General features: G+C 35.9%; 18 protein-coding genes, 4 long non-coding RNA genes and 1 pseudogene across 36 annotated transcripts in view; 12 read left to right on the top strand and 11 right to left on the bottom strand.

Moving 5' to 3' along the window:
• LOC147522727 (F-box/kelch-repeat protein At1g57790-like) overlaps positions 1–2050 on the top strand; it is a 3027-nt gene extending 977 nt beyond the window's left edge. The window contains exon 1 of the mRNA XM_086560559.1: positions 1–2050. This exon is cut by the window's left edge and continues 977 nt beyond it. Within this exon, the coding sequence (XP_086416685.1) occupies positions 924–1883 (960 nt within the window). The 5' untranslated portion in view covers positions 1–923 and the 3' untranslated portion in view covers positions 1884–2050.
• Positions 2051–2765: 715 nt separating this feature from the next.
• On the top strand, positions 2766–4995 carry LOC147522726 (uncharacterized). The gene is made up of 5 exons (XM_086557489.1): positions 2766–2912; positions 4216–4269; positions 4404–4523; positions 4611–4654; positions 4751–4995. The coding sequence occupies exons 1-5, from the start codon at positions 2766–2768 to the stop codon at positions 4956–4958; spliced, it is 573 nt and encodes a 190-aa protein (XP_086413615.1). The 3' UTR covers positions 4959–4995.
• A 150-nt stretch (positions 4996–5145) lies between these two features.
• LOC147522725 (uncharacterized) lies at positions 5146–5673 on the top strand. Its single transcript, XR_015195523.1, has 2 exons — positions 5146–5192; positions 5301–5673. It is a non-coding gene; the product is annotated as an uncharacterized LOC147522725 (long non-coding RNA).
• A 2791-nt stretch (positions 5674–8464) lies between these two features.
• LOC147522724 (uncharacterized) lies at positions 8465–9123 on the bottom strand. The gene is made up of 3 exons (XR_015195522.1): positions 8906–9123; positions 8671–8741; positions 8465–8581 (listed from the first exon to the last, which is right to left on the bottom strand). It is a non-coding gene; the product is annotated as an uncharacterized LOC147522724 (long non-coding RNA).
• Positions 9124–23254: 14131 nt separating this feature from the next.
• Positions 23255–27271, top strand: LOC147522723 (hypersensitive-induced response protein 1). Of its 2 annotated transcripts, none has more exons than XM_086594932.1 (6): positions 23255–23383; positions 23836–24030; positions 24597–24717; positions 26121–26212; positions 26304–26400; positions 26643–27271. In XM_086594932.1, the coding sequence occupies exons 2-6, from the start codon at positions 23842–23844 to the stop codon at positions 26996–26998; spliced, it is 855 nt and encodes a 284-aa protein (XP_086451058.1). In that variant the 5' UTR covers positions 23255–23383; positions 23836–23841; the 3' UTR covers positions 26999–27271. The 2 variants fall into 2 exon arrangements, with proteins under 2 accessions (XP_086451058.1, XP_086451061.1); XM_086594935.1 differs by lacking the exon at positions 23255–23383 and adding an exon at positions 23649–23713.
• A 3067-nt stretch (positions 27272–30338) lies between these two features.
• Positions 30339–41948, top strand: AMY3 (alpha-amylase-like 3). Of its 4 annotated transcripts, none has more exons than XM_086594916.1 (14): positions 30339–30684; positions 30764–30894; positions 31018–31072; positions 31161–31283; positions 31393–31513; positions 32725–33080; positions 33157–33273; positions 35083–35717; positions 36835–37024; positions 37466–37572; positions 38892–39141; positions 39549–39671; positions 40670–40837; positions 41409–41948. In XM_086594916.1, exons 1-14 carry the CDS (start codon positions 30394–30396, stop codon positions 41565–41567), a joined length of 2826 nt encoding a protein of 941 aa, XP_086451042.1. In that variant the 5' UTR covers positions 30339–30393; the 3' UTR covers positions 41568–41948. The 4 variants fall into 4 exon arrangements, with proteins under 4 accessions (XP_086451042.1, XP_086451038.1, XP_086451052.1 ...); XM_086594912.1 differs by having other exon boundaries at positions 31015–31072; XM_086594926.1 differs by lacking the exon at positions 33157–33273.
• Positions 41949–42476: 528 nt separating this feature from the next.
• Positions 42477–44050, bottom strand: LOC147522721 (uncharacterized). The gene is made up of 2 exons (XM_086594906.1): positions 43806–44050; positions 42477–43375 (listed from the first exon to the last, which is right to left on the bottom strand). The coding sequence occupies exons 1-2, from the start codon at positions 43939–43941 to the stop codon at positions 42678–42680; spliced, it is 834 nt and encodes a 277-aa protein (XP_086451032.1). The 5' UTR covers positions 43942–44050; the 3' UTR covers positions 42477–42677.
• A 539-nt stretch (positions 44051–44589) lies between these two features.
• LOC147522720 (putative pentatricopeptide repeat-containing protein At3g23330 pseudogene) lies at positions 44590–47143 on the bottom strand (annotated as a pseudogene). 4 transcript variants are annotated; one of them, XR_015214295.1, is made up of 3 exons: positions 46910–47140; positions 45161–46740; positions 44590–45059 (listed from the first exon to the last, which is right to left on the bottom strand). The product of XR_015214295.1 is annotated as a putative pentatricopeptide repeat-containing protein At3g23330 pseudogene, transcript variant X3 (transcript). The 4 variants fall into 4 exon arrangements; XR_015214300.1 differs by having other exon boundaries at positions 45161–46634; positions 46910–47139; XR_015214287.1 differs by having other exon boundaries at positions 44590–44865; positions 45161–47143.
• A 294-nt stretch (positions 47144–47437) lies between these two features.
• On the top strand, positions 47438–49683 carry LOC147522719 (pectate lyase-like). Its single transcript, XM_086594873.1, has 4 exons — positions 47438–47798; positions 48078–48729; positions 48826–49068; positions 49174–49683. Exons 1-4 carry the CDS (start codon positions 47614–47616, stop codon positions 49393–49395), a joined length of 1302 nt encoding a protein of 433 aa, XP_086450999.1. The 5' UTR covers positions 47438–47613; the 3' UTR covers positions 49396–49683.
• Positions 49684–51811: 2128 nt separating this feature from the next.
• Positions 51812–59472, bottom strand: ICS2 (isochorismate synthase 2). Its single transcript, XM_086594893.1, has 16 exons — positions 59224–59472; positions 58924–59118; positions 58259–58494; positions 56227–56344; positions 56006–56122; positions 55756–55902; positions 55365–55439; positions 55208–55276; positions 54738–54856; positions 54587–54644; positions 54298–54408; positions 53977–54061; positions 52901–52998; positions 52729–52821; positions 52497–52571; positions 51812–52156 (listed from the first exon to the last, which is right to left on the bottom strand). Exons 1-15 carry the CDS (start codon positions 59338–59340, stop codon positions 52500–52502), a joined length of 1710 nt encoding a protein of 569 aa, XP_086451019.1. The 5' UTR covers positions 59341–59472; the 3' UTR covers positions 51812–52156; positions 52497–52499.
• LOC147522718 (oxidoreductase, zinc-binding dehydrogenase family protein) lies at positions 56672–58164 on the bottom strand. The gene has a single exon (XM_086594902.1). It carries the CDS (start codon positions 58120–58122, stop codon positions 56692–56694), a length of 1431 nt encoding a protein of 476 aa, XP_086451028.1. The 5' UTR covers positions 58123–58164; the 3' UTR covers positions 56672–56691.
• Positions 59473–60124: 652 nt separating the features above from the next.
• HMG (high mobility group) lies at positions 60125–66734 on the bottom strand. The gene is made up of 16 exons (XM_086594897.1): positions 66528–66734; positions 65725–65922; positions 65434–65539; positions 64491–64627; positions 63329–63412; positions 63152–63246; positions 62783–62891; positions 62567–62653; positions 62376–62468; positions 62052–62252; positions 61820–61965; positions 61580–61721; positions 61366–61464; positions 61085–61267; positions 60747–60825; positions 60125–60590 (listed from the first exon to the last, which is right to left on the bottom strand). The coding sequence occupies exons 1-16, from the start codon at positions 66579–66581 to the stop codon at positions 60466–60468; spliced, it is 1938 nt and encodes a 645-aa protein (XP_086451023.1). The 5' UTR covers positions 66582–66734; the 3' UTR covers positions 60125–60465.
• A 4216-nt stretch (positions 66735–70950) lies between these two features.
• On the top strand, positions 70951–73624 carry LOC147522715 (AP2-like ethylene-responsive transcription factor At1g79700). Its single transcript, XM_086594872.1, has 8 exons — positions 70951–71224; positions 71319–71401; positions 71540–71548; positions 71638–71726; positions 71831–71904; positions 72190–72240; positions 72328–72404; positions 72710–73624. Exons 1-8 carry the CDS (start codon positions 71010–71012, stop codon positions 73258–73260), a joined length of 1149 nt encoding a protein of 382 aa, XP_086450998.1. The 5' UTR covers positions 70951–71009; the 3' UTR covers positions 73261–73624.
• A 2747-nt stretch (positions 73625–76371) lies between these two features.
• LOC147522714 (uncharacterized) lies at positions 76372–78729 on the top strand. Its single transcript, XM_086594867.1, has 7 exons — positions 76372–76690; positions 76795–76877; positions 77020–77028; positions 77121–77283; positions 77501–77551; positions 77647–77723; positions 77968–78729. Exons 1-7 carry the CDS (start codon positions 76440–76442, stop codon positions 78534–78536), a joined length of 1203 nt encoding a protein of 400 aa, XP_086450993.1. The 5' UTR covers positions 76372–76439; the 3' UTR covers positions 78537–78729.
• A 7656-nt stretch (positions 78730–86385) lies between these two features.
• LOC147522713 (uncharacterized) lies at positions 86386–86900 on the top strand. Its single transcript, XR_015195518.1, has 2 exons — positions 86386–86517; positions 86619–86900. It is a non-coding gene; the product is annotated as an uncharacterized LOC147522713 (long non-coding RNA).
• Positions 86901–92415: 5515 nt separating this feature from the next.
• LOC147522712 (uncharacterized) lies at positions 92416–97065 on the bottom strand. 6 transcript variants are annotated; one of them, XR_015214231.1, is made up of 6 exons: positions 95742–95881; positions 95636–95668; positions 95280–95361; positions 93845–94399; positions 93683–93780; positions 92416–93333 (listed from the first exon to the last, which is right to left on the bottom strand). XR_015214231.1 is itself a non-coding variant. In XM_086594861.1 (6 exons), the coding sequence occupies exons 1-4, from the start codon at positions 95863–95865 to the stop codon at positions 94386–94388; spliced, it is 390 nt and encodes a 129-aa protein (XP_086450987.1). In that variant the 5' UTR covers positions 95866–97065; the 3' UTR covers positions 92416–93333; positions 93683–93780; positions 93845–94385. The 6 variants fall into 6 exon arrangements, 5 of the variants coding, with proteins under 5 accessions (XP_086450987.1, XP_086450983.1, XP_086450971.1 ...); XM_086594861.1 differs by having other exon boundaries at positions 95499–95668; positions 95742–97065; XM_086594857.1 differs by adding an exon at positions 95499–95569 and having other exon boundaries at positions 93845–95361; positions 95742–95875.
• On the top strand, positions 96828–97439 carry LOC147522711 (uncharacterized). Its single transcript, XR_015214240.1, has 2 exons — positions 96828–96962; positions 97061–97439. It is a non-coding gene; the product is annotated as an uncharacterized LOC147522711 (long non-coding RNA).
• A 923-nt stretch (positions 97440–98362) lies between these two features.
• LOC147522710 (uncharacterized) lies at positions 98363–106183 on the top strand. The gene is made up of 13 exons (XM_086594838.1): positions 98363–98619; positions 98699–98760; positions 98860–98931; positions 99004–99085; positions 100892–100962; positions 102050–102151; positions 102802–102891; positions 103019–103093; positions 103195–103227; positions 103888–103965; positions 104417–104479; positions 105295–105404; positions 105855–106183. The coding sequence occupies exons 1-13, from the start codon at positions 98562–98564 to the stop codon at positions 105874–105876; spliced, it is 918 nt and encodes a 305-aa protein (XP_086450964.1). The 5' UTR covers positions 98363–98561; the 3' UTR covers positions 105877–106183.
• Positions 106184–110029: 3846 nt separating this feature from the next.
• Positions 110030–115266, bottom strand: LOC147522709 (zinc knuckle (CCHC-type) family protein). Of its 2 annotated transcripts, none has more exons than XM_086594824.1 (8): positions 115045–115266; positions 114907–114962; positions 114497–114659; positions 113971–114059; positions 113510–113642; positions 112553–112645; positions 111125–111227; positions 110030–110901 (listed from the first exon to the last, which is right to left on the bottom strand). In XM_086594824.1, the coding sequence occupies exons 1-8, from the start codon at positions 115210–115212 to the stop codon at positions 110534–110536; spliced, it is 1173 nt and encodes a 390-aa protein (XP_086450950.1). In that variant the 5' UTR covers positions 115213–115266; the 3' UTR covers positions 110030–110533. The 2 variants fall into 2 exon arrangements, with proteins under 2 accessions (XP_086450950.1, XP_086450953.1); XM_086594827.1 differs by having other exon boundaries at positions 114497–114678; positions 115045–115219.
• Positions 115267–115374: 108 nt separating this feature from the next.
• Positions 115375–119061, top strand: LOC147522708 (single-stranded DNA-binding protein WHY1, chloroplastic-like). Its single transcript, XM_086594833.1, has 7 exons — positions 115375–115613; positions 115688–115779; positions 115848–115940; positions 116531–116625; positions 117606–117679; positions 117814–117902; positions 118683–119061. Exons 1-7 carry the CDS (start codon positions 115409–115411, stop codon positions 118794–118796), a joined length of 762 nt encoding a protein of 253 aa, XP_086450959.1. The 5' UTR covers positions 115375–115408; the 3' UTR covers positions 118797–119061.
• A 2645-nt stretch (positions 119062–121706) lies between these two features.
• Positions 121707–123128, bottom strand: LOC147522707 (uncharacterized). The gene has a single exon (XM_086594819.1). The coding sequence runs from the start codon at positions 123035–123037 to the stop codon at positions 121865–121867; it is 1173 nt and encodes a 390-aa protein (XP_086450945.1). The 5' UTR covers positions 123038–123128; the 3' UTR covers positions 121707–121864.
• A 183-nt stretch (positions 123129–123311) lies between these two features.
• LOC147522706 (uncharacterized) lies at positions 123312–128784 on the bottom strand. The gene is made up of 9 exons (XM_086594813.1): positions 128559–128784; positions 128225–128402; positions 127680–127774; positions 127077–127176; positions 126646–126863; positions 125326–125368; positions 124440–124541; positions 124274–124362; positions 123312–123900 (listed from the first exon to the last, which is right to left on the bottom strand). The coding sequence occupies exons 1-9, from the start codon at positions 128771–128773 to the stop codon at positions 123543–123545; spliced, it is 1398 nt and encodes a 465-aa protein (XP_086450939.1). The 5' UTR covers positions 128774–128784; the 3' UTR covers positions 123312–123542.
• A 1799-nt stretch (positions 128785–130583) lies between these two features.
• LOC147522705 (V-type proton ATPase subunit d2) lies at positions 130584–134356 on the bottom strand. The gene is made up of 11 exons (XM_086594808.1): positions 134020–134356; positions 133815–133935; positions 133628–133735; positions 133439–133541; positions 132643–132723; positions 132470–132555; positions 132226–132285; positions 132091–132139; positions 131377–131511; positions 130799–130930; positions 130584–130703 (listed from the first exon to the last, which is right to left on the bottom strand). The coding sequence occupies exons 1-10, from the start codon at positions 134198–134200 to the stop codon at positions 130799–130801; spliced, it is 1056 nt and encodes a 351-aa protein (XP_086450934.1). The 5' UTR covers positions 134201–134356; the 3' UTR covers positions 130584–130703.
• Positions 134357–139095: the final 4739 nt, after the last annotated feature.

The raw sequence follows: 139095 nt of genomic DNA, 5'->3' as shown, positions 1-139095 counted from the left end.
AGATATATGGTCTACAGCATCCATCACGTGCCTAGTACACATTTGGAAATCAAGAAACAAGAGACTATACGATGAAGTGCAGGTCAAGGACAGCTATGTAAGAGCACAGATCAGAAAAGCAATTCTAGAAGCCTACATGCAATCAGCTGGAACTATGGACAACACATCTCAAGAACTTGCCACTTTGCACACTCACGGGCCTACAAAATAAACTCGAGAAGAGCACCTAGGATTATGGAATGTTATTGGTCTCTTCCTCCATAAAGGTTTTCTAAAGGTGAACACGGATGGTTGTGCTAGGGGAAATCCGGGGGATCTCGGCCGGGAGTGACTCTCGGAATTCACACGAGGCCAAGTGATAGGAACACTCATAGGAGGTCTCGGGATTACAACCAACTATGTGGTGAAACAGTTGCAATTGTTGAAGGTGTTAAGAAGGCTATCGAGTTGTGGTGGGATCGAATTGTGGTAGAATCAAACTCGAAAGTCTGCAATTCAAGCCTTCGGAAAAGCAAGGTACATTGGAGATGCAAAGCGAGAATGGAATAGACTCAAGACCAAAGCAAACATCATTCTCACTAGTACATGGAGAGAAGTGAATTTCGGAGCAGATAAATGTGCCAAAAGAGGAGCAACATTAGCAAATGGGCAGCAACAATGGTGGCCTCACAGACCAGATTTCCTACATAGTATGGAGAACCAACACTTCACCTACTACTATAGATTTATTGCTTAAATCGTTGTAATGTTGGAGGGGCTATCAGAGTCTCTCACCTGATATAACTGTATCTTTTTCTTTTTGCTATATACACAATTACCTTTTAGCAAAAAAAAAAGGCATTCCTTCGGAGCTCTTAGACATTATCTTATCATCCCTTTTCTTAGATGATTGGATTCGTTTTCGCCTTTCTTGCAAACTCTGGATGTCAATGATCCCACCTATACGATCAAATCATCTTCTTATGCATTCTAAACCTGAATCTCAACACTTACCGTGGCTGATGTCCTTCCCATATGACAACAAGGGTGTATGCACATTTCATCACCCTATATACGGTGATACCTACATCAGCGACATCCCTGAATTAGCAGGTGCAGTCATCCACATTGCGAAATATGGATGGCTGTTAATGTCACGAGCTACTCACATTTTCTTTTTCAATCCATTCACTATGGAGACAATCACAGTTCCTGATGTTGAAGACTTCAACCGTTTTAGGGGAATCTCCTTCTCTGCTCCTCCAACTTCCTCAGATTGTGTAATATGTGGGTTTGCGGGTAGGTTTTTGTCGCTCTATAGTAAAGGTGAAGATACTTGGCGTGAATATGTTTACGATCTACCATCTGAGTTCTCAGTTTCTCCTTGCAACCCAGTTTTCTGTGATGGTGTTTTCTATTGTCTGGGCATAGAAGGAAACTTGGCTGTTTTCAATCTAAAGGATTCAGAAGAGGAATGTCAACGCAGTGTCCTCCAAGTACCAAAAGCTTTTCCGTCTTCAATGCATTCAGCCATGCGAAGGTCCATTCAGAGTTTCATCGTGGAGTATGATGGTGAGATATTATCAGTTTTTGTGGGTTTTCGCGGTATTCCTATTTGGATTTATAAGTTGGATCGATTGAAGATGAAATGGATTACATTGGATAGTTTGGGTGACAAAGTGCTTTTTCTTACTCACACTTCGTCTATTACCTGCAAAGTTGAAAGGGGCAGAGAACAGGATATATTTCCCAAGGTTCCATGCATGGAAAGGAGAGCGTGTTCTATTCATTATCAGCAAACGCCTACCGTTGTTTTGGGAGCAATCGTTCACGTCAAGATTGGACGAATACATGTGAACACTTGCACTGCACCTGGATTCAATCTGGGTAAACAGCAAAAATGAATAGAAGAGGTCCAGGATCCACACTGCCCACACAGTCACTTTTGTTCGATAATACTAAATTCTAATTACGTTTTATTTTGATTCCTTTATTATCTGGATTCTAGATGATTCTGTTCAAGTGGAAAAACAGGAAATATATGCATTTTTCAATGACTTTTGGAATAATCATAAGTAACAGGAATCAATGTGCATTAATCCATTTCTGTGATTTAAACACTCAGAATTTCCCTCTAAAGATTTCACCCAAGTTGGACCACATTAGATGATCTAGTGCTGGGTTTTTTTCGACTTCCAAGTTCCAACATGTTTATGGTAGGTCTTATTGCCCTGTCTGGCCTAACTAATGACATTTTTGTATCCCAACAAAATTAACAGAGATTGGGCCTGAAGCCCGTGGTTCTATATTAATTATGGATAAAAGACATAGACTTTTATAATTATGTCAAAAGCCCATCCGGTTAATTTTTTAGTAATATTACAAATTTGTCTTTCACTCCCTCTTCCCCAAACATAAATCTAAATAGATCGAAAACAAACAAAAAAACAAACCCTAGTTCTCCCAAATTGAACTGAAAAATGCAACATGAAAATTCAAAATTCAAAATTAATGATGATTCTGCCGATTTTGTGCAATAAAAACCAAGATCTACTTGAAATAAAAGACAACTAATTACTACAAAGGTGAGAAACTAAATTTAAAATCTTTATATATATGTTTAATTTCAGTTTTATTTTGTGTTTTGGTTGAATGAACTTGCTTCTTGCTCAGATGAACATGAAACTTAATTGTTGATGCTTGTTGTTTGATTTTACATGTTTTCAACTGTCAACTCCCACTGCAATATGCAACATGGATGTTGCACTATCAATTACCACTACAACATGGATGTAGCACAGTCAATTACTATTCCAACAACCACTATCAACTCCCACTACAATATGGATGTTGCATTGGCAAGCAACATAAATATTGCACTGTCTATTACTACTACATCAACAATCACTGTCAACTCTCACTGCAACATGAATGTTGCATGCATTGTCACCTCTACTGCAACATGAATATTGCATTGTCAATTACAACAGCAACATAGATGTTGTATTGTCACATCTACTGCAACATGCATGGATGTTGCACTGTTACATTGACATCAAATAATTGAGATTACATGTACTCATATACGAATGTTAAAGAACTTAATGGTTATACACAATAGAAAGTGCTCTTATTACTTTTGATTCAAATGTACTCTAAGTATTGTCTTGATGAAGTTAACATAAAAAGAATGGATCTTTAGCTCAAAAAGGTAGTGTTTGGGAGAAGAATCTCAAAAGGATGGTGGTTCAAATCCACCAAGATTCTTATATATATATATATATATATATATATATATATATATATATATATATATATACGGTTTTAAAGAGTGTCACTCTTATAGTGACACTCTTATCTCACACTGGTCGTGGGATCCGATCTGTTTTCGAGATCATCAAATCTAATTGAAATAAAGGGTATAATGGTAATTATAGTGTCTCTCCCAAATTTCGTTTCTCAATCTCCAGCAAAACCAATGCCTTCTCTCTCTCTCTCTTTCTCTCTCTCTCTCTCCTCTCACTACAGAAAATCTTCAAAAATCGAAACCCAAAATCAACAATAGCTATCATTCATAATCCAAAATCAAACCCAAAATTTCGAAACCCACAAATTGATTCACTTAATTGATTTCGAGTTTGATTCACAAATTTGCCTCTTCAAAAATCGAAACCTAAAATCAAATAACCCAAAATCATGGTGCATGCTAACGTTTTTACATAGAATAAATCTCTTTCACTCTTTTATTTTCATAAGATTTATTATTATTGTTTGTTTCATTTTTATGATAATCATGCTTTGATCTGATCTAATCTTAGTAGTTTATGGGTTGTTTAGATCTAATATTTCAGTTTCACATAGTGCTTGGTGTTCTGCAATCCACTGCAAATGCTACTAGTTTTCTACTTATCAATATGTTGAACGAGGGACACGCCATATTTTTTGCAAGTTCAAAGTCCACATTAAGGGTTCAATTCCTTCTATTTTTATGTTGTATCATGATGAATATGTAAAGTTGTGAACCATAATTTAGTTTCGCATTTCATTCATTTAATTTCCTTTAATGTATAAATTTGAACACTCAATCCGATTTTAGCCAAAGCGTCCAGTTAACTATTTAGTCAGTAACTGATATATTCTTTCTCCCTTGGTACATGTCCTTTGCGACCTCCTTCACACTTGTGTAGTGCCTTATGCTGCTGATAAAGTCCTCTTTGTTCATTAGCTTACTAGCAGTGGCAGAATCTAGACAAGGCTATAGCCTCATCAAATGATCAGTTTGATTTTGAGGTTTCCTTCCCTTCACTTTGCCGATCTCATTGTTGTAATCTTTGCTATTTTACTTAGTTACATTTCAATGGATAACTAGACTATATTTTACAGGTTAATTACATTTCTACAGATAACGAGACTATATTTTACAGGTCAGGTGGCACCCTTATTTCCTGAATCCTTCAGCTCCAAAAGAAGGTGTTGTTAAGAAAGTTCATTACAGGGAGAAATTTGGACCTCAATCTGAAAGAATAAAAGCTCGAATGGCTAAGGTTTTTCTTCCGTTCTTTTTATCTATATATACTGTGTGTTTCTTTGGTCCAATGCATTTGGTGTTAATGAGGTTTTGAATCATGTAGGTGTTCCGTGGTCATGGTCTTGACTACGATGTGGATGGGCTCACGTAAGCTTGAATCAAACTTTAATTCCAATCGTTACAAATAGATGAATCAAGAAACTGTTGCTAAATTAACATTGACCGATATGCTTAAATATGTAGGGGAAACACTTTAGATAACCACAGACTCATAACATTTGCAGGGCATCAGGGTTACGATAAGCAAAATGCTCTTGTGGAGGAGTTGCACCTCGGCTATTTCACCCAGGGGAAGTATATAGGAGACAAGTGCTCATTCTGTGATCATAGCCCGACAATGGTTTGCAGTTTTTATTTTAGAAATATTAACAGTGTGACTCTTTGTAACTGATGCAGGGAGTTTCTTGTAAGCCGCTAAAAAGGTTGGAATAGAAGGAACAGCGGAGTTTCTTGATGACCCTAATAAGGGAGTCCAAGAGGTCTATTCTCCATAAACAAATAGGTTTTTTCTTATATTTACACTTATTATTTTCTTTTTAAAACTGACATTCTTCTTGGTGGTTATCCGAAGGTTTATTTGAACTTGAGAAGTACTCCGACCACATAGTGCGTTCCATACTATGTGGTATGTGCTCCATCTCATCATTATTCTCACTAAGAAGTAAAAGAAAATTTTCCTTCTGTTGATATTATGGATTTTTTTTTTGCCTTACTAAGACGATTCTTCTGACAGATCAATGGAAAAAACAAGCTCAGTGGCGGCCAACCCCCTGAGGTCTTTGCAAGAGCTTTTCAGGCAGCTGACTAAATCAATGTAACTAGGGTGCATTTGTTGGAGATTTGTACCTACCTTTGTTCAGCTTTGAAAAATAAATTGGTTTGGATTTGAGGACGCAGTTGTTTATGTACTCTATTGAAGCATTCTATCCCCGGGCATACTATGTATTCTATTGAAGCATTCTGTCTCCGGACATATTATGTATTCTATTGGAGCATTCTGTCTCCGAGCATATTGAAACGGACTGCGCATTTTGGGATGTAATGGTGATTTTAACATGACATTTGTCTATTGTGATATAGTAGCTAACCATAATTCTTAACTTAAATTTAGTCAACTTAAAGCTCTTCGGTTCGCATTAAGCCAAGCAAATACAAATTGAACTGCACTGCCGACGAGCTGATATAATGTCATTGATGGCCACTTACGTTCCTGAGAGGATTGTGATTCCAGTGTACACTTCGCAACTACCAAATAGTGCGTGTAATAAAAATTTGAAGGATGTACATGAATGCCCATTGAGCGCCAAGTCCAGAATTGAATAATCTTAGGATGTGTTCGATTTGTAGGAATATAGTTCCGTGGGGGAACTGCCATTTTATATGTTTCGTTTGATTGAAACTCGAGAGATACTGAGATGAGAGAAACCATGCTCAAAAATTGCATTTTGCCAAGTTCGACTGTTGAAAACACGTATTTTTTACAATCCATATGCACACTTCGTTTGAGACCAACTTAGTTGACAATATTTATCTTGGATATTCACAAATTGTACAATTTCTTCACTTCCCCTTCAGTTTTCTTTACCCGTTGGTCCTTTCCGCCCACACCGTTTGGACTTAATCCCAAACGATATGGCCACACCGTTTGGACTTAGTCCCAAACGGCATGGCCACACCGTTTGGTACTAAGGCCAAGCGGTGTGGTATGCCGTTGGGACTAAGTCCAAGCGGTGTGGCTATGTCGTTTGGGACAAAGTCAAACAAACGACGCCATTTTTGCAAGTTCAAAGTCCAAAGCGGCATGGCCAAACCGTTTTGCGACTAAGGCCAAACGGTGTGGCCATGCCGTTTGGACTTTGAACTTGCAAAAAATGGCGGCGGTTCTGTTTGATTTTTTGTCCCAAACGGCATGGCCACACCCGTTTGGACTTAGTCCCAAAACGCATGGCCACACCGTTTGGCCTTAGTACCAAACGGTGTGGCCATGCCGTTTGGGACTAAGTCCAAACGGTGTGGCCATATATCGTTTGGATTTGAACTTGCAAAAAATGGCGTGTCTGTTTGGACTTTGTCCCAAAGCGGCATGGCCACACCGTTGGACTTAGTCCCAAACTGCATGGCCACACCGTTTGGTACTAAGGCCAAGCGGCATACACCGCCGTTTGGACTTAGTCCCAAACTGCATGGCCACACCGTTTGGTACTAAGGCCAAACGGCATGGCCACACCGTTTGGGACAAAGTCCAAACAGACACATTTGATTGTTGAAGGTGTTTGATAGTTTTGTAACATACATTGAGCAATCAAATTATTGGAATCCATTCAAGGGAAAATAAGTTATCCCCAAGGTCAATTAGTTTTTCGGTTTCTTCCATTTTGCAAAATATTTGACTTAGCTATGATTGTTATTTGCATTTTGTTAGTTAAAATAGTTAAGAGAACTTTGTTTTCTGATCATGTTGAACGATTTATTCCCAGGGGATGCCAAGTCTTGTGGAAGGGAGTGTAATTAATAGCGAGGGTAGGATTCAAGGTGCGATAGCAATAGCTAGAACCAATTTATACACTCTTTGATTCCTTTTGCCTCACAACTTTGCCCGAGAAAATTTGAGTTGCCTCACAAATACCAAGACAAGCCAAAAGAGTGAAAATAACTAAATAAGCCACTTATAGTTCGGTACCGCTTATAGTTTTATACTGAAAGGCACACAGTTGATACATGAAATTCATAATATATGAAATTTCTATTTCTCACTCCTGAGTATAAATAAGTACGACCACAAGACAAATACATGAAAAACTTCACTCATCAACCTTATTTATAATCAAGCACAATTGGAATTTGAGCACAATTTTTCATGAAAAACTTTAAGCGATCGTCTTCATAATCTACTTCTTCTTCAACAATCGCATCTTGATATTGTTGATACTTCAGCCTCGATAAATTCCATCTCATTCATTCCTTCGCCATTGTACCAATGCAAGAAGACCTTCCTACTGAAAAAACATAAGCGTAAATTTTGCACATAACTGTAATCCAAAGCAATTATTGTGAAGCTACATCCAAAGCAACTTAGGATAACTCATCATCGACAACGCCACACGACATCCAAAGCAACTTAAGCCAATAACACCTTAACCAGCCACTTGATAATACACAAAACCGCTAAGAGAAGACAGACCAACAACAACTTAAATATTAACATTCCGATTGAGTGTACTAGCACCCTGCTTATCAAAAACCTACTTGGATCCTGCTTCATCTGAACTACTAGAAGCTTCCGCTGCCACGCGGACGTGTACTAGCACCCTGACTGTCCTCACTGAAGATATCATTGTCACTTGAATGGGAAAATGACTCCAGATCATCATCCGTAACAGCATTTGCTTTTAAGCCCCTTCCGGCCTCTCTTACTCCTTTTCCTTGCGGTGCCAATCGATTGCTTTCAAGCTTTCCTCTTGCCTTTAGGGAAGTCTTCTCAATGGTGACCCAACAATTTTACTTTCTAGCTCCTTTGTGGTTCTCCCTTGGCATATTCAATCTCCTCTGTTTCAACTAGAGGTGACTCGGAGTTAGCTTTATGCGTTTCTTCCTTCCACCATTCGTCTGAAAAATACAGTACACCATTCAACAATTTTTCTAACGGATTTTCATGCTTAGAAAGAACTTGTACCATAACATATTAGGATATATAAATATCTCGGTGTTACTTGTTGGCCTCTTGCTTTTAATTGATCGGGAAGTCAATTGTTTATGCTCTAATAGTTAATTGTCTACTAGGAATACCACTATTCTATTACTATTGACTGCAGGCCATATCTTTCGAAAGAAATAACTTTTCATTGAACACCAAAGAAATAGAAAGTTTCACATTGATTTTCGTTTGTATACCTTGGGACCACGATCAACCAGCTGAGCCTATTCATTTCTGTTTCGCAAACAATCAAGAACAGCTTGCGAATGACTTGAATATGCATAACGCTCTCCATTGTGTTTTCTCAAGTTATTCCAGTGCTACAACAGCGAAATATTGGAAAATTAGTATATAAAATGTAAAACAGAGTAAATTGAGTTCTTAGCAGAAGTGAAGAACATACACATACCGGAAGAACAACATTGCACAGTTCTTCATATGTCATCCGCCTGCCTTCGCTCATTATCTAATCAAGTAGGCCTGTAAACAAGATTTGGAACTTAAAATTCTGAATAGAAATAAGTAATGGGAGTGGAATTTGTGTGAAATAAATAAATAATTAATTTAGAGAGATGTTTTAATTTAAAAGGCTTCGAAATTCAAGAGAGAGATAGAGAAAAAATAGATCGAGAGAGAAACCGTACCTGTTTGAATCCTTCTTCATCGACACTTGAATAGGGGTTGAATTTCTGGAGATGGTTCAGTTTTTGTAGATTCGAAAATTTCTAGAGTGGAGAAGAAGACCATGAGAGATAATCAAAAATTTCGCATTTTTTTGTTTTTAGGTTTCCGAAATAATTTGAAATTTCGCATTTTTATCATAATTAGATCTGATGATCTCATCTTGAGATCTGACGGTGCAGGAGAAGTGTTAGATAAGGGTGGCACTATAAGAGTGGCACCCTAGACAAACCGATATATATATATATATATATATATATATATATATATATATTATTTTTGTAATATCGTTTATTAGGTAGGTGTTCACCTGATGCTAAATGTCAAATTAACTATTTTTGTGTTTGGTGAAATTTATATATTGTTAGAATATCAATCCAAATATAGAGAAGTGTTCTCTCAAAGAGGTGGGTCCTGAAAAGATAAGTCTCATGCATGGTTCTTGTATAATATCTCACTGCAATATTGATGTTGCACTGTGAACTCCCACTACAACATCGACGTTGCACTGGCAACTCTACTGCAACAAGAATGTTGCACTGTCTATTACTACTGCAACAACCACTGTCAACTCCCACGTACTGCAACATGGATGTTACATTGTCAACTCTACTGTAACATGAATATTACGTTGTCTATTACTACCAAGTCAGTGTTCATTGAAGAAAGTCTCATGCTTTAGATATGAGTTGTTGTGAAACGTAAAACCTATGCCATCTATATATGGTAAAAAGGTATAATTTACCATCACAAAACCATTGGTTTTTTTAACTTACTTGCGCAATGCAAAAACTGTTTGTGCGAAAAACAAATCTAAAACATGTCTTTAACCTAAGACAAAATCTAATATAATACATATACAAATGTTATCGATCATCTATGCAAAGAGGCATCTTATGCAAATACTACCATCAAATGGGGGTTTTATTCCTTTTTACACCAAAAGGTGTTAGAATTGGATCTAGATGGACTCGAACCATCACTCTCTCATTTAATGAGTGCTCTTCCATTTTTAGCTTATGGATCCTTCGTAAAACTACGATTTGTCTAAAAAAAAAACAACAACAACAACAACAACGCACAGTCTAATGCTCAGAAGAATCACAAATACAAGCAATGTCTCGGCATAATACCCCTTTGAAATCTGATGCAGCCTCGGAGGGAGGCAACGTGGTGTTATTCATGTCATTGTACAAAATGATATTAGACAAGATAAATATATCCTCATAACATCATATGATTTATCTTCGAATTGTAGCGGTTTGCTGTTTGTAGGAGAACCATTGTGTCTTCTATTAATCCAAGATAGCAACAAGCTTCACCCAATACCAAATATCTGCATTAATTGCATAAGGATAGTGAGATACCATTTATTCCAATAATCCTCCAAATCAATCCACATAAACCACAATTGCTAAATAAATTGAGATGAATAATTTACCCCCATTGACCTTCTTTATCATATTGTTTACAAAACACAGCCATAACTTTTTCTTCATATTAGAAACATAAAAGCATTTGATCTTGAGTGAAGATTGTCTATCAGATGAATTGGTTGATGAAATTTTTTCAGAAAGAAGCTTCACTCTTTCTCTCGAAATCTCTTGTTAACTACTATTGTCTAAAGAAGTAGTCAATTCTTTATCATACATCATTTTAAAGCTAAGAATGTATTCCTAGAGCATATTAGCCACTTCCTTAAATCGAAAGAAGTGTTCTAGAATTGAGTTCCAATGCTACTTCATATCTAGGTGAAAGTGCAAGTGATGCATCAAAAAGATTAAGTATTGTAACCATCTCTAATTGATCTTGTGTTGTAATAAGAGTTCTTGCATCTTTGACATTTCTATCGACATCTGTTTTACACCATAACAAACAAGAAAAATTTCATTTCTTTAAGTATTTGAAGCTTAACAAAGTCAAACGTACACTATACCTTAACAAAACCAAGCTTAAAACTCAAAAATGAAGAACACCAATTCTCATTTACACATTAAATCAAAAACCCAACATAATAAAAATCTAACCTTTTTCTTGCCAAGCCACCAATGATTCCTTTCTCCATTATCCATGGATAGCAAATTTATGTTACTCAAACATTTTCAATTGAAGAAATCATATATCACGATCTCAAACTCAATAAAAGAGCGATTTTTCGAAGACAAGCTACAATAAGAACTAAATAGAGAAGAAAAGGGTAAATTTGGTATTAAAAGAAACTAAAGGAGATGATCTAATTGGGTCAATGACCTTATTCTGCAATTTTAACATGCGGAAACTTTTAATTCACAACTAAAAAAATGGGTGGGCTTTAGCCGTAATTCAAAAAGTCAATGGGTTTTAGGCTAATAAAGACTGGAATCAGTGTTTTTACCCCAGTTTTATGCAAAATTAAAATCGTTTATGGTCCACAGTGCGTCATGAAGTTTTATGGGAATTCACCTCCTTAGAATCGTTTCACATGGGCCTAGTCGAGGACTCGAGGCAAATGTTCTGACATTTCCAAAGAGAATTGCACTAGCATCTCTCCACCATGGGAACAATTTGAAGTGTCATAGCTCTTTCAATTGTTTGCAAAGTCATGCGGTATTGGGATGTTGTTGTTGTCATTCTGTTAAGTTGATGTGATCTAGCGTCAGTAGGAGGCGGAAGAGTACGAACTGTAAAAGTTGTGCCATTTGGATCGAAAGAACTTATCCATATGCTCGATTTCTTGCTTGACTCTGATTTCTTTGTCTTTCAGTTGTAGCACGTCTGGGTCCATTGGTCGTTTCCCTTTATCCATGAATCCTATTGTAAGGATAGATATAACATAAATGAATAGAAGACGTATGGGAAAAAAACGATGCTACTGCCTATTGGGTTGCACAAAAACCCCCCAAATACCATTCATATCTATAATATAAAAAGGATAAGAGAAATTGCAGTATAATTTTTCCAATAATTCTAAATCAAAATAATGGAATGTAACACGTCGATACATATATAATAAAGAATCATCAAATCATCCACAATTAAACTGATTGTAGAAGCCAATAAAAACGATCAATCTACAGAAGCATCTACATCTAAAGGGATTAATGACAGGTGCACAGAAAGAATGATCAACAATGCACTCACTTGCACCAAAATAAAATATTTTTAAAAAGAGGTTTGGCTTGTGAAAAGCTTAGTCTCAACTAATAGCATGAGGCAGAAGACATAAAATATTATGCTACATGAACGTAAGCAATATACATATGTAAAACACATATAGAGAAAGAAGGAGATGCTACCTCAAACAACAAAATGCATTATTATGGCTTAAGTTGAAATATAGATATATAAATAGTGTCATAATTCGAGAAATGATATGATCTTAACAAAGATAATACAAAACACAAAATGACATTCGTAGAATGTCAAAATATAACAACCAAAGCAGAAGATAACTTAGGCATATTATCACCTACCCTTAGGCTAGAGAGAGAGAGGAAGATCTCAAACAATGAAGAACATGACCATTTTCACGGTTTGATGAAAAGACAGATACTTGAAAATTATATTTAAGAACAACCATTAAGATAGAGTTTTCGCTACTCTTTATCGCCCTCCAAAAACTGACGTGGCCCTGGGTTTTAAAGCTCTGCATTGGTGATGCCCTAACATGTACAATATATCATGATATTGGAAGAAGAGATAGAGAGACGAGAGTATCTAATAATTTTTTTTTTGACAATCAATGTAAGATTCGGTTTAAACTTCAATGGTGACTTCTTATTACTCTTTTACATGTTTTAGAACCATGATGGTATAAACTCTCTACCTAAATGGTGGACGATGAATCCGCTTTCATGAAGATTACATTAATTAAGTTTTAGACTTCCACTTATATTAATTCCTTCCGTCCTTTGTTTATCTATGTCTAACACATCTAATGGCGTTCTTCATTCCTATCTATATAGTGAGATGCAATTGTTCGTGTGTAATATATATCACCACTTTAGGATATTTCTCATTGTTTGTTTATATCTCTATATATTGGGTTGTTTCACTCCATATTTTTAAATTAAAGCAAAAGCATGTTTGGTTATTCAGTTATTCCTTAATTAGTTCCCTATCCTTATGGTTTATATATGGTTCTCTTTATGAGGTGATTGTAAATGCTCGATTTGGTCTAAGCTTTACAGGTCTTGATTGGGGATGGAAATGTGAATTATTGCATTTGGTGTTGACTAAGTTCGCAACAGATGCAAGCTGCTTACATATCAAGTTCTTAGGTGCCACCTAAATCAAGTCAGACGTAGTTCCTCTTCTCTTTATATAGGCAAGATGTCCGCGCTTCCTTCTCTCCCGTGCCAGGTCAAGTTCAGGACTTGAGGTCATTTAATGAGCCATGATGGTGAGTTGTGGTGGAGTAATGAAGTGCGCGCCTGGAGCTCTGGTCTTGATGGAGACAACTGTGGCATACATTACTATCTGTTATGGCACGAGCAAGTGTGGATCTTTTGGAGATCGTTGTAGCCATTGAACTAGTAGGACGATCTCGTGTTCTTGGTTTGAGTTGCTATGGAGCGATCTGCAAGTACGGGGTGCTGTGAAGCGACCTGTAGGAGTATGTGGTGGAGATCGGTTGGTGGCTTCGCTTGTGCTGAACACGTGTATAATATCTATAGGATGTGGGTATTAGTCCCTCACAGTAGTGATGTGATATTCAGAGGACACTTCTCTTTTGAAATTTACATGCCTAAGGTTGAGTCCAATGACTCCCTATCTCCATAAAAATGGAGTCAATGGTTATATGTGTCGGAGGTTTCTACTCTCTATCCGTAAATTGCTCTCTATATATATACGAAGTATTATTGAGGAATAGAGAGTACATTGTACGCCCAATTGATATCGATTGGCTCAATTAGGCATGTTTAAGTGGCGTAGAAAAAGAAATGGTCATTCATTAAGTGGCTCAGAATGATATCATTATTTATTTTCATTATGCGCCAGAGATGAAGTGGCGTAGGATATTTTGGATTTCACAATCCTACGAGCCATACCCCTTGTCAAAATTAGAGCTCAACAACATATACTCCCTTTCCAGTTCACAAAGAGTGCCAAGTGTACGACTACGATCCCAACCAACTTCCTTATTAAACCTTAATAAATTCTTTGCTTTTCTTTTCACTCGCATTCAACTCTACTATCCAAAACTAGGGCTGGAAATGGAGCGGGTTTGGGTCGGATCAGACTATATCTATGCCCAGATCCATTTTTTCAAGACAAAACCAGATCCGGATTCATGACCCGAATGGATCCAAAATGTCATACCATATTCGAACCATTTCTTTAAATGGTATAATCAGATCCGACTCGACCCGAATTGCAAACCACAAGGTCTCAATCACCCAACGTTTTGATAATAACACAATACGTGCAAAAGTAAAACACATGAATTCTTATTTTGGATTTGGATCTAGGAGGATCCGAACCGTTTAGAGTAGAACCATATTTGAACCCGAATTAAAAATAGATAATCCATATCCGAACCATTTCTTATTCGGACTCATTCATTATTAAGGTCCAAACCCGTTGAAATAGATTTGGATCGGGTCAGATTCGGGTCAAAACCCGCACCATTTCCAGCCATATCCAAAACCAAAAGTGGAAGATTCTCTCTAATTTCATAACTCCATATCCTCTCAAAGAGAGAGAGTCGAAACTTTATGGATTTAAAGAATTCCAAATCAGCGAATCTTTGTGGTAAGTTTTAATATATGTTTCTTAAATATAAGCTATTGATAACATCATATTTAAACTAAAAACACATCTTAACCGATTAACCTCACAATTGTCTAAGAGGGTACAATGATAACTATCAGAATAAGAAGCTATGGGGCTGAGTGGTTTGTGCTACATCCCTAATTTAGCTTTCAAATAGACATTATATTGTTGCCTTGCCACCAAATAGACATAGTTAAGGGGTTTTGAATAAGTTTAACTAAAATCTTCACGAAGATTTTTTATTTTTTTTTACTTGGATAATAATATTAAAACTTTGACAAAGTCCTATATGTCACATCAAAGACCATTAATACTCAGTAGTTGAGAATGCTCCCAGTGACCCACGTCAGCCCCCCTTTTTTCTCTCACACTGACACATCAGATTTTATCTAAAAAAAAATGAATTCTACGCCCTTTTTCAATTGTTCGTAGCCCAAAATAGTTAAAAACCTATTTCTATACTTTCAAACTCTCTCTCTTATTCTTCTTCCAAAATAATTGAACTCTGAAGAACAGACAATAATTTCTTGGAGAAGAATGCAACTTTCAAGTAGTTACTCGACGAAGAAATCAGTCTTGGAGTGTCCTTGATCTTCATCAATATAAAGTCTATAAATTTCGACGAAGAAGAAGAACCATTAGAGAAGAAGAAGAAGAAGATGAAAAGATTTCTGCATTTGAAGATAACCACAAAACGTAGTTGAACAGGGAAGAGATATCTCCACCACCTTCATCTTCAAGTCCAGAAACACTAGAAACATTAATTCAAACTCTCTCAAGATGACGCCTTTCTCAGAATATCCTCCTCTGAAAGGATGACGCCTTTCCACCACCTTCATCTTCAAGTCCAGAAACACTAGAAACATTAATTCAAACTCTCTCAATAGTTACTCAATAGATGAGAGCAACTCATTTGGGGTGCTTGGAAGTTCTGGAAGAGGTCTTGACTAAACATTACGGTGTTCCAGTAAGTTTGAAATTCACTTGGTTCAATTCTCAATGGTGGGATGCTCTTAGTATATTTATTGTTTTGTTATTGTAACAAATTGGCTTCATTTAATCAGATTGATGATTATGGCCAAGAGAAGTTGTGGAAAACACAGAAGCAGCTGATGCCACGGAAAAGGAAAAATCACGAGTAGTTTCGGATTGTATGGGTAAAGAATGCCCGAAGCGTAGTGTATATTTTAAAAATACATTAAGCTACCAATGATTCCATCTATGTGTTGCAACAGGGATGTGCATAAAGTTTGTGCAGACTATGGAAGGAAAAGCATGAACCGCCGGTGGCTTGAAATTGATTCAATTTGAAACAATGTCGGATCCTTCGGCGTCTCTTCTATGATTGCTCCCTAAGACTGTGATTTCTATTGAGGCAAAGAAGGGAATGAATCTGGGAATTATGGCATGAGTCGAATGCAGGTATGATTTTCATTGTAGATGGGGCAGTCAAAAAACATCATTTACATTTTTCCATTTTCCCTTTGGCTTAAGATATTTAACACGAAATAAATCTCCTACTATCAAACGGCGTTTGAAATTTTGGGGATAGCAAACCAACCATCCTTCCGAGAAAGTTTTTCATTTGGTTTGAGGTTGTTTCCAATTTCAATGTACAGGAGTGTAAGTGAATAAACACTGTTAGAAGAATTCTCGTACTTTTTAGCACATTCAGATCCCACAAAAAAGAACTAAAGTGGTTCTTTAACATGCTTTTTATAAAAAAATTCTCGGCGTCTTCTTTGGATATCGATCAAATGAAATAAGCAATGTATTATTTAAACTTTTCCAGAGAAAAGGCCTCCACTGGATACACAAATACCCCCTGTGCAGCCGAGGAGTATTTCCAAGGACAATATCAAAGATCCTATGTACCCTCGGTGGCCTATTCATCCACACGGAGTGCCTCCCATCTTCCAACCGCATCCAATGCATGCCATGCCTTACTATCAAAACTATCCAGAATTGGACCATTTTTCCAGCCACCCTATCCTCCTATGGACGATCCTAGGTGCTTCTTTTCAAACTTTATATACATGTACTAATTTTGCACTAGACATTCTATTGTTATGCAACTAGATATTAGTGGCCACTGTGTTTGTTGACATTTCATGTTTATATTCTAAATTTTCACACTCTATAAAACCAAATTCGCGGTTATTGTAGGCAAACTTTGGTTAGTGGTATTTCTTGCCAAAAGCGGGACCAATGTGCAATCAAGAAGAGGTATAAGGAGTGCTAACGTAATGTATCTTAAAGACCTTGCACTAGGCTAAGCTAAAAACAAGAACCGTTTTCTCACCCATGTCCGTTCAACTACTACCGTGGAGTTTCACTCTTTTGACAAGTTTTACACCGTTAAATAATTGTGTGTTTGTCCGGTTTTCATAATTTAGGATGTGTTTGATTGCATTGCACAAGGGAATGAATGCTTGCAATGTGAATGCTCTTACTCTACCTAGGATCGGTTTGCCCATGGTGAAGATCGAAGAGTATGTCTACTATTTGACTAAACGTCATCATAGTTATAGCAGTTTTGGCGTTTTGTGAGTCCGTGTTATTGCCTTAATAATGGCCTCGATGCATACATGTGGTAAATGTTTGATTGTGCTTGCACAGGGAGTTAATATATATACAAACCCGAGGTTTCATCGGAAGGCCCCGTGCTTTCAAAGAGCAATTCACTTGAACTATTTGATGTACTTGATTTGTAGATTGGATTATTCTTCAAGTACACCTATATATTTTTTTTTTCTGGGATTGAGATATTGATAGAACTCACGGAAGAGATGTGTGATCCCAACGTTGCTCGAGAAATAGAGCCTAAGTCTCTTCGGGACAACCTCACGCTTTACGTTTGTAGTGTCCCACTTCAACCGAGGGAAAGGGCCATTTTCTCTCTTTTTTGTTTTGTTTTTATTGATTCAAGAGGTGTGGGTGTGAGTGAGGTTTTGAACATATTTCACGTAAGATAGGAGTTAGGTAGTAGGATATGATCAGCGAACGCACAAGCACACATTGTCCACATAATAGATAGATAGAAGAAAACTTTAACCAGTTAATACATGAAATTATAGCCTTACAATGAAGTTTATCAAGGGACCACACGGGCATATTATTTGCATTATAATGCACAAACATCCCATTCGAAGTTTTTTCTAGGTTACTTGGCTTCTTCGCTCGTTGAGCAGTTCACACACATAACTTCAATATGATGTCATGTCGAGAACTCATTTTACTTTTTACAAGCACAAACAGATTTTTATTTACATACCGAAACATCGACGCAGGTTCCATGTCCCAAACAAGAAATCCGTGGGCCTAAGACCGTAAGGCACCGGAAAACCTGGAGTGGCGGCTTCTTTCCCTGTTTAGAGGAAGCCTTGCTACTGATCGATTGCATACCGGTTGTGAAATTTTTCTTTCCCACTCGGGATCTAGTATATATACGTGCCAAAACCTTTTGGTGGCATTTGCTCATTATCCCTATCCATCCTCCTATTGCTTGCTTGCTTGCTTCTCCCTGTACCTCTTATCAAGAAAACTTAGAAAGTTAGAACAACATTTAAACCTTTTACTTGCTAATCAAGTAATTACACAATTCTTGAATAATAAATATGCCAAGTATATTGATGTGCTAGAATTATTGGTAGACTTCACGAGTGCGGTTTCCCATGTTAACTTTGGCACGACTTCTTAATCTCATTTTTCGGAAAAAAAAAACTTGGTTCTCAGTATACGTGAGTCCGACACTTCCGGATATAGTCCGAAACCAAAAACACCGAAAGCAAAAACACAAGACAAAATCTTCCACTCCAATTAAATTGTAAAGGTTAAAATGGTAGCTCCCGAAAGCAAGTAAAGAGAAATCAAACAGAACTTTTCTCGTTATTCATGTGTATTACTCCCTCACCCTAAATGTAGTAACGGCCAAAATTTAGTCTCAGAGTGAACGAGGGCTACAAAGCTATGAAAGGGCCATATAATTCGGATTTTGGAATAGTCACAAGGAAGATTTCTACCCATGTTACCCCACCCCAATACTCTGCAACATTTATCTATCACTCTCTCTTTCTTCTATCTCATTTATCTTCTACCCCTTCTCTTTCTTATGAAATTAGCATGCCTCAAACATCCATCCAGAGGAAAGAATATCCAGTCGCAGAGTTCGAAAGAATGCTTCAAGTTCCAAAGATCGGTTGAAGAACACGCAAAGACAGGAGGGATTCAAAACCAATACGATTTCTTTGCTCCTACTTTTACCTCTCCCATGACCCACAAGATGGGAGGAAAAAGAAGGAAGCTACCTTCACCAATTAAAAACACACTAAACTGTTATTATTTTTGAAGTCCGAGCACCAAATTTTAGAAGTAAAAAGTCCGAGCACCCACTCAAGAATAACTCCCCAATGAAATGAAAACGCCCCTCATAGAACTCGATACAAAAGCGTAACTAGCATCCATCTAAAGAAAACTACCCATTTTTTGTTGTGTCCAGGTGTCATTTACTTAGTTAATGTACTTTAGTACCCTTTTAAATTCAATTTGTTAAGATTGATGCTTACGGTTTGTACTTGATTTGTAGATTGGATTATTCTTCAAGTACACCTATATATTTTTTTTTTTTAAGGATTGAGATATTGATAGAACTCACGGAAGAGATGTGTGATCCCAACGTTGCTCGTAAATAGAGCCTAAGTCTCTTTCGGGACAACCTCGCAAGATGACGATGATTCAATCCACGGCAGATTTGGTAAGAAAATGGTCTTTCTTTTTTATTATGCGTATTTATGTTTTCTCTCTATTAACACGTGCATTTAGTTAGGTCTTATGTTTGGAATTTGTAATGTGCGGATTGCGAGAAATATTTGTTATACTCTCGAGCTCTCAATGGTCAAGTAAATATTTACTTATTGTTGATATGTTGAAGTGTTTGATGGACTTTATTAGAAATGACTGCGAGGTAACCTGGCATTTTATTTAACTACTCTATCTCTTGAAGTGTGCAAAGTTTGAACCGTTTTATGGATGCAGAACATGAAGCATAACATTTTCTTACAATTTTTCAGGTTGGGGTGGAAGAGGCGGTGTAAATGAATGAGTTGATATTGTAGATTATTGTCTAAGAAGGTGTCGATTTGCAAGCATAGATTATTGTAAAGATGTTGGTAGCGATCTTCACAAAATAGCAAGTGATTTTAGTAAGGTAAATGATCCCGATATCTGAATGTTTTATCTTCTTTATGTATATGCATGCAATGTGAGTCCGTAATTGCAACCATATTTGACGTTTATAGACTGGAGGGTGGTGTACCGTTGTGATTACCTCCCCTTTCAAAATGCAAACAGTATTTCCAACCGTTGGGTGAAAATCATATGCGATTAGGATTTTGGGTGAATAGTAAAAGGTTGATTTTTTTTAGTGCTCGATCCCATCTTAGGAAACGATTAGATTCTTCATTTTGTTTCTATAGGTGGATAATTATTGTGAATCTAATCTGTCAAAACTATCGACAGGTTTTGGTACTGTTGATTAAATTCAAGCTTTATGCAGTTGGCATGTGTTTTATGGAGACAAATTTTCATCCGAAATGTAACAAATCTGAAAGTTCGGTTACTAATTCACTGCTCCAACTTTCAACCGGTAGTGTGGATCTGCTATACTTAGATGGCGTGCTTCATCGTTTGGAAACTTATTTCCACAAGTGTTCTAGAAGTTGCAAAAGTGAGCAGGCGAGGTCTTCTTTCCCATCATACTTGAATGCTTTAGCATTCGTCTGTCATCCATTGGCCGAAATAGTCAATAAAGCAAGCCAACTTATTCTTGCTGAAGAGAAATTCAATCCGCTTTCGACTAAGCTAATGTTTATTCTGGATGCATTCCAACAATTTTGTGACGTGTTCTTTATTTATTTGTTACAGGTAGTTTGTACTTTTATTTTAACAGTGGCGACCTTTGTTAATGAATCCATGCTCATAGGCTAAATGTGTGAATGCAAAATATTTTTATTCTTGGTGAATAATTGTTGCGGTACATGCATCCGAAAAGGAGAGAGAGAAGTTTAGAGAGTAGAAACACATTGGTGCTGCCCATAAAAAAAAAACACATTCTTTGCTTTCACAATATCCCTCAGGACAGATAAAAAACTTGAGGTTGTTCTTATTTTGTTAATTGAAATGCTTTGTAAGTAGAAATTCAGGTTGTTATCGGTTGGTCATATATGTAATTCTATTTCATTTATTTCATAAAAGTGTACGTCGGGCTAAACTCATTAGACAATACCCGAGTACTTCGGATCGGTAGAAGATGTTCCTTCACTTGAAAGTACCTCTCCAGAGATCCGAGGATTGTTCACTTTTTTCGATGTTAAATCGTTGGCGTGGGGCCATTATGGGGATGCAAACGATCGGCACAAGGATGCTTCTTTTAGAGAATTTCTATTTGTTTATGGAGACCGTGGCATCCCAGTCCATGTCTTTTGTCATATGGATGGAACTCATAAACGAAATTAGAATGTTAAGTCTTTGCCTCGAGGACGAGGTTGGACAAAGGGAGATGGGTGGGGAGTGGGGGTCCTGAAACACTTCACAAGACACATGCAAATAGAAGGACCAACTTTTATAGAAATGATTCGATAATTTCTTGAAAGGGAAAACAACTCCTAAAAGTGAGGGAAGGTCTCATGACCTTATTAAGATTAATTGATGAGACGGATAAAAAAAAATAGAAGAGAAGGTATCATCAATTTTGCTCCAAATTAAAGTGGCAGAGTGATATAAATCTTTTAACCATTTTGTTAGGTAATATACAACACACGGGCGTAATGTGCTTAGGTGCGTAGGTTGACTAGCAAGTTCACTATTTTAATTAGTTGTTTTATTTAGTGCTTCACGGGTAAGGTGTTAGCTAGAATCGAAATTCGAATATAGGGGCTCTTGGTAACATGTCTTTTCTCCAAGAGTAGTGAATGTACGGTCCCGATCAATAACTATTTAATTTCCTTTCTAAATATTCATTGTCTATTTCCTTTTTAACTTTGGTTATGTTGCAGATTGGCATTTTAAAGTGGATGTTTAGCTCAATGGAAGAGCACTTGAATGTGAAATACATCCCAAGAGATGGTGGTTCAAATCCACCAAGGTCCTGTACTATTGTCTATAATTTGAGTAGTATATTAAATTGGTTTTAACGGATATTATGTTGCAGTGTGTATAGTATTTTGATTGCAATCTCTTAAAAAAAAAAAAAAAAAAACATAAACCATTCAAACAAAGTATGTAGTGAATTATTAGCTATCAATATACATATATTATTTATTCAAATGGACTTTAAGCTTTTGAGTCATTAGCTATCCATGTAGCAAGTCCGGCCATAGGCCGGGCCAAATGGCTAGTTCAAACTTGTTTTTCAGTAAAGGTCATCCACAAACATCCCACGTAGCAACTCCAAAACCATCCATATCTAGTCATTGACCCATGACTTTCTAATATATCGGAATATATCACTGATATTTCAGCTAGGGAATTGGATCCCAAAACAAATGAAAGCAATCGCGGAAGATTCGTAAATCTTTACTCTGTAAAGAGAACTCTTCGAGTAACAGTAGATTTTGGGTCCACTGGATTTTTGTTTTCCAATTTTACCTCTAACTATTTTCATTTATTTCAGTTATTGCCAAAGCAAAAATATGTAATAACTGATAGTGTGAAGGGTTAAAACGAACATTAGATACCCCTACTAAAAACAAATTCACAAGTCAGATAATTTCTATACCGAAACTGCCCCTGGTGTTTTTTAATTATTTTATTAATATATAAACAAAATAACCTAATAAATTAGGTAAAGGATGGGTACAAACGTATTTACTGTATCTCATCTTTTTCTCTCCTTAATATCTCATCTCTTTTTCTATTTTCTTTTTCTCTTCAATATCTTAAATATTTTTTTTTCTATCTCTCTTAATAAATTAATATCTCATCTAATCTTCTCCTCAATATTTTGTATCTCATATCTCTTTCTATCTCTCTTTATTTTTTCTCTTCCATATCTCACATCTCTTTCACAGTCACATCTCAATATCTAGATTGAAATTTTGGATGAAATTTTGATATATTCTAAAATTTGAAATTTACATTATTTTACACCACGAATTCAATATATTTACATTTGTGAACATTTATATCTTGAATTGGAATTTTGGGATTAGTTTAATTTTATAAACGTGATTGGGTTCGGGTTCCGATTATTTATATTTAAACTTTTTGGTTTAATTGAGCTTTCATCTACGCATTAGTCTATTGGAGTGATTGTATATTTCAGCCGAGCTTTTAATCAAATTGAGCTATCATTTATGCAATTATGAATTATACTGTCTATGCATGATTCAACCTTTATATTTTCTCTCCTTTACATATGTTTACATGCAAAATAGCAAAATTGTATAGTAGATGATTATATATAACAATTTTTATACGTATGAACAAGTAGTTCACAGTAAATTTCACGCTCATCGAGCGTACCCAAAAGTCTAGTCATAATAACCGTTTATAGAAAAACCGCGTTTTATAAATTTCATACTTATCATTGGGCCCCACCACTGTCTCTATAAATATAAATACAGCCCAGAAGAACTTTTCAAACATTTCTTCTCACTCTCCTCTCTCGATTTTTTCTATCGCCGTCTGTTGTAAGTATTTTTGTCTTTTCACATTTCTTGTTATTGTCTGATTATGAAGAGTTTTGTGTATGAAAGGTATCTGATGTGTTATCGAATTTTGTTGTGTGTTTAGAGCTGTTTCTTTGTTTTGTTGTGAAATAGATCTGAATTGTTTTGTTGATTTATATGAGCTGGACGAATATATTAAATGTTTCTTGTTATAGAAATTTTGTCATTTCATATTATTTGTTTATTAGTTTAATTCAAGTGTTGATTGTTGGTTGAATATTGATCTACCTCTATGTTGGAAAGATACTGCACCTCATATTTACAATTAGTTCTTTGGGCACTATTGTCTATGTGCGTAAATCTTTATTTTGTTTATAACGATAGCTTGGGTTACTGTTCCAGTTAATTTGTTATCAACTGTATCAAGTTGTTTTAAAGTTTTCCTCTTAGTATGTATTTTGTTGTCATTGCAGTGAGAAATGGGGAATTTACTCGGTTTCTATCAAGTGGATCAGTCAACTGTGGCAATCAAGGAAGGTTTTGGGAAGTATGAAGAAGTTCTTGAGCCTGGTTGTCACTTCTTGCCTTGGTGTTTTGGGAAGCAGATAGCTGGCACTCTTTCACTGCGGGTACAACAACTTGATGTTCGTTGTGAAACAAAAACTAAGGTTTGAAATTTCGTTACTTTTACCATGTTATTCTGTGGTTGTTGAAATTCAAGTGTTAGGACATTACGCATGTGTATCTATAATTCTATATTATACTAAAAGAAAATGTAGCTTCTCTGAAAAGGTGAATAGGTATGGAAAATGGCGTCTGTCATATAGGGATCATATCTAAATATTGCAGTGCACACAATTGTTCTTTTAAATTGTGCGCTGTGCAATTATGCAGTCCTTTCGAGACATCTAAGGGGGAAAATAAAAGGGCACATCCAGATAATTGAACACCATTTGTACACTACATTGTAATTGAAAGTATTAAATAGACAAAACTAAAAAAGTAATTTCGTTATGCATATTGATTCTTGTCAACTTGAATACTGAGTTAGTTGTTTCATCTCCCTGAGTGTGTTGGAAATTCCTCAGTTCTAGGAATCTCTTTATGTGCATTAAATGATTGGACTATATGTGATTGATTATCTTGGATTATTGTTGTCAACATGAGTAATACTTTTTTTCTTGAATGCTGAATCTTTCGATAAGGGATTTACTGATCAATGATATGCTTTCAGGATAATGTTTTTGTCACTGTTGTTGCATCCATTCAGTACCGTGCCTTGGCTGACAAAGCGGGTGATGCTTACTATAAGCTCAGCAATACTAGAGCTCAGATTCAAGCCTATGTTTTTGATGGTATACATTTCAACACTACTTAAAACTTAAGATAAAATTTGGTGGGAGGGAGGTATTATGTTCTTTGACATACATAGCATACAAATCCATGTATGTAAACACGCATGCACTCACACACAAATACACGGTCACATAAATCTATATCCAGAAATCGTGCTAGTTACTGGAAAAAGAAGTCATAGACTTTGACCAGTAATATCCAAGGTTACTTGTTTTATGAAACATTAGATCTGGATATTTGTAAAATTGCACAGTTACCTTGATTTTAGGCAGTACTGATCATCATAAAAAGTTCCATTCCAGATGTCTGGTGTTGGTTGTCTAAACTATTTTCCCATTTGACTGTCTGAAGCTATCCATCAGCTAAATGGAGGATCAACATTCTAAATAGCCTCTTGACTTTGTTTTATCAGTCTATTAACTTGACTTTACCGATTTGTATTCAGTATTGAGGTATCCAATGCGTACTTGTTTATATGAATGATGCATCCGTGTTTAGAAGATTCTACATTTAATTGCCGAGTTTATTTAGATTACATTCATGATATAATCTTAAAAATTGAGGCTTCTGATGGTTTATACTCAACCAAGTTTGAGCTGTGAATTCTTGGGATTGCAATTTAATTGTTGCTTATTCCTAATTCTGGTTTGGATTTTCGATATTGGTCTGCCATGCTAATAAATGACTTTATTATTATTATTATTTGGTGGGGTAGACATAGAAAGAAGGAATTGTGTTGTAAATAAATAACTGCGGAACAACGTTACCTACAACAAATAGATCAATCTTACACAAAGATCGATCCTTCTCACTAGACAAGACTTCAACACCCGCCAAGTATTATCTCAACGTTTCTCATTAACAATTTAACAAGCATATAAAGTAAAGATAATAATGCAAAAGAGAACCAACCACAAGACAAGGATATTGTGGTTCGGCAATTTGCCTACATCGACACTGGCGAAATCCAAGCTTTACTAGATGTCCGGAATAACAGATTACAAGAGCTCTCAATTCACTCACAAAGAATGAACACTCAACTCACTAAGAATTTCTCTCTTACAATCTCTTTCTTTCTATTTTTTGGTTAGGTTAGGTTTCTACAGAAAAAACCTATATTTATACTATTTCAGAAAACTTCCGAAAAAGTCAAAATTCGTGCTGAAAAACGGTGGAGCGCAGGTCGCGCCTTGGTCGTGAGAAAGTTACTGGACCATGAGCGCGGGTCGCGCCTTGTCTAGGCATAAGTAGAGCGCAGGTCGCGCCCTTCACACCAGAAGAGAAAAAAATACCTTTTTTCTCTACAAATTGAGACAACAGAGTTTTTATCTTAATTCGAACATTTTTACTTATTTAGTGTCCTTAAAAACATAATGTGGTTTCTTCACTTTCTTGTGTTCAGTCATCCGGGCAAGTGTGCCTAAGCTGGGCCTGGATGCCACTTTTGAGCAAAAAAACGATATTGCAAAAGCTGTAGAAGATGAACTTGAAAAGGTGAGTCCTTTATAGTATATGACATCTCCAGACTCAGGGAAATCCCTCTACTCAAATCTAGATTATTTTCTTATTTATTTTGGTGTTACAGGCAATGTCGCATTACGGATATGAAATAGTTCAAACTCTTATCGTGGATATTGAACCTGATGAGCATGTGAAAAGAGCAATGAATGAGATTAATGCAGGTTAGCGGCTTTACTCAATAAGTTGATGGCTTTGTTAAAAAGTTGATTTTTGTTAATTGTACGAGGTTCGTGAAGTTAGACTAAGAAAAAAAAACTTCCTACTGTTGTTTCCAATTTAGTTTTACTATTTGACAACCTATAACAGCTAGCAGATATAAGTCCCAACCAATTTTACTGCAAAATGTGTATTGCATCCTGTGCAATATGGAATGATGTATATATTGTTCTTCTTCTCATAACAGCTGCCAGGATGAGGGTCGCAGCAAGTGAGAAGGCTGAAGCAGAGAAGATACTTCAGATCAAGCGAGCTGAAGGAGATGCCGAATCAAAATACCTTGCTGGGATGGGAATTGCTAGGCAGCGTCAGGCTATAGTAGATGGGCTGAGAGACAGTGTTCTTGCATTCTCTTCAAATGTGCCTGGAACATCAGCCAAGGATGTCATGGACATGGTTTTGATAACCCAGTACTTCGACACAATGAAAGAAATAGGGGCCTCTTCAAAAGCATCATCAGTTTTCATTCCTCATGGGCCTGGTGCTGTGAAAGATATTGCTTCACAGATACGAGAGGGTCTCCTTCAGGCCCAGTCCACATAAAGAGTGACTTCTGAGTCATTTTGGAGTTGGCTGTGATCTGCATATGGTTGGTGCTTCACCGTTAACTTTTGTGAAGTCTATATTTCGTTAAATATAGTAGTCAAACTTACTCGAGACTTGGATGAAGTGATTGTGTAAGTAGATATATTGCCTTCATACTTGGTTAAGTAGTGTTTCTTCTGGAAATGAATTTCAGAAGGGCATATTGGTGTATATTTTTTTGCCAAGACAAATTAGTGCATATAAAAGTGGAAAGCTGTAGCTTGTTTGTGACTTGTGAGTATTATTTTGTCAACTTGCAGAAACCAATAGGAAACGGAACCGAACCTGATGATTGCATCACAATTGTTGTCTTATATATTACTATTTATGATTGCAGGTGGGGCTACAAAAAATAAACAAATAAAAATTCAAAAGTAGAAAGTACGGCTCAGCCAGCTCTCAATTAGCTGCGTCGACACGTGTTGTTTTTTATTGGGTGTTTTAGTAGCTAAAAAAGCGGCAGAAATTGGTTGGTTCTGAGTTCTGACAGCTAGCTCGCCAAAGCCTCTGGTTTGTTTTTTACTGACTAGTTGTTTATTAATGGGGACATATTTTATCTAAAATTGTAAACATATTCAAAATCATTACGATATTAGATATAATCTCATAACTATTTCCAAAATTCTATATATATCAACCGAATTTCTTTTGAACATCAGGCAATGCGTGTGTATTGGTCAAAGAAGTACTGAAAATCACTTGACGTCAGTGTGGCAAACTCAAAGTGTGAGTTCTTTGTAGAAACACTCTAACTATTTTAAACATTGTCACAAATAATTAAAAAAAAAAAAAAAAAATTTAAATTTACTAAATATAATATAAAAAATAGTAAAAATGAACTGTTTGATAGAATAGTTAAGAGATCATATCTAAAAAAAAAAAATAGTCTAATCCAAAACTTATAAATGCCCTAACGATTTTGAGTTTGTTTACTTGATAAAATATGTCCCTAAAATCCGTCCCTTATTAATTATTACGAATGGCAAGCTTGTGATTCAGGTTTATATTGCTATATCTTATTATGACAATGGGGGCACCATGGCACCAAACCACAATAGAATGAATAGTGTATAAGGTATAGCGTTTGAAGACCCAATGATTTTCTCTAATGGCATACAAAGAAAACAATAATGGTGTAAAAAAAAACTCCCTAGCTGTCTTTGATAATGGTAAAAAAAACTCCTAGCCTCCACTCCCAAATGTGTATGAGAATTTTTTTTTTCTTTCCTTCCCATTTTGCCATTTCTTTTTAGTGTACAAATACAAAATAATAGGGATACAAAGGTAATTTACCAAAACTAAAGATTTTGAAAAGAAATTTGGTCAAACAAATTTTCTATTCGTTGTTCCTAGCGTAGTATAAATAGGTAAGAGCATTTCTAGGTGGTAGTATAACCTATCAAAATCTTCAAATTTGAAGAAATATTTCAGAATTTCCCGGAATTCCAGCTCTAGGTGGCTTCAAATTCGGTCGTATCACCTGTTCGTCACATTCTTGTTTGCAAATTTGGCAAATTTGGATGCGGATGCAGATGCGGAGCAACATTGGTAATGTCGCACGTCATTGCAAATGTCGCCCCAAATTTTTTTTTTACTTTGACCAGCACCACACACCAGTGGTACTGTCGTACGCCACTACTACTATCGTGTGGGTTTTTTTTTTTTAAAACTTTTGGAATTGTTGCGCGTCACTCCTAATGTTGCGTGGATTGTTTTGGAATTGTACATGCGACATTACTACTGTCGCACAACAGTAGTAATGCCGTGTGGGTTATTTTTTGCTAATAAAATTTGCGGCCATCTAGAGTTGGTCGAAATTTACGATCAGATTCTCAAATTTTTTTCAAATTTGAAAAATATACTACCACAACCTAGAGATGCTCTAAACTTATACCAATAGTGTTGGTAGGTTAGTGTTTTGACTCACCATTAAATCACAATTTCCGTCATATTTAGTGTTTTGTAGTACCATTGGACTTAGCCTTAGGGCATGCCTTCAAAGGCATGCCACACAAATGTTCATACTAATGACTAACATAGAGGATCGCAGAATTTTATCAAAATCAATAAAACCAGTCTCTGTAGGGAGTTCAGTTGTTCACACAAAGTTCCGAAGACACGTTCAAGGAATTATTGCCATGAGCAAAGCAAAGCAATGCAATGGCACTTACAATTGCTCGTAGGTAGAGCACAAGTCTTTTCCACTCATTAGATGTCGAGGCTAATGACCACCCAACCGCACCAACAGAAATCATCAGTTAAAATGGTCAGAGAAGAATTGTAACATATGAAATGCTCAATTGTGTCTCTCTTTTGCTGGTCCTACCCACTACTCGGTGCCTCCACTGAAAATTTTCAACCTCATAATTTTTGTACAGACATGTACATAGGCTTTTAGTTGCAAAGTTTCTTCATCTTTTGTGTCCTTCGGTGTCTCTAGTTTCTTATTAAGTTTACCATTCAAGGTACTGTTCATTGTTTCGAGTTTAATGGTGCCTCTAGAGACTAAACTAGATTGTTTTCCATCAGTTTTAGCACTATGATATTTTAGTACTTATTACATGTTACATCTGAATAGAGATTGATGTCATGAAACTTTGTGCAACTCACCGTGAACTCATTATCGGTCCTGTTAGATAACACGTGGTGTAGTACTGTTGTTTCACAGGACACAGGTCCCCCAATTATTTGTTCCCTGCGAGTCGTATTCAAGAATCAAGAATAGCCGAACAAGTTAGAAAATGTCTATTCCTTTGTTGTGGCTGCTGACTTCCTGCCATTCTCCTCCGTTGTATCACTTCTAAGAATGGTGTACATTTACAAGTTACAACATCTACAAATGATATGCATTATGTCAGTTATGGGGCTTAACATCCTCTAATACATTCTTAATCTTAAGATCGCACAGTTGTTGGCAATTTTGCACACATACATAAAGTAGCAAAAAACTTGGAAAATGTCGACACAATAAACTAATAAAGTAACCAATAAAATAGGAGGCAGCTGAATATACGCCACCCATTTGTCTGGAAAGTGGAAACTCGACAAAAACACTCCCTTTCCTCTCCCCACAATCAACCAATCCTTTTTCCACTTTTTAAGGAATTATTAAAAAGAAAAGCTTACTCCTCCATAACGCATCGAGATGTACCAATACTTGCGTAGTGCGTATCCCAATACATTTTTAACAATATACGATAGCGTCTGTAGAAACTTAATCCTCAACCGGGTTATACAGGATCATGAAAGGAAATAGAAAAATAGTAGGTACATTCTCATATTCTTCTTCTTCTTCTTCTTCTTCTTCATTTTCCACTCTCTCATTACAGAGAGAAAAAAATAAAATAAAAAAAATGGCAACATTGATTAGAGTAGTAGAACCATTTATTCACAATTACCCAAAGTTTCATTCTTTTCAAACAAAGAAAACAAACCCATCTCGTTTAAACTACTACACTTGTTCAAATAGCCTTTTATTCAATAGTGGAAGAAGTTTCTGTTTTTGTAGTTATAATAATTATAAACAACCAGTTAAAGTACATGGAGTTAAAGCTACTAGTTCAACTGAAACTACTTTAGTTGATACTTCTCAAAGTGATTTACTCACTTTTAAGAAAACTTTTCCATTGGAACGTGTTCAAAAGGTATGTTTTTTTTTTTTTTTTTTTTTTTTTTTGAGTCTGGGTAATTTTTTTAATATGGTGTTTTTATTGGTTTGGATAGGTGGAAGGGAAGATATATGTGAGATTAGATCCAGGGAAACGTGATGTGATTTGGAAACTTATTGTTGGTTGTGATCTTCCTGGAAAATGGATTTTGCATTGGGGTGTTAATTTCGTTGATGATCGCGGGAGGTTTGATCCCTTTTTTACTAGTTATTTTACCATTTGGATGAGAATGACAGCATTTGATAGTTATAGTGGTTAGTGACAATGTTGGTTTTTCTGAGTATTGGTTTTTTTTTTTTAATTTAGCAGTGAGTGGGATCAACCTCCTCCTGAAATGAGACCACCTGGTTCCATTGCTATAAAGGTATCTATAGTCTATACTATATAATGATCTTTAGTTTGAAGTTTTTTTGTGTTTGGTTTATGTGAATTGTGGTTTGGAGTTTTTGAAGGACTATGCAATAGAGACACTCTTAAAGGAGACATCGTCAACTGTGGAAGGAAAGAAATTACAGGAAGTGCAGATTGATATTCGACGTGATTGTAATATTGCAGCTATTAATTTTGTCCTTAAGGTTATTCTCTTCTTGCTTAGTAGCGTATATCTGGGGAGTTGTGAACTCTTGAAGCTTATTTTATTTTATTCTATTATTGTTATTATTATTATTATTTCTGGTGTTATAGGACGAGGAAACTGGAATTTGGTGTCAGCATAAGGGAAGAGACTTCAAAGTGCCTCTTCTGGACTACGTTCATGAAGATACCAACATTGTAGGTGCAAAAAAGGGCTTCAGTATATGGCCAGGTTATTAAATTTTTTTACCTTTTGTTTTACTTTGATCAATGAAATAGAATTATGTGAATTAAAACAAAAAGCTAGGATGAGTCGTTGTACCAATACATGGAAAATTAGCAACACAATCACCACAAATGAAATCTTAAGAAGAAAGAATTTAATGCCCCACTAGTGGTGAACCAGAGTCTTTCCGTCAATGTCCAGTTGTTTGTTTAGATTTCTAGTGGACTTTCAACTGTCTAGTGGACTCCTTAATCTGAACCAAGGCTTCATTATCCCCAAATGCTAGAACGTGGTATTCATACATCATATTCTCTATAGTTCCGTAACGTATTTAGTTATATATATTTATGTAGTATTGGATTTTCATTTTCCCATGTTTAAGGGTTTGAGTTTTCTCTCTGGACATTGTTAAGATAATATTTTTTTTTAGTCGCTCACTAATTTGATTCTCTAACCAAAACATTTCCTGTTTCTATTTTACTTCTTAGTGCAACTATTGTGAACATGTTTTCTTTTGGCCCTACATCCAATTCTTAATAATATGGATGATTAACTGTCTTTATAAGATTATCCAGTTTGTTGTTACTGTCGAATACGTTAAGCGAAGATCTCATTGCCCACCCAATTTACTCAAGTGATTGCACATCAAGCTTAGAACAATATAATGCACCTTTCCTGGACTTTCTTTTACATTAAATTTAGAGCTAAATAACAACCTAGCAAAAAAAAAAAAAGAAGCTAAATAATTCACATTTTCTGGGTATATTATTTGTCTCCATCACGCTACAATGTTATATTTTTTTTAATTGCTTGTCTATGTTCGACCTCAACAATATCTTGCGAGGCCCATCTCTTGGATATTCTAGAGTTCCATGACTAAGACCTCTTCAAGCTATATTCCTGTCTCAGACTATAGCTTGCATTGATGGTTTGAAGTACAATTTTATGAATTTGAAGTAGGGGACATCCAAGTTAATCAACTTTTCGAAATCTTAGAATGAGGATGTATGTATTGAATATATGGAATAGATAAAATTATAAAATACTTTCATTCACGTAGATAGAAATAATACTGCCCTTACTTCTATTCCATGTGTCTCATACCATTTGTTAAACAACCAAATAAGTTTTGTCACAAGGATGATGTCATTTAAGGTCATGAACTGTTTCTGAAGTTTGAAAAAAACTTCATTTAGTTGCATTTTCTTGCATTGCAGGTGCTTTTGACCAAATATCCACTGTCCTTCAAAAAACAGAAGGTTCTGGTCGTAAAGATCAAGGGAACAGTGGTAATTCCGCAGACACAAAGAAACCTATGAAACGGTTGGAAGGGTTTTATGAAGAATGCCCCATCGTGAAAGAAGTATGTGCTCAAAATGTTTTAACTGTTTCTGTCAAAAGGAGCCCCGAGAGAAACAAAAGTTTCGTTCATATGGAAACTGATCTACCTGGAGATGTTGTTGTTCACTGGGGTGTGTGCAGAAATAATGATAGAAAATGGGAGATTCCAGCTACCCCACATCCACCAGAAACCAGAACTTTTAAGAAAAGTGCTCTGCAGACTTTGTTAAAGGTTTGAGGCTTTATTTATTTTAATTTATCATTTATTTTTCCATATACATTTCCAGATAACTTATATCAAAGGACAGATATACCACTGGATGTGCTGGACTCTCAGGCTAAGTCCAATGGTGTGGCAAAACACCAAATATGACGGAAATTGTGATCCAATGGTGCGTCAAAACGCTAACCCGCCAACGCTATCGGTATAAGTTTACCTATCTGTACCGCCAGTTTTAACGATATAGCGTATGGTCTGCACGCCAGTATGAACGGCGGCTAGAAAATTTGTTTGACCAAATTTATTTTCAAAATCTTTAGTTTTGGTGAATTACCTTTGTATCCCTATTATTTTGTATTTGTACAATAAAGAGAAAAGGCAAAATGGGAAGGAAAGAAAAAATTATTTCCCATACGCCTTTGGGAGTGGCAGCTAGGGAGTTGTGAATTTTTTTTATTATTTTTTTGTGTACGCCATTGTCAAAGGCGGCTAAGGAGTTGTGATTGTGGGTTTTTTTTGTTTTTTTTTGTACGCCATTGGAGAAAACCATTGGGTCTTTAAACGCTAACCCACTAACCCTATACACTATTCTATTGTGGTTCACCAAACCATTGGACTTAGCCTCAGAATTTTCTAGCTGTAAACAAAAATATATTTTTATTCAGTATCCAAATTAGATTGTACAAAGGTAGTAGAGGACAAGTATGTTATATTCTCTAAGTTTATGCGAAACAAAATAATTCACACGCTTGACATTATTATGACATACGCCGAATTAGAATAAGCTGACGTCTTGTGACAAAGCACTCAAAAAAATTCATTCACAAATTAATTTCTTTCTGGTCCCTGTGAATGCGGGCTATAATGATCCATGTCTATGCATGAGAATGGACATTCACATGAGTAGTGAGAAATCTGGCAAAAGTATGCAATCAAAAATCAGATCAGAAATGAAAAAGTTGTGGACAGTTCTCCATGAAAATTATGTAAACATAAATATATGGATTCTAAGCACCCTAAGTGGTCAGAAACTGAATAGGCTAAGTAAATTGTAAACCACTTTTCTCTTCTCTGGACATGAGAGAAAATACTTGAGGTTTTATGTGTGCCACATGTACTGCTTGCTTGCTTAGTTAGATCTTGAGGTACCTAGGTGTATGTCCCAAACTATTTATCCCCTTACAGAGGATGAACCTAGTTGACCTTCTAAAAAAAGTTGGTTTACAAATCTTCATGAGTCACAGGCCGTCTATGAGCACGTTTAGCTTCAAGATCACATTTATGGTGTAAGAAATTTCTGAATGACCACTCTATATTATGACTTATGAGATTGTCATACTCCCTCAGTTGTAGTATTCTGAAACTTCCATGTGGAAGCAATCATGTTGTCTAGAAAATGTGAATCAAATTTCCAGAAGTCTTCTAATTTTCTATATTACTGCGATTCTGATGTCATAGGCCAAACAAAAGTGACCTTTGTGCAGACCGGCTGAGTTAAATTCCATCTGTACAACTGAGAGTGTCCCACTGAGTACGGGCCTTCATGACACATAATCTTCATTTTATTTTTTTTATAACCATCTGAAGCTCATATTCGTGAATGGCTGTTGCGACATTTCTAATTTGGGGTTACTGAAAGCTACACATGGGGTTTAGGAACTAGCTAAGAACCTCTCAAGCTGGGTGTCCCTGAGTTGCTAGATTATTTATATGTTTTGGAATCTGTAGTATCACACAGATAATATAAATTGTTAGTTTTGTTACATCTACAGAGCTTATATATCTATGCATGTTGAAATTTAACACTAGAAGACTTGAAGCATCAAGTCCACATTTTACATTGTGTCATTAAAGTATAAGCTGATCTTTAGAAGCTCCTGAGTTCTGAAAATGGACGCTGCAGGAGCAAGATTTCATCAATTATGTTCATTTTATACTTGTAAAAATTAAGATTGATATTGTTTTGTTTAATTTCTGCTTTCATGCCTTTTAATCAAGGGCCTCTCTTTTGCAGATGAAAGAAGATGGCCAAGGGAGTTGTGGATCTTTTACTTTAGATGAGGAACTTTTGGGACTGATTTTTGTGCTCAAGCTAAATGATAACACTTGGATGAACCATATGGGTTCTGATTTCTACATTCCTCTTTCAACTGAGAACTCTACCAATGTTGAAGAGTCTAAATCAAGTTTTGGAACATCTGGAGAGAATGCAGAGGTACATGAGGCATATACTGATGGAATCATCAAAGATATAAGAAGTTTGGTGAGTGGCATATCCTCCGGAAAGACCAGGAAAACGAAGTCCAAAGCAGCACATGTAATCATATTGCAGGAAATTGAGAAGTTGGCTGCCGAAGCCTATAGCATTTTCAGAAGCTCTAGTGTGATAACTTTTGAGGAGGATCTTGCAGATGCTGAGGCATTAAAGCCTCCTGTAATACCAACCTCAGGAACAGGCTCTGGATTTGAAGTACTTTGCCAAGGATTTAATTGGGAATCTCATAAATCTGGAAGATGGTACAAGGAGCTCATCGAAAAAGCAACAAAATTATCTTCACTTGGTTTTACTATAGTGTGGATGCCACCACCTACAGAATCTATATCACCTGAAGGTTACATGCCAAAGGATTTATATAACTTGAATTCCAGGTAATTTTTAATAATTCATGAAGCAGCTTGAATATATTTTGTATCTGCTTTTTCGGCGAAAATTATCGTATATATTTATTGTAGTACATTGGACTTGCTCTGGTCTCTATGAATACTGAAAAGCAGTGAAATACTGCATCTCTACATTCTGACACCGCTCCAGCGGTTGTGTGTATTGTGTGCAGCTAGATGTTTTCTACATATCTAAACATATTTAAGTCTTACGAGAATATATTCCCACCGTCGATAAATCAAATTTATAATTTTTTTTTGGGTGTGTATTGCAGTAATACCGTCTTTTTGCTTTCCAGATTGTGGTTTACCAGATTATGTTTTGCTAATTGCAGCTGCAGTGTAATCTGCACTTAGTACTTGTTTTATTTAGTTAGTTATTATGCTATCATGTATTAGACCCTTGAAGTCTTCACTCAAAATCTGATAGGGCTGGACATTATATAGATGGTGACCATCATTGATTGTCTGTAGAAAATTCGTTGACACAAACAGATAAATGTTCACTGTAATGAATTTCTACAGTGGCCAGGTCTTTGTAGGCAGAGGCGTATATTAAAGTAGTGTTGAATTCGGACAAATTTTTATCCAAAAAACCTGATATTTCTATGTATCTGTCCGCATCCATGTTTAGGGGAACTGGCGTGTCCTTGAACTTTAAAAAAAAAAAAGAAAAAAAAGAAAAAGAAACCCTTGCACTATTAGCTACAAATATTTCTGCTATCTCTTACAGTGGGACAAAGTATATATGGTTTTTAGACCATCTGTATATGTTATATGCATCCAAATGTACAATTCTGTGATTATATGTGATTTTTGAACTATGAAATATTTTCTTGCTTATATGGAAGTATGCGCATATGAACAACCCCGTGAATGCCAACATAATTCCTTCTTATGTACTAATTATTAACTGGACAATTCATATATGATGCTATCATCTTTAAGTTTGAGAGTTTTATGAAGAACAGAGGTTTTTTTCACTTGAATTTATGTTCTCTTTGTGCTTATAAACTTATTTATAAGTAATACCATTTTGAAAGAGTATATTGATCTTGTACAAAAAACCCCCTGTGGACTAACTATTTTCTGCTACATAAACCAGATATGGAAGTATGGAGGATCTAAAGACTGCCGTAAAGACATTTCATGAAGTTGGAATCAAGGTTCTTGGTGATGCTGTCTTGAACCATCGCTGCGCACACTATAAGAATCCAAATGGTGTTTGGAATTTATTTGGTGGTCGGCTGAATTGGGATGACCGTGCAGTTGTTGCTGATGATCCACATTTCCAGGTAAAATAGCCTTTGAAATTTATGCCTCTTATTTTATGAAAAAGCTATTGATGTCAATTGATCAGATTCAACATGGAGCCCACATACTTCCTTGTCCATAAATGAATTACAATACTGAATTATTCCTGTTTGTAATTAGCAGCAGACTGGAGCAAGAGTTTGTATGGCTTTGTTTTTTCTTTTGATTGATAGACACACACAAATATAATTCAATCAAAAGGAAGTAGGATGAGCTGTTCCGTAAGAATTTGTATGCTTTTATTGCACCTCACTTAAGGAATAGCCATCAATGCACCTATGCAATCATACACCATTCAACACATAATGATTCAAAGTCTAGAACATATATAATATGTATATAAAAATAGTCTTTATGAACCTTTTTTGTACACTAGGTATGAAATCTTGTGCTCTGTGTGATACCATCATCTTGTCCTGCAGGGAAGGGGCAATAAGAGTAGCGGTGATAATTTTCATGCTGCGCCAAACATTGACCATTCACAAGAATTTGTGCGGAAAGATTTGAAAGAGTGGCTCTGCTGGATGAGGTTCAAAGACATCTACTTTCCTTCATTTATTCACATCTACTTTCCTGCCTTCATTTATATAAGCTCATCTGGACCTTCCTTTTCTTTTTTGGGTAAGGTCGTAAGGGTGAAGAGCTAGTGTTACTGTAAGATATAGGACAATATAGCATATTCGGGGGTCCAATAAAGACATCCACTGAATTTGGGCGTTTTTTTAACCAATATATTGGAAGTATGGATATATATCTGAATATTGCTTGATATATTTCTAACATTTTTCAATATTATCACGTTTACTATTATTTATTTTGTACATTATTCAATTTATTATTTGCTAGTATTTTCAGTATATATCCAATTTGTTTCCCATATATGTCAGATATTTCTGTTAGAGTACAAGGAAAATTCATGTGGTCGATGTCTTTATTATGTAACAGGATTTGTGTGGTTTGATCTATGGGACGATATGGATATCTCAGGCCTTGGATCCAGGCCATGAGGTGTCAAGCTACTTGTTCCGGGCGCCTTGGTTACTAAGTAGAAAACCAGCACCCTTGGAGTTCTTTAAGCATACACACCTCACTGCCTTTTTGTGGAGAGTTCTCCTAATAAACTTTAAAGCATACACCTGACATGCTATTCCTCTCACAGAAAATTTTTCCATGTCTCATCAGCTATAAAATCCGAACTTAAGGAGAACGAAGTTCAATTTGGATTTCTATCTCTTTTGAGGTGTCCCTATTCTCTTGGCATCTCACCCTTTCCCCTTCAGGCTAGTTTTCTTGGTCATTTCCCCATCATACTCTGTCATTCTTAGTCCTTATGCAGTAGGGTTCCAGATTTTGTTGAACAATTGCTGATGAAATTTGTCTATTTCAGCTTTTCTTCCCGGGTTCATCTCATCCTTGACTTTTCTAATAATCCGTCCAAGACTTACAGCTGTTTGAGCATCTCTTGCTTTTCAGTTTTTCATGTTTGAAGCTAATTTCAAAATCATGGGTTTGAATTCATGCTGAACTATCTGTACTGCTCAAATTAGACAATATACAGCCACTGACGAGAAAAAGATGGGCTGGATTCTATTGCAGTTATATTTAAAAGGAAGGTTACACGTCGATTATATCATATGTAGGATTATGTATACACCTCAAAATGCTTTGTGCTCAAGTATGGTTTGCTATAGTAATTTTGAGATTCAGTATATGTAATGGTCAAAAGGTTAAATCCTATTTACACTCATCTTCTTTGTCCAAGCTTTCTTCTCTTCCTCCGTAGTAATGGTATTTTATGAATTTTGACCGTCTCATGTCCACATGTCCGTGTTTCAATATCACCTGCAGGAAAGAAATTGGGTATGATGGATGGAGACTTGACTATGTCCGAGGATTCTGGGGTGGTTACGTCAAGGATTACTTGGATGCTAGTGAACCCTATTTTGCAGTAGGTGAGTATTGGGACTCCCTCAGTTACACCTACGGGGAAATGGATCATAATCAAGATGCACATAGGCAAAGAATTGTTGACTGGTTAAATGCTGCTAGTGGAACAGCTGGGGCATTTGACGTTACGACGAAAGGGATTCTTCACTCTGTAAGATAAAGTTTCATTGTTCTTTGAGGTTTATTATCTTTCTTTTTGCTCATAATAAGCCTACTGTCAACTAGAAAGTTAATGACATTTTTTCTGAACCTTGAGACCAATGTATTTAAAATCAACTTTTTGTTTCCAGAATACTTAAAATCCTTATCTAACACATTTGGAAATAAAAACATAAGACAATCCATTTTGTCATCTACTTCATACGGTTGATTGCAACAATTCTCATTTGAATAGCTGATGTTAGTTACAGATGCATGAAAGAATAATAGAGAGTTGCACCTGAACTGATATGGACTACCTATTTGTATAATTTGTGTGATAAAATTGTCCCCGACTTTACTTTTGTAGACAAGTAAGTTCAATATGAGCTTACAGAACATTTATGTTCATTCCATTAGGTTCTTGAAAGGTGTGAATATTGGCGATTATCAGATGAAAAGGGGAGACCACCTGGAGTTGTTGGTTGGTGGCCTTCACGTGCTGTTACCTTCATAGAGAATCATGATACCGGTTCGACGCAGGTTTAAATCTCTTCTTTTTTTGCTTTGTATTCCACTACTACATGTTTATATATATATATATATATATATATATATATATATATATATATTTTGCTCGGTAATATTTAACTTAAATAACTAAGAGAAACTAAGTTCGATTGTAATTGAAGCTCTTGATTAATTGCATCCCCGTCTAAATTTGGGCGTTTTTCTTCAGTTTTCTTAGTTATCGTGTTCTCATATGGTGCAGTAAGAAGCTGTGCTTCTTTAGGCTTTCTGAGCTTAACAACAGAAATACCATCAATTATATTTAATGTTAAGTGACTTTTTAGAGTTTTAGAGCTAGAAGCATATGTTTCCTTTGAAGGGGAGAAAAGAGTCAATTTATGAATGCTGTACTAAGTACTCACCAATAAAAAAATAGACCTTTCAAGGACCGACTGCTGAGAGGTAAATGATATATTGTTCATGGAGGATATATTTTTGGTTTTGTACCCCGTATATGTCAAGATGACATGTTGCATAGAACAATCATTTGGCACATTTTAGAAGGTGAAATTGTAGACATGTTGGTCCACCCTATGTCAGTAGCCATCCAATGATGGTCCCTTTTGTTTTGTTGTGATCTCACGTTACCTAACCTGATATTCTCTTGATTAATTTGCTATCCCTAGTTGTTTTTTCTCAATAAGTCATCCAAGAGATGTGCCTACTTATTGAACTGTAGCTTGTTATAAGCAGGAGTCGAAAACTGTGTTAAGGTCACTTTTTCGCTGTTATATATAGAAAATTTAGACCACTGCCCAAGTGCTCAAGTGTCGGATACCCTAATTTAACTATACCTTTATTCATTCATATATAAATTTCACGGTAACATAATAAATAGCTATATATTCTGGTATGGTGTGGCAAATTATGTTATTTGATACTTGACATTATGACCTGTAATTGATTGCAAAAGAGAGTTTACCGTTGATAGTCAAGACGCCTCACTAACATGCAGTTTGCTTATTCTGAAGGGTCATTGGAGATTCCCAGGCGGGAAGGAAATGCAGGGGTATGCGTACATACTCACACATCCTGGAACACCATCAGTCTTCTACGATCACATATTTTCTCATTACGAATCTGAAATTTCATCTCTTATATCAATTAGACACCGTAACAAGATCCACTGTCGGAGTGCTGTAAGTAGCCGTTAAATTGTTCTTTAATTATTTGCAATTATTTCAATGATAGTTAATATTGGGAGAGTTTATTTAGGATACTGTGCGTGATCTTTAGTATATGTGGCTAGATGAAGTTCAATTACTTGTATATGCACACAATGACTTGGTTGACCTCTAGATGGGACCATGACATGCAAGGGTATGTTCCATAAACCAGACAGATGGTATTTTGTGGACCAAACAAAACAATAAATTTTGAATGCTTACGATATTATAGTGCAATAGTGCATTAATCTGTGTTGTCAAGGTTGAATAATTGGTAGAACTATGAAGCTGTATTCTGATCTTAGTCACACAAACCATTTTACATGGGCAGGACTCCTCTGCTTTAACCCGTGCTAGTGTGCTACCGTAGTTTCAGAACCAACTGGTAGGAGTCTAGGAGATGAACTTATCCCTATATTCAAACAGACTCTTCTCTTTGAAATCCAAAACGAATTCTGTGTATTACCTTCTGTATTACATATCATCTATAGAAGCGTAGTCCAATATGGTTATTATTATTAGTTTATTGATTAATGTGATCCAGGTTAAGATAACCAAGGCAGAGAGGGACGTGTATGCTGCCATCATGGACAAAAAGGTCGCTATGAAGATTGGACCAGGTCATTATGAACCTTCGGGTGGGGACCAAAAGTGGACTCTAGCAGCTGAGGGACGCGATTACAAGGTTTGGGAGGCTTCATGAGTATCATAATTTGAGATGCTAAAATTTAAGGATGCAACAAATGGAAGCTGTGAAAGGACAGGAGAGGAAACGGTTATTCCCCCTGAAATAATATGGGCAATGATTCCTGTTGGACATTGCCGACTGAGCTTTCACGGAACGGATCACACGAGCCAAATCCTTCGCAAGGAATTCATGTAATATGTAAAGAAATCTGGTGATATATAAATATTTTTTTTTGTAATATATATGTGAAAGGAAGAAGTGTAGACTCCATGTATCTATATGTAAACTTTGGGGATGCGAGGGGAGGAACTCGTGAGATATTTCTTCCATTGTATCAACAACTGGCACTAGAAAATAAATGTAATAAAAGAAGCTCATCTGTATTGGTTCAGATAATCTCTTTGAAAAATAATCGAAAAAAAAAAAAAGGATCGTCTCTTTGAATGGTCAAGTGCTCAATCTAAAACCCGAGTGGGATTTTGATGGCTCAAGGCTTCAAGCTCTTCTGAAGACAAAATAACTGAAATTAAAGCATTATTTATGTATGCCATGTCAACTAAACAAGGGGGGGTGAAGGTGGGATATAATGATTATCCAAATTAGCATTTACTAAGTAATATCCTTTGGTATGAGTATGTCTTCAATGCGCAGGTAATATCCTTTGGTATGAGTGGGATTTAGCCATTTTTTAAACTAAATAGGTATGGCAAAAAAAATCTTAAGCCCATAAATGGGCCAATCATATTGCCACGTTACAAGAAACCAAATTACTAAGTGTTCAAAACATTTATGATTGGTGGGTCCATTTTCTTGATTTTTATTATTTCATTTATAATAAAGGACAAATATATAATTTCAACAATATACGAGGGCAATAAAAGAAACAAAATTAATGACGGGATGAATTCACTGTTACTCCCTCCGTTTTCTTTAAAGAAGTTAGATTTATATCAGGGATAAATTCGGGATGTAGAGAATTGCTTACAGTTGTTCAGTTATTTTGTACATTTCTTGATACAGATTTATGTAGATATACAGCTAATGCAAACCATAATGGACAAGCCTGGTTAGAATAGGCAGAACTATTAGCAACCAGGTAGAACAGCACCCTCACTGTCCGCCTGACTAGAATTTACGGGATATAAACAATCCGATCGAGAATGCTACCACTGCTGTTATGATTACTGTCTTGTTGTTTCTGATCTTCTCCAATGTGCGTTTCCTCAGAATTTCCAAATCCTCTCTGTTCTTCACTCTTTCTGCTAGTTTTGTCCAATCTTCTTCCATCATCTTCTTTCCTTTTTCTACGGCTAAGCCTACTTTTGTGTCATTAGTCTTGCTCTCTTCTTTCTTCTCACCATGAATATCACTTCTATCATCATGCTTATCTTTAGTATCTTTCTTTGGTTCTTCTTTGTTCATATTGTCTTGCTTTCCATGGTCATCTTTCTTTGGGACATGCTTCTCTTCTTTCTTTTCATGCCTATCTTTGTCATCATTCTTTGGGACGTGCCTCTCGTCTTCCTTTTGATGTTTGTGATAATCACCATCTTTTTTCCCAGCAGGCTTCTCTTCCTCAATTTCATTTGCTCTTTGAATCTCAGTCTTTGGCGCTAGCACTCCTTCAGTTTTTTTCTTGGGGATGATTATGAAGAGAAGTCCTCCGTCAAATCTACCAGTAATGCTGTCAACATCTGAATCTTCAGGCATGTCGTATACCTGCTTGAATCGGCTATATTTGCTCTCACTCACCAGCCTCTCTCCACTAACTGTCACCTTCCTCATAGTGTCTACTCGTACCTTAAGCTCCTCCCTCTGGAAACCTAAAGACAATGAGAGAAGTACAATATATTAACATGGTTTTTCATGATAGGTAAGTTAAGTCCACTCGAATAAGCAAAATTTTACAACTTACTTTTTTTCACACCATAAAAATGATTATAAAAAATCTATCATATTACAGTGATACAGTCTATAACAATAAAGTTTGATGTCTTCTTTTTAATGAAAAAAAACATATTCTAAATGTTATAGTAATGTGGACAAATTATTTTGCAATGGTAGTGAGGCGTACGCTTCAGGAAAGCCTCAGCGCTTCATGAACGCGTCACACATTGAAGCGTACACTTCCAGCGTAGAAGCGCTCAACGCTTCTGGGGTGCTTTAGGTCCGCTTCACCTCGAGGCGTACCTCAAGGCGTACTTTTAAAACACTGACAAAAAAAAATTAAGATAATATGTATAATGTTCATACCAGGAACATCGATGAGGAGGACATGACAGTTGGAATCATGAGTCCAATCAGAGGATGGTTGGAAATCTTCATACACCATTTGACGAGTGTTGGTATTATCCAAAAGACCTCTTGGATTTCTCATAATTTGCTCCATTATGATAGATTAGTGCTTTGCAAATGTTGGTAGTGGTCTCTATGCAAGTCTGCTATTTGAAAGGACTCGGTATTGGTTTGGGATTATGGTACTTGATTGTAACCAAAGGAGGCTTGTAGTTATTTATAGAGTTTGGGAAGTAATAAAGAAACAAAGTGGTATTGTTTTGCCTTTTTTTGGGGATGATCAATAGCTTTTCTCGTAGAATTACTCATTCTAATACCTTTTTATGGGTTTGTGACTTCTTTAATCTCTCCTGGAGGGAAAGGTTGTATTCTTTGCTTTGAGTTTAGTTTGAAGTGGCGGTGGCCTCTTGTGTAAGAGATTCAGTAAGGCGTAGCCTAATAATATTTTTACCAAGTAGCTGCATTATTCTTTGCTCTTGAGATCACTCTTCCCTCTTAATGTCTCATCCTACAAACTTCTATGAAGGACTAGTTCAAGAATTTTGCATATATTGGAAGGCTTTTGAGCAACAAAGCAGGGATAATTACTATTTTGGGAGAAAAAACCAAGAAGATAGACATGCTTACGTAGTAATGGAATTCAAATATTACTGATTTTTTTTTGTGGAAAGAGCATTTGCCCTGAGGATTTAACCTGCATCAAAGACATTATGAGACAAAAAAAAATCTGAAAAAGTAACAGTAAAATAAAGAATCATCATATTAATTCATCTCATTTGCTTTTGAGCTCTACAAAATGACTCCAAATCCGAGTTTTACAGGTGATGCTTTATATAAATACAATCCAAAACAGTGACAAACACATAGTTTTCAGACTTCTAAAAGATCTCTGCTAAATTATCTACAATTCTATCTCAACTTCAACTAGCTTCCTGGAGATGAATCCCACAATAGAAATCAGGTACAAGCAGTAAAGTAATGCGTAGACTTCCCATCTCTGAAGCCAAGGTGCATATCCCTAACAGAAAAATCAAAAATCCATAATCCTGCAAATTGACTTGAGTCCAACTGGGAAACCGAGATCATAATCCCAAAAATAAAACCACAGAATGAGTGAATTTGGTCTGTAAAAATCGGCAAATTGTAATTTATACTGTCACAGTGTCACTTAGCAGCTGCTTCAAATTCATGTTCCAAGTGAAAATTGTTTGCCTATTCAGTGAAAACAAGAAAAGAAAAATAGTTTAAAACGGGGCAACAAGCTGATATAGTCAAGGCGGTCTAATACAGACAACAGGGCAAGGTAACTATACCTTCAACATCTTTGGTCAATACATGAACTCAGGATCGTTATTCCCGCAATATCCATCAATTCTATCATTCCCCTATTCACCAATAATCTCCACATGAACACTTGCCATCCTTAAAGTGATGGTATCTGTTGACATCTCTGACTATGATTTCCCTTTTTGTGATCTTGGAGATGAACTTGATTGCCACATGACAGTCATCACAGATCTTGAGGTTCTTGGTCACAAGGAGCCTTGTTCCAGGGGGTGTGCTGATCAGTCCAAATGCAATTGCAAGTCTTTCACTATGACCAAGCACCATAGTCTTCTTCTCATCCTCCTCAACATCATGGAAGACTGGTGTTGTATCGGGCACATAACCAGCATCTGTCATGAGTTCTTCCACCCTCTCTAGTTCTGCATATATCTTTTCTGCCTGAGGATGCGACATATCTTCAACCAAAAACACATGCACTTCATTCTTCACTTTTATCCAGCTACAAGCTATACTCTTCTTTAGTCCTCTATCCTTCATTAATTTCCTCACTCTGGCAACTCCTTCCCACTTACCTGCTTGAGCATAGATATTTGACAAAATCACATAGTTTCCTGCATCACGAGGTTCAAGATCAATAAGCCTGAGTAATGCCTCTTCACCCAGCTCAACATTTCCATGGAGTTTGCATGAGTTCAACAAAGCACCCCAGACACCAGAGTCCGGTCTAACTGGCATATTCATTATAAGATCATAAGCCTCATCTAACCGACCAGAATGGCCTAGGAGATCAACCATGCACGTGTAATGCTGAACCGTCGGCCGAATTAAGTAATCACTCATCATCGATTCAAAAAACTTTGAACCCTTCTCCATCAAACCCCCATGGCTACAAGCCGAAAGAACACCCACAAAAGTAATGTGATCAGGTGGATATCCCTCTTTAACCATATCCTCAAACAAGGCCAGTGCTTCACTAGCATGACCATGCATTGCATAACCAGCAATCATAGCATTCCAAGAGACCACTCTCTTCTCATTTAGCCCATCAAACAACGTCCTCGCAACCCACACCGCACCACACTTTGCATACATATCCACAAATGCAGTATTCACTTTATCTTGCGACTCGAACCCATGTCTCAAACTAAACCCATGTACTTCCCTCCCTCGTGGTAAAGCCGCAATATCAGACGAAGCTGCAATAACAGTAACCAGAGTAGCTTCACTCAATCTCAATCCCGTCACACCCATTTCACGACACAGAGCAAGAGCCGCATTCGAGTACCCATTTTGCGAATAAGCAGCAATCATAGAGTTCCAAAGAACAACATCTCTCCCCAAAATCTTATCGAAAACTTTACGTCCACTCTCCACAGCACCACACTTAGCATACATACCAATAAGAGCTGCCCCAACAAAAACATCACAACCCCAACCAGTTCTAATCACATTTTCATGAATCTCCCTCCCTTGTTCCAATGCAGAAAGAGTAGAACATGCCTTTAAAACAAAAGGGTACGTAAAATTATCGGGTACAAGTCCATATTCAATCATTTGATAGTAAATAGAGATTGCCACTTCATGTGGTCCGTCCCATGCAAAAGCTCTAATCATAATATTCCAAAGAAAAAGATTTTTTCTATCAGAAATTCTATCAAACAAATTGTACGCATTATTTAATGAACTACATACACAGTATAAATTTACTAGTTTTGTAGCCATAATGGTATTTAAACCAATCCCAGTTATTAGTAAATGAGCATGAAGCTGTTTACCTGGTTCAATAGCTCTTTTTTTAATGCAAGATTGAAGTAAAGGCAAGTAGTATTGGTTAGTTTGAGAAATGGGTGTGAATGGTTTTTGATGATTTGAGTATGTTACTACTGTTCTGTATAAGAAAATAAAAGAGGGGTTTATTGTTTTATTGATTTTCATTAAAAATGTTTTTGAATTTTTTTCAGCATTGTGTTTGTTCATCAAGAACAGAGAATTGGGCTTGGGCCTTTTGGGTTCAAAATATTAAGGCCCAAAAGGTGATGCATAGTTTTCTAGGTCCAATAACACTTTTTGTGTGCATTCTTTTGTTTGGCATTTTCCTAGATTGCATTTGCCTAAAAATCAATGGTATTGAACATGGTCAAAAGACCAAACTAAGAATAGAAAAGTATAATAAACCGTCAACCGTTACTTTCAAATGGTTCAACTCTCTCTTCGCCCCTTGAAACTCTCCCTAGTCCCTAGTTTGTTTTACAGCCATGTCTTAAATTTTCTATATAATCAAATCTTTCTTCACTCATCATTTCGCTCACCACACTATTAATATTATTCCCCAAAGGCCAATTACTGAACCCTTGGTGTGGGTTCGATTGGCCTGGTGATTCAACTGAGCCTAAATATTGTGGTGTATAGACTTAGTATAACCGCGTCTTCAAGTGACTCGGCCATCACCGCCCAAAATTTTATAAAAATACAAAAAAAAATGGCTATCAAGGCCAATCTTTTGTGTTTCTTTTTTCTAGCGTGTGCTTCATTTTCTTGGGCACATATTGGTGAGTATGATGAATATTGGCAGAACAGAGAGGAGCATTCAAGGAGGGCTGCCCTTGAATCTTATCACCCAAATCCTGAAGAAGTCACCAACCATTTTAACTATCATGTTCACTTGTAAGCCCAATGTCTTTTTTTGTGAATTTTGATCAAGTTAAGGTACATAAATTTTTCCCAGCGAACAACATTTTTGCTACAAAAATCCGGCAGAAATATAACATTATGAGTTTATGACGTGAAAGTATGAAACACAGCATTTTATCCGTACTAGAAAATGGTTGCATTAGTTAAAGTAGATTTTTAAAGTTTTTTGTTTAATGAGGCCCATGGTCACTCTGGTCAGGCACATTGCACACTTCACACGATTTTTGTTGACATCTTTGATTTTTGGCGCAGAGCCACGGAAGGGAGCAACAGCACTAGAAGGGGATTGAGACCATACAAAGGGCCATGCATAGCAACGAACCCAATTGATCGTTGTTGGAGATGCCAACCGGACTGGGAGAAAAACCGAAAGAGGTTAGCAAAATGTGTTAAAGGGTTTGGCAGGAATACAACCGGTGGGCTAGCTGGAAAGTTCTATGTAGTAACAGACTCCTCAGACGATGACATGGTGAACCCAAAGCCGGGAACCTTGCGCCATGCAGTCATCCAAGAAGAGCCACTATGGATCATTTTTAAACGCAACATGATTATTAAATTGAACCAAGAACTCATGGTTACTAGCAACAAGACCATTGATGCCCGTGGGGCTATCGTGCACATTGCCTATGGTGCAGGTATTACGGTCCAGTTTGTTCAAAATGTAATCATCCATGGCCTCCGTATTCATGATATTAAACAAGGTAGTGGTGGCATGATTCGGGACTCCGTAAAACATTTTGGCTTAAGAACTCAGAGCGATGGTGATGCCATTTCTGTCTTTGGATCGTCAAACCTATGGTTTGATCACATTTCTATGTCTAACTGCAAGGATGGACTCATTGACATTGTTCAGGGATCAACTGCTGTTACTATCTCTAATTGCCACATGACTCATCACAACGATGTAATTCTTCAACACAACTCACATAGATATTATGAATCAATCCATTTTTCGTTTAATGCCTATAATGCTCATAATGGATGAAATTAATTCTTGCAGGTCTTTTTGTTCGGAGCTCAGGATGCATATGAACAAGATAAAATCATGCAAGTAACTGTTGCATTCACCCACTTTGGGAAGGGATTGGTACAAAGGATGCCAAGGTGCCGATGGGGATTCTTCCATGTCGTCAACAATGACTACACTCACTGGCTCATGTATGCTATTGGTGGTAGTTCAAATCCCACCATCATCAGTGAAGGAAATCGCTATGTTGCTCCTCAATCTGAGAATGCTAAGGAGGTATTGTTCACCATTAGTAGAAACTAATGCGTGTGCATGTATATTAATATTGATTTCGCTTATGAAGAAATCTCACTTTTTTTCTTGGTTGGCTGGAAATTACAGGTAACTCATAGGGACAAAAAGAATGGTGAGTGGAACAACTGGAATTGGAGATCAAACGGAGATTTGATGAAGAATGGAGCATTCTTTGTTCAATCTGGATCTCCATTCAAGACTAGACCATATTCAAACAAGCACATGATCAAACCGAAACCAGGCGCTTATGTGGGCAGGCTTACACGCTTTGCTGGCTCTCTGAACTGCAGGGCCAAGAAACCTTGTTAGCATGTTTAACTAAATTAAAAACAATAATCAACTGTTGCAACAAAACACAGTATTGTGTTGTTACTAGTTGAATATTCGTTGTACGTACTTGGCTGTTAATGTGGGATGAAATTGAGAGAGAAAGAGAAATTGACTGGAGAGGCAGATGAAGTGAAGGTGAAAATAAGTTTTTTAAAAGGTATTTATGTTCATTTGATTAAGGATGTTGTGCTGATAGTGAGTAGCTGTATAGCATGTTTTTTCAACATTATTTTTGAATTTTGATGGCACAGAGCATCTCAATGAGAACTTCGCACGTCGTATTTCTAGATATATAATAATAGTAAATAATTAAATAACCTAAAAAAAAAAAAAAAAAAAAAAAAAAAAATAATAATAATTGTTTAAGACACATTTAGGTTCCTAAATTATCCTTTCTTTTATGAAAGTATATCAAAGAGGAAAAAACAAAAACTTTATTAAAAGTGTTTATCCTTCCAAGTATTATTTTTAAACACAAACCCTAATTAATTTGGAAGATATTATTGGATTGAACTTTATTGGGGACTTATTTATTTTTTTTTTTTTTTTGATATTTCATTTTTTTTTCTCTTTTATTATAAAAAGGAATTAGATCAAAAAGAGATAAAATTGTAGAATTTAGTCTTCCTCCTCCCACTCATCAACTTAACAACAAAAATCTCCATCAACTATCCATTAATGTATTTTTTTCCTCATAAACAAACTTTAAGAATAAAAATTTCCAACCTCCATATATAAAAATGCCCACGTCTTTCATTCATTTTCTGCTAATTGAGAAATTTTCAATTTGATATATTTCTACTAAATTCCTTTAACCCTTCTACAATGATGAAGAAGTAATTGCAATAAGAAAAAATCAAATTTGAAGCAACTTAAAAGGAAAAAAAAACAATTTGTTTTTTAATTTTTTTTTTAGCATTCTTTTTACCTTTATTAAAAGTTATCTTATTGTAGTGTATGAATACACATATACAATATCATATAGTAACACAAAGATTCTTCAAGGTCCGATATACTTAGCATATATAATTTTTATTTTTTTTTTTTATTTGTTGTTTTTACCTTTTGGAATGAGTCTCTCGTTTAAAAAACATATTATAATTTCTTTTTGTTTTTCAAAACTATTTGTTTAAAAACTCATCATATTGGAAATATCTCAAAATTAATTTGGAAGATATTATTGGATTGAAGCTTTATTGGGGTATGGCAAAAACTGAATTAGTTATGGGGTACTGGAGTATTTTTATGGGATGTCCAAGATCACCCTAGTATAGTGATATTTCTTGATAATTGAAATGGATATTAGTTCTTACATATGCGTACATAACTGCATAAGTTCTTGAATTTTATGATCAAAACAGAATGTAACATCCCCACTAACCTAGCCAAGTGAGTGCATTGTGTGTGCTGAGCGAGAGATGCGTAGAGAACATAGATGCTAAATTGCTAATTAATCATCAATGACATTACGGGACACCACCCCCTCTCAAGCATAGATGTTAATTAATCAGCAACGGCATTACGGGACCACTGCCTCCTCTCATTAAACATTTAGGCAAGCATTAGGATGAACGGGCGTGTTCTTTGGGAAAAAGACGTACATTGCTTGCATTGCTCCACTATGCTAATGAAGACAAACTATATACTCGAGATCCAAAAAGACTCCCATAATAGAGCATACATTCTCATCGATGTTAACATTATGATCTCGATTTCTCCAGCAACCACTGCAAGAACTGAGAAGGACGATTGAGTTCTTTGGTCTTGTCCCGGCACTGTACGATATTTATAGGACTCAAATCAGCACCAATATATAAAATCGTTCACCACAAGCATCGTGTAGAGTCCCCTTCCGAACAATACTATCTCTGACTCTGAAATTTGGTTTCAGATTACTATCACCCTGAATAAAGCATGCAAGACTTTCCCCTTCGGCCCTTCCTCATAAGTCTCTACCAAGACATCAGGGTGCACAAGAGGATATAGAGGCTCTGGGAAAGCCACATCTCTAAACTCTTCGAAGTAAATTGAGAAGGATGATTCGTCCTTGTCAAGGCAATATTAATGCGTGGTCTCAGGAGATAAGAGCAGAAAGTGCGCACAAGGTACAACATTCTGTTGAAGTTATCAGGTTAAATAATATTCCACGGACTAAAAGGGCACTACAACCTTACAAGGAAGACATCTCTATACACTAGACTCGCTTATATTGTATCTTGTGAGACTTCCAAGTTTTATTTCTTCTCAGAATGTCCGGCCTGTTGGTACCCGTTTTTTGACATGGACTACAAGAATGTCCTCCAATTTTGTTCACTTAATTAACTTACCCAAAATACAAATATAATTTATTTTTTTTTTTTGCTAAAATCATTTGTAGCACGATGAAGAAGTACAATTGGGGTGGTGGGAGTTCAATCCCAAAGAATGAGAGTATTGATTATTGAACACTGTATAGCAAGAAAATAATAATTACAAAAGTAATTGAAAATCATATCATGATCATAACTTTTTTGATAACATCAGGATCATAACTTAATTATTGAGCAATTTGCTGTATACTTGAAACAATGACAAGGTAGGAGTCGCACCATTCCACCTTGGGTCTGTCACTCAGAGGCAGTTGGACGGCATATCTTCCAGGGGGTGCAGGAGGATCTGGCCATGCCGACAAATGATGTACAAGCCATTTATGCTAATTTTAAATAGAGATTCGAACCTTTCACTGTTTAGCACAAGATATCTGCAATAAGCGAAGTTAATAATTAGATTTCGTTTTATAGTTTTAAGGTGCATATATAAATTAAACAATTTCATGTATTAATATTTTCCTTTATGCTAGTGCAGGGCTCAATAGGTCCTCAGGGCCTGGACACAAAACATGACTACCATTCACTCTGTTCCCCTGAACAGAAAACCATTGTTGACCACGAAACAAGCCATCAAACCTGCCTTGTTGGGATGATACAACTGGAGGTAGATAGCCGTAATGGATGCTTAAGTTTTTTTTTGTTTCGGAGATGAATGAACCAAGGAAATGAAAATAAATTAAAATTATAGTAAACCAATTCATAAGCACTAACCTTTCATATGATTGTCCCTCTACTAACATTTTGTGGCACCAAGACAAACTTTTCACGTTCGATGAGTTTGGTGAACTGTGCAAGGAGAAGATATTAACATATTTACCATCTGATCAATGTTGTGTTTCCCTGTGAGTGCATATTGTGGAAATGTACCTCTAATTATTGTTGATTTGCATTTAACACATGTATGAAGACACGGATCTACATACAATGGAGATAGATAGCTGACCTGGGAAGTCTTCAGTTCCAGTTCTTCCCACTCTAAGGATGAGTGAGTTCCCTCAACGATCCCAGCTCCCGCATATATTAGCGCGCCAAGACCCTGGATACATGTTGGTTAGTATAAGTTAACGCAGTTTCCAAAAGAAGAAGTTCAATAAAGGGACTGCCAGTGAGTTTACCTTTTCAACTAAGGCAGATCTAATCCCAACAGCAAATTCAGTTTCTCTTCCTCCAAACCAACCAACAGGACCAGCATACATTCCCCGGTCAAACATTTCTGAACAGCCCCAAGGAATCAGGTTTAACATTGTAATGTAATCTATATAGACATATAGTAGCAGCATCTAAAATAGTTTTCAAGATCAGGTTAGCAAGATTATAGAGCTTTACAAGAAGAGTATTGTGCATCTTCCAACTACAAGGTAATGATACTCATTTTAAAAATTCTGTAACTATAGATAATTTCTAACTGTTTCCTACACCACATACAATGCCAATCCCAGCCCAAGTCAATAGGTGTTAACACCAGATTGCAATCAATGGATCCAACTCCTTGCAAGGATATTGTTTTGTATTCTTGGGTATAACTTTTCTTCCCTGATCCCCTTAAATCCCTTTTCCCCGTGGAAGGCGAGATTCGAACCCAAGGCCTTTGGCCCAACCTCCCAAGTCTTGAACAGTAGGCCACTGAACCCCTTGCAAGGATATTGCTTCGTCTTATTAAATTGGTTAAAGGATCTACGGTTTAATAAGTATTGCCCGTTGCTCAAATATTTTATTAACAGTCGTATAACTCTACTTGTTCAACAATTAGGGAACTCAAACTTCGTAGTACACAATACCTCAGCTGTGCAGTTGGCAAATCTTCAGAACAAGGTTTTAAGTGGTTAGTTCTAATGCCTCATAGGCTGGCAGCACAATGTCGTTATTTTATTTTTCTATTGGTAAAGATAAATTTTAAATGTCCAATCAAAATGTTAAGTAGGCTGAAAAGCCTATAATACAAAGAAAAGTGAAAACACATCGGAGTAACAGAACTTTCATCTCAAAGCCTTGAAGGACTCTCAATTTATTTTTCTTTTTTCTTTTTGGTTATTACAATTCATAATTCAAGGTCGCTAGGACTCAGCATATACGAATGAACCTTTCCAAGTCCAAACTAAAAAATATATATAAATGAGGAGTCAATTATCTACTTCTGTTTGTTATTATATTCCAAAAAGTAAAAAGAAAAAGAAAAAGGGAGCAAGTTTACCAGTTTCTACTATAAACTGGCGTGCAGCTTCTGTAGGAAATCCGCAAACTGCTGGACTTGGGTGAAGAGAAGACAATATTTCAAACTGGAAAATAGATAAGCAAGCAGATTGTCACAGACAACAGAACTCATGTTCAGTATTAACTGGTAATATGTTTTCAAAGACTCAACTGATTATTTAAGACAGCAGCAGAGGAAACAGAAATCAGAACCAAAACAGTACATGCCGAAACGTAATAAGCAATCCATGACTGAAGCCTCCAGGAGAAGAGAATCTTACAATTAGACAACTAAAACTATATTAGCTATCTGATGGTTTACCTCATCATCTTCATTTCTCAATCGGCCTGATAATTGCGCATACAAATGCTGCACCCTTGGAAGCTTCCGAATCGCTTTCTTTGGTTCGACAAACACAAGGTCACATATATCCTGAATACAGCAGCTTTCTTAGGGGGTGGAAAAAGAACTGAAGCGTTGTCCCAAAAATAGTATAAATATGCAAAGAAGACTTGTATAAAGGATCAAGACCTTCATCACGTACAAATTTGGGAATATGTAGTACAGCATGATAAAGTTGTTGGTACGAAAGTATTAATGCTTAACTTGCCTCTAGCTTTTTTCTGATGCTTTCTCGTACAATAGTAAACTCGAGATGGTCCTTGGGACTGAAATGAACAAGAAACTAAATGTAAGAGCGTAATATCTATTGGCTATAAATAATTACAAACACCATGGTACTGCCGAATAAAATTAATAACCTGCAAAGTAAATCATCTTCTATTTGAATATCAAGAGCCTTTGATCCACCCCTGGCACGAGTTCCAGCTAAGGCCTCGCTAGAAACACTGAGGTGTTTTCGGTGAAATAGTTGCTCTGGCTATTCACAAAGTTCGCATGAGTAGTTAGTCAGAACGTGTTGGCAAGTTACTATTATAGAACAGTCTTATGTAATCTGGAGATACTAACAGCTGGTTACAGCTCATTCCAGTTTTTTCACTTTCTGTATATACTGCTATACTTACTCAAGAATGGTGAGTAGAACATGGGTGTAGACAAAGACGTTTCCACAAATGTGTTTGATCTAGCCTTTGGGATTCCTCAGTACATCTTAAATATCGAGGGTCATATCTAGGGATGCTTAAAGACACTACACATTATAGAACCATAAAAATGCATTGTGTTCCAGGGAGAAAAGACTTCTTTTTTTTCTCTAATCAGTGAGACCTACAGTGTTTCCTATAAATGCAGGGGCTCCAGGTGGCTGAATACAAAACTGATATGCATTCTGTCCTTCAACCTGCATATATCCAATCAAATAAATTATCTGTAGTGGTTTTTAAGACAAATCTATTAAGTGAAAAATTAAAATTAGAAAAAAATATTACCTGAAGATAAGCTAACCATTCGATAGGATCCAGATCAGCTTCAGCAATAACTCTGCTACTCCGTGCAAGTACAACCTAAACTTCCATGACAAAAGTGAGGCAACAAATTAGTCACTTAATACTCATCAACTAATTTAACATGCAGTCAGAGCACACATGCTTTCAATCATTTATCAGCAGAGTTCAAATGTCCAACATTATTCATTTGGATAAACAGTTGTGCACCTTATCACAAATGGAAACAAATTGAAGGTTTAAAGAAGAACAAATTGCTTTGAGTTTTTCAACTAAGATGTTAGATGGCTGAAAGAGGGTAATATTAAACCCAAAAGAATCCTGCATGAGCACTTTGAACAATGGTTAACTTGAGATACATGACGCGCTTGAATACCTTAACTAGATCAGAGTTGCTTCCAATGATCATTTGCAAAGCTTTCTTGACAGCAACATCCCAAGAAGCTTTATTGGGAACATGATTAATACTAAGGATGAATGAGCTTGGAGCTTCCTTCCGAAACTTTACAATAGTCGAGGAGATCTGCGGTAATTTGATATATTATCAGTTGAAATCAAGTATTGCACTTCACAAGTGATAGGTAGCATTACAATGATGCATATGTAGAAGGATGAGCAAACCTAACCTGAGACAGTGTAGCTTGAAGTGTCTCTACTGCTTGTCCCCAAGTCCGCAAAAGCTTGTTGTCCCATGCAATAGTTATTGCAAGTATAGAGCTTCCTTTGAGCTCGACAAACTCAACCTGTCATTAAGTATCTAGGAATGGGCCATTTAAATGCTAAGGGTAACACAAATAAAGTAATTGAATCACCAACTGCTTTAATAAAAAAAAAGTAGGTTGTTTACCAGGGGAACCATAAAGTAAAATGAACCAAAGCCCTCCCATTCAAAGGAAATGTTGCTCCTCGCATCGAAACGAATGGCTCCATATGCACGAATTAAAGGACAATCCTCAGAGAGGAACCTTCGTTAATTGAAAACAGATTAGGGTCACACTTTTTTGAAAAGCCATCATAACAAAATATAAAGGTGTTATTCTGGCAATTAGTTTGGGCTTTGACATGCAATGCCAAATCTCAAAAATTCAAAGCATCTGTTCTTGTTGCCTTCCCTTGTTATAACAATGGCATATGCAATAGTGAAAGTGTATAAATTTCCATAGCTAACTGATCAAAATAACTTGGTGTGCCCTGTTGCACTATGGTCAGCATCATTGTTACAAGAAGTTACTGTGGCACCTCTCTAAAAGTTATTAAAGTACAAAACCTTCATTACACAATTCCAAAAGAAAGGTTCCAAGCTACATTTTATTCATCGAGAACCATATAATAAAAAACCAATTACAATCGCTAATAGGAGGATAGCAATAGCAGTTACAGTACTAAAATGAGTCGACTTAGCAGATGTTCTGCTGCCTTCCTTCTGGATAGATTCCTTATCACTCTTCAACATCAAGTTATCCTCAGAACCAGATGCAGCACTGCCAGGAATAACCACCTCCCAGAAAGATTTCGTCATTAAAGAAGTCCCTTCCTTTTCAGGTTCCAATATGACTGAGGGGTCTGTTGGAGCTTCAAAACACATCAACTCCTTACAATGATCTTTCACCACCTCAAATGTCTCCAACGATTGTAGATAATCACAAATGTAGACATCACCTATCCACGGAACAAGAACTCTTCGGGGAAACGACAGGCTAGCTGGTTTTTTCAATAAATGCAAAGCAAGTTGACTTACAGATCTCTCCGTCGATATCTCACTGCTTTCTTCTTTTTCACCATCCATTTCTTCTTCTGCCTCATCACATATAATATCCAGTCTACTCTGCAAACTCATAATAATATCTCCCTTTATATCACTTATAGCCTGTTGAACACTCTCTTTCGGATTCAAATACGTGTACGAACAAATAAACCCTCTAAAAACAACAACTCCAACAATCTCCTCCCTCATTTCACCAACAAAATCATTCACAAACGGCACAATCAACTCAACGTTATGTTCATCACCATCCGAAACACAAAACCCCTCACCATCTCCAACAACCAAATCTCCATCCACAATAGCCTTAGCACTTTTCAACTCTTTACCAATCCACAAAATCCCATCCCTAACAACATCTCTAAAACTCCCCACATTACTCGAAACAGGCAAACACAATTCAAAACCATACATACATTTAAAACTCTTCAAACTACCCAACACTCTCCCTACCTTAAAATCACATATACTAAAACCCCCACCACCCGAATCAACCCGACAACTACGAACCGTCAATTTCCTAGGACTATAACCAAAATGTACTATAATCCTATCATTAAAATCGCAAACCGGGGTGGCATTCCCAACCCCTTTAATCACCTGATATAACAAACTAGTACAAGACTGAAATGAAGTATCTGGTGCCCATAAGTAAACACCAATAACATAAACACCACCTAATAACATACGTGAAACTTGTCTAGCATGTTCTTCCACCCAATCAACGTCAATTGTAATGTTGGGCTTTGAGGATTTGGTTGTTTTTGAAGGTTTTGAAGAGGTGGGTGTGGATAGAGATATTGGGGGTTGGGAATTGTCATTTTGGGGTGTGGGGATTAAATTGTAAATATAGGAACGGGATAATGTTTGGTTTGTTTTGCCTATTACTAAACCAATTTCTATTGGAAGGTTTGTGGCGTTGAAAAGACGGGTTTCGAATGTTTTCAATTCAGGTTCATCCCCAATTATTGATTTCACCATTTCTGTGAAAACTTCCTCTTTCTTCCCTATTTGTGTTGTGGATCCGTGGGCTTTAATTCTATGGGCCAAAATTAAATTAAATTAAATTATGCCCAAAACAAAAGCCCAAATAAGCAGAAAATGTACTAAATTTTACCTCTTAATGCACTTCCAGTCTTGTAATGAGAAAGAGTGGGATTGTTGGAAGAAGACTGCAGCACCTACACCAGCTACACTCACTGGATTTGTAGTTGAAATTGAACATACTCCGTTTGTGGGCTCCAAAAAAGGATCTAGTAATTTGTTCTCATCTCTACCGGAGAAAAAACAACGAGGGAGCTGGTTTTGAGCGTGGAGCCATTCAATAGCTGCTACATGTTGTTCAATTGGTACCTTTAATTTCAAAATTCCCAACATAAGAAATTATAGTTAATTTAAATGTAGTGTATTTATAGATAGAATGCAAGTGATTTGGCCATATTTTTCGTCTATACTATCACATAATGACACACGTAATTAAATAGTTAATCAAATAATTGTGGGGCTGCATGGTACAACTCTCTCTCCAGCGTATAAAAGTAATAAAACTGTCTGAACTCTAGAGACAAGCTGTAAATGCATGGAGCAGATTATCAATAATATATTGTTTGTAAATTGACTAAATTCCATTTAATAACTATATAGAAGATAAGGTATTGGTTGCGTGGCATTATAAGCATCACAACTTCTCTTTAAAAACACATCTCTAATCCTAACATTAATGTAGCTGAAGGTGAACAATGTGAATATTTAGTTGGATTGGATAGGATATGAGTTAGTTACCTCTAGACGAATAATTCCTGAGCTGAAACAAGGAGGTTGGGAATTCAACTCAGAAATTGCGGAGCTGAGATGCGCTAGAGCGGTTTCTGGAGTTGGTACTGAAGGAAATCTTCGAGTCTGGATGGTCTCAACTGGTGTCCTGTAGTCTCCTTCACAGCCATTCATAGACAAAGAGCAACACTTGTATGTCCGTTGCTTGAAAGAAGATAACAGAAAGGTTTAACATGAGAAATATACAGCACTAGTTTACGAACTATGTTGGATATAAACCACACTAAGCAATGAATGAATACAACTTACATTGTGAAGAGAACGAACCGATAAGTGACTTGGAACAGAAACTGAGAAACAACATTTAATGGTGAACTCCGTAGCTATGAATCGCGTAAATGAATTCTCAGCTACAACAGCTGCCATGAGTGTGAATTTCAAAGACAAACAGGGAAAGAGATGAAGATAAACTGTTGTGAAGTGATCGATGTATTGTACACCTTTCTTCTCAGTGATGAGATTGGAATTGTAGAGTTCAGCAGTTGCAAAAGATGTGGTGAAACCTTTTATAACGCTGCGTGCTTTGTCTAATATCGCAAGAATCGCATTGGAGAACTTTTATTGTTACTTCTTACTTATACTGACCGAGCTGGGGGTGGGCAAAAAGAAGCCTAAGGCAGATAGCCACCCAGAAATGAGGCCAATGGCTCCTAATGAAGCCCCTACAGACCATCTCTAATGGGAGAGCCACTAAAGTCTTTTTTCGGTCATCGTGATAATATTGCAGCACAATGCACAATGTATAAGCTCGTGTAACTGTCATTACAATAAAAAGTACTACTGCACCATCGTAGCATACTAGCATTTAATCATTTATAATCCCAGAGACCGAATTATTGTTATTTTTCTTTTAGATAATGGATTGGTTGACCATACTCCATCTACCAGTATACCTTACATCACTACTGTTGTTCATAATGTTCTTTGTCCATTTACCATTTTGTAATTTAACAGGTAAGAGATTCACAAGAAAAATACTTTACTGTTGCCCCCTTCTTTTACCCTGATTTATGGAAATCCGGATCCTTGTAAGAGAACGGAAATCTACATCTATTTACTCTGCCTCGCACTAATCACCATTTCAAATTCCTCTTGGAAAATGATCAGGGCCCACGGTTCAACAATGAACAACCACAGAAGAGCCATCACAAAACTAAGAACCAACAAATTTTAACAGAGGGAACATCGCTATTGTGGCACTGTTAGTCACTTCAGGTTAGCATGAGAAAAGTTCAGTGTGGGTCGATGCAGCACAGACATGAGACCAATAATTCCTAATCAACGCCCTACAAATCATGGAACGTAAACATGGTTCTATCATGTACATTAAACATGTGTTCCAGATCGTTAATAAAAAGCCTTCACCATTGCCCTCGTCAGCACCACATTTCGGGAGAAATAACCAGAAAAAAGGAGAAAAAACACCCAAGGGTGCGATTGCAACTGCCTCGCTATGTCTTCCCATTACTATTCCATACTTCCAAGAGCTGCCTACTCGCTGTCAGCTTCATTCCCTGAATCAACAAGTGTTGGAGCACTCTTGTAGCCAACCATGGCCTCCTTGTAACGCTTCTGATCAGCTCGAGCCATTGTTTCATATGGTTCTTTCTCCTCAGCTGCTCAAAAGTCAGAAAAGGAATATCACTCATAACGATACCGGGGTAATTATCCGATGTCCACTCAATGACTCTCACCTCTCACTTCCAGAATGAATACGAGACCAAGAAAATACAAAAAATGAATAAATAGTAACATCACCAAACTAAGAATACCTGTCATATTCCTCCACTTCTCCCCAAGAGCCCTGCCAACATCAGTAAACTGCATTCCAGGATTGATCTTCCTAATATTCTGTTATACAAAGAAACAAAAAGAAAAGAAAGAAATCAGACAAAGAACTCCTGAACAACTAGAGATGTCCTTGAAATATGTGCATACTTAATCACTCGTGGAAGATGATAAGTAAAAATAAACAGAGATTATTCCGAAATTTAAGTTACATTAGATGCCCAGAACATGAAAAGTGTATAGAGGGAAATGAAATTGAATGAAAGAACCTAGTGAAAGTGACCCATGATTTTAGTAAAATAAGAAGAGTGACGAGAATTACATCTCTTTCACTGTTTGAAAAGAACATAAAACCAGACATCGCTTTCTTTGGTGCATTGGGATCCTTTTTCTTCTTTGGTTTTCTTTTCTTTGGACCATCTTCATCTCCATCTCTGGATCTTTTTTTAGCTGAAGATGGTTTCGAAGTAGAAGCTTCTCTTCTAGGTTCCTTTTTGACAGGTTTCTGCAATGTCAAACATAGCACTCAAGGTAAGATACAGTTCAGGAAACCTTTAGAATTTATATTAAGTTGATGAAGTAACTCATACACTGTATGCTCACCTCTTTTTCCCCTCCACTGTCACTAGCATCAGAGTCTTCTTCACCAGAATCATCTGTAGGAGAGCCACCATCATCCTTTTCCACAACAAAGTCCTCATCCTGGAAATATTGGAGCACTTTAATACCATGTACAATGTATAAGCTAATGTAACTGATAGTACATCGAAAAGAACTACTGCACCATTGTAGCATTTATAGACAGACTCAGGTTTACCTCCTCATCACTCTCATCAATTTCATTTCTAATCCGGTTAAGATGAGCATCCACATCACCATCATCGACATTCTGGATAACACTAGCAACACCCTCTGTAGTTTGAAAACCTCCGAGGTTCATGATCTTCAGACCCTTCTTGCTGCACAAAATCAAATCGAAAAATCCTAACTAAGATGACTGAATCCCGAACAGCTGCTGTAGTCAAAGAGTGACGTGAATATATCTTTAGTAACTGACCTGATAAAATTAAAAAGGTTATCATATTCATTCTTCTGAATGTTCCGGAAAAGATGCTCTTGCTCATTCTTCAGTTTGACTAAGAGATCGAAATAACTCATGCTTGTGCCTCCAGCACCATGCCTCTCAAACTCAAAGTAGTCAATCTAGACATTAAAAGAAAGATTCAAGGTCACTCCAATCTCAATCACTGTCAAAAAGAAAATTTTGCAGAGCCAATTAGTGACAATACCTCATCATTTAGAATGAGAGTGGGAGGCTTTGGTAGAAAGAAGAAGCCCTTATCAAGTGGATACAGTAATCCATCTTCAGCTTTCAGTGACGACTTCACTGCATATCCATTTTGACGACTACGAAAGCTTGCTGCTGGTCTAGTAACTTTTGCACCAGATAAGCCACGCAGTATCCTAGTGAAGACTTCATGGATAAGATCCTAAGTTCACAGAGTGCTTATCAGAGCAGTGCATCTTAACGTTGAAAAACTAAACTTTGTATCTGCTACAATCAAATTGCAGTAGCACAATAACCAGAACAGAAGTGTGAAGACAGTCAATACCTTGTATGAAGCTTCTAGTCTGTCCTTATACTTGTTATTCAAAAGATCTTCATTCATTGATAGTGTGCTCTCAACAACGTAATCGGTTTCAAACTGCACGAAATGTAGCAAATGTCAATATAGAACTATAAAATGCAAAGTATTAATAGAACTAAGAAAAGTATACAGAAGCGCAGAGAAATCAACAATACCTGTAAGACAATATGTGGGTACAAAGTTTGTCCTTTACGAATTGGTGGGTCAAGAGTAACAACAACAAAGGTATGTGGTTGATTAGACTGTACACATCGGAAAAAGTCCATATAAGTTCTGAACCGTGTGAGCACTAAAGTAAAAATAAACAAACATAAAGGAAAACAAAAAGTCAAATATGAACAGAACAGAATTTCTTTCAGAAGATGGACTACCTTAGGCAAAAGGAAAAGTCGAACAACACTGCTATACTGAATCTTAAAATCATTGGCTTGTCCTTGGAGACGGAGGAAAGAAAGGTGAAGTTCAACGCTGTATCTTCCCCTAAACAAAGCATGTAAATCAGTTAGTTTCTTCTGTCTGTTAATTATCAGTTAATGCCCTACATAGGAAGAAGGCAAATATACGTATACGTATGCGTGTATGTGTATGTGTTTATGGATTTGTGTAATGTATACACACAAGGACCCGCACACACACCCAGACACCAATATGCAAAAGGGAAATGTGACACGACCATGAGAAGAAAGAATAGCAAGATCTAACATGGAAAGGATGGCTTAAGTACTATATAGAGCACGTACCTTGGTGTAAGAATGTTAATACCATCAAATGTAACAACGGCATCTTCTCCCGATGCACCAACATCAGCCATCGACATAATTTTGTCACGAAAAACCTATTAACAGTTCCCATGATGATGGTTTCTAAACATTGGATCCTTACTTAAGTGAATAATGTCAAACCAAAAACATACTTACTTGGGCTGGCGGTCGATTTTCATCACCAACATATTGGGTGTTGGAATTAGGTATGTGAAAGCTAATTTCAATCAACGAATCTTTCTGCATGATCAACATGGGCGAGTCAGAAGCCAAGTTATGGAGTTATCTGTGTAGTTAAATAATTGCTACATGAAGGATATATAAATACAGGGCCAAGCAAAGCAGCCAACACACCATAAGCCTAGTAGGAAATTCCACAGAAAATCAGAAAACATAGAAGTATCTGCCTATTTTCCATGAAACAGTATAATAAACTCTAATTTTAGATGGCGATATGCTGTTTTTCCAGCCTCCTGTAGTGTCAAAGCTTTTGACACTGGTTTCAGCCATCAAAATATCGACTGAAACAGACTTTTCCTATGAAAACAAGTAGCCCTTCTGCCATTTATGCTTATGAGCATGCAGAAATCCAGATTCTTTAGTAAAATTTCCATTTTTTAATAAGTATGTTTGGACTTTGACATTTAAACAACCTTCAAAAACCAAAGGATTACAAAGGATTCCTACTAAGAAAGTAACGTACCAAAAGAAGAAATTCTATTAAGACAAAAGAAACCAAGCTATTGCAGGTCACATGCTTTAGATTTACAGTATGGGGAAAGGAAGGAAGATATGCACATGTTCTAAAATAAAGTCAGAAACCAACATTAACAAATCATATGTATTGGAACACCTCAAGCTTACACAGTGAGGACTGCAAGTTTGTAAGTTTAGACAGAATACTACCTGTCAACTCCTACAATATCCTTCCTTTTATTTGTTTTTCTTGGCACTACAATACCATCTTAGTTATAATTCAGAGTACTTGGAAAAAGAATATGTCATTCCCTCACATCCTCGATCAATGTAAAAAACATGAATAGCACAAGTCTTCATTAGTCCCAATTGTGAAAGAAAGAAGACCAACACAATTTAATAAAGAGACTTCTACTCCGAAATTTCCATTTTTTTTTCCTTTTTCAGTCAGGTAATCTTTTAATTATGACCTAGGATGTACAAATTTTACTCTTCGAGTCTTGTTTTATCCCATGAGGAGGGAAGAAACTCAATACCTACCTAGTGACTTACTAGGACTTCAAAAACATCAAGGGAAAATTCAAAAAATACAAATATACCCAGCAATTGGTTGTAACCTAACCTCATTAGCCCCAGTTGTATCATCCATGTGAAACTCCAAGACAACGTCATTCTTCCCTTGAAGCTGTGTTTGGGAAACATCTGCTAGAGATACCTCAAATGCCTGCTTTGAACCTACCAAAAAGGATAACATGTTCCCTGCAAAGCACACAAAAGGATATTACAGATTTACAGAATGACAAATTAATAGAAAAAAAAATGATAATATTAATATAAAGAATAGTTAATAATCTAAGAGACACTGACATGGGTGCAAGTGCAAGCATTCTACACAGGTACAGAGTGTCAGACACGGCCTCTTGAAACAGGGGGACAAGGCTGGGTTAATACTCAATACTGTTTTCAGACTGGCTGACCACAAGTTCTATTCTTCCATTTTTTGTGATTTATTTCCTTCTCAGGACCAGCTAATTGTATACTATATTCAGATTAACCTTAAATATTGCTCAACTTCAGCATAAGTTCGCACATCCGATACGAGTGTCAGCGTGTCAGACATGGAATTTCTTGACAATGTGAACTATGGATGTTGCAGAGATAATAACTAATACAAGCAACAAGTCCTAAGAAGTTAGAAACAACAAAAACAGTAAACATGGTTTCTCAGCCTGCCTGGTAGCTGGGACCTTGCCAGAATGTTTCAGTGTTCTAGCACGACCATAAAAGATCAAATATACTATATCCATTATACCAATAGAAAGGTTCCAATTAACCGCTCTACAATGTTGAAGATGAGGTTCAAAATATATAGATTAGCAAAAACCCTTCATAATGGATATAGTAACGGTATGTTCTCATTGGCAATAGAAAAAGCAGAAGCATGACATCCTTTTAATCTTAAACCTGTGATAAAATTATATGAGTTACCCTACAAAGGGAAAGCTAACAAAATATTTGGAGCCCAATACAAAGCATGCAAATAATAGGTAAAGAAGATTATATACCAGTTAAATCAACCTCTCCCCAGTTATGACCACTAATAGACAGTTGTTTCTCCTCTGATGTTTTTCCAAAATTCTTTTGGAAATAAGTTGTCAAGCTAGTGACGTCCTACAGAAAAAGCAGAAGCAGAAATTATATATATTAGGAAATTTGTACAACTGCTTACCAATGTAATAAACCTGATAGCAGGGACATCAACTAAAGGTGCTCAATGCGTAGACAAATTTACACCTTAAGTCATAAATGAGCACAATGATTTATGCCAAGAATAACAACAAAGAGATGAAGCATACCTGCTCCTTAAAACCCGTAAACTTGTAAACTAAACCATCTCTTATCCGAACCCCAAGCTGAAAGGTCCTTGGAACCTTCATCCATGTTAGATTAACAATGTCAGACTTATCAACCTCGATTGTCTTACCACCTCCCCCTCCCCCTCCAGACTTTGTCCAGCTAATTTTTTTTGAAGAAACATTGAATGTCCCAGGGCTCTGTAATCAGAAACAAAGTCAAACACCTAAAACTTGTACCATGAAATTTCCAAAAAATAACAGAAAAACAACTAAATTATAAATTGTAATAAAATATCCAGAAGAATTTCAACTACTGCTTTAGAAAACAGTTATTAAGGTGATAAAGATGGTGTGGATTCGAAATAGATTAAAATTAGCTTCATTTGCAGTCATTTGAATGGTGAAAAACCACCCAACAAGAAAAATATTAATTAACGAGTATAACTTCTGTTTCAAACTCAATTAGGGTTTCCAATGCAATTAGGGATTCGAATAAACATTCCCAAATGTGACAATAAATAACCAATAATAAAATACAAAATTTAAAAAAAAAAAAAAAAAAACTTCAACACATATTAGGGTTTCGAACATTAACAAGAACTAGAATATAACTAATCTTCATTTTCCATTCATTAACAACAAACAATTATTTTGATAAAACAAAACTACTCAAATTTCAGTCCTTCAAATCTATTCACAAATTAAAAACTAAGGTTTTGAGCTAATTAGGGTTACACTTACGAAAATCTAAACTAAAATTACCAGAAGACTATATGTTTCGAATTGAAAGAGATAAAACTTACAGTTCCACCACGACCACCGAGGAGAATGCTTGAGAAAGTATGCCCGTCAGACATGGGCTTATAATTGAGAGAAATTGGGGGAAAAAAATGTTTTGAAGAATTGAGAATGTGAAGAAAAGAGATGAAGGCTGAGAGAAAGAGTTTTTTTTTTTTTTTTTTGGCTTTTGAGGAAATGAGATGGAGGAGTTTATGTGGTTTTTTAGTTTTAGTGTGGGGGTAGTTTTGGTATTGTCATGTTTTGGGCGGTTGGGCTTGTTTTGCCGCCAAAATTTGTGGTTATTGGGCTTGGGTTTGGGAATATGGAAACTTGAGTTGGTCTTAGGTTGGATGAAAACCTGACTTGGTTTTGCTTGAGTTAGGCTGGGCATGTTTGTCCATATTAGTGGTTATGGATTTATCAGCGTACCATATGTCTGGAAGTTGAAACCCTTGCGTATTCGAGCCTTTAGACCGAGTGGTTTTCAACAAAATGACACATTGTAAGTGTGACTGTTGAATTATGTGACTGTTTTGAATTATTTTGTTTTTGGCTCAATGTTGGTTTAGTTCACTAGTAAATATTGGTTTCCTGAACTTCCAATCCTAGATATTATCAATTTTGTTTTTTTATTGGCACGCCTGTTTTGTTTTCAATGAGATCAGTCACTCTTTGCACTCTTTGATGTTGGTGGTGGGTTTTGCTTCAGATTTCTAATATTATCATCCAAAAGTTTAACAAATTTTGACAGTTGGCACTTGCTTAAATGTGTAGGCAAGTTTGTTTTAAAAAATATCAGTAACCTGATATTGTACAAGTAGGGTTTCAATGGCGGCTCAAGATAATCGGGACCCTAAGCAAAGTTCGAATAAGGGATCTTCTATGATTAATATATACTAATAAAAATTGTTACATTTTTTTTTTCTCTCTCACGACATCTTATTGATTTGTTTATGTTATTTCATATGATTCAAATTTTTTTTTTTTCTTTTTTGAATAGTCTTTGCACAAACTTAAAACTTCAATTGATTTATTTAACAACTAACTGTGAATAGACAGAGAGAATGTAGAATAATTATACACAAAATAAAACAAATATAGAAAGAGAAAGAGTGAGATTATAAAAAAAAAACCATATAAAAGACAAAAAAAATAATATAGGTAAGATTGAATTGTTGGCGTTATATTTGATTATTTGTTATGGAGTGATGAAGAACTTTAATTAGTTATGGAGGTGTGCTACTTTTTGTTGGAGAATGAGATAACCGAAGGAGCTAAGTGTTTAACACCAAGGCCGAAAGTTTCGGGATTTGAAGATATTTCAAACCCTCCTAAAACCGATACATATCAGAAAAATCGAATCGATATATCGTTTTTGCCCATTTTGGTGATAATATTCAAAAAATCAAAAATCGGTATATATTGGAAATATCGCCTATATATAACGATATATATAGGAATATATCGGTCAACAGTCAACAAAACCGGTCAAAAGTCAAACTGTCCAACTAAGTCAAACGATATATATCGAATGTGTCGGAATATATCGCCGATATATATATTTATATCATCTTTTCCGATATATATTGGTTTAAAATTAATTTAATTTTCAGAGCCGATATTTCGAATGTTTCGAAGTCGGTAGGCTGAAAAAACGATAAATATCGTCAAAAAATTGATTTTTCGGCCGATATTTTCGGCCATGTTTAACACTACTTTAACAAATAAAAATTGTTACATCTTTTTTATTTTTTTTCTCACAACATCTCGTTGATTTGTTTACATTATTTTATATGATATCATCTTTTTCTTTTTTCTTTCTTGAATAGTCTTCGCACAAACTTGAAACTTCCATAGATTTATTTAACAAATAATTGCAAATAAAGAGAGAGAGAATCACAAAATAATTTTACACCAAATAAAACAAATATAGAAACAAAGAGAGATTATAGAGAAAAACCATAGAAGGAAAAAAAAATGATATAGGTAAGATTGAATTGTTGGTGTTATACTTGATTATTTGTTATGAGGTGATAAAGAACTTTAATTAGTTATGGAGGTGTGCTATTTTTTGTTAGAGAAGGCGAAATAACCGAAATAGTTTAAGTGTTTAACACTACTTTAACAAATAAAAATTGTTACATCTTTTTTATTTTTTTTCTCACAACATGTTATTGATTTGTTTAGGTTATTTCATATGATCTTAGTTTTTTATTTTTTATTTCTTGAATAGTCTTCGCACAAACTTAGAACTTCAATATATTTATTTAACAAATAACTGCGAATAGAGAGAGAGAATGCATAATAATTCTACACCAAATAAAACAAATATATAAAGAGAAAGAGTGAGATTATAGAGGAAAACCATATAGAAGGCAAAAAAAAAAATGATATAGGTAAGATTGAATTGTTGGCGTTATACTTGATTATTTGTTATGGGGTGATAAAGAATTTTAATTAGTTATGAAGGTGTGCTATTTTTTGTTGGAGAATGCAAGAAAACTGAAAGAGTTTAAGTGTTTAACACTAATGTAAAAATGTTTATCTAACGGTTAAAAATAAATGAAAAGCAATAATGGGTTTTGGTTTTAATTTTTTTCTTTATTTTTCCACTAATAAAGTAATAGTGGGCAATGGATGGATTATATTGGGGGGAAGGCTTGGGGGGGGTTAACCGGAAGCCTACTTTGTTATATGGTTAAGCCGGCCGTGTCACCACCTAAGCAGTTAAAATCGGTTTTCGAAACTAATTGGTCGAGGAGCGATATGCGATTAATCGGTTAATCGGTTATATCGGATATATATATTTAACGTTTTCAAAATATATAATAGTATAATCATACCAAATATTTCTAAACAGTTATCCGAGATACAACAAAAAATATCAAATTCTCATTATCACATCTAACTAGTTCAATTTTGGAGTACTATAGATATGTCAAACACAAAAATTACGTTAAAAATATTTAAAAAAAAAAGAGGGATTGAGAAACAATAATATTTATTAGAGAGATAATATAATAATTTGTATATTTAACTTTCGTTAAGGAGGGGAAAATAAGTAAACTCTTAGCTCTGTGTATTGATTGGGTTATATTATTATTAATATGGTTTAAGAATCCAATTCGTTAATTTTACATATTTTTGGATGGAGAACCGATATTTTCAATAATTTTTTTTCTCGATTTAGTGAGAAATCAGTCATCTCAGCCGATTAATCGGTCAATTCAGTGATTAAATCGGTTTGGTGAGAAAAAGTTAAAAAAATCGGTAAAAACTAATCGGTTTACAAGCATACGCAATTAATCGGCCGAGATATCCGATATTAATAGCATAGGTCACCACTCAAAGATTTTCCCATCTAAGCTGGCTGACAATTACCTAATATCATCATTGAGTGACCAAAACAATTAGTAATGCGAGTTGCATACTTGCAATTTGCATGGCACCTGGCTTGTGTTGTTAGTACATGAAGCTTGTGTGCTTTTTTGGTGAACAACAAGGCATACATTCACTCTAAATTAATATGGTTTGGCACAAAGAATAATATAAGAGTTGATTCCATTGGTAACATCATCAATCAACATTACAACACCGTACAGGCAACGAACTCCATCCTTGACTAACAAAGGTGAAAGCTCCATCAACTAGGAATCAAACTAGTCAAGTAACCTCAAAAGTTTTGAACAGTGAATGGAAAAAACGAGGCAATGCAATTAGCATTTGCAGTATAAGACACATTATCATGTTGTCGCGTAACTGTACGTCTATTTGTCTTATTTTCCATAAGACAAATTAATTTATATTGTCTTTCCAATAAGCCAATAATCTGGACTTGTTTTACTCCAGGGGGGAAAAAACTCTGTTTATTAGACAGAGACTGTATACGGGGAAGAGTATTGAGCATTTGCAATGCAACTCTTTCTGTGAATTAAATACCAAAATGTTCCTCAATCAAACATTAACATGCATGAATTGAAATGCATTTCTAGAGCAGAATTTCGACATTGCAAAGCTCAGCTAGCTATGGATTGAAGCTCACCATTCAGTTCAGACTACCAAAATCAGTTAGTTCATCACTAATTCATTGAACATTTCTCAATTAAGACCAATCATATAAAAGTAAAGCAGAAGTGGTATATATATAGCAAGCCAGTGCACTACTTAATTATGATACTAGACCAGCTTCTATCGTCACAAATAGTACAGATTGGTTAGGACCATTAAGTTAAACTTGAAATAAACCATGACTAAGCCATATGGCTCCATTGCTGGACAATAGAGTTATGGCATCTGAATTTGTCTCAACTGATCATGAAAACCACCGCCTGCTTTGTCCTGTCCCAAACAACCAGCTGCAGAGCAAAACAAATTAAGCTAGTTAGGAACAAATTATCATTTTACATTATATATATTCTCCTAACTCAGAGCGAACAGGAAAAAACCAACTTGTTTACCATAACTGTGAAGGTACCAAGAAAGGCAAAGGAACAAAGAAAGAAGACATGGAGGTCTCAATGGTGAAGTGTGAAGTGAGTTCAGGAAAGCATCGCTTGAGCACAGAAGACAATGAGTTGCGCAAGTCTGTTAAGAGAAGACGAAGAGAACCCATTCCACAAACAAACAGCAGCGACAATCTTCAACAAGAGCAACAGCATGGTGATAACTCTACTACTGGCAGTACTGTTAAGAGAAGCTCAAGGTTTCGTGGTGTCAGCAGGTCTGTAGTAATGCCAAAGTACTGAAAGTAGCCGTTATTCTTAGTTTTCATTTTTATTTCCTACTTTGGTTACTAAATTCAATGTAATTTGCAGACATAGATGGACAGGTCGATTTGAAGCACACCTATGGGACAAAGGGTCTTGGAATGTCACACAAAAGAAAAAGGGGAAGCAAGGTTAGTAGAATATAACTCTCTATTTCAGTATATTTTCCTTCAAACAATTTACACAAATCTGTTTTGCTATGTAATAACATAGTTCTATATTTTCCTTCTTCTGGGATGCGCTCGAACTTGGATGTTGGAACCAAACAGTATATCTTGGTGAGGATCAGTAATTATTAAATTTTCCCCTGTAACTTGTATCAAGAAAAAGTATAGAAAACCTAATATACCGGATTTAAATTGATCAGGAGCTTATGATGAAGAAGAATCTGCTGCACGAGCATACGATTTAGCTGCACTCAAGTACTGGGGAGCAACAGCTTTTACAAACTTTCCAGTATGTCTACTTAAAATCCTTGCTCATTTGTTTAATGCCGGATTGAATCAAATGGCTTATCTAAGCTGTGACTGAATATTAAGTATATATGGTTGTTTTGGCAGGTATCTGACTATGAGAAAGAGATGGAAGTAATGCAGGATCTGACAAAAGAAGAGTACTTGGCCTCTTTAAGAAGGTATTCTTACTCAAAATTTTCCTCTAATCAAACTGCCTTCAATTTAAACCAAGTAACCCAGTCTCTTACACAAAATAACTGCAGCAATAATGTGATCTCAAGTCAAAAAAATAAAACGCACGAGAAAATGAAGCTTAAATCACACGCGAAATGACAAGATATTAATATTGGTTGGTACTAGATGATGGGATACCTGCATGTGAAAATTTCCGTTTGATTGGGAATGTATTGATTTTTGGACCAATCTTAGTAGTTTATAACGTCAGTATCCTTTATTTAACACAGGAAGAGCAGTGGTTTCTCAAGAGGTGTATCCAAGTACAGGGGTGTTGCAAGGTAATTCCTGCTCATTTTATTAGCTTGAACCTTATTTGGTTCATCAAGACTATTTTGACTTAAAATTTTAAGTTTCATAACATGCAGGCACCATCAAAATGGAAGATGGGAAGCAAGGATTGGAAGGGTCTTCGGAAACAAGTACCTGTATCTTGGCACTTACAGTAAGTTTTATGCACTAATAACTAATATTCACTTCTTCTTGCTTTACATGTGTATGTGTATGGTACATTATATTTGTAGACCATGAACATAATATATAACAGATAGCTTAATCCAGCTGAAACATTCTTTGTAGTTCAATCCTCTATGTATTGATGGCAGAAACACAATGCAGTTATTTAATCACACCTAGTCGACTTGATCACTACACTATTCCCTACTTAAAAGATACTTGCTAATTAAGCTGCCTAATTACTTTACCTGTGCCAAACTGCCAGTGATTATTTTACCTGTGTTTAATGTTAAGGTACTCAAGAGGAAGCTGCCCACGCTTACGATGTTGCAGCAATTGAATACAGAGGCATAAATGCAGTGACAAACTTCGACTTGAGCACGTATATCAGGTGGCTAAGACCGGGGGCCAATGCAGTAGTTAATTCTCAGGAACCTCAACCAAAGGTTGAGTCTCAAGTAGCACCAGAGCCATCTTTCTTCCATCCCGACACATCTAAATTGGATTACTTGGAATCTCCAATAAAGCCAGAGGTTTTCTCAAGCAAGCTCCCTATTAGCTATAACACAACGTCCTCATCACCTACTGCACTAAGTCTCCTCCTCCGCTCTTCAATATTCAAAGAACTAGTGGAGAAGAACTCTAGCGGAAGCAGTGATGAAATTGATGGAGACTTCAAAGTACCACAGAATGGCAATGATGACGAGTATAGTGGGATATTTTACAATGAAATTGCTGATATTCCTTACGTGTGCTCAAACAGCGAATCTTTGCTTAATGTTGGAGTGGAGGAGACTGTAAGCCACTCACAACTATTGAATGATATATTTGGAGAGCTTTCTTGAAGGTCTTATATATACCCAACAATTAGCAGTTAATGAAGTCTTCCTGGCGTAAATTGGCTTAGAAAAGAGTATTATGTATATAACTGATCGAGTGCTTGTGGTTGACAAGCATGAATGTCTTCATTTTCTATCATCATGTACATAATGTAGATGACCCCTATCACTTGTAAGTAGATATAAGGTGTTAGCCTTCCAGGGTTTCATGTAATCTACACTTCCTACTTCCAAGCTAATTGGTTACCATTTTAGTGCGACAGATCATGGGGCAGCCAGCGTGGTTTGAACAAGCTTACACATTATCAGTTTTCCCTGGATAACAATACATTTTAACTGCAGAGTTGAATCAATGTGTTGGGTTTAAAGATGATGGAGACTCAATTAACTATTTGCAGTTTTGCACCATAAAAGGACCAAGTCGTAAGTTCATATCCCTCTATCTGGCGTTTAAAAGTTCATACTATGCCCAAAATAACAATGATAAGTACGGATGGAAAAGCTGTGAGCCTCTCATATGTATGACACTGTTGATTATGTAAGCAACATCAAAGGGTTCGTTATGACAGCAGTTTGATTAATGATGAAACCTTAAACAAATGTACAATGAGGCATTGCGTTCAAATATGTAAATCCTGAGGTTTCTCTACTTATCACCAATTTATTTTGAGTAGGATGCCTCTTCTACAGAGTGAATTTCAACCAAAAGAAATTAACCGGTCTTCCATATTTTGGGGAAAACTTTCCAATCCCTTGCAATTTCCAAGAAGCCAGAAGCCAAACACCACTATCGGAGTATCTGGTCAGAAGAAGTTTGAAGTGTATTGGCAAAAAACGACAAGGTGAACTGATCTGACCTAATTTTATTTGATTGAAAAATGAGAATATATAGCTCATACGTGTTCACCAGAAGCAAGAAAATATAACCAAACAAGCATCAACGAAAATTTGGCGAGATATAGAGATTAAGGTCAAAGTATGATAGAAATCATGTAGCAAAAACCAAAAGCAACCCAAAAACACTTGCAATAAGCTGTAGAGATGCTTATGTAAATAAGAAAAGTGTAATTATAGCAATCTAACACAATAAGACTGCCTGGGAAGAACTTACTGATATGCCAATTACAAAACATAGGCAACCATCACCTGCAATTATCTTATACGAGTATGTGAACCGTGCTACGCATCGGTGTTTTTTCAAATATTTAAACCTGGTCGCTCTAACATCTATCTGATAGTATGATTTTTTGAATTCTAGTTATAATCTAAAAAATAATATAAAAACATTAGGAGGGGTTGAATGAAGTGAATGAGATTTTCTAAATTATTTTAAATAATATGAAGCTAATTCTAATTTTAATAAAGTGAGAGAGTTTTTGGTAAATTGTTTAAAAAAGAATGAGCTGATTAGAATAATTAAGGGAGATGGTTCTAAAATCATAAAATAGAGAGATTACAAATACACAGTTCGGTTGAGAAATTTTCCTCCTAAAGATCCGGCTATCATATAGTATAGAGAATTATGGTGAGTATTCATCAGCTATTAGTGTTGAGATTATAATCCCATATTTAGTTGTCTAAAGTCTAACCAATCAATCTGGCCGCTCCACTTATCACCAATTGAGACCTTTTAAAGTTTCCAAACTTATTATTATATTCATTTCGTTATTTGACAAGCTTCGAAACATGTTCTAGTAAGGTAGATCTCGGAGCTGTTATGTTGGAATGGCCCATATGAATTAGATCAAAGTAATCAAACAGATGTCTATTCAAACACAGTTACAATTGATCTTTTTCTTTTAATAGCCATGACAGATTTCTGTTCGCATGTCTGCTTATTAAGATTTGCACTTGACATCATGGTTTATAATTTTTTGTGATCAGAGACATTAAGCTTATTCATGGATATTATATTATTAAAATTTGGATCCACCGATTAAGTCTTATGTCAAGTGCGCTGCCTATGTCACCCAACAAATAAGAACTGAAGAACATGTTACAAATATGGTCTAGTGCACAATCCAAGTTTGGTATTCCATCAGCAATTTGAAAGAACCTTAGCAGTTCGAAGCTCCGTACTCTCATTCTCTTTAATTAAAGAGCCCTCAGGTACAGGAACTGGAATCAAACCAATAAAGCAGGCTTGGTTTGTTCACGCGTTGGGCGAAGAATCCAATGGCAAGCTACATAGAATTTATCATAAAGATCCACAATACTAAGTTGTATATATCCCACAACATTTTGGAGCTTTGACTTCTAGTAACCAGACACCAATTTGTCTTACTTAAAAACTTGTCCTACATATTCATTAGTCTAACTTTTACCTTTAAAAATTCTCCCTTTGTTTCTTTCCTAATAACTACTTTCAATGTCCTTTTCCTAAACGATTGCAAAGTGCGAAAAAGGGAGTTGAATTAACTTTATTCGGCTAGTAGAATTCATTGGGAAGTACATGCCACTATGCCAGAACAGAGATGGAAGTCTCATTTAATATGATATGCTGTGTTAATACAAGTTTAGTGTAGTAAAATTATATTATTATTAAGTAATAAGTATAGAGAGAATGGAGATCAAGAGAAACGATAGTACGGCTTAATTAGTTTCGGCTGGGCGACTTGTCCCACCTGTCTAATGACTCACGCATAACTCTAACAGTGTACCCCAAGTCATAGCAATTCAACAATGTTGAATTTTAGTTGGTGGATCATGGAATCCATTATTTTTTCAATTAAATTCATTTAACAACATAAAATTTTAATGGCTTTGCATGTGGTGTATATCAATGGATCTATTGAAATGTGTGATTATCAGAGCATTGCTTATTGAGATTTGAGAGTAATATGAATGGAAACTGAACTTTGGATGCTTTAGGACATACTCGTTGTCCACCTTTTTTTCCTATGATTCTGTTAGACCGAATGATGCCCTTTTGCTTTATTTTAAAACTAGAAACCATGATCAAGCCAAAAAGACTTCCATGACTGAAACGTTCTGAATGTTCACGGTATTCATTTATCATCGATGAACTTGTCTTTATTCCAAAGTCGCACTTTAAGAGGAAAAACAAAACAAATAAGTACAAAAGACAATTGCCATATATATAGACACATGCATTAGTTTCTTTACAGTAAAGCAAACAATTAAAGAAAAACACTTCACATGCAACTGGGAAGGAACTAAAAGAGATGGAAATGGAGATGCTGAAAATTAAGTGTGAAGCAATGTGTGGAAAGCATCTTTTGAGCATGGATGATGGTGTGGTACGCAAATGTGTTAAGAGAAGGCGAAGAGAACCCATTGCAAATCTTAATGTCTTTGATCACAAAAGAGGAAAAAAAATGCAGCAGCAGCAGCTGCAACAGCAACAGGAAAATATTGACCAGACTACTACCAACGCTACTTCGAAGAGAAGTTCCAAATTTCGCGGGGTTAGCAGGTTCGTAGTAAGCTTGATATTGTCCTCTTATCTTTATTCCTTATTACATACTTCCATTTTTATCGTTCTACTAGCTTACATTACTCTGGCTATAACAACCTCAGACATAGATGGACTGGTCGATTTGAAGCACATCTATGGGACAAAGGTTCTTGGAACACAACGCAAAGAAAGAAGGGGAAACAAGGTAACATGAATGTAAATGCTTGTTTTTTCTGTACTTTATTTTGTGTAAGTTATCCACTTCACTCTAAACTTCATTAGATACTAATTGCTTGCATTTCTTGTGTTCTTGGATTGTGCTTCCCATTTGATCTTGGCTTCAACAGTCTATCTTGGTGAGTATACTGATTCTATTTCTTCATCATTTTGAAAAATGATACTGAATACAACAGAGAAACTAAACATTTTAAAATGTGTAACTTATCAGGGGCTTATGATGAAGAAGAATCTGCAGCGAGAGCTTATGATCTAGCTGCACTCAAGTACTGGGGAATGGCTACTTTTACAAATTTCCCGGTATCTAGCTATGAGAAAGAGATTGAAACAATGCAAAATTTAACAAAAGAAGAGTACCTGGCCTGTTTAAGAAGGTATTGAACCTGACTTTCCCTTCAAATATTTACCAAACAGCCTAATGCATGGAAGTAGTCATAGTAACAATAACCTCCTCAGGGAAGAAGATATTTTTAGTTTCTTCCGTAAGCTTGCATAACAATAATAACTTGGGAAGGGGGTGGGAATAAAATCTGACATTTAAATTAAATTTACTACTGTTTAGTTTTATAATCACATTTTCGGCTTTAACAGGAAAAGCAGTGGTTTCTCAAGAGGTGCATCCAAGTACAGGGGAGTTGCAAGGTATATTTTCTCCTTCCCTTATATATTAAATATTGATTTTCTTTTCTTTTACAGAGTGTAAGAATCTAAAGGTTATAAGTTCGGAATAAATACAGACACCATCATAATGGAAGATGGGAAGCAAGGATAGGAAGGGTTTTTGGAAACAAGTACCTCTACCTTGGCACATACAGTAAGTTCCAACTTCCACACACTGTTCTGAGTATTCCACACACTGTACTGATCACTCAGCTAAAGTCCAGAGCTACGTCATAAACGCTCTAGTTCATGTGTTGCACATCACAAACATGTATTGGTTGTTCAACAGATGAGCCAGTAGTCCAGTATATGGCGGTGGATAAAAATGCCTTATCCTTGATGTTCCTGAGAACTGGTTATCATTGCATGTCTCTCAATTGATTTGATATCTGTTGCAGGTACTCAAGAGGAGGCTGCTCGTGCTTACGATATTGCAGCAATTGAATACAGAGGGATAAATGCTGTGACCAACTTTGACTTGAGCACATATATCAGCTGGTTAAGGCCAGGGGCCACGCAACCAACCGAACCTCTGAAACAACAATCAAGTGATGAATCCCTTGTTGCGCCAGAACCATCATTTTTCTCTGCAGTTACTAACTTCGACTCATCTCAAGAGAAGAAGCATGTTTTCCTGAAAAAGGACTCCGTCAAGAAGTCCTCTTCATCTACTGCACTTGAGCTCCTACTCAGGTCCTCAATATTTCAAGAACTCGTGGAGAAGAATTCTTCTAGCTCAAGCGAGGATGAAACTGATTGGGAAGACTCGAGAGAGCAACAACAGGCCAGCAGTGACAAGCAATACAATGCAATCTTCTATGACAGAATTTCTGACTTTCCATATGTGTACTCTGACGGTAACTCGTTGCTTAGCGAGTTTGATGGAAGTGAGAGTCCAAGCTATTTGTTCAATCAAACCGAGCAATTCCTCTGGAATGGTGCCTTAAACATGTCCTTTGTGAATTAATTACGGTTTTGCGACTAGGCATAGGAACCTCTCCCTCGTATATTTTGTGCATATATCTCTGTAAATTATTTACAGTTTTGTGATAGACCCTCTCCCTTGTATATACTGTAAATATATAAGTTAAAAAGAGTATAAGTATGTATATGTTGTATATAGACCAGGCCTGTTTAATAAAGCTTGTTTGTTTTTTTCATTTCTACTGCCCTCCAATTTCTTATATTCCTTTTTGTTTTAGGGTGGCAACCTCCCCTCTTCAACCGGTGGCTTTGTTCTCTCCCATAAGAGCATTCCAAATGCAAGCAACTTTTTTTCACCTCCACGTAGAACTATTTCCCCTCTTTGCTACCTTTGTGGTGAAAAACAAAAAAATGTTGCCCAATGCAGAGGTGATTTTAAACCTCGGACAGAATGTTTGATTCCGTCTGAATGTAAAAATCGAAAAAACGAGCTGGACGGAATGAAACATCCCGTCTTAAGTTAAAAAAAAAACCGAAAAAAAGTCGAAAAAACACGCGAGACGGGAATGTTTCATTTCGTCCGGAAAAAAAAAAACGAACAAATTTAAAAAAAACACACGAGACAAAATAAAACATTCCGTTTGAAGCTCACAACTTAGTGAAAATCTCAGTAGCAAGTGCTACCCTCGTTGTGACTTAGTTACAAGTCACTGACTTTGTCACCCTTGCATTGGGCAAGGGTTTTTTGGTATTCAAATGTGAAAACTCTCAATTTCACTTCATAGTGACTTGCATTGTGAATACTCTAATATATAGATTGGTTTCAATAGTCTGGGATTCTCCCCTGTTTTCCTAATTTAGCAATTTTCTTTTGTATATATACTAGTATATAGCCCATGCCTACAACACTATTTTAAATTAGGCCCAAAAGAACCTGAACCACAGAAAGATTAAAACCCAACCCATAAAACGACGAATGCTACCACCAATAGGGTGAAGTTGATGGAACTCAAGAAGTGGAAAGAAGACAACAAAATATTAGCACAATATACTTCGACTATTGAGCCAGAAGTTACTAAATACTTTAAGATAATGAAAATAGAGATAATTCGTCAAAGGAGAGAGAGTGAAACGTTTGGAACTCCGAGTGATGCTTCTAGTGGGGGTGATGCTTCTACTAGTTAGATTAATTTCAATGGTATTAGCTCTTTCATTTTCATTGTTATTGTTAGTTCATTTCCAATATTGTAATCCAATTTTAAGTTTTAATATAATTTTAATTTGAATTTTCGAGAAACAATATGAAGTTAAACATAGATAATACTCAAACTATAAAACAAACATAAATAATACTCATTAATAACATATATAACTCTCATACTACATTCCCTGATATGCATATTGCCAAAGGTGATTGATGAGATCAACTCTTAGTTGAACATTAGTTTATCTGCTATGAATTCGACGAAGTGTGTTGAGTCTTCTTGCAATTTTCTCATGTCGATTTCCTACAACATGCAATGCGACTAGGGGGTCCCAAGAAATGTCACTTTGCTAATCTTCAATATCAATCTCTTGTTCATCCTCGACAATCATATTATGTAAAATGATACACATTTTTATTATCCGATTAATGTCATCATTACTCCACATTCGCGCCGGCCTCTTGATTATCCCCCACCTAGCTTATAAGACACCAAATGCACATTCGACATCTATTCGACACACTTCTTGTATCTTAGCAAAGAATCTCTCTCTTTGAGTTGTTGGGTGAGGGATTGTTTGTACAAGTGTAGCCCATTTAGGATAAATCTCATTGGCTAGACATTAACCCATTTTGTATTGGGGACCATTCACGGTGTAATTGCAACGAGGAGCATCACCATGCATAAGATTGTCAAAGAGGTGAGAACGTTGAAGCATGTTGATGTCATTGTTTGAACCCGTCATACTAAAAAATGTGTGCCAAATCCACAAGTCTTTATCGACAACGTCTTCCAAAATTATCGTAGGTTTCTTTTTATGTCCTATATGTATACTTTGTCATGCCGTATGACACATTTTTCATTGCCAATGCATACAATCCAAGCTTCCAAGCATACCCGGGAAGCCACAATTTTGACCTTGTTGAATTAGACGTTGAATGTCTTCTTCGTTTAGAGTCCTCATATATTCTTTTTCGAAGACTACCATCACGGCATCACAAAAATGTCTCAAGCTTTTGAAAAGAGTGATCTTTGCTATTTGAACGTATTCATTCCATGCATCTGCACTACAACCATATGCAATCAAACAAATACAAACAACCACCTTTTGCATACCCGACAAACATTGTTTTTTAATGTCATTAACCTTGTATGTAAAGTACTTGTTATGGTCAGGGACGACTTTTAAGATTTGGAGAAAGAGATGGCGTTGCATCCTAAACCTCCTACGGAAGATATCAAGAGGATACTTCGAGTTTTGCACGAAGTAATCCTTCATAATCCTATTATGAGCCTCGATTCGATCACGATAAATGTACTTTAATTTCTGTCTACCGGGGACCGAGCCTCGATGATCACGAGTGGCTTCGTGCATGTCTTGCAACAACGAGAAGATATGTAAGAATATGTTCTCATTGTCATTCACCATGTTCTCTTCTTCGGATGAGGAGCTTGATTCAACATAGCGAGAAGAATAAACCATTTTGAATGTGAGAAAAAAGGTTGTAAAGTTGAGAATAGTGAAGTTTTGATTGTACCCAATGATGCAAAAAGTGTAAGTGAAGGAGAATATTAGAAATTTGTGGTCTATAAAGTTGACACAAGAAATAAAGTTGGTGGAATGGATGGATGTGATTGAAACAATAAATAGAGTTAGAACAATAGATGGATGTGATTGAAATGGTATAAATGAAGTTGGTTGAGACTGTGAGGGTTGATGATTGAGGCTTGAAGCTTTGATGACAAGTAAATACATGTGAGTGAAGAACTGGTTGAGTTTGGCTAAGTATAAATCGTGTTGAGTGTCTGGATGGTCCGTCCATTTAATTAAAATGGGAGACAGACGGTATAGTTTCTGCTGTTTGCACACAAATTACCAACAGACGACAGAAACTGTGTCGTCCGTCCCCCGACAACTTATTTTGGCAATTGCTATACAAGGCCACAAATTTAGTTGGGTTTATCACACCAGCCATATTTAGGACTTGATAAACACCAAAACTGTAATATTAAACCCCGAGAGACATAGCATTTTGGTCGATTATGTGTTTAATAATCATGTAATAATTATATTTGCGTACTTTTACAGGTTTCCGCATTTAAAATAAATATAATGATAAAATGTGCATCGAAGTACGGGAATATTGGAATATTTGAAGTTTCCCATTCAACCCTAGTGAGCCCAACAGAGCCTGACTAGAGTCGAAGTTTCCAAAAGAATAGAACCAGTGCAGAACAGGTCCACATATAAAGAAACAGCAAACTTTCGAAGCTCAAATCGGATAAATCGGGGTGTCGACGTTGGCTAGTGAACCGCGAGGCGACCGCAGGCGACAAACTCTACTTAAAGACGAAAGTTGTAAAAACTCCAAAATCGGCGCCACCACTGGACATACTAAGTGGACCCACTCTGCAGGCCCAGAAGGCATGACGAGTCAGCATAGGCAAGTGGCAAGTGATGGTTTTAATTTGGTGCCACCTCGCAATATAGAAGACACATACCAATTCAAACCAGGTGGTTTGAATTGAAATTAGCTAAAGGACGAAACCTTAATAAGGTAAAAGACAAAATTAAAACTGATAAAAACAAAACTTTGATTCTCAAAGTTTTGAACGTTTCAATTAGCATAAGGCCAAAACTCAATTAAATCATTCACGGGTAGCCTTCATATATCAGCCTATATATATGAGGGGGTGGCCTTCATATATTTTTCTTCAGCATTTTATGCTCTAGCTTCCGCTTAGCAGTAGTTAGTTTTAATTCAGCACTTACATTCCGTCATTTACTTTCCAAAGAGCTTAAATAATCGTAAGTCATTTTACCCTTAATAAATGTCATTTCTTTTCTAGTGTAATTCGGTCCCGCATTTATTTACTTAATGTATCTGCAAGTTTTATTATTCCTTCAATGACCATGAGCTAATCCCCCCTCCTCGGGGAGGGTTATCCTGCTCGTGTGAGAATCCGAATTGACTCGTTAATATTCTATAATCACTACTTAGGAATTAGGCATAGATTAGACATTCGGTCTCAAAATGACTAAGATCTGCATAAATTTGGAGGCCGATGCTCGTATCAGTCTCGGGCGCGACCCAAAATGTCTCGCGACGCGACTCTATGGTGTCAGACAGCGCTCCAATTTGTCCTAGCTAATGTGGAATCGAGCCAGGAGCTGAAATAATATTCCAGAGATGAAATATTAGTTCAACTCCTTATGCTAGTGTGATGCAGCTCAGAGATGTGGGCATGCGCTAGGGATCAATACTTCGGCGTCGCCTCTCGAACACGCGAGGCAATTAGAGATGTAGTGATGTGGTAATATAAACTGTTAAAAAATGATTATTGCATGAGTATGATTAACTCTCTCCCTGTTTCTCTATTTTTGTTTACCCACATATTACTACACCAAAACAAGATATTAGTAACGCACACTTTTTTTGTTCCTAACGTTTTTTAGGTGTAACTACGTTCCTAACGTTTTTTGGGCGTTAAAATTGCTAATAATGTGTTACATTAATTTTTCGGGGTTTGAGAATTAATCAGTAACGTATTTTAAAAATTTTGTTTTGACTGGAAACCGTAAAGACTAAAGTTAAGATAATAGAAAATAAAAAAATAAAAACCAAAATTATAGAATTTTGGGATCGAGGGAAAAAATGAAAAAGTCGCGCTCTTCTCTTATCTCTTGTTCCATCTAAACTAAAACCGGCTGATATATTTTTCCATCACCCTCTCTCTCTCGCTCAACATAATCAACACTTCTTGCCAAAGATCCGCCATCCGGTAGTTTTTCCTTCCTTCACATTCTTCTTCTATGGTTTGACAATTTTCATCATCTAATTTCTACTTTTTTTTCACACTGATTGGTGTTTAATCAACAACTAAAATGAATTCAAGTGCTAGTTGCTTCAGTTATAACCAAAGGTATGATTTTTATTTTGATATCTTGTATTCTTATGTAAAAATTCGATTATTTTCATATATTACGTGTTCTATATGTGTAATTCTGGTGGGTAGGTGTTGGAGTTCATGATTTAAGTGGTGATATTTTTTCTTTTCCTGGTTTCTGAATTGTTCCTCGTGTATAGATTTTTCTTCAGTCTTCACTCGTGCTATCTCACTACTACTGTTTAAATCTAACGAATTTCGATTTTTTCAGTAACCTAACCTCTCGTTACTATACTAAGATGCGAAATTTTTAGTATCTTCTCATCTTGGTGCACTCATTTCACTGTTATACTGCGATTTGTTGTAAAGGTATGATTTTTATTTTATATTTTTTTGCATTATGTTTTTTTAATTAACTCTAGTAATTTGGTGGTATGTTCTGCAATTGTGCTCGTAATTGTGCTCGATCTTTATTTTCTAATTTTCCCTTTTATTTTTATTTTCTGATTATGAAATGATGTGATCCCCATTCCTGAATTTTGTGTTGTCTGCAAGTTACTTATGTGGGATTGGGTGTCGTATTTACCGATGTGTAGGGGATTAATATTGGAAGATCTTGTATTTAAATGGGATGCCGTGATTGAGGCTTAGCTTTTGTGTGCTTGTAACTTGGGTAGTGTGAATCTCTCACACCACCACTATTATAAATAATATAATATTATTGTTTTGTTGATAAAAAGAAAAAAATGATAATAAGACTGCTATCCCTTGCTTTTGCTAGCACCAGAAAAATGTAAGATGTCTGAGTAGCTGAAGTGTCCTATAAATGTTTCTAGACGCCATTAGTTTGAGACCTTGGTTAGATAGAAATTTGGGATATAAGCGGTGATGATCTTTGTTTGTTACTCATAGTTGTAAGTTCCATGGCTATATTGAGTTGCTTGAATATTTTCTTTGTACTAGGCACGTGTTAAATGGTTACCAATTTCTTTCTTTTATTGTTGAATAATATTTGTTTACCAATTTAATGGTAAAAATTAAAATGTAGGGCCCCAGAGCATGTTCACCTAGATGATTCAATATTTATAGATAGTGCTAAAAGTCTGGGTTAGTTGGAATATAGGAAAATAGTATTTCTAACCACCCCACCACAACTTCCCTCAATATTTACTTATGCAATTATCTTTTTTAAAAGACATTGAATCTATTACAATTATTTGCTCTTTTGTGTTTACCCATTTGTGTTACTCACATAATGTTTCAATCAATTCCAAAAGAATGAATGACAACAGACTTGGGAGGGTGTACAGGAAGGGGGTGTCCCATTTTATTCAATTTGCTTAAAATAAGTTGTTTTATTTATAAGAAATAGGTATTATTGGGTTTTAAAAGCAACTGTGATTTTCTTAGTGGTTACTATTTAAATAGGCTTGCATTTTTAAGACTTAGCCATTCCCAAGTGTGCCAAAGATCATATATTTGGTATGACTTGGCCATTCTTAGTGGTTAGAATCATCCATTGAATTTTAGTATAGGGATTTGTATACGGATTTGGCATGTATCAATGAATTGTCATTTTCTTTTTTACTCGTATTTACTTGCAATATGAGATGCTAATTCATTTATTGTATACTTTCTCTATATCATTTTTGCAGATGTCCAATGCGATTAATCATTGGTCTTGGAGCGAGAACCAATTGATTTCTGATTGGTACATAGGTATGCACGACATTAACATGGCTTTTATCCATCATTTAAGTTAGATGAAGTGTCTAATTTGATTATGTTCTTAACAATGGTAGGTTTACTTTATCTGTAGTACATGAAGGAATATGAGGACTACTTGATGCATGACAATCACCTTATACTATTCTTCAATTGTTTAATAGCTACTTCTCACTTTGTGAAAACAGATGACACACAACATAAATTGTGTGTGTGTGTGTGTGTGTGTGTGTGTGTGTGGAGGTGGTCATGTGCTTATATGTTATATTGCCTTCAAAGTAAAAGCGTTTGAAATCAAATTAGTTCAGTCACCGAGCTTGAAACCGGAGTTGGCGTAGTTCTTTGTTCATCCGTTTGCTAGGTGTATTGTTCCACTGTCAGCTTCCTCTAAGGGAACTCTACTGATGATCGTTCCTCACTTTCAACTATCTCACGCCTCCACTCCGGTGCTCCACGCCTTCTCTCCACTCTCAAGGGCACGTTCCTCCACTCCAAAGGTTCGCGTGTAAGTTGTTCATATAGAATGACTACTTGTTTGACGGGATGTTTTCAAGAGAATACGACACATCGCCATCATATTACCTTGATTGCATCACTTGAAACCTTCTAGGGTGTGCGTGCTTGTACCTATGCTTTTAGTAATTGTTTGGTGGGGAGAAGATATGCATCTGTGATCTTTACATAAGCTTGATGCTATTTTATGTGTTTGTGATTGTTTCACGTTGCATTTTATGCTTACGCTTTCTGCATGTCTCGAAATATTTTTCTGCCTTTGAATCTCTCACGGACTCAATGCGGGTTATCTTGAATGATCCTTTCTTGGGAAAACGTGTTGAAGAAGGCAACTTTACTACAAGATACCTTTGAGGGATGAGTTTCGAAAATGCCCGTGTTTTCATATTTGAAACTTAGTGCAAATACATCGGTGCATTGATATAGGGTAATTAAATGCGACTTGAAGAATGGGTTTTATATGTAAATTAGTTTCACTTTGTTCGCCTAGTAATTTGTGACGTGCAGAAATTGAGTGTCCATTCATCTGTCTTTTCATTTATATTATATCCGAACAACACTTGCGGAAAAGTTGAATATGACTTATGACGAGGCTGAAAGATGGATAGTGAATCTTGTGCGAAATTCAAAGCTTGACGCAAATATTGATTCCAAGTCGGGAACTGTTGTCATGGAACCCAATCATGTGAATGTGTAAGTGTTCAACTGGTGTTCCTCCTGCTAAGCATTCATTTGCGTCTTTGTCGGCTAGCCCTTTCCAACTCACTCCCTTTCTTCTCTGATCTGACTTGCAGGTACGAACAGATTATTGAAAACACCAAGGCACTCTTTTTGCGTACTTACAAATACGTTAATCTCGTTCTAGAATCTGCTCAAGTACAAACTGCTGTATAAGGTGTCGTGTTTGCGAAAATTTCTTGAAAGCTCCAAAGAATTGTTGTGAATGATTTTGTTTGTTTTTGTTTACTTTGTTTAGCTATTTAACCTTAAAGAATTGTTGCAAATAGTATGATCATACCCGTAGATACACACTAGTAGTGGTCAGTAATCTTCAGCATATAGCTTTTTTTGGACTCCATGAGCTTCCTTAGTAATAATCAATATAACTGTTCTCTTACTCTTCCCATGGATTTAATAGAGTCTGTAGGGTTGTATATGAGACGAGAGAACACCTCCTTGCGTCAAATATTTTTCTGGAAGGCACAAAACAGTGTCAAAAGTAGGATCTTTGAAGACTGCTCAAGTGGAACAGTTTATTGGAGTTTGAATTGCTCATATTGTTAGGAGTATGAGACCCTGTTGCCACATTTTTTGTGAGTTTGGTTGTTGGACCAGTGAAAATAAATACTGAACTTTCCGATCTCTTGGAAGGGACAAAACATACTACTACTTAAGAATTATGCTACCATACTCTGTTTTATGAATTCCGTAGTTTGAGTATAAGGAGCTACTACTTAAGAATATGATATAAGTATATATCTATATATACATATTTGTTTTCTACTGCTCGACTCATTTTTATTTATTTCTATTGGTGTATAGGATGAAAGGGACTTTTCTGATGATACCATCCCAAAGTCATCCCTGAAGGTGCTAGTTTTGTACAAATGATATGAGAGCTTGAGTTTAATGACAAGTCCCATTGATTTGGAAAACAGTGTGTATTTCATTCGTGGCAAGTCCTATTTATGAAAGACGTTTTGGTGATGTTATTTTAATAAAAGATTATGTGATTGGATGTACTTGTAAAATTTATTGTTTATATTATGGACGATTGTAAAATACCCAAGAAGTGGGGGCATCTTTATGCAGGTTAAGTAGTCTCCCAAAAAGGGAGGGGGGGGGGGTGGTTTTGGGGTTTTTTTTTTTTTTACATATGAAATAGTTTTGTAACGGTTTTTCACCGTTACTAAGTTTTGCAATAAGTAACACAAAAAAGCGTTACTAATGTTAGAAAAGAGTAACACAAAAAAGCGTTACTAACTTTATAAAAACGTTACTAATGTTAGAAAAGAGTAACATAAAAAAGCGTTACTAACTTTATAAAACCGTTACTAATGTTAGAAAAGAGTAACACAAAAAAGCGTTACTATTTTTATAAAATCGTTATTGATGTTAAAAAAGAGTAACACAAAAAAGCGTTATTAATGTTATAAAACCGTTACTGATGTTAAAAAAGAGTAACACCAAAAAGCGTTACTAATTTTATAAAACCGTTGTTAAAGAGTAATACAATTGAGCAAAGAAAACCGTTGTTAAAGCGTTACTAATTATGTAACGGTTATAAACCGTTACGAATATTAATAACGAATTAGCAACGCCCAAACTGTGACGCATAAAAACCGTTATAAATATTTTTAGTAACGGTTTCTGACTGTTAGGGATGTCCTGTTTTGGTATAGTGTATAATCACCGTAGTAATTTACATTATTTGCATTACCGTTAATTTAATTAAAACCAACTAAAAAACCTAAAATCCTACTCACTAAAAGTTGTAATTCCAGTTGTGAACCTTTTCAGAGCCCTAAGGTTTGGACGATCCCTTACTCGACCTATCCTACCAAACCCACGTGAGTAAGGTAACTTGACTAAAACGTATGACTATACGGACGTTGGACTTTGGACTTTGGATTTGGGTCTTTGGACTTCGGACTTTGGACTGTGGACCTCGGACTTAAGAAAATAAGTAACTGAAAACAATAAACGTGTGTTAAGAGTGTTTTATCAGGACTCTTCTAGCAGCCCCATTGGAATGACATTTTGGTGTTTGGGATGCTATATGACCCTTTAGCAACCTGTCATTGACTCTGCACTAGGGGTGCAAACGGATAGGTTCGGATGCAGATATGCCTGTATCCGAATCCGATGGATATTAAAAAATTTATCCAAATCCAATTTCGGATATCCGAAATGGATATCGGATAATATCCGATCCGAAAATTAAAATTAATTAAAATTTTATTTGCTTTGAATGATTATTTTACCACGATAAAAACTAGTATAAATATATATATTTGTCATTTATTATTATTATTTTGTTATTATAGTTTTATATTTATTAGTTTATGATTTTATATAATATTTTATACAATAAAAAATAAATTAAATAATTATATATAATAACTATTAATTTTTTAAATCGGATCGGATATTATCGGATGCGGATATGGTAGTAGTATCATTGTTATTTGGACATAAAAAAAGAGTCCTATTGCTCGCTAATTCAATTTGTGTTAAGGACTCGAGTTGGGCGAGGGTCCGCTCATTGTGTTGGGCACAACTTCGAATCATACACCTCCCAACCAAATACCCAAGAAACCGAGAAACCGGCGAAAACCAGTTCCACCCTTCGTCTCTATCAAAAACCCTCTATTTCGATTTCTGCTCTCGATCAAAAACTCTCCATCAAACTCTTGATCTCGATTTTTGTTTCGATTACTGCTCGATTGAACTCTCGATCTCTATTCTCCATCAAACCCACCCAATTATTGCTCGATTCTTTCATCTTGATTTCTACTTTCAATTACTGCTCGATTACCACTGTTTGTGTTTAATTTTCTATGTTCAAATCCTAAAATGATATGGCCACACCGGTAAAGAGGCAAAAAAATAGAACTCTATGTTTTTCCAAGTTTAAATCCCAAACGATATGGCCACGCCGTGTGGACTAAGTCCCAAACGGTGTGGCTACACCGGTAAAGAGGTAAAAAAATAGAACTTTATTTTTTTTTCAAAGTTCAAGTCCTAAACGATATGACAACACCGTTTGGGACTTAGTCCAAATGGTGTAGCCACACCAGTAAGTTTTTTTTTTTCTAAGTCCAAATCCCAAACGATATGGCCACATTGTTTTGGACTTCGCACGGTTTTTTGAATAACGAACGACCCAGCTAGCCGGTCGTTTAAGCCTAGGGTGTTCGAATTTTCTCTTTCAGCCCTATATCACTGTACGCATGCATAATTACTACATGCATAATTACGTTTAATTTAGATTTACTTTATTCTTATTAAATACATCATCATCCATTCCTCTATTTTTTTCACTTGAAACTTGTTCTATATTTTTTTCTTGAATTAGGTCATCATACATTACATTTTTTTCTTCATCTTCATGTTCTAAAATGGGGCTGGGCTCTTCCATTAGTGTTTAGTGTTAGTGTTAGGATATAGTTTTCTTTAGGGTTTAAGGGTTTAAAGTTTAGGATGGTGGAAGAGAAGAGAATAGAATAGAAGAGAAGAGAAGGGCTGAAAATGTTGCAACAAGGGTTAATGACACATTTGTAATAATTGTTTTTGTTTTTGGAGTTTGCCCAACACAATATGGGGTCTGGCAGTAACGAATACCTAAAAAAAATATTCGAATCCGAAATTTTCAGATAATATCTGATTTTTCGAATAAGAATTCGAATCGGATTCGAATATTTGGATATCCACTTGCCCCATTGGACTTGCTCTTATAGACTGTTGATCATTCCAAAGGTTTAAAGGAGGATAAGTGGTTTAAAGGAGGATAATTTAGATGATACATTGATATCATGATGGTATGTTTGTGCAGAAGATCTGAGAGTGAAAATTGTTTGATGATGGATATTGAATGGTGAAGGAAGATAATTTTAAGAGGTGGCCTTGGAGAGAGGGAGAGAGTGGTTCTCCAAGAACGCAGGAACTCTGAAAGTAAATTTGCTTAATTTCATAAAAGAGGGGTATTTTAGAAAAAGAAATTATGTTTACGTTTTAACTGTCATTTACGAATAAATTTTAATTGCCATTTGTGCAAGTTTGAGTTTCAATGAAATACACGCAAAATATAGATAAAAATCACTGGTCGGTATATGATGGAAAAATTATCATCAACGGAATGTGGACATGATTAATCTACATCGACAATGGCCAGGGGACTAGAATAGAAGCCATTACAAGATCCAAATAAACCATATTAAGGGTGTGTTTGTTAATTGGCAAACTTCTAGTGGGAAAATATAAGATTTGCCAGTGTTTTCCCACTATAGATTTGCCAGACAAATCTATATTGGGAAAATTTTAGTTTGCCAGTGTTTGTTTGCAAAAATTTATAGTGGGAAAATATAAAATTTGTCAGTTTTGCCAGTGTTTGTTTACATGGTTTTTCTCCAGTGGCAAATGATATTTCAATTTTTTAGAGATATTTTTTTTGGTTTTCAAACTCAATGAAATATAACAAAAAATTAAATAAAATACAAATTAAATAAAATTAAATACAATACAACTCAACTTTAATAGTATCCATAGGATGTCTTCTCAAACAACCATAAAATAAAGTGAAAGTGCAATGAACCATAACAACTATTGTTATCCAAACACATATAAAATGTCATTGTGCTTTGGAAAAATTCTATTTTTGTACTTTCCCATACTCGGATTCCAAACTGTGAATAAGTATTGTCTTGAATTCCCCACTCTCATTTTCAAGATATAGCTTGCACACCTCTTTTTTTTATTTTTGGTGTTTTTTGACTGAAAGCAACATCATGGAATATCTAAAACCGGATACTATTACACTTGAAGAACTAGTATTGGAGATAATAGATTCAGCCTCAATAATGTCGAGCCTCGAGAGGTCCCTGTCATAAGCTTGGGCATTGCTCAAAAAACTGTACCAAGCATTGTTCCATATTCTGATGAGTGGACACTTTATTACCTTGTATTATCACTTTATTTCTACCTAACCATTTTTCATGTAAGAGAACGAGGACATACAAATCCCTATTGATCAGCATTAGCATACCAACTAATGAATTTTGCAATCCTTATCCTGCAAGTACTGTTGTTCATGGTTTCCACCCTTATGGCTGCTGGAGAGGCAAAACCACAGACTCGAATAACGAAATCAGACTTTTCCTAAAGGAAGGGTGTAGAGATCAAATGACAAATGGTCCAATGCGTCTATTTAGTGTGGGTGGTAGTGGAATATTTCATTTATTTTCCTCCTTTTCTTTTCTAAACGATAATTTTCAACTTGACACTAGATCATGCTAATCTCATTTCTTACGCTCTGCGCTGGGCTTATACATTACTTACTACCCATGTTGATCTCATTTTTCTTAGTGGGAACTGAGAAATGAATGAACCTCTATAAATGAATGCAGGAAAAAAGTGATTGCTATATATACCTATAACCTGTGCACACACACTAAATCAGCACCACAGCACCAGCACACCACCAGCACCAGCATAGCAGCAGTAGCAGCCCAACAGCATCGCAGCATAGCATTAGCAGCAGCACACCACCACCACTCCACCACACCCACCACACCACACCACACCACACCCACCACACCACCTAATTGCACACACTACACACTACCACACACACCAGCCCACTACACGCACACAAAGACTCAACAAGAACACACAATAAAATATCCAAAAATAACATCAATGTCACTTAGCTTTCCCATTATATGGTAAGGTGGATATGTATTTGCTAAATTAACTTAGGTTGGATATGTGGTTATAATTAATTATCTCTCTGTTAATTGATATGGAATTGCTGAGTATTTTCGCACAGACTATCACTTCTCATTCGGTGATATGTCATGGTTCTCCTGGAGATTGTTCTACTTGCATCAATCTTTAAAGCGGCTCTAGTTCGTGAAAAAGGAGTCTGCTCTCTCAGACCAAAGTTCAAAATGACTAAACGAAATGACTCGACTCCATATACATTGAAGAAATGACTAAACGAAGGGATTCTAACACAATTTAAAATTACAAGGAGATAGCATAATCAAGGAGATTAAAGATAGCATAATCAAGCTTAAGTAAGATCCACTCTTGACTTCCCATGATCCAAAATGAAAGGCACAACCCTCTAATCGGAAGAAGCATAACAACACAGTCCTCGTCCGTAGGAGACGACGAGAGGACTGCCTTGTAGTAAATAATATCCACCGGAGGAAGATTAATTCCAACTCTTGTAAAAGGGTTAAACAAATATATCCAGAGATAATTAGATCTTGTTTGGGCAGTAATCAACCAATCGTGTAGAGAACCCCACAAGTAATATCCTCTAACCTCAGGCATTTCTAGCTCCCATACTCTGTTCTCTAGAACACTGAAACAGCCTCTTGTATTGGTATCAGAATTGGCACAAAACATAAGCCATGGAACTCCATACTTGTTGTCGAGTTGCCTGCTGTGTACGAAACAGTGTCTCCACCACTTACAAACCCAACCAAAGCAAAGCTGGTCAAGTACTGGCACACGTTCTAAAATCTCTTCAAGCAGTGCCAGTGGAAGTGTACTCCAATCACGAACACCATCGTCCTCTCCTTTTCGTTTTACACGCCTGTGCCATCCAAGCGTCTGCTTTCTTCTTCTTTGATACACCGTAAGTGAAGTTGCTTCATTCCACTCTTTCGTGTAAGAGGTGGCAAAAGAATAAGGAGATTGAACAGGGTTCACCATTTGTGATTTTTATATTCACTAACTCACACAACCAGGCAAGCTATATACCAAATCCTCCACCTCAATCTACAAAACAATATAACAAGTAAGTGGGCGGTTTCTGTGATCGAAGCAATAAAAACAGAATTGAACTCTGCTGGTTGTTATAGTTACACCACTTGCGTCATGTTATATTTTCATAGTAATTATGTTTATCCTATCACTGTGATTTGGAAAGTGGAAACAAATAAAAGTTAAAATTGCCAAAAGAAAACGCAAATGTAGAAATTAGATGACTCTGTAAATTTGTCCTCTGAATCAAAATATGAACACTTAACTTGAAATGCGTTTCTACTTTGAATTTAGAGAGCTTTTAATTTATATAGAAACCCAAACACAATTTAAAATTACAAGTTATTTAACAAAAAGTACGCACCTTCACCAGTGAATGAGAACAATCGATGGAATTGTTTACTTACAAATTGGTGCAGAAGAGATTGAATGTATATGGAGTCGAGTCATTTCAATCTCAACCTATATACCAGTGAAAAAAGAGATTGAGAGAAGAGAGAAGAGAGATAAGAGCGAGAGAGTATACCTGAAAAGAGAACGAGTTGATGAGAGGCGGCAGTGAGAGAGAGAAGAGAGATCGAGAGGGAGAGTTGTTTCTATTTTTCTACCACAGTGGGAAAATACCAGGTGACTAATTCAACTTTGGGGGGAGGTGTTTTCTATTTTCCCACTTCTAGTGGGATAATTTGATTTGCCGGCTAATTCTAAATAGTGTTTGTCAGGGCCCTTAAATACACCCAAACACTGGCAAATGGTACTTCTAGTGGGAAAATACAATTAGCCACCCTCATTTGCCAGTTAACAAACACACCCAAAGTTCCTTACGAGAAAAAGAAATTGGATCCCCCAATTAATAACTCATGCCATAAAAGACGAGATAAAATAACAAAGTAACTTGCTAGATAACATAAAGAACTCCAAATATACAGTTGCATACAAGTTTGACAATCCAAAGTCTCCGCATATTAACCAGTCATAACAAATCCAAAGCCTTACAGACTTTAGTTATACATATGCATACCACTGAAACAGCAACAGATTATCCGGTTACGCTTGGATCCACTTTGTTAACAGATTCTTCCTGCACCAAGATGTTGGTTTTAACTGTTAGAATCCAGAGGTTGGTTGTACTAGCAAGCAATTGCTGCATATCCAGAGGTTGTCCGGATTCACAAATCACAATGACAACAAATTTCTCAAAGCTTAGGAGTTCATTCTATAGTCTTTCAATTGGTTACTTTTCTTTTCCTTTCCTTTCCAACTAAAACAAACGCAGCCTAAGAGTGCATTTGTTTACCTGGAATCACATTTGATCCATGGTTGGGCAGTTTGGGAGGCTTGGAATCCATTAGAATTGGATTCTAAACATACCCCATGTTCTTTTACAAAGTATTTGAGAGACCCATGTTGATCCAACAAAACTGTAGACTATGTCACATGCGCAATTCATCAGTGGCGCAAAAGATATCAGTTTATGTTTGCCTTGTCCAACTCTCACCCAAACTCCCAAATTCTGGTTCTCTCCCTTGATTATTCTCATCAACCATTGATTTTACTGGGTTCTTTCTTCAATTCATTTTAAATTTTCTTGTTAGGGTTTCGATAGTATCATTCTTATGAATATATGGGATCTTTTAGATTGATTTTTTGTTTCATTATCATGTATATACAGAGCTTCCAATTAAAATCTATTTCTAATTAGTTTGTAATTCCAGTTGCCAAACGCACTCTAAAACAACTGCAGCCTAAAGAACAATAATTGGGAAAAAAAAAAAATCTCATAAATAGTGACCAAGGTACTTATCCTTAGGACCATGTATGATATAGAATGGATGAACGAGAAACTATTTAGAATACACCAACATCTTGAAAACTAATTTCCAAGCCTGACCAACTATACTTTAGCAATGAATCAAAGTTGAAACAAGGTGAACTTAATACATATAATAGGATATGTATACCTTCTTTCTCATATATATATATCAATGCATATATAGGCGAACAAAGTATGAAGCTGAGAATAAAGTCCTTACAAAAGGAGTCCTGCAAAAAGTTAGAAGAAACGAATAAAGTCCGATAATGTGTGTAAACCATTTTTATCTATATATAATAATAGCCAAGTCTTATTAGCTACAGATACTGATAAAAAAAACAAATAGTTGGGAATGAATGAGACTCACCTGAGGATCTTTTCGGGGGAGTGGCCAAAATATACCACACCAACCGCAAGCCTTCCAAGCTTCTAACTCTTCTGAAAAATAATTGTTAGGAAAATTGAGAAAGATGTGTGAAGATCCAGTCGTGTAATTCGTCTTACCTTCGTCTTCGTCTTCGTACTTTTTGTTGTCCTCTGTTGGAATAAACAAATAAAATTAAAGCAAAAATAGGAAAATTGAGAAAGGCACGTGAAGATCCATATATACCTCCAGCAAGACCGCACCGCTGGATAAGCCTAGTAGCATTGGCTTGAAACGCTGATGATGTTGTTCGAGTTGAAAGTCCTCGAGGAGTAATTAGATGACGAGTAAGGGCTCTCCATGCCGCCATTCTTATTAATAAAAGAGGAGTTGGTAATAGAGGTTTCCACTCTTTTTTTGTGAAAATTTATATATGAGTATTTCCAAATACTTGGAGGAAAAGGAAGCTGAATTAAGGAATGTCCACCTGAAACTCTTAAAAGCCCCGTTTGAACGCAAGCCCATGTCTAAAATGCTGACGTGGCCCCTGCCATTATTGGTGATGCCCTTAGAAAAAAGTGCAAAAATATGAAACAACTAAAACAAACCCATGCACACTTAATCACATGTGGACTTGGGAAAAACAACTTTGCTGTAACTATAATTCTTGCTTATTGAACAGCCCACACTTTGTATATATAATACAATGACTATAACCTTTTTACAATAAAACAATAGAAATGTATAGTAAGTTGTTGGAATGTGGTTTGTTTCCTCATAATTATACTCTGACTTATGTATTGAAGGCTTGTGGTTACCTTCAGAACTGTGTATTAGGCGAACAGATTAATGGGGATGTTTTGAAACTGGGTTTTTTGTATAATATTTTTGTGGGCAGTAGCTTGTTAGTTATGTATAGTATGATAGAAGGGGAAAAAATGTTTGACGAAATGCGGTGTCGTGGACTGTTATGATATCTGTGTATGTGAAGAAGGGTGATGTTGAAACTGCACGTTTGTATTTTGATAATACACCGCACCTGTGAAAGATCGAGGAATATGGGGTTCTGTGATTTATGGTTATTTATAGAATAATTGTTTTAAAGAGGGTAGAAATGTTTCAAATAATGCGGTTGGCAGGTTTTGAGCCCGATAAAACTGTTTTTGTTAGTGTTATTTCTGCTTGTGCTCATTTAGGTGCTATATTGATAAACAGATACTTGGACAGAATGCGGTTGCTATTGAGTATTCGGTTAAATACAACACTTATATTGATATGTATGCAAGGTGCGGGAATTTGGTTTTGGCTAAAAAGTTGTCTGATGACATGGGAGAGAGATACCATTTGTTGGAATGTTTATGGTTTGCCAATGCAGGGGATGGACAGAATGCGCTTGAGCTATTTAAGCTGGTTTTAAGCCTAATGATATTACTTTCGTTGCAATTTTGACTGTTTGCAGCTATTCAGGTATGCCTCTTGAAGGTCTACAGATATTCAATAGCATGACTATTGTAGTACTGTATATGGTATTCAACCAAAAAGTGAATATTATGGATGTATGCTAGACTTTCTTAGCCGAGCTGGGTTATTTGAAGAGGCAAAAGGTGTCATGCAAAGAATACCATGTTCAAGTAGCTTGTTGGAATAAACAGTTGTTTGGAGAGCTTCTTTCTGTGATCAACAAAAAACACAACTGGCAGATGTAAAGAGAAAAGTTGCAGGGCTGAACATTACTTCTACATGGAGAGAGTTTGCTGCAGACACTTGTGTGAGACAAGGTTGTGCATTGCCAGCAGGGACAAAGCAGTGGTGGACTTGCAGACCAAAATTTCAAACAAAAATACTTGAGATCTATTCTAATTACTTTAGCTACTTCAGATTTATTTTACATTCTTGTACATTTTTTCAGTAATCAAATTATCCTTTAGCACAAAAAAAAACAAATCAAAACCCTAATGATCAAAGATGCATGTATCTGGATCTAGTTTCGGAAGCAAACTCAAACAATGTCATCTCCTCAACAAACATCTTACAGGTTCCAATCAAAATATGAACTCCCAAAAATTAACAACATAAGTTCCACCCATCTAAATGAACAAAAGAAAAAACACCTCATGTCAGACCAAACACAACATTAGTTTGTATGACACTATGAATGTGACCAAATACTTAGATTCCTTGCTAACGCGGTCTCATCTCAATAACATAACAAACAGGAAAAACAACCACAACATCTTAGTGAAAGCTCAATACTTGTGAGAAAGATTTATAACCGTCGGATAGGGGGGCTGTGGCCACACTGACCTCTTTTATTATTAGATGGATAGATTGTTTTTGAAACAGTCAATTTTGATTAGTTGGATCGTGATCAAGACCAAAACTTACCGTTCATTATTTGAATGAAATCCAAAATATGGTAAGAAATTACATTCTGGTTCGAGTGTCATTGGCTTGAGATTCCCTCGATCCTATCGTGAATACTTTTATATAACTATATATAGTTGAACTATGTAAAAAGACAACAATGTGTATGTGAGTGCTAAATTGTGAAGATCACACTCCAGTAGTGAGTGCACAATGAATGAAGCATATGCCTAACATAACAACGTAAACCTTATGAAGCATCGTTGATATCTAAGTATAAAAAAATTCGCATATAACAGAGTCAACCATATTCTTTCAGATATTGTAATAACTAGACTGAAAGTCAGTATTATTTGACAAGGACAGGGAAATATTCTGCTTCTGAACATGTACGGTAATTCTCACTTTTTGCCGATTGGTTCCAACCCGATATGGGCCCAAAGTTGAGGCTTAACCAAAAGTAAGCCCATGAGATATATCCACTAGTCCAAAAAAATCGGCGAAGAGTGGTCCTCGAGTTCGACTCAAAGAATGAAAGAAGTAGTCAAGCTATAAAAACACTCAACTAAAAAAAAAAAAAAAAAACCGCCTTATTCTTCTCTCTCTGTCTCTCTAATCAAAAGCAGCTCCAAATCCCAAAATTTTCAAAATTAGGGTTTCTAAAATACTTTTCACACTTTGTAGCGCTAAAATAAATAATCAATGGCTATGCAAACTGCTGGTATTGGGTTTACTAAACTCATCATCTTAGTCGGAGCTGGTAATATTATTATCTCTCTCTCTCTCTCTCTCTGACTATTTATTATTGCTTGACTAATTTTGACTTTTGTTTAATATAGGGTATACTGGTACTATTGTGTTGAAGAATAACAAATTATCTGATTTACTGGGTGAACTTCAGGTTTGTTTGTTGTTATTATTATTATTAGTTAGATCTGTTTTACTATTTTATTTTTTACCTAAATATAGACACGATTTGTTTGCTTGTTTTTTATTACAGTCGTTGGTGAAGGGAATTGAGAAAACGGGTGATTCTTCGTCCAATGCTGATACTGAAACTCTAGCTGAACAAGTATGTAAAATTGTTTTAAGGAGAAAAGTGTTACTAGATGGATTTTTTAATTTCTGATTGACTTATTTATAGGTGAGACGTCTAGCACAGGAGATAAGGAACATTGGGCCATCTCGCCAAATCACCATTTTGAATGGAGATTCTGGATGGACTGGTATGTTTCATCGTATATATACATATATCATTTTAGTTGTGCTCATCATTCTGTTAATTTAAAACGCGAAATGTTAGATTGCCATTGGTATTGTCATTCATGTGGGAGGGCTGGCGTGTTCTACCTGGTATGCTTTCTACTTAGAACCTAGTGTTTCTCGGGTGTGGCGGGACAAGTATTCAATTTGCATTCTCTTCCTTTGAAAACCATCTTTGGAGTTAACGGGATCTCTAGTCGGACTGGAATCAATGATATTGTGACAGCATCTATACTACCTGGGTGGAGGTCATTGTAGTGAATAAGGCTTTTCAATGTCAATGATCAATAGTCTTTAAGGAGTATAAGAAAACAATTGAATTGATTAATACCAACATAGCCAAGCCCAATGACTGATAAAAGCCCAAGACTTCAGCTATTGCTACAAGCCCAACAGGATTCAGGCCTAAGAATTGAAGATGGATCTGTACGAACCGAACTCCACCATCTCTACCCGCCTGCAAGCAACCAGCTCCTTCGTTGGTTTCTGCCCCATCTCAAGGCTTTGGAATTTCCAATTCAAGAAGCTATTACAATTTTCACGTTCAAAGTACCCCTTTGTAGCCTCTAATCAAATATTCAAGAATCTGATTTCGAACTCTAGTCTTCAAAGAGTCAACTTGCAATCTCAGTTCTTAAGATCAGATCTGCAACATTTGCTCAAAGCTCAAAAAAGGCAGCCTAAAACCGAAATTCAACCTCAACTCCTCTCGTCAAAAACCCAAACTTGACATACAAAACAGATCCCAAACATAAGAGGCAGCCAAGTTAAACCCAATTAGTTCCTAAACCTGATTAGCATCCACTCATGACTCATAGCAAGGTTTTAAGAGATGTTACAACAACAATAATATCAATGTTCATCAGCCAGGATATAAGTTTTCAATCCCAATTGATCTTCATTATCCGCCCATAGAGAACAGTTGTTTAAAATACAGCCACTGCCTGCGATCTCCTCCGTTGTTTCCAGCCAAACACTGCTTTGAATCAAGTCCCAAACTTTAGCCTTCATAGCTTCTTAGCCTGCTATCTCTAGTTCTCACACCAGATCCAAACTCTACTCAACTCAAAAACTCCAAGAACAACCACAATAATGAAGCCATACTTCGTCACAACTCGGTCTCAGTAGGACTTCCACGGATCATGAGGAATCAACCTATCCTCTCTACCCATGAGCAATGAAAAACTGTTTTTGCTCTTCTCCCCGCCTTACTACAAGTAAATGCAGTGAAAAAGAAGCTAAAAAGTTTCAGATCAAAGAGGCAAAAACTTAACTGAATTTGGTAAGGGGTGAGGGGGTACTCCAAGAGAGAAGTCGGAGCTCCTCTCTCAAGACCCTTTTCTTGTACCTACAAGCAATCCCACTGCCAAGGAACTGCTAAACAAAATAAGAAAATGTAAACCAACCGCCCTACTAGCTACAAATTGTTCAAGCCAAATGTTTCTTAGGTCTATAAATTTTACTCCAATGACAAAGAAGCCCTTTGATGGCTAGTACGACTTTCTGTAAAAGTGATATGCTGTAATGCTGTCCCGGTCGCTTTGTTTTCTTAGTTTTGTTCTTTTAGGTCTTCTCACGTCTATTTATTGATACTACATTACATTTTTTACCGAGGAAATGAAAAACTAAAAGTAAAATAAACAAAAAAATTGCTTCGAATCGTTTGCTACACATTGGCTAGATGCAGCTATAGCTTTTAGACTTTATACATGCTAATGTATTGTGGCCATTTGTATTCCGTCATTGCGATTAATTATAATCTTCTTCAGGAAACATGGCGAATTTGGCAGTGCCAACTCTAGCCTTGGGAGCGGTGGGATATGGGTACATGTGGTGGAAGGTATAGATTTGAACCTGCTTCCTTCTATGTGAATGCGCAAAACATGCATATTTATTTGCCTATTAATGAACGTATAGAACGCCTATATAGCCCCCCTCTATTAGTGGTGACGTTATTGATTAAAAAAATAAAAAATTAGTGGTGACGTTGGAAAAAATGAGTTTATTAGAAAGAAGAAGCCAGTTGGCTCACATTTCATTTGGGGGTTGTCTAAAGTTGACATACCTCTAGATTCCATCGGCTAGAGCAACATCTAGAAATGTGGGGTTGTGACCAAGTCACTTACATACAGAACACCGTATGTAAGTACAAAGTGTGTAAAGGGAGAACCTAAACAGGAAAAATCAGTTTGTTAATGTAGTGGGGAAAAACTACTAGGACATGCAATAGTGAGTGTATTGTTGGGTCACTTTTTAAATTTTGGAAAGCCATTTTTTTTTCTACTGAGCCAAAAATTAAAAGCAAAGAAAAATCAATTGCATTATTTTTTTTATCAACATGTCAATATATGTTGGAAGCAGTCATAAAGTTCTTTCGAACATAGTGGCTGAAAGTAAAAATGCATTCAGAGATTTTCTTATGAAGTGAAAAACAAAACCAGGAAACGACTTCTAAAACTTTTCTTTCTGAAAAAACAAGAAAAATATGAGAAATCTCAAATGTTACAGCCAGTTAGAGGAGAAAAAGGAAAAGAATAGCTTTAGTTATTAAGTGAGTTAAACAGTCAATTTTAAATGAATCTGAGTATTGCATGTATTTATGTTGAAATTAGTGTGCTAAATTGAATTTAATAGTCAATCTAATAAGATACTGGAACAGTTCCTTGAACTCACCGTCTAGTGATGTGACATGGTGAGTAATAATCCCTGGTGAAAAATTGTGGAGCAGTTCTCTAACTTTTTTTAAAGAGATAGAGATAGAGATAGAGGAAGATATTGTATGTCAGTATGTCCAAATTGATTATTCTTCATGGTACTTATTGACATGGACTTCTTAGTTAAACTTCAAACTTGTATATCTTATGTTCAAATGCACAATTTGGGAAGACTAATCTATTTTGTCTTTTTTCCCTGTTAAAAATGTGTAGGGCCTGAAATTATCAGATCTTATGTATGTAACCAAGAAGAGCATGGCGACTGCTGTCGCAAGCATGACAAAACATTTGGAGCAAGTATCTACTGCACTTGCTGTGAGTTTCATTTTCATTAAACTTTGGCATCTCTTTTGTTTTTGTTATAGTTTCTAGTTCATAAGGCAGAGTAGCTCAGAGTAGCTTCTGATTACCATGGCCATGCACGTCCTTTACACTGATGCTTTTTCATGATTATGAGTAAGCTAGAAGAAATATTGCTACTGCTCTAATAATTTTCTCGTTATCCTCTTTTTCCCATCTTTCCCATCTTTGAAGAGATCAGGCACTACCTCAATTGTTGTCAAAAAGTGATTATTGCTTTAAGTTAGGCCTCCAGTATGACTTTATTATGTTTTGTTTATGCAAGTTGTGCTGTATTATGTTGCAAGTTATTATATGGTTGCTGTAATAAGTTAATTTCTAACAAAATTAACATTAGACTTACTCTTTTAATAAAACAAGCTTAATATTTCTGAATATAGTGATCCTTTCTCTCTCTTACATTTTTGTAAAGCCACAATGCTACATTTGTGTCATTTGGAGCATTTGAATTTTGTTGAGCTTGAGCACACTTTCCTGGACCCCCCCTACGACTGAATTTTGTGACATGGAATCTTTATCTAATTCATAATAAATTTATGTGCAAATGCTTTAGTACTGTTAGAATCTCTCTTAATAAGTCGTATGCCTGCATACTTTCTTCTCAGGCAACGAAGAGGCATTTGACTCAGCGAATTGAGAACTTAGATGGGAAACTCGATGAGCAGAAGGAAATGTCAAAACTGATAAAGAACGAGGTATTGCGTGAAACCTCGACTAAAATTCCAAAACTATAGCACATTGTGATATGGCATAGTGCTGTGATAATGACATTACTCCACATTTATAGTTTCTAAATTTGGGGTTTTCAAACTTTTGACATAGGTCACAGAGGTTCGGGGTGATCTTTCTCAAATTGGCTATGACTTGGATTCACTGCACAGACTGGTTACTGGTCTGGTGAGTTTTAATTTGTGAGGTTATGTATGATGATGACATGTTAGTGCAAACATGATGACATCATTTTTAAATTAATATAAGTTGCTGACTTCTTGTTTCAGGATGGTAAAATACTTAGCTTGGAAGGAAAGCAGGTGAGGCTTGATCTCTCTCTTATACTGAGAAACTTCAATTTTTTTAGTTGAGAACGAACAAACCTTGTTATGTAATGGTACTTGAACTCGTCTGATTTATTTCAAAATTTTGTTTCTCATATCAGACATATGATCTTTAGCAACTTCTAATGTCACTCGGAGATATTAATCTGAATTTTCAGAAGTTTGAAAGCTCTGCAGCAAGTGATCATAATGATGATAATTGTACTTGTAGTCTGTAAACAGACATTTTCAGCATAATATAAAGGGAAAGTCTCGGAAATAGTATTGTTAAGAGAACAACCCAGAACTTTTGAATATAGTAGTACGATGATAATTAAAATCAACGGAAATACAGAACAAAATTTGGCAACTCATTGTGGATGCCACTAATAGCCTGTTTGCTTTTTTTCTATGTTGGTGTAACAGACGTACTACTATATTAAAAAAAAAACAACACAACTAAAAAACACACACACACACACAACACAACAACAACAACAACAACCAACTAAAAAACACGGAGTTCTTAATGCAATGTCTCAATTTTCTTTTGTCTATTTTGTAGATTCTGTCTTAAATATATGTCCGCAAGCAGTTTCATATCATAGAGTTATCTCTGATTTTTTTTAAGGAACTCTGACACATTTGTGGCGACAGGATTATGCGAATGCTGGAGTATATTATCTTGTCAATTTTGTTGGTGCAAAAGATGAGAAAATATCAGAATACTTAAAGGTTTGATCTAAAGCTTTTTTCCTGGGTTTTGTTCATGATTATTTTTTTGCTGCCTAGCATGGAACTATTGGTTATCTCATATTTAGGCATCGCGGTTCAGGATTCTATTTGTAATTGGAATTAGTATGGTCTTGTAAGGGCTGTGTTTGTTTGTGAGTTTGTTTTGAGTAGCTTGTACTTTGTAGCATCTTGCTAAGGTAAGCTTACCATGATCAGGCGGTAACATATTTTCTTGGAATTCTATACCATTTATTGATAACAGAAAAAATATGAGAATCATGTTAGACGTTAGATGTTCGTTGTCTTGAGGCATTTTTAGGTTTCATGATTCTAGGGAAGTTTGATGTTCATTTTTATGCATTGTTGGGAGTATATTGTATAATGGGTTAACATTTTGGTTGACCTGATCTGGTTTATCCAGCACTAATGATCTCATTATATGCTTTTGCAGCTAATGCCTAAACCTAACAAGCCTCGAGGTTACATTGGATTTCCTGAGACTCAAGATTCGAAGGTTTTTCCTTTACTTGTACTCTTTCTTTGTTTTCTCAAGTTGTAGAGGGATAAATCTTTGAAGACTTATTTAGTTGATATCCTCTAGTTGTTGTCTAAAAACCAACATATTCTAAAGAGCAAAAGAGGAGTTTAAGACATAGTATAGGGGGAAATAGTTACACTTGGCATCAGTAAGCCATAGCTTGAGTGTCAGCTGTTCTTCACAAAAGAATGTAGATACCAAACTTTGTCATAATTTGATGTTGTGGGACTTTCTCCTTGCTGGGACTGAATTGACTGCATACTGGTTCCCCTCGTCAGTTGTTAATGTATTCCCAAATAATGCAGCCATGAAAACTGTTATCTAGGATTTGTTTGACCCTAGCGTATCGAGGTCAGCATGGCTTTATTGTATTCCATTTATCATCATAAAGAGATGGATATGTGCTATAGGTATATTTGAGGAGTACATACTTTCATAGCACACCTTAGTGTTTCAAATCATTTGCTAGGATAAATATCTTTTCACTCTTTACCTATCACAAGGTTCACAAGGTGCTTCCGAAGCTGGTTGGTGATTATATAGTGAATTAAATTTAAGAATGTCTGGCTGGAATTGTTCTTTTGTGGAAAATAGTTTTGCAGAAATAGGTTCATTAATCAAACATGAACCCATGTTTTTCCCTACAAGGTTTGCACCCCTTCTCTGTGTGGTATACCGAATATGAAGCAAACAAATGAAAAATCAAACAAAAAAAGGCCTTGTTTCTTAAAATTATAATAGAAAGTTTGTTGAACTCAGTTGAAATGTGAGATTGCTTTATGTAAATGCAGGGTCTTAAGCAAATTGCAGACACCTTAAAGCTTGTCAACGGTTCAGCAACTGATACAACTGTGCAAGATAACATTGGTAGGATGGACAGCTGCCCAAGAAGTTTGACCAGGTTCGCATTAGATTCTTCATCCAATGTCTGAGTAAGCTGGAAAAATAAAAATACAGACAGGGTTAATAATTATAGACAACATAACACAAGGTGTTTAGTATAAGCAGCTGAAAGTCTGGTCAGTACCTTCGCTGTCGATGCCAGGCATGTCCAGAGTGTAGATCACTTTTTCTTATGTAAATTGAAATTTCAATGTTCAATCTATCTCAAATGTGGGTTGGCAGCCACTCAACCAGAAACATGTATTACATAAACCCTTTGATGAAAGCGTGTGGTTTCTTAAACGTTTTTGTTACTTCATGTAAACCCTGATGTTGTCGTTGCTAATCTACACTCTGACAGGTGATGATAGTATTCCCCATTAGATTAAATTGCTTCTAGGATGGCTCATTCCTTCAGTGTGCATTAATTCCAACTTAGTGTTTTCTATCCATTTGACAACAAATGCAGGACTGCTTCTATCAAGTGTTGATTTGGAATTGGCTGCGTCAAAGTGAATGCTGGTGGGATTTATTTTTGACGCAAACATGTATCATGTAGAAAGAGGTTATATGTACAATAAGGATGTCCAATGAATATAAGATGTGAAAAGATACATTGCCAAGGGTCTTTGGCTTTCTTTTGTTGAACCAGATTTCTTGTACCAGAATTCTTTTTATGGTTTCCATATTGTAAACAGATCCAACTGTAGAATTCCGTTATTAGGAATTTTATGTGTTTCACAATAGTGATTCCATCTCTTCCTCGCAGATTGAATATTAAGGCGGGGTTTGCATGAATTTACGTAACCATTTTAACAGATTCTTATTTAGAAAATTTAGGTCCAATTTCGTTAACAAAATTACAAAAAATTTAATTTCAGTATTTTGTTTTCTTGATGCATGTGATTGGCGGAAGGATGTGTTTATGTTGCATACAGGAGTATTGCATAAGCTCACGTGTCAGATGGAAGAACAAAAAGCTTAGACACAGGGGCCCACAATTTAGGAGCTTTAGAGCTTTTGTCACCCCGACACTTTTGGTACCACAAATTTAATATTGGTGGAAGAAATCGTGGTATGCATGGGGTAGAATTGTGGTTTCTTTGTTGCAGGAGATGCTAGTACCGTACCAGCTCCAAATCCCCGTTTGTAATTGCTGCAATCCAGGATACAATAGTACGTTGGCGAGGAATATGTTGGGTTACCTGGAATGGACCATGCTGGGATTGCAACGCAGGTGAGTAGGTCGTTGTGGAAAAGCAAAGCAGTTAAACTGTTAAAGGGAGGGGAACAGACAAGGCATGATATTGGTCACCAAGAATTTGTGAAAAAAATTTGGAAGTAGATATGGAGGTAAAATTTTAAATCAGGAACGTCGACTGGGTGCCTCCCTGGATTGGTCTCGTGAGTACTTTACTATGAAGTTAAAGTTCTTTTAAATCTTAAATCAGGAACGTCGACTGGGTGCCATCTTTTATAGTGATCTTAAGCTCAAAAACACATTTCGAATACATTTTAGCGATATAAGAAAACTTTGAGGATATTGAAAACATTGACGAGATCAGTGACGAGAATTTTGAAAAAGATGATACGGAAAAATGGACGAACAAAGTGATAAATATGAAGTTGTGAATAAAAGACGTTCCCAATTAGAAGAAAGATGATACGGTCATAAAGATGAACCAAAGAAAATAAGAGATTTCCCACTACAAGATGAATAAGAGTTGATGAAGTACAGAAACAGTAAGAAGTTAAAAAGAAGTAGGAAGTAATGAGTATAGATAAAAATCAAACAACTCTTTCTCTGAAAAAAAAGAGTCTATACCCTTGCAATCCACATGAACAAGCCAATGATTCGTATCTCCAAGTTTAGGGGGAGCTTGTAGTGCCTCATCCATTAAAGATCCAAAAAAAATTTAACCTTTAGAGGATTCCAAGCATAATCAGACTCGTTGAAGTGATGGTTACTAGTGATTATGATTTTATTTATTTTATTAGGAGTGGTAGTTAAATCATGAGGAGAAGGTACTGCTGATGAAGAGCAAGGACGAACATCTAAAATACTTTAAAGATTACGCCTCTTATCTACAGTGGGGCAATAGTATTTTATTATTTTTTTAATGTATCTTTTGGTTACTTGGTCATTTGTTATTTGCCCATCTATTTTTTGATATTTACCTAATTTATCCTATTTAAAAGAGAGAGAGAACAGTTGTTAGGCATAAAAGAGAGAAAGATATGGTTGGATGAAGAGAGGAAAAAAAAACGTGCATAGCACGTACACCATTCTAGTATAGATAATAAGGACGAACATTATCTCATAACAAGATTACATCGTCATAACAACAATAACAGCATTACATGGTAACAACACAACCAGGGCCGGCCGGCTCAACCATATAGCAAAGTAGGCCTCCGCTTAGGGTCCATAGCCATTGAAAAAAAAAAAAAAATTAAAATCAAAACCCACTATTGTTTTTCATTTATTTTAATTGGATAAACGCTTTTACATTGGCAAATTGGAAACCATAAAATCACGTTAAAGTAGTGTTAAACACTTAAACTGAGTTCTCTCGCCTTCTCAAACAAAAAAATAGCACACCTCCATAACTAATTAAAGTTCTTCATCATCAATGACAAATAATCAAATATATTCAACAATTCAATCTTACCTATATTATTTTTGATTTTTATATGGTTTTTTTTATAATCTCGTTGTCTCTCTCTCAATATTTGTTTTATTTGGTGTAGAATTAAAAATTTCTTATATATTAGCAATTCTTTTTGTTAAATAAATCTTGAAGTTTCAAAGCGAAGACTATTCAAGAAATAAAAAGATAAAGTTTGGATCATATGAAATAACGTAAACAAATCAATAACATGTTGTGAGAAAAAAAAAAAAAAAAGATGTAATAATTTTTATTTGTTAAAGTAGTGTTTTTGTTCCCTCCCTTTCTCCAATAAAAAAATGTTTCCATAACTAATATAATTAAAGTTCTTCATCACCCCATAACAAATAAAAAAAACCAACAATTAATTTTACATATATCATTTTTTTGTCCGGTTTTTCCTAATAATCTCTTTTTCTTTTTATATTTGTTTTATTTGGTGTAAAATTATTCTCAGATTCTCTTTTTTTGCAATTCTTTCTTAAATAAAATTAAAGTTTGTGTACAAGACTATTCAAGAAAGAAAAAGAAAATGTTGGGATCATATAAAAATAACGTATACAAATCAATAAGATGTTGTGAGAAAAAAAATTAAAAAAAGATGTAACAATTTTTATTTGTTAAAGTAGTGTTAAACACTTTTTTCGGTTCCCTCACCTTCTCCAACAAAAGTAATGTTCCAGGATCTTAAAAAAGTTCTTTACCCTTAACAAATAAGAGTATATATCCAACAATAATCTTACCTATATCATATTTTTGTCTTTTATAGTTTTTCCCTATAATCTCTCTTTCTTTCTATATTTGATGTATAATTATTTTATTTTTTATTTGCAATTTTTTGTTAAATAAATCAATTGAAGTTTCAAGGACTACAAGAAAACATAAAGAAAAATAAGGACGAAAATTAAACAAATCAATAAACAAAAAATAAAAAATGTAACAATTTTTATTAGTATATATTAATCATAGAAGATTCCCTATTCGAACTTTGCTTAGGGCCCCCGATTATCTTGAGCCGCCCCTGCACACGACAACTAACATCATAACACGACAACAAAACAAGACAGACATGACAAGACACAATAGAAAACAACTTCATTCTTCATTCTTCAGCAAATTCTTCATTCTTCATCCCCATCAACATCAGCTTTGCCCTTGTGATGCTGGTGGTCCTTTTCAGTGCCGGCTCATCCATTAGGCGACTTAGGCGGCCGCCTAAGGCCTCGGATTTGGAAGGCCTCAAAATTTTCTTGTTTCTCCTTTTACATGTTTGGTATTACCATTTTTTTAAAAGGCAAACAAAACACAAAAAGAGACAATGTGGTCTATTTGTTTTCTCCAAGTCTCCCTACGGCACTAAATTTTGGTAATTGAATTGATTTAAATGAAATAATATCCAATAGTCCACTATATAATTTACATCTCAAAATTATATGATAAATCTGATGGCTACAAACGCATAGTAGTCTCAATTTTTATGGGAGTGTCCTCATCTAGTTAGACCTCTTAACTAGAAAGAATAAATAAAAATGGAAAATTCCACAATTAATGCAAAATCTCCACATTCTATGGTGTCTTTCCCACTTTTTCTAAAGTTAATTAAAGACAAATTTACCAATTATCTCTTTCTCATTTCTCATTCACAACGTCTCTCTCTTTTTCACTACTTCCATGTTTCACCCCCAACCAATGATATCTTAAAATCACATTTTCACAATCTCACAAACTGATATTTAATACTTTTGTGTTTGGAAGGTGATCAATTTATACTCTTTTTATGTGAAATTGATAATTTTCTTTTTTGATATGAATCTATTATTTACATATTATTCTCTTTGTGTTGGACATCACATGGCTCTTTGAAATTCTTTATTGTAGATTCTATCATATATAGGGCAATTTTAATATTTGTTAAGTTGGACAATTTCCATGTTATGAGATCACACTTGTTGAGTAGATAAGACATTGTCTGATGTGATGCATAATGTATGATATTCATTTTGATTGTCATAGGTTTCTTCTGCTATTACATTTTAGTCAACTTGTCAATGAGCTTAGAAAAAAAGGCCTCACTTTGGATCGTCGCCTAAGGCCACATCCACCCTTGGGCCGGCCCTGGGACGAACCCTCACACTTCATATCCCAAGATATAAAATAGACTGAACAAACATGGAAGTTACTAAGCTAAGCCAAGTACAATTTTTAACCAAAGAAGTATGTACTCACATTTGTCAAAGTAAAGATAACTAGGAAAGCCGATTTGTTAACTCCCAAGATTCCAATGGAGTTGTATGTTCCTCTTTGCATATTGGGGACATGTATGCCAGCAACCAACTTTCTTCTCTACTTTCCAGTCGATTGTTGAAGTTAAAAACAGTTATCTGCTTAAACTAGCTGACAAAGCTGAGAAGGTGAACATACAAACTTTTGGGAGAAAAAAATATAGTTGCGCCCTAAACTTACTGCCAAGTTTAAGCTGTCACTTCTTTAAACTAGGACATGTCCTAATATTATGCCCTTTACCATTACATACGCGACAGGAGTAGCTTCTACCTTCATGGGCCATCAAGCCTTTCTTCAATGTAGCACTTGGTTTCATCTCCGTTGCTTGAGGGCATGTCCTGCGATTATGACCACTTCCACCACAAACCCGACAGTGATGGTGCCTTGTGAGCCTACTCTTGGACTCACTTGATCTTGAAATATGACAGGTTCTCCGGTTATGCCCCCTTTGCCCACATAACCGGCATCTGAAACGCCTATCCACGAAGCTGTTCTTTGTAAGTTCGGGGCAGTAGTTTCTCCTATGTCCTTCTCTTCCGCAATTACTACAATAAAATTTCACTCCTGGCCAAAGAATTACTTATCAGACATCACTCTACTACGACCAGAAATAATGCAGAAGCAACATAAGAATGGAACACAAACAAAATACACAGGTCCTGGTTTGGTCTTGATTGGTTTAGGCAAATTGTTCATGCATCATAAAAACTTAAAAAATTGGAGAATATTTGGTAAATACATGAATAAGCATATAATGCTGCAGGCTTAGTAAAATGAACATGATGACCTTTCATGGAAATGCTTCTCCTACGACGGTTCTCTGGATCACGGAAGAAAGCCTTCAAAGCTTCAGATGCCTGCTTCCTAGCTGCATCTGTCCCTTTAGCTTTCTGTAATTCAGTACAAAAACTGCACTGTTATCCGTTTACCAACTTATCGTAACAAGTAATGTTGATATGAAGAAAGAAAAACTATTTTGCGATCATTGAGTGGCTCTTGAACTTCTATTTGAATATCCTTAATAGTGCACGTTGCGTGAACTTATTAAGTTTAACAGTTGGGAGTAGAGTAAAATTTAGCGCAATTCTAGCAAGAATAGAAGTAAGTAATCTTTCATTATCATTTGCCCACCTCTTACTTTAAAGTATGTATTCTCTGTTTCTCTCTTCCTTTCTCGTATGAACATATTTGAAGTCCATCATGTTAACCTCTCATACTAGATTAGAAATTTGTTAACGGTATCAGAAGTCATCAAAGATTTATTGTTCTCTACTTCTCGTCATACTAAAGGGTATACACATTATTCCAATGAAGTGACACGATTGTTGTTGAGAATTCAAATTCAAAGCTAAGGCTTCCGAAAGGGGAAATTTTCTGAAGTGCCATGGGCGATTCAGGCTAATGGTGCATGATGCTCAACTTATTCAGGGTAACAGTGGGAAGTTGGTTCTTGATGCAATTTTAGCAAAAAAATTAATCAGTCTACTACAACATCAGTATTGTTTACTTCTTACCTATGAACCTACGGACACCGACACGCGACACGGATACGCAGACACGACATCATTCAAAAAAGTAGGACACGGATACGTCATGGACACGTTAAAGAAAAATTATATATATATGGATACGTCATGAAATTTAACCCTCTCCACTAAGTTTAAATCAAAATATGAAAACTAGTTTTGAATATGTCTAACTCTAAAAGATTAAACAACAACATACATGTCCAAAAATACAAGCTAATGCCAACGAAAGAAATAACAATTACAGAAGATTCATAACAAATATATATAAAACTTAAAAAGGGCTTGGCAATCATCAAAAGTGTGCAGTTGTGCATTGTGCCTCCTTATTTCAAGAGTGAAATAAAACCCCTACCAAGTCATGTTTTCTTTTAAGTATTTTATTCACTTTTTTAAAATTTAGAGTAAAATGTAGAAGTGTCCCCCGTGTGTCCATGGAGTGTCGGAAATTCTATAAATTAATTAATAAATCTGACACTCTAAATTGAGTATCCGACACGTGTTGAAGGCGTATCGGGGAGTGTCAGTGTCGGATACGTGTCCGACACGGATACATTGCCCTTAGAGGAGTGTCCGTGCTTCATAGCTTCTTACTTTCAGATATTTCCTCTTCTTTCTTTATCCACCCAGTTACTGAAGATATTCGAATGAATGAAGGAATACATGAAGAAAGGTTTCAGATTGCAGACCTTGATCGCAGCCACTCTTTGTGCATGAAGCTTAGGATCACGATGGAGGATCTTCATGTGTCTACTAAATAAACCTGTTTTTGCATTGAGGCTCTGCAGCATCCCACTAAATGAAAAAAGTCACAATAACGATACATGCTAAAATAATCTACTGAGCTTGAAACATTCAATATACATTTGCAGAACACAATATTGATATTTACTGCCACTACATTTACATGGTCTTCTTTCTTTCTTTCTTCTCATGCAAGAGGTAAAAAGACTGTATAACATATACATACTACCAATAGTATACTGTTGGTTCATACTGTAGTCACATGCACAAATAAATATCAACACTTATTGCCTCACTAAAATTCATGAGTTGGAGGTCCTGATTGTTTCCTGTTTAGTTCTATCCAAAGCCATGCCTTCAGATGATCCTATTGTCCGCAGACATATGCTGACACTATTCAAGTCCCTTCTAGTTTTATCCTCTCTCCTTTGCAATCCTCAACCTGCATCTGACATTTTGTGACCAACTTTCACAGAGTATCGAGATACATCTACAACTCATTGAGCTGCTAAGAAAGCAAGCACTCAATGAGTGTGGTGTTGCATTAGAGGAAGGACACTTGATGTTATGGAGGACATGACTGTGTAATGTCTACCGATTTTTCTTCTGAAAGTACACTAGGACATCACTTGGTAAGAGTGAGATGCTTACTTTTGGTCTTTACTTTTACCTTCGATAGGATTGCCAGAAATCATCTAATTTTCTGTCTGAGAGTAGAATTTTTTTTGCAAACTAAAATAACTTTTGAGTAACTGTACTCTGTTGGACATGTTTTGTGCAGATGGAAGTATACATATGTTGTAAGTTTTGATATAAATGGTCTACAGATAAAGAACTAAGATGGAAATCAACTATGAAATAGAAAGTGCAAATGTAAGAATGGGTCCATGCAGGGAACTAACTTTTAATGATCGGCTGATCTTTAAGCCAACTTCAGGAGGTGGTGACTGGTAAACACGTTTGGATTTTCTTCTCACGTCCAACTTTATATCTAGATTATCTACGTCATCATCTTCCTTTACTTTTAGCGGAGATCTGCAGAAGTAGAAACCATAAGTGATGAATTCTTGCAAAGAAAATTTTACAGAGCCAGCCCAAAGGATCATCTAATTACTCCTGTAATAAATGCATCTCTACAACAAAGTTATTTGATCATTGATGTCAATAAATAAAACACAAGCATGCAGTGCTTTCTGTTCAGAATCTCAAAAATTACTAAGAGGAAGTCATGTTGAATTTGTTGTCAGTTGACACCACAAGACCTAGCAAGTCAAGCTAATTCTCAAACAGGTACAAAGGATATCTTCCCATGGTCAAGAAGAACATATGTAACATAAGTAGAAATGATAGGGAGTACGATTACATGGAACGAGCTCTTTCCCATGGACGTTCATCAATTCCCTCTTCCCATATCACACATTCTCCCAGGCATTGTTGGCAGGTTTTTATTCCCTGTTGGCATGAAAATGTAATGTGTAGTTATAGTTAATGTGACAAATACATTTTGTGTGACTAACACAAAGAATTCTAAAGAGTAGGAAATCTGGAAGTGTCTTGCTTCCAAGAGCAAGGAACAATGTCTTATAAACTGTCATAACCTGGTCATATTAACAACACATTAGACGCACATTTGAGTTCTCCAGCAATGTCTTAAAATTGGTCAAATCTAGGGAACAATAAAGTGTTTTAAATACCAACTTATTATGAAACGAAAATATAACGATCGAATTAAAATCCAACTTTATATAGTCATCAGACAACATGTTTGTGATAGCAACTAATAGACTTAATTAACCATAGTGTTGTATATTGTGAAGTATCTAGTAAGATTGCATACATTGAAACTATATTAGGCAAAACAGGTAACGAAATGTATGTACAGTTTGTACCTTTCCATTACATTGTGGACAATCAGATCTAGATCTTTCAATATTGCACTCTGTACATGGTGTATAACCCCTACCCCTACAACTTGGGCAAGGCAGTTCTCTGATATACTGGCCATTTGGACCAAACCACGACTTCTGTTTAGGTGCCCCAGAATTAACATTCCTGCAAAAAGGACATTCATCTACAGAAAAAAGAATACAACAAAGTAATTTGAGGGGTCTAAACTTGTCTTATTAAACCAATGCACGCAAAATGCAATCGACCCACATCAGTCTAATGTACAACTCTAATCCTCGCAAACTTGAGAGAAAATCGGTTACATAAAAACAACATTCCACCCACATATGCATTTTGGCAGAAGTAGTCAAATATATAAAGTTATGACTAAAATGTGCTTTTGAGATATAACCTTGGTTGTATATTGACTTCGAGTCCGTAAAAATCTTGAGAAGGATCATAATCAACCTACAAAAACAAAAAAATGGCATACATTGTAATAATTGACCAAAACAGAAGATGGGCTGGGAAAAGTATGAGTAAAAACTACCTGAAACAGTTTGGGATTAGAAATGGAATCATCATTCTTGGAGGAGTTTATTGCAGTAGAAGAAATGAAGCTAGTCTTAGATTCTGAATGTATAAAAACCCAGAAATTTGGCTTGTCTCGTTTGCATTGAAGGGATACAAGTCTAAGTGGAGAACAAATGGAAAACATCTATGTGTTGAAAGTGTCAGAGTACAGAAGATGACTTGAGAAGAGGTTGAAACAGAAATAACGGTTTGTGGTGGGAAATGAAACAGGTCGTGGAATATCAACTAGAATTTCAAATTCAATGTCGGTAACAAAACTCGACATTTCAAATATATCCACAATGGAAACTCATTTTTTTTTAGTACTGAGAGTGGGAAAGATGCAGCAGCAGCAGCTCATATCCCATAAATGTTGTTCATCATCACTCCCTTTTCATCCTCAACTCATCTTGAAAAACCCTTTTCATCTCTCTTCCAACAACAACAGAAGAAACTTAACAGTCAAGTCTCGTCGTTCTGAGTATTTTGAGCCACAGCACAAGTTCAACACAACCAATTCATTTTCTCCACAACAATCTCTTGGAGGTAAAAAGAAAGATACCCGTTGTTAGTTTTGGCTAAAGATGTTATTTTTATGTGTTGAAATGTTGTTTTTGTAGCTTTGCCAAGGGTTTTTGTTGGGCATTCTATATATAAAGGAAAAGCAGCTTTAACTATTGAACCCAAAGCTCCCGATTTCTCTCCTTTAGATGTAAGTTTGTTTGGAATGGTTTATTTTTTTTTTATCATGTGTTGGTTAATGGTTGATTGTGGGTGCAGTCGGGTGCGTATAAGTTGTCCAAAGAGGGTTTTGTGCTTCTTCAGTTTGCTCCTGCTTCTGGGGTCAGGCAGTATGATTGGAGCAGAAAGCAGGTGAGCTTTGTTTATGTTGAATGTCACACGTATTTTATGTGGATATACTTTGGTGCATGTTGGAGGGTTACTTGGTTTCTATGATGTAAAATTATGTTAAAGTTCGATGGAAATGGTAGCACCAATAAGAGAAAACGTTCTCTAGTGATTGTTGGAGACTTGGAGGGAGTAAACGTAGAAGGTTGAAAACAATGTGGTTTTAAGCTAGCTAGTAATTGTTAGAAATAAGTACACATTGGCTGTCTTCGAACTGCTGAACTCAGTATATAGGACAAGGCACCACTGATAGCTTTAGTTGGGACATGAAAGTTTTAGTTGTGAGCCTCACTTTTATAATAGAAAGGAATTTCATTTTAACTTTGAGATATTCGACCTTTCTATATCAAGATTATAACTATTACATGTCTAGTCTTACTGAGGAATCCCTCTCCTTAAGCTGAATATTTGGCAAAGGCAGTGTATCTTTTATCTCGCAATTACTTTTGTAAATGCACATGCTTCATTATTGGTTTCCCTTACGATGCTCCAGTGTTTGCCATTCTCTTTTATTTTTTTAAAATATCAATTAGTTTCACTTGCAATGTGTTCAGGTTTTCTCATTGTCAGTTACTGAAATTGGAACTTTGATGGGCCTTGGTGCAAAGGATTCATGTGAATTTTTCCATGACCCAAACAAAGGGAAAAGGTAATTCACATTGATTCTATAATCCTTCTGGAACAAATTTATTATTTGAATAAGGTTGGACTTAGGAAAAACTTCTAGTGATTTAATACAATAATTCAAAATAAAATACTATACAACAGTAACAATTTGGGATGCTTAAAGAACTTGATCAAACCAATAGCAAAAGTTGGTTGGCTAGTATAAATGGTAGGACTTAGTGACTGCTACCATCATAAGTTCATCTCTGCAGTCTTTATGTTGTGAAATCTGTGCTCCTTATTATAAATTCAGATGCTCAGGCAAAATAATTGACACGTTATAACGGTCATGAATAAATTTTCATATCAAACTCAAGGAAGGTAATAAGAGGGTAAGTTAATGTACTCAAATTCAGGTAAATTGGCACGTGTGAGGCAATTAACAGGGATATTATGATTTGATGTGTGTTGGAAGAGAATATAAGGAATTAAAACTTAAAAAAAGCATTACTAATAAGAAAATAAGAAACATTTCTTGCTGGCAAGCATTGCTCACTTTCTTACGGCATTGCTCTATGCGAAGAAGGTTTGGCTTCTATCTTGCTGGTTTACTCGAGCTTTTTTTTAGTCTTTCATTTCTTTCTGATCTATATACTGTTATTGCTTCACCTATATAAACAGTTAAGTAGTTGGAATTTGTAAATTAGAATGCATGATTCCACTCAGCTTATAATGCCAGTTCCTAAAAACCTGTTACCAATAAAAGAGATAGCATTAAGTTTTGCTGGGTGATTTCTGTAACTTTATGTTGGTGCTAAATTTCTTGTAAGGATTGGTAGAACTGTAGAGGTGGTTTATTACAATTCTTATCTATGACCTCAAAGACTTTGTTAGCTTATAGAAGTTTGAGTTGTAAATAGCATAGTCCGTAAGCTATTTTGTGCCATGAAATTCAATCATTATTGTGTTCTGTACTTAAATCTGTTTTTACTGAAATTCTGATTCGCATCTCACTTTATGCAGTGATGAAGGCAAGGTCAGGAAAGTTTTGAAAGCAGAGCCCCTTCCAGATGGCTCTGGCCATTTCTTTAATCTAAGTAATCCTCTTAATTTCTTACATTCGATAATGGCTTGAGATATTTGCTTGAGGTTCATTTATTATAATTGGTTCTTCCAGAATACTGTGAACTCTAATCGTATGCTCTCCTGTGCTTTATTTCTTTTCTTGAAGGTGTGCAAAACAAACTTCTGAATGTGGATGAAAGCATATATATCCCTGTCTCCAAAGCAGAGTTCACTGTACTAGTCTCGGCTTTTAACGTAAGCATGTGTCTCCATCAATCCCATTAGTTTCTGTAATTCTAGAGTAGTATTATATTTCCTTGGTTACTCGGATGACAGAGAAGCAAGTTTCACTATAATCCCTTGGTTAATGCAATGGTAGAGAAGCAAATTGGATTACTGTTAAAAAATTGAGGAAGATCTTAAAAATAGAATTGATGGTTAGTTTGTGTTTGTTTTTTAGTTAGACAATCTCGTCATATCCTAGATGTTGTTTGCTTCAGTTGATGAAAAATCTGTGACATCAATGATCAAAACATCCTATTGGAGGATATTACTTTACGAAATAGTTCCTTTTAAAACTAATCTCTCAAATGCTGGCTACTGCTTAGATGGTTCAATGTGTCTGGTATTAAGGTACTTGGCCTTAATATATTGGTAATCCATCTTAAGTTGACAGTGTTTTTAGCCTAATCCTTCTCACGGGGATTTGTTTTGGTGTCATCACCTTGAATGTTAGTACCTGTTTTTGGTGACAATATGATAAGCGGTAAGCCACTAGCCGTCGTGCTTCCTTGTGAAAATTTGGTGCTAAGTTTATGCTTGCGTAGTTGATATAGATACTAGTTCTAATAGTCTGTTTTCTAAAATGTAAATATAGATACTATTTCTAATGGTCTGTTTTCTAAATTGTACGTAATTTTTGGAGTTATTTTTTTTGTTTTTCGTTTGTATTTTATTAGTATTGATTTTAAGAAATTAGAGGTTAACTGATTTCTTTGGAGACCTTTTGGGCTCATTTCTTTCTTATGCCTGCAGTATATTTTACCATTCCTTCTGGGCTGGCATGCTTTTGCAAATTCAATTAATCCAGAGGATTCAAGCCGTTTCAACAACTCCCGATCTGGGGCTGACCTTGAATGGAGCCGGTAGCCCCGTGGTTCCCTGCTGAACGAGAGAAGATGATTACTTAAAGTTCTAGTACTGTATGTTACTGAGTGCAGACTACCTTTGCTGGAAATCCTCCCAAGAAATTTTGCAACAAAATTTGACCTAGGAAAGGTGTTTGGAACCATCTGGGAGTTTGTAGTTGTGTATTGCATTTTTTTTTTTTTGGATTGGCAAGCCTGTTAAATGAGATCAGGCTTTCGAATTCAGAATTTTTTTTTTCAGATTTAATTAAGATCAGTTGATAAGAGATGATCTTTAATATTTAGGGTTAATATTTATGCGATAGTCAGGCTGGGAGCTTGCCATATGATTTTGGCATTAACCCAAGACAAAATTAAGTCACGTAGACAGTAGACTAAACAAATAATAATACAGAAGAGATGCAATTTGAAGAACCAGCCAATTGATATATACCTACATCATACACGGATATATGTCAAATACATGGACCCACATTTTGCTATATATATCCAGTGTTTATATTCTTCATAACCCATACATGTAATGGAAAGTCATTAATGTCATCCCCTTCCTCGTGCCCTTGTACAATGGATAGAAACCCACCTAGTTCTATGAGTTGAATGGCTCCTGCAGTTGGGAATTTAAAGCACTTGAACCTTTCCACTGCATACATTAAAGGGCACTATATCTATTACTGAACCGTGGTTCAATATGAATCATTCCAACAACCACCTATGCTCCTCATGTGAAATACTGGAGTATCACTAGAGCTGGCGTAGTACATGTTTACAAGTTTGTACTCTTTAGTAGAAGGAACGAATACAAAACTGTTCACATTGAGGAACTCTAATGCTTTCTTTAGTCAAAGGATTCATAATGAGAAGAGAAGGGGAACATCAAACCCTTCTCTTACCAAGAGCAAACCATTACAAGAGGACATGATTGTCAAGTCACCTTTAAACTCGTTTACTTATCCTATCTTCCACTCCAATCCCTCGAACTCCATGAATCCCATCACCATTGTATGGTCAAAAATCAAAATGATCATCTAAATATATTATACCAGCTTTAGCGTGGAGAGAGTTGGCATGAATAAAACTCGGATTTAAAAGCAAGTCCGACCATTCTTTACACTGATACCAAAATTTGTCATAAAGAATATCAGCTGGTATTCTAGAATCTAGACAAGATGTTAGTAACCAAATCTTCATTAAGGTAAGGTAAGATAACCTTCTCTTCCTCCTCAACAACATCAAATGTTCTCTTCCTTTTACAGCCTACCAATGCAGACTTTTTGGAAACATTCTTCAGAGTAGCATCATTTCCCGTTTTCCTTTTACAGCCTATCAGTGCAGACTTTTCGGAAACATCGTTCTTCTTCACTTTGGCATTGTTCCTTGTTTTCCTTTTACAGCCTATCAATACAGACTTTTCAGAAACAGTGTTCATCTGCGCGGTGGCATCATTCATTGTTTTCTTTTTACAACCTCCTCTCAACGCAGACTTTTTGGAACCGTCGTTCTTCATCACGGTAGATATTTTGCTTACTTAGAACTTGACGAACGACAGAATATATATTGCAATTCAAATTTCATGCAATGGGTAAATTTTAGAAGTTTCCAGTCGTCTCCACAGCCCGTACCACTAGTCCACTCCTTGTTATGGCAAGCATATTCCCCGAGTACAATTTCATAACTATTGTATTACCTACCTTTCCGTAGGCAAACCACAGTTTAACTCCAGTATATAAATACCAAATCACATTTGGAAAAAGGTTAAGTCTGATTCATAGTTTCAATCATAAGCAGTTATTAACTGGAAGATGCAAGAGTATGAATAACAAGTCGCCAAAATTAAATCGTGAAAACTAAACAAGGAATGCAGAAGAGATACAATTTGAAGACCCTGCCAATTGATATAAAGCTAGATAATAGACAGATATATATCAAATACAATACAAAATTTTATTGAGCAACAACATGGTAAAGTTGATCAAAATCAAAAACACAATTTAAGAATGTTCTCATAGTTTTTATTGATATTACAGAGAAGAATAAAAGTGGTTTTGAAACATCAAATCAGTATAATTCTGTGTTATCTGCCTTTCCTTTCAACTATATATATATATCTATTTTTAATAGAATTTCTTTCAATTATAATTAATTTCCAATTATAATGAATGAGTTAAGTTCACTCCCAAGAATTCAAAACAAGAGGCAGAGATCTCAACTATATCATAGACAAGATTACAACGCCTCACAAAGGTCATAAAAACATACAATCTAGAAAACATGAGAGACGAGAGAATTATTTAGAATCCTGGAAGTAATAGTGCATTCTTGATAGCTTTGGCTCCTATGCAGGTTGATCTTCTCGCGAAAAACTCGGTCGCTCCTAGTTTTCCACCAACACCCACAAAACTGCATAAGGAGTTAGCTTCTACAATTTAGCTATGAAACCCATTTCCCCTCATCTTCGGCCAACACCTAAGCCAATCTTCTAATGAGTCAGCTCTTGCAATCTTGGTGATAGTTTATCAACTAATTCTCAACAAATCTTTGGGTTAACACTCTAAAGTCTATTTGGCTGAGTACCGTATTGTGTTGGTGGAAAATTCGTTATGTTTTGATTGCGTCTTCCCAATAAGATTCAGATGAGAGAAGAATATATCTGCTAAACTATTCAGTACCTTTTTTCTAAGGTGAACATTCTAACTTCTAAGTCTTTCAACTAAGATGAAAGAAAGTGCATTTTTACTGACCAAATGTAAGCCGTCGGAACGTTGTGTTACAGTTAAAACAATTTCCATATACGATGCAATGGGAAAAAATTACGAGAAAGATACCAACCATTGATTCACAGCTAAAACATCCATCTTAACATTTGTTCAAAACCAATGAATAACATAACATATCCATAAACTCAGAGAAGAACACTTCAAAATGAAGGATATATAACTTTAAAGATGTTGAGAATACAAACTATTATGCCCCATTCATCCAGATGGGTATCCAGGTTACAATAAAATATATTGATTACCACTCACACCACACAAAATTGCAACACCAAGCCAATTCAGCCAACTCACCTTAATGAAGTCCAATCTCTAATTTCAAATTCTCAACAACACCGACCAACGAACAACAAAATCTAGTCTCCAAGGCTAAAGAATCCACGTCTTCCTGTAGCGATCTCAGCTCATCATGGAACTCGGCATATAAAACCAAGGACGAGAACTGCTCATCTAACACCAGTCCAAGATACTTCACAACAGCTTCGAGCGAAGGAACCCAATCACACAATCCCAATCCTAAAACAGATGCCGCACTGGGACAAGGACCAGCTTGGGTAAACTTCTTATACTTCCTAACCCACTTCCCAAAATACCTAATCAGCTTCAACATATCCGAACCATCAAGTCCACTCAAGGCATACGACAATGTCAATTCATCAACTTCAGATGACGCAAACAAATAATGCAAACAAAGCTCGGCCGAAGTAAACTCGTCATAAGCTACCATAAGCAATATTGACGCCTGTTTCGCCAAACTCAACTTCTCACCAGCAAGACTCTCATCACTAGCTTTCTCAATAGCTAAAAGCGCTTCTCGTTCCCATTCTTTACGCACATTCCCCATCGCAACCCCAGCACCTTTCGGTGGCGAAATGAAGTACTTCAATAAACTCCTAATACCAAAACCTTGTATACCCTTAAAATGCTTAACACAAACACAAAGAAGATCAGTCCTCTTCTTTTCAATAAGCCTCTCAATCAAATCCCCAGACACCGACACATTCCTCCCTACGACTCCTTCACTAATCAAAATCTCTAATAAACCCCAATCTTCAAAAACAAAACACCCTTCTATTACCAAACTAGAAATATCAGGACTAATAAAAAAACCCATCTTCCTAACCAACAATTTAGTATCATTCAAACTAACACTCTTCCTATTTTTCTCTAGAAATGAAGTAAATAGGTCTAGAAACTCATCTTTAGTAAATGAAGTTGTGTTTTTTAACTTGCGTTTAAGCTTTTTGCAGAAAAGGGTAGTCTTTTTAATGGTTTCTTCATCTGTTTGTGTAACTTTCCATCCTTGAATAGGCTTGATTAGTGAAGAAGTGTTGTTTAGTTGTTCTGATGAAGATGGTTGTAAGGTGGAGAAAATGGGTTCTGAGTTGAAGATGATTGGGTGTGTTGAGTTTGGGGTCTGGGGTTTTTGGGTATTTGAGGCTTTGGAAATGATTTCGAGAAGAGTCATTTTTTAAGGATGGGGAAGAAGATTGCAAGGTTGGTTTTTTTTTTTACAGCTCTGGTTTGTAATGGAGTTTTTCAGGGTTTAAGAAGTTTAGGGTTTTTGATTTGGTTTATTGTCAAAGTTTCGGCAGATTATATTTCAATCCGATATCTTAACAGATATTTTGGATTTCATGATATTTCTTTAGGGTACAAAATCCATTGGCGAAATATATCCTTTTAATAAAAATTCCAGGGATATCATTATTACAGTAAACGAAACTCATGAAATTAGCTGATCTACTGAAATTTTTAGAATCAACATTGAAATATTTAAGCCAAAAATGTAAGCATTCACTAAGCGAGATTTTACTTGGAGAATTTTAACTACTATAGAGATTAAAGTATAAAATTCAAAAATTTCAGAGACTGGCGTTCTTTTGATATTTTAAGATTCAGCATCACAATATTCTTTCTTTAAAAATGTAAAATTATGGCGATCAGTAACTCCGTCACCAGACTCAGAAAAGTCAACTTTTGGAATTAGTATCAGCATCAGGTGAAGAAATAAGGGAAGTAGCATGAGTGTAGTCCTTGTAGCACAGATATCCCACATCTCCAACTGTGTTTGCAGTGACTATCCGACACCCACTCACGGCCATAGCAGAACACCCACCCATGTAGTCTGGATCCTCAGGTTTATAAGATCTCAAAGAGTTCATTAGCACACCTGTGTTGGGATCCCAGATATTGATGTCTGAAGCCATTATGGTTCCTGTGACTACTTTGTATGGATCCATGTGTAAGTGTGACACAGGAGCCATATGCCCAAATTCAGTCACTGGTTTTGGGTTCTCTGTACTTTTCCTGATATCCCATAGCATCGCCCTGCATGCATACACCAGTACATATTAGCTAGTTCCTATGCTGTTTCCTTGTAATGCTATAATATTTATTTCAACCATCAACATAGGTCATAGACTCATAGCAGGTTCATTCCGGAGTTCCTAGGGGTCTCAACTTTTATTTACCAACACTTAGGAAGTATCCTTCAATTCCCTTCACACTCTTCTAAAATCTCGACTGACTGGCCAAAAAAAAAACACAGTCTGTTGGTTGGATTCTTCTTAACATGAACATTTGATGCTATGGTACCTTTTTCCATCCTCTAATATCTCCCTTCACATTACGTATAATGGCAAGACTAGGTGTGAGTTAACAAATAACTATATGGAAGATAAACCAAATAAGTGTATCTTACTTGTTAGGTCCACCTGTGCATATCAGAGATTTCGAAGGCAGCATCTCAAATGAGAACATGTACGGCTGAATTGCAGAAGTGAAAGCTTTCTGCATCACTCTCAAATCAATTGCAGTAACCACAGATCCAACAGCAACATAAATTAGTGATTCATGCAATTTCATACCAATAGGTTCACGGGATTTAAAGCCATAAAATCCAGCAGGGGTACAATCATTCCCACACAGCCTGAAGCTTGAGATGACCTAGTTGCATCCCAGACCATCACCTGCAGAGAACAGAGGGAGATAAGTGGTAACAAATACGTATAGAATAGGAAAAGAAAAAATAACATCTGAACAAGTCATCAACGTACATTCTAAGATTGGTGCTCATTAAAAAAATATTCTAAAGGATGTATCAAATTTGTCAAAGGTCTATGTATTTTCAAAGTTGGACAGAGTTAATAATCTCCTAATAAGCTAATGGAAATAGAATTCAACTTTGCTAATTAAGGTCAGATTACAATAGTAGGACACCTTCATTTTAACCTTCGAATAATTATGAAGCTCTTAAAGTAGCTAGAACCTCTGTTGGGCTCCGATCATAGCTCATCTTCAATAATCTAAACTTAAATTACATCAAGGCCATAAATAAAGAAATGGCGCAAATTCTCTCTAAGAAAAACTCAACAGTAAATACACTCACACATTCACACCAACACCCTAAAGTAAAGCAAAATTTTCAACCCATACTACGCCAGGATCATCGATCACATACAAATACTAAAATTGCTTCAATACAATTAGCTTCTGATACTCTTCTGAGAAAGCATGCATGAGTAGATACCATTATTGCTATTTTTAAGATTATTTTACAAATTTGCCTTTAGTGCATTTGGGAAAAGAAAACTGAAAATAGTTTTACCAGCCGATTTCTTCTAGACGGTCATTATATTGTTTTTTTAGAGATACAGAAAATGGACAAGTCAGTCACTCAAAACCAAAATCTTGAAAGCTAGAAATACAGAAAAATCTTGAAAGTTGTATAATATAGGTGATAATGTGCCGTACCCTAGACTCTTTTGAAATGCTCACCAACAACGAAGCTTTGTGCCTGGAAAGGTAGACAAGATCAACATGTATTAACACATACCTAGGTCAATCGGAACATCTTAAGTATAAGTTTGCATATAAAAGCAGCTTGTTAATTTGTAGACCATTTTCTTTAAGCCCAAGCTTTTAGAGAGGCACGCCAACAATGTACATGCAAGGGTTCATCGGTTATTTTCATGGTAAGCACAGGCCTAACCATATGTATACAGGGGTGGACAAAACCCAAAAACACTCCCCAGTGATACCTCTAATAAACCTTTTTGACACTACTGAGTAGATTTGAACCTATGAACTCCCAGGAACATACCATGCTGAAGGTGTTTAATGGCCTACTGGTCAAACTTTGGGAGATTGGGGCCGAATATTTTGACACCAAAACCCATCTTCAACTGAATTTACAGGGTTTAGGGGACTTAAAAGAAAACCATGTTGAAGACCATTTGCTCTAAAATTTCCGAGCATGTAAATAGCACCAACAGGCCTCATCACATTACAGTAAACAATAGCAGGTATTTGATTTGTACCTCTACATCCAATGAAAAAGATGAGCATAGATAGGCAGAGTCCCCGGTTAGTATGAAATTGAGGGAAACTAAGACTGAAAGACAGGAGTTTTATTACTACTTTTCATTAGCAAGTACTTCTCACCAAAGTATGGTGCATTTTGTTTAACTTCTTTAAAACTTGAGAACCACATCAGTCATGTATGCCCCATTCAGATAAAGGCAATGAGGACATGTACTCACCAAACTTTTGTTTTTTTTTTAAAGATTAAGCTAGGGTTAGGCGGACCCTCACCAGATTTTACTGAACACGCCTTGTGATCCTTCACTTTTTGTGCTCGACACCCAGGCAAACGTGCCCTTGACCTAGTGGCCTCCGGCGCCACTTGCATTTAAAGACTCATACTTACCAAACTTGATCATATATTTATATGCAAAAGATATGTGTTTCATGTTTTTCAAATTATAATAATTTCTTCATAGCCTTTTACTTTCTTCAACATCAATGTTTAAAGAAAAATTAAATGACTTTAAATTTCTATTTAATACGATAAATAATCTAATAGTATAGTTTTAACGTAATACTATGTACAATTCAAGAATCCAAATTCCCATAAAATTCCTTTTTGTTTAAAGATGCCAAAAGTGATGGAAGTATTTAACTGAAGGGAAAATCCCAATGCAGGTCGGTAAAGAGCCAATATCTTGAAATGATACATTCATGCTTCCATTAGGCATACAGGTAAGGCTAAAATAATGACATTGAATATCATACCTTGCGACTGATAGAAACATTATTGGCTCCTTGTGTCCGTAAAACGTTGTTCTCAAAGCGTGTTGCCCACGATTACCACTGGAAATGAGGGACCAAAGGCAAATCGAACCATCTTCCCCTCCACTTGCAAGCAATTTTCCACCATAGTCACCCAGTAGTCTGTCTGCAAGAGTGGTAACTGTGCTAGTGTGACCTTTAAAGCAGCGCTGGCAACGACCCTACGATCAAGCATGTATTAATGCAATCCTGGAAATGGCGTCAAACATAGATGATAGCCACTCAAATCATTGCTCAGTCCCATTCTCTACTTAATATATATGTAAGTTGAAAAAAGCTTAAAGGAGACAGTAGAAAAAAGGAACTTATAATTTATAATTAATGAAAATAACACTACAATAAGATCCTATCAAACATTAAAAATGATTACTTACCTTCCACCACAAACGTATAGTGCGGTCGCGACTTGATGATACTAAAACCCGTTCTTTATTCTCTCTTCGATATAAAGATGTTTCATGGAGGGGAAACTGTCTGTAGATAGTATCACGAAACCATAACAGATAACAGCAATATATTAAATAAAGAGATAACGCAGCTCATTACAAGTAAGGCTCAAATTCCAGAACAGTACATGATGGAACCACTTTCAGGTTCTCACCTTCTATTTCAGCCATGAATTCAAATGTTACCAAATATATATAAACACTACCCCACCAATATTTAGCATTAGTCAGGCACTCAGGCATATGAGTTTCTATTTGGATCTGATGTACAAAGAAATCTCTAATTAAAGCGGACTGACAGAGGTCACTTCATGTTACTAAATTCATACAAGCAAGAGTCGGAAAAAGCTCAACAGTACATTCACGATCTTCACATTCGTGAATGCAAATAGGCAGTTGGGAGGCAGTATTCAATATCTAACAATGTTATGGTATTCAGCCCAGATTCGCACGCAAGAGGCTGGTAATTAGCAAACAGTGTATAATAAGCGCAATGAACTGGCCTTAAGATTTCTTGTTTTGAGTCCTCACCTCATACAAGTGATTTGTCCAGTATGATTGCACAGAGTTTGCATTGAATCTCTTCCAAAAAGAAAAGCGTCTTTCTTAATTACTATGTTTGAGCCCTAGTACATGTAATTCAAACAAAACCGTAAAATACAAACAAAATGGTGAAAATTAACTCCAATTCTTCAACAGATTTAAGATAAGACATAGCAAAACAAACAAGTAAAATTAACTTTTACGAAAAAAAATAAATAAACAATCAAAGCAATTGTTGCAAAACGATTAACGACTCAACCCCAGTAACAGCTCCATAAGAAACCCAATATCAATCACTAGCTATTCGACAACTCAATCTTACGCATTACTATAAAGAACAGTAAAAGTGTAAAACCTCTATAATGTTGATCAACCTTGAGATATACTATCAATTACATCCAAGGTACAGTAAAATTTGCAAGACAATAAACACTTATTAATATCATACACGAGTAATTCTTGACATTATAAGATGGCAAAGCCACATTTAGTTGCTTGATGCACATTAATTATAAAAGATATTAAAAATGTACCTGAGAAAGAATGATATCATTTCTATCAAACAACAGAAGATTGCAAGGTCTTGTATCTAATACGAACTGACTACTCCATGGATCATTATACTTAAACTGTTGGGTCGCAGTATGCCTGGCTATGTATGCTTCCTTAACTCCTGAAGATGGTACAGAAATCTGGAATGGCCATTGCTTCCTGCCCAAATTCCCTTGTGCAATCAAACACTCACAATGGAACAAAACTAGGACTTGTAAACAATCAAGAAAAGCTAATAAACAAAATAAACATAAAGAGCTAGAAGACAAAACATTGAGCTTGGGATGTAAAATGGTTAAGGTGGTGTTTTATTACCTATACAAAGAACGCCAAACAGGATCAGAAGAAGCAACAGAATCAAAATACTTGGAAGTCATTGTCATGTTAGAAACATCTTCAACTTCTAAGTAACTTGCACAGTGAGTTAAAGCATCCAAGTCTAAATCCGTAATGCCATTCACAGAACCACTACTACTATGGTTGTCCATCATTGAAACGCTCAAAGAAGAAGAAGAAGAATGAGTGTTCATCCCTTTTTCAGTTCTTTCTTTTCACTGGTCCAGGCGTCTAGCATTGTTTTGGCGTGACGGTACGATTTTAAACACGCGGGGTTTAAATGTTTAATACAAGTTGACAGCATTTTTTTTTTAATGAGTAGAAGGAGATATGATAATCATGAAACTACTGAATTTAAAGTGACAAATTCTATTTTGCCAATGTACACCGTTGATTCCGCATTAAAATGCACATCTAGCTTAAAATTGTGTTTGATGTGCATTTCAATGTGATTGGGATGTAATGTAGATAAGGAAATGTGGTTTTGGTACAACTACTTTCGGTATGGGCTTAAGACTTGGTGTGCTTGGGTTTTAAGCCTTTAATTAAAAAATAATCGCCGATTTAATACGCAATCTTTGAGAGCTAATATGGATTATTATAGGATTGAATGTGCATTTACGAGACGATATTGCGTTTGTTATGTATAGCACATTAGGCTCCATTTTTATTGTAGTGACCAAAACTTTTACGACAATTTCAAATTTTAATTAGGTTACTAAAGAAGTAGCAAAACGAACCAAAAGTGTCCAAATGTAGTGAAAAATGAGAAACAAATATAACATAAACGTACTTTTATTTTGGAAAGTTTTTAAATTATCATAACTTTTGAACTGTACATTAAAATTGATATGTTTCGACTTTCGAACACTTTCAAAGAAGCCTTTCCAATGAGACGAACCTCAGTGAGCTGCATTAGTGTCGAAGTGTCTAAAAGCCTCAAGGTCGCACCATTGCCTCCAAAGCCACATTTTAGCGGCGATATTTCATATGGGCCCGTATTCTGCACCAAATCACCACAGAAATGGGCCTAAACTCCTTTAAACCTGTACTAAGCTACTCAACAAAAGCACCCACTTGGGTTTAAATCAGCAGATACTCCACCTCATACTTTTCACATGTAAATGTCTGGGTTCCGTAATTTTATCTCTGAAGTCCGAAGTTGTGTTACTCATGGCCCAAAATATCGCCGAGATATCCGATATCTCGCCGATATATCTAATAAATTGGTACAAGATCGATATTTGGATATATCCACTGAATATTAAACCCTTTTTTTAAGATATATCGAATTTCCGATATGAAAGTTTATATCGCCCGATATAATCTGATATTTTCGATATAATCGATATATATCGGTTGACTTTTGAATTTTTAATAATTTAATATTGAAATTTGGAAATATCCGATAAGATATATCGGCGAGATATGGAGATATATCGGTGAAATATCCGATATTTTAGAAACTTTGGTGGTCACAAAAAACCGAGATATCCGATATATCCGATATATCTCGGTTTTGGGTACACCGATATATTAAACGATATCGAAATTTTGGGCCTTGGTGTTACTTGTGTAATTAACATTTGGTGCCAATTTGGTGTTCTAAGCAATTGGCTGGTAGACCCTTTGGTATCTAAGCCATTCGGCTTTTTATCATCCCCAAGTCAACTAAGCTAACTATTCTTCTTCTTTTTTCCTTATTTTTTTTAAGACATCCTAAAAAGACCAAGACCATTAACGCTACAATCATCAGAGACACAGCAGCCTGTCTGTCATCTTGTATTTTTTGAAAGTAGAAAACTGATCTGAAGCTCAAAAATTTTATTCAAACTCTGACATGGAGTCGTGGACATAGATTCATCACCAACACCAACGAAACAAATTACTCTATTTATTTAAGAGATGGCTAACTGGAGCCCCTGCAAGTAATACAAGAATACAAGACTATGTATGGACGTGTTATAAATGACACCAGCCGAATTCGAACATAAACATCTTGACTGGATCTCAATGTTTGCAATTTTTCAACTTAAAAATATAGGCATTCTTACACAACAGTTAAACTTAGATTACATAACTTTTATTACCCAATGCAAGGCACGAGCACCAAATCTCTGCAACCTGCAACAATCAAGAAAAGAAAGGAGAGATTTACACAGAGAACCAAAAAAACAAAGGAAACCAATCTTTTCTTCTTTCCCAGTCTGCAGAATCACCTAGAAGATGAAAACAACACTGTCATGAACTCTAGACTTTTGGTTTTGCGCCACACATTCAGAGATCCACATAAGATTCCTTATTTCTTGCTCCCTCAACCTCATGTACGCAAAGAAAACCCCGTAATGGAACTGCATTTGAAAATGAAATAAGTTTCTGATTATTAGTTGATCCATGGATAGAATAGTTGCAGAAGCGTAAGCTCATTTATCAAGATCACTGAGGAGCCGGGAAAGCCGGGACAGATCTACAGCTCATACTACTGTATCATGCATTTAAGATCAGAAGATTGAAAGGCTCCCATAGAAGCCAAAACAAGAACATCTAACAAGAAAACTACAAGGAATGTACATGTTCTTGTGGTCTGTAAGACTCCATACCAACCATACAAGCTCTTTACATATGACCCCTTCACAAAATTATCGCCCAAAAACTTATCCCGATTTTAGGCCATAACAAGATAAATCTGCTAACCATTGAGCCTTGTATACCTTATCCAGGCCATAATATTTGTGATGTTATTGATAAATATGACGTCTTATTGATATTTGACTACAAGAGTGCAGCATCTACATACCTGTTGTTCAAATGCTAAGCATTCCCTTTTAACCTCCTCTTCATAGAATGCCTTGTCCAACATCTGGCTCTCTCCATAGGACATTTTGGAAAATATAGATTGATATGGGGGGTACTTCTCCATAACAGCACGAACCTACAAAGTAAACCAATGCTCATATATGAGCCACAAGCACCATAAAATTTGCACAAGATTGTCCATCCAATACAGAAAGCATATATCACACAACTAAATCATGAGAAGGCTAAATTGCTGGTTTTAGCTTATTGTCTATAAATTTTGACAGATTTTCGTACTGAGCTTGGAATACCATAGAGAGAAAATCACAAATTTAGAAAGCAGCTGAACAATTAGCTTTCATTCAGCAAAACACCTAACTATGCACTTTCAGCATTAGTAGAGCACCCACTCCAGTCTTCCTACTTGCTACATACCACATTTTAATTCTTCCAGTCCCCGTGAGAGTTAGGGGACTCAAGTTTCATTCTTATAATGGTGAGAATGTGAGATAACAAAATAGTAATAACATAAACTACAGTGTTTTTTTACCAAATAAACTGCCCAAACCAGCTCAACTACAATCTCAACTGAAACGAACACAATATAACCAGCATGGAAAGAATGATACAAGCATAGACTTTGATCTTATCAATAGACCCTCTACAATTTGAGTGAAAGAGTGGGCTTTTGAGTCAAAATTCATAGAGAACTCACTTGATCTATGTCTTCACAAACAGCCAGTTCCTCGTGGCCATAAGGATGACTGCAAAGAAAAATATGACACACCTACTGATCAGTAACTCTTATACATAAACAAACAAACAGAAATATGCTTGAGGAGCCACTTACAGTAGGCCAAAACTAGAATAGAGCTTCCTGCGGTCATCTCGAGTCAGTTCAGTGCCAATGCTGAAAAACAGAAAGCACACTAGGTTTAGGTAAATGAATTAACGCATCACAAAATAATTGGAGAAAATGTCAATTAGATTTTTTCAGTCCCCTCAATCGGACATGACAAAACTAAAGGTTGGTACGATTTATTTGAGAAATGGCAGAAAGGGTCAGAAAAGTTTTTATTCGAGAATAAACCCACCTGTTTATTGTGATATTAACAGCTCTTCTGTCAGCTTCAAAAGCCAAGAGATCAGACATAATCTCTGCAGTAGCTCCCCCAAGTTTCTGTGTTGAAATTTCAAAGTCCTGATTAAAAAGTGCAATTGCAAATATTCAAAAATAGCATGTTATCAAAAGACAGCTGGCGTTTACCTGACAAAACCTATAAAAGTCTTCGAGGTATGCCTTGTAAAGTGTGTTCCTCATAATTTCAATGTTCATATCATCCAAGTCCTACAAAGAGTGTATTAAAGAGATATTAAAGAATAGCCCAGCTATACAGAACCAAATGATATTACATATTCTCAGGTCATTGGTTTACTTTTGTCTTATCATAAGATGAGAACGGAAAGTTTTGAATTAAAACAAAAGCATTATGATGGACCCATTGTTGCAATCAAGATAAAAGAATTAACATCACGAATGGAACTTGGCCAAATAAATTAGATGAAAATGTTTTCCTTATATAACTGAAATAAAAGACTTCATAGGATGACAGGCTGATGACTGTCAATATCCAAAAATCACATTCATCTAAATATGATTTCAATTGTACTACCTATCTGGTTGTTAAAATAGCAGAGAACACAAGTTCAATCATCACAAAACGTAAGGTAGAAGTGCCCATTCACTGTCAGCAAAATACAAGTATGCTATCAAAATGAAGGTCCTATTATCTGGAGGTCCAAACCTCAAAGATTTTGAGGGTCTGTCTGCTACACAGTAGGAGTTTAATTTATCGATTAAGGCATCCTTGTATCCATGGCCCAAAGTCTGCAAGAACTCTAGGTAGTGCTTTTTCGAATCCTTAGTAACTAGGTGGGATCATTTGCTGATACTGCATATGGGGTGACTAAAATTACTGGGGATAATTATGTTTTTTTGCTTTGGAGCCTACTATGTAATTATCATTTTACCGAGCCAGAACAATTGTGGGTAGTGAACATACCTCAGATGTAATGCATTCAGAGAAGTATGGTGCCAAAGGTGTGTCAACAAGCACTAAGCGGTAAAGCTCACGCATATTTTGAGCAACTGCAAGGCTAGCAATACTGAAAGAAAGAAAGTAGAAGATGAGTATTCATCCAAAGAGATGAAGCATCAAAAGCTATATAGACACGTGGAACATAGACATTACCTGTCAAACATACCCAATGGATGGCATTTCTCTAACAATTCATTCACATCTCGCTCGTGCAGTGTACCAGTAACAATGAGGACAACATTGTCAATCATGTGACCATACCTATAAGAGTCAACGAAAAACCTTAATTATATTTTACATATACCAGACGGAAATATAGCAGTGAGTAGAATAAACATACGTGATATACTCTAGGAATGTCGACAAGGGCTCTGTGGCTTGGCATAACATGTGCTTATACTCATCAACCAGTTTAAGAGTACATTTCTCCACAATCGTAGTTGTATGCAATGGGGAAGGCTCTGTAAACCATTAAGTTGTATACAATTGGTTATAATAAACAAGAATTAAGGTAAAATTATATAAAAAAAAGAGAAATTGAATACCGTTTTGTAGATAAGGGCCATATTCAGTAGCAGAGAGATGCATCTTAATATCATCAAGAGTTTCACACTGACATAAATTGTTATAATCAGCTGCTGTTAAAAGGCCAGATCTATGTCCACGTACTATTGCTTCTAAATAACCTCCGTGGATGTTAAACGTCATGGCCTCGAATCCATACATCTTTTTTTTTTACTCTTTATTTTCCAAGGGTTCAAGATGATTTTTAATTCAAGATCAAGGAAAGAGGAGAGATCTGTTTTTTTTATGACAGTTAAGTGCCGGTTAAATTACAATGGGGTCCTTTTTTTTTAATGGGCTTTCAAGTGAATGTAGGGTAATATAGTGTTTTCAAGTCCGGGGTTTTATGGTTTTGGGTTGGATCTCTGTGTAATAAAATCCATCAGGGTATGGGTCAAAATCCAGTTTTAGAATGGACAAAATTTGATCCGGTTATAGGTATGGCTACTCGCTAGTTGCACCCTCAGTACCTGCGGGTCTGTAAAAGCGAAATTACAACATATACCCAATAGCCATTAGGGGTGGGAATTTGGCCCTAACGACCCTAACCCGGCCCTGACCGACCCGATCCTAAGCCCTATAAAGCCTTTACAACTAAAGCCCTCACAGAATTTAGGACAGGGCCGACCCGGCCCTAATGCCTTCTAAGGCAGGGTCAGGACTAAGATTCTGAAACATAGGCCCGACCCTAACTAAGCCCTAACCAAGCCCTAATTATAATTTCACTATAAAATACACAACTAAAACTATCCAACTCCTTGGTACATATTTTCAATTAAAATAATACTATCCTTTGTAATTTATCACTTACCGTATATATGTGTACTTCTAATAACTTGTCTTATATCATAAAAACTTGTAAACCTAATTGTTTTTATCTCACAACTCACGTACACCTCACAACTCCCCGTCTAACCTAGTCGCCAAGAACAATAATGAGCACTGGGCACTAGCCTAATGAAAAATAGGTTGACATCAGTAAAAACTCATTCCATACTCTTATTTGTCTTTGTGTTCTTCAATGTTAAATGTAATTTTGGTGAGATTTGAGTACAAAAAATAACGGATTTATGTCAGTGAAAGCTCATTCCAAAATGTGTTTTGTGTATTTTAACTGTAATTTTGAAATATAAATATGAGTCTCTATGTACTTCAGTTTATTAGATTGTGGATATGCATTTTAAATTGTTGGACTTATCAAAAATTATTACTAGATTGGTTGTTATTCAAATTTCAAAGTGGTGGGACTTTGAATTTGCAAATCTTTGAAATTTTTTTGTAATATAAATGAGTTTTAAAACTGATGCAGTAAAAAGAAGAAAATATATAGTTCCCCCGGCCCGGCCCTAAACCATAAAGAGGGCTTAGGGGTAGGGTTAGGGACTTGAAATTTAGACTTTGACCTATGGGGACTTTTAATGGGCCCGCCCCAATCCCTAATAACTGAAAGGCTTTAAATGTTTAGGGGGGCTAGCCCGACCTGGCCCATTGCCCACCCCTAATAGCCATACACCAAGAAATTGGTCTCAAGACCCATTTTCGGGTGAAAATCACTCTCAGATCCAGCATTTTTTTTAATCACTCTCAAGGACAATTTTCGGGTGAAAATAACCCGGAAAACCAATTTTTGAGTGAAAATAACTTGTAAGGACAAATAGCCTGGATTTGAAATAAATATTTTCCGATTTAACCATTTATGTTGTTTTGGAACAATGAGTTATGAACAGTGATTGTTCATAATTCATTATTCATACATATTCATTGTTTATACTTTAACATGAGTTATGAACAATTAGCAATTATTGTTCATACTCCAATAGGTATGAATAATGAGTGTTCATACGAACAATGATTGTTTATAATCATGTTGAGGTATTACCAAAATATATATGTACAGTCCGAATCTTAGAAGTACATACTTATTTTAAGTTAAAATAAGTATGTAAGTAAAACTTCACTTAGAAAATGAATTCAAACTCAATTTTTTGTGGATATAATCTACTCACCATAAAGACCATCTCCACAAAATTTCAACTCATTTGGAAACTTTTAACCTAGATAAAAATTGTTGTCATTTTTTAAAAGAAATCTAACGGTCCAGAAAATAGTGTTTTTGCAATCATCTTTTGCCTAGGTTAGATATTTCCAAATGAGTTGATTTTTTTTTAGAGATGATGTTTATTGTGAGTAGATAATATCCACACAATAATTGGGTTTGAATTCATTTTATAGGTAAAGTTTTACTTACATACTTATTTTAACTTAAAAATTGGGTTTGAATTCATTTTATAGGTAAAATTTTACTTACATACTTATTTTAAGTTAAAATATAAGTATGTACTTCTAAGATCCGGACTATATTTTAAGTTAAAATGTAAGTATGTACTTACATACTTACATACTTATATATATATGAACAGTGATGGTTGTTCATAGCACATGTATGAACAGTGATTGTTCGAGGTATGAACAATAATTGTTCATACTCCAATAGGTGTGAACAATGATTGTTCATACTATATACATTGAGTCGTTTCGGTTGGGCCGAGTCATTTATTATTTCGCGTTAGGAGTATACTTGACATTTTATCTACCCGAACCGTTTTTAATTTCACGATAAGGGTATATTTGACCTTTCATCTACCCAGTCCTTGTGAGTGATTAAAAAAAATTTGGCTCTGATGAAAGTTACTTTTTCCCCCACTCTGCCCAAGAGTCACTCCTGGAGCCATATAGAGCCACATTAACTTTATAGCAAAAGTTCTTCGTTATTGTGTTTTTTCAATTTTGTTACATGTTAAAGATTAAATTGGTGTTGTATATACGCATTCAGTGATAGGTGGCTATGAACTCTTATTGTGCTAAAATAAATGCTAAATGTTGAATCGTCAAAAGAACAAGGGTTTTTTAGACATGGGTCCTAGTCTTACTATGATAATTAGACTTTGGTTCAGAAATGCTAAAATATTAGGTTTTAGTCCTAATTCTGCCACTTGACTGTCAGTCAACTCAGTTGAATGTGGTCATGCTGCTTGCTTTCTTGAAATGGCAAGAATGCCTCTGAGCATGCGCGTATCTCACACACTTACCTATTGAATTATTGATTGCACACGTGTCATTAAATGATTGGGTATTAGAATCTTAATTTTGTGGCCGTATAATTTTAGTTGCGCATCTCGATAATATCGTGAAATAAGGAGGGAAAGTTCCCACCATATTGCTCTCTCTCACTCTCATTCTTCAAACCATCGTCCTCTCTCACTTTCAATCACTGAAACCCTAAAACCATTTGACTGATCTTCTCACGGGAAACCTTAACACCTAAAAGTCTAAAACCAATAATATGGTTCGTTTGCGCACATTATATTAAGTTTTTTTGGAGTGTCATGAACTGGAATTGATTGTCGTCGTTGTTTCGAGCTGATCTTCATTTGTTTTGGAGCCGAGTTAAAGGCTAAGTTAAAGGCTGTCTTTATATGTTTGACAATAAAAATCACAATTTTTATATGCAAACATGAAATATCACATTTTTCATATGCAATAAACATTAAAGTGGTGTTTTTTATTTGAATTTAAAATATTAAATGTCATAAACAAACACTTAAACCCATCCATTAATCTACGTTTGAACTCCCTTAGCCTTTCCTTCAATAAATGCTTGCACGATAACCCTTTGCTGTATATTAAAGCCTTCTATAACATTAACGTTGAAGCCTTTTGTTTTTCTATAACATTAAAGTGGTGTTTTTTCTTTCTTTCAGACATTCTTATCTGTAATGGTTCTTCTCGTGCAGTGCATGGTTAATGGTTTGTTCTGTGTTAATGGTTGGTTTGTTCTGTTGCATGTTTCTTGTCATTTTAAGAAGTTGGACTAAACTCTAATATTATATTATTAAGTGGGACTAATATGTTATTTTTAATTAAGTGTATTTAATCCTAAATACGTGAAACAATTTAGGGGTTTTTAGTTTAACACTGTGATATTTAGTATTTCAGCCATATGCCCATATGTCAGCTAATTGCATATGAAATAGATTGAAATTCATGTAAATTGTATGTAATTTCTGTTTTCTGAAATTGAATGTTGTTGTTATTTGCAGTACTATGTTTAGTCCTTTGCTAGGTGTGAAAGAATTTGTGATTCATTATGGTGGTAAATGGGGGAGAACCAAACAGGGGAAGACTAAGTCTAGTGATTACAAGGGTGGCAAGCAACACACTCTGAATTTGGATGGAGATGAACTATTTATGCTAGATTTGATAAAGATGTGCAAAAATTGGTTGGTGAAGGAGTTAATAATTTTCAGATTGCAAGTCTAATTGATGGGGTGATATGTCATATAACAGAAGATCATACCAATATCTTATGCATATGTGGGGTGTTATTAAACCTGAAAAAGACAAAAAATACCACCTTTTTGCCTGCCCATCTCCAACAAGTGCAAAAGGCACCACTGCCTCTCATGTTAAGTTAAGTCATTACCAACACTACCCCCACCACTTAAGCCCCCAACTTATGTACCCACAACACCCAAGAAACCTATAAATGTCACTGAAACTATTAGAAGATCACCAAGATTCAATAATTTTACACATCCCTCTATTATTCCAACTGAAACCCCTAGTATAGATCCAACTGAAACCCTTAAACCAATTCACACTCACAAAGCTAAACCAGTTCGAAGTCCTAAACCTAAAGTAATGACACCTATTAGAAAGTCATGGAGGCTTAACATACTGAAGACTAAACCACTTGTTGGTCCTAATGGAGAGCCGCGCCATTGGTCCTAGAAATTTCTAATGATGAAGAAGCTGGTGCTCCACATAGAAAGGAACAAGTATCTGAGAATGTGATTGAGGAAGGCAATGTGATTGAGAATGTCGTTCACCTGTCTCAATTAGATACTGTAGATAATGAATTCTGCATGTACTCAAAATTTACATGAATATTTGGATGAATTGAATGAACAAGTTGATGCTGAAGGACATGATATTTAGCAAAACTTGAATGGGAATGATGGTGTTGATGATGTAAGAAATGATATTGAAGAAGATTT

Source organism: Coptis chinensis, chromosome 1 (genome assembly GCF_015680905.1).
Source record: "Coptis chinensis isolate HL-2020 chromosome 1, ASM1568090v1, whole genome shotgun sequence".
Classification (NCBI taxonomy): domain Eukaryota; kingdom Viridiplantae; phylum Streptophyta; class Magnoliopsida; order Ranunculales; family Ranunculaceae; genus Coptis; species Coptis chinensis.
This window is presented reverse-complemented; position numbering and strand designations above follow the sequence as displayed.

Bases quoted from the DNA above. Each gene is read 5' to 3' on its own strand.
- LOC147522726 (XM_086557489.1), top strand. From the start codon at position 2,766: ATGGATGTAGCACAGTCAATTACTATTCCAACAACCACTATCAACTCC. The intron at 4,524-4,610 runs GTTTTTCTTCCG...TGAATCATGTAG, and splicing joins TAAAAGCTCGAATGGCTAAG to GTGTTCCGTGGTCATGGTCT. The intron at 4,655-4,750 runs GTAAGCTTGAAT...TTAAATATGTAG, and splicing joins TACGATGTGGATGGGCTCAC to GGGAAACACTTTAGATAACC.
- LOC147522723 (XM_086594932.1), top strand. From the start codon at position 23,842: ATGGGGAATTTACTCGGTTTCTATCAAGTGGATCAGTCAACTGTGGCA. The intron at 26,213-26,303 runs GTGAGTCCTTTA...TTGGTGTTACAG, and splicing joins TAGAAGATGAACTTGAAAAG to GCAATGTCGCATTACGGATA. The intron at 26,401-26,642 runs GTTAGCGGCTTT...TTCTCATAACAG, and splicing joins AATGAATGAGATTAATGCAG to CTGCCAGGATGAGGGTCGCA.
- AMY3 (XM_086594912.1), top strand. From the start codon at position 30,394: ATGGCAACATTGATTAGAGTAGTAGAACCATTTATTCACAATTACCCA. The intron at 33,081-33,156 runs GTTTGAGGCTTT...ATCAAAGGACAG, and splicing joins CTCTGCAGACTTTGTTAAAG to ATATACCACTGGATGTGCTG. The intron at 37,025-37,465 runs GTAAAATAGCCT...CTTGTCCTGCAG, and splicing joins CTGATGATCCACATTTCCAG to GGAAGGGGCAATAAGAGTAG.
- LOC147522721 (XM_086594906.1), bottom strand. From the start codon at position 43,941: ATGGAGCAAATTATGAGAAATCCAAGAGGTCTTTTGGATAATACCAAC. The intron at 43,376-43,805 runs GTATGAACATTA...CATTGTCTTTAG, and splicing joins CCTCCTCATCGATGTTCCTG to GTTTCCAGAGGGAGGAGCTT.
- LOC147522719 (XM_086594873.1), top strand. From the start codon at position 47,614: ATGGCTATCAAGGCCAATCTTTTGTGTTTCTTTTTTCTAGCGTGTGCT. The intron at 47,799-48,077 runs GTAAGCCCAATG...TTTTTGGCGCAG, and splicing joins TTTAACTATCATGTTCACTT to AGCCACGGAAGGGAGCAACA. The intron at 49,069-49,173 runs GTATTGTTCACC...TGGAAATTACAG, and splicing joins AATCTGAGAATGCTAAGGAG to GTAACTCATAGGGACAAAAA.
- LOC147522718 (XM_086594902.1), bottom strand. From the start codon at position 58,122: ATGGTGAAATCAATAATTGGGGATGAACCTGAATTGAAAACATTCGAA.
- ICS2 (XM_086594893.1), bottom strand. From the start codon at position 59,340: ATGGCAGCTGTTGTAGCTGAGAATTCATTTACGCGATTCATAGCTACG. The intron at 56,345-58,258 runs GTAAAATTTAGT...CAATTAACGAAG, and splicing joins GACTGGAAGTGCATTAAGAG to GTTCCTCTCTGAGGATTGTC. The intron at 55,440-55,755 runs GTATTCAAGCGC...ATGGAAGTTTAG, and splicing joins GCAACTCTGATCTAGTTAAG to GTTGTACTTGCACGGAGTAG.
- HMG (XM_086594897.1), bottom strand. From the start codon at position 66,581: ATGTCTGACGGGCATACTTTCTCAAGCATTCTCCTCGGTGGTCGTGGT. The intron at 65,540-65,724 runs GTATGCTTCATC...CTTTTTCTGTAG, and splicing joins TTACGGGTTTTAAGGAGCAG to GACGTCACTAGCTTGACAAC. The intron at 64,628-65,433 runs GTATATAATCTT...TGTGCTTTGCAG, and splicing joins GGGAGAGGTTGATTTAACTG to GGAACATGTTATCCTTTTTG.
- LOC147522715 (XM_086594872.1), top strand. From the start codon at position 71,010: ATGGAGGTCTCAATGGTGAAGTGTGAAGTGAGTTCAGGAAAGCATCGC. The intron at 71,727-71,830 runs GTATGTCTACTT...TTGTTTTGGCAG, and splicing joins CAGCTTTTACAAACTTTCCA to GTATCTGACTATGAGAAAGA. The intron at 72,405-72,709 runs GTAAGTTTTATG...TTTAATGTTAAG, and splicing joins CCTGTATCTTGGCACTTACA to GTACTCAAGAGGAAGCTGCC.
- LOC147522714 (XM_086594867.1), top strand. From the start codon at position 76,440: ATGGAAATGGAGATGCTGAAAATTAAGTGTGAAGCAATGTGTGGAAAG. The intron at 77,284-77,500 runs GTATTGAACCTG...CGGCTTTAACAG, and splicing joins TACCTGGCCTGTTTAAGAAG to GAAAAGCAGTGGTTTCTCAA. The intron at 77,552-77,646 runs GTATATTTTCTC...GAATAAATACAG, and splicing joins AAGTACAGGGGAGTTGCAAG to ACACCATCATAATGGAAGAT.
- LOC147522712 (XM_086594845.1), bottom strand. From the start codon at position 95,865: ATGGCGGCATGGAGAGCCCTTACTCGTCATCTAATTACTCCTCGAGGA. The intron at 95,669-95,741 runs GTATATATGGAT...TTATTCCAACAG, and splicing joins GCGGTGCGGTCTTGCTGGAG to AGGACAACAAAAAGTACGAA. The intron at 95,362-95,498 runs GTGAGTCTCATT...AACTTTTTGCAG, and splicing joins TCCCCCGAAAAGATCCTCAG to GACTCCTTTTGTAAGGACTT.
- LOC147522710 (XM_086594838.1), top strand. From the start codon at position 98,562: ATGGCTATGCAAACTGCTGGTATTGGGTTTACTAAACTCATCATCTTA. The intron at 98,620-98,698 runs GTAATATTATTA...TGTTTAATATAG, and splicing joins CATCATCTTAGTCGGAGCTG to GGTATACTGGTACTATTGTG. The intron at 98,932-99,003 runs GTATGTAAAATT...ACTTATTTATAG, and splicing joins CTGAAACTCTAGCTGAACAA to GTGAGACGTCTAGCACAGGA.
- LOC147522709 (XM_086594824.1), bottom strand. From the start codon at position 115,212: ATGTTTTCCATTTGTTCTCCACTTAGACTTGTATCCCTTCAATGCAAA. The intron at 112,646-113,509 runs GTTAGTTCCCTG...GGGATGCTGCAG, and splicing joins AGATCAGCCGATCATTAAAA to AGCCTCAATGCAAAAACAGG. The intron at 110,902-111,124 runs GTCATCATGTTC...TTCTTTGGCCAG, and splicing joins GAGAAGCATTTCCATGAAAG to GAGTGAAATTTTATTGTAGT.
- LOC147522708 (XM_086594833.1), top strand. From the start codon at position 115,409: ATGCAGCAGCAGCAGCTCATATCCCATAAATGTTGTTCATCATCACTC. The intron at 115,614-115,687 runs GTAAAAAGAAAG...TTGTTTTTGTAG, and splicing joins TCCACAACAATCTCTTGGAG to CTTTGCCAAGGGTTTTTGTT. The intron at 117,680-117,813 runs GTAATCCTCTTA...CTTTTCTTGAAG, and splicing joins TGGCCATTTCTTTAATCTAA to GTGTGCAAAACAAACTTCTG.
- LOC147522707 (XM_086594819.1), bottom strand. From the start codon at position 123,037: ATGACTCTTCTCGAAATCATTTCCAAAGCCTCAAATACCCAAAAACCC.
- LOC147522706 (XM_086594813.1), bottom strand. From the start codon at position 128,773: ATGAACACTCATTCTTCTTCTTCTTCTTTGAGCGTTTCAATGATGGAC. The intron at 128,403-128,558 runs GTAATAAAACAC...GAATTTGGGCAG, and splicing joins GTTTGGCGTTCTTTGTATAG to GAAGCAATGGCCATTCCAGA. The intron at 125,369-126,645 runs GTATGATATTCA...CTACCTTTCCAG, and splicing joins ATGTTTCTATCAGTCGCAAG to GCACAAAGCTTCGTTGTTGG.
- LOC147522705 (XM_086594808.1), bottom strand. From the start codon at position 134,200: ATGTATGGATTCGAGGCCATGACGTTTAACATCCACGGAGGTTATTTA. The intron at 133,736-133,814 runs GTATGTTTATTC...TGACTCTTATAG, and splicing joins ACATTCCTAGAGTATATCAC to GTATGGTCACATGATTGACA. The intron at 131,512-132,090 runs GTGAGTTCTCTA...TTTACTTTGTAG, and splicing joins TTTGTGAAGACATAGATCAA to GTTCGTGCTGTTATGGAGAA.